The sequence below is a fragment of the Coturnix japonica genome, chromosome Z (assembly GCF_054131305.1).
Source record: "Coturnix japonica strain WE chromosome Z, WE-NBRP24, whole genome shotgun sequence".
In the NCBI taxonomy this organism is placed as follows: Eukaryota; Metazoa; Chordata; class Aves; order Galliformes; family Phasianidae; genus Coturnix; species Coturnix japonica.
In genome coordinates this window covers 29,156,374-29,290,292 of record NC_140702.1, presented here as the reverse complement: position 1 = coordinate 29,290,292, position 133,919 = coordinate 29,156,374, and the positions used below count along the sequence as shown (strand labels likewise).

At 40.7% G+C, this 133,919-nt stretch overlaps 1 protein-coding gene and 1 long non-coding RNA gene across 5 annotated transcripts; both read left to right on the top strand.

Moving 5' to 3' along the window:
• Positions 1–19,676: 19,676 nt before the first annotated feature.
• On the top strand, positions 19,677–20,855 carry LOC116652556 (uncharacterized). The gene is made up of 2 exons (XR_004305708.2): positions 19,677–19,875; positions 20,401–20,855. It is a non-coding gene; the product is annotated as an uncharacterized LOC116652556 (long non-coding RNA).
• A 7,803-nt stretch (positions 20,856–28,658) lies between these two features.
• PCGF3 (polycomb group ring finger 3) lies at positions 28,659–77,273 on the top strand. Of its 4 annotated transcripts, XM_085529392.1 has the most exons (11): positions 28,939–29,076; positions 29,921–29,995; positions 56,142–56,184; positions 60,656–60,773; positions 64,866–64,962; positions 66,928–66,983; positions 68,029–68,139; positions 68,427–68,515; positions 69,672–69,809; positions 71,456–71,536; positions 73,384–77,273. In XM_085529392.1, exons 4-11 carry the CDS (start codon positions 60,665–60,667, stop codon positions 73,429–73,431), a joined length of 729 nt encoding a protein of 242 aa, XP_085385518.1. In that variant the 5' UTR covers positions 28,939–29,076; positions 29,921–29,995; positions 56,142–56,184; positions 60,656–60,664; the 3' UTR covers positions 73,432–77,273. The 4 variants fall into 4 exon arrangements, with proteins under 4 accessions (XP_015705007.2, XP_015705004.1, XP_085385518.1 ...); XM_015849518.3 differs by lacking the exon at positions 29,921–29,995 and having other exon boundaries at positions 28,729–29,076; XM_015849520.3 differs by lacking the exon at positions 56,142–56,184.
• The last annotated feature ends 56,646 nt before the right edge of the window (positions 77,274–133,919 follow it).

Genomic DNA, 133,919 nt, shown 5'->3' with positions numbered 1-133,919 from the left:
TGATACAAAATGGATGACACAAGCTTAAACCTGCAGAAACACTAACAATGAATTGCATTACTCATATTCTCAGTGGCCGCTTTTTTCCCTGTTACAGGGCCAAGGAAAATCAAATCGACCTTTAGGTAAGAGGCAGCAGAAAAGAACACATTACTCCAGCATCCCTTAAGGACAATTATAATACTGCCCTCCCCTGCAGAGCTGGTGCAGTGTTGAAGAACTATTATGTCATTCCTAATTTACTGTCTCCTTATGGCAAAATCCATATCATGTGTGTCCCAATTTCTGACCCAAAAATTCCTTGTTAAATGCACAGAAGAACCAAAGCCACTATTTTGAATAAGTTTGATAGCCTTAGTTACCCAAATTTGTTTCAGTGCCACCTCTTTCTTATGCCAGGGATTTTTTCCCTTGCATTAGCATCACCAAGCCCAAACACACATGGGGTCCTACATCCACTTCGAGGTCCCCAGAGCAGGAAAGGTATTGACTCCATGGAAGACGGTCACAGATGTGACAGAAATGAGTAAGGTGCTATAACACTGTGCATACAAAATGAGTTCAGCATTCTTGAAGTGGGAAAACAGTAAGGATGGAGCCAGAGGTGCACTGCGACAGCATCAAAAGCACCCACCAGAAACCAGAAGAGTCTCTTCTTTCCTGGGAGGATATTTGACCTAGGAAAAGGGAACCATTGAAGATCCTCATCTTGGAGGAGATAAAGGAAAAAGATTATTTATTGCAAGGCACTTGAGAAAATCACCCTGGCCTCAGGTCTACCAAGTATAGTTGTATTGTTCATTCTTTTTCAAATTAGATTTATCCTGATTTCAGAAGTTAGGAAGAGACATTTAATGTGTTATCCTGTTGGTGGCCAGGCACCAGGGATGATACAATCACAGAGTTATAAAATAGCCAGTTGGAATAAGGTTGGAAGGTATCTTAAAGATCATCTAGTTCCAACTCTCTGTCATGGGCAGGACTGCCACTTACCACATCAGCCTGCACAGGGCTCTGTACAACCTATCCTTGGGCACCTCCAGGGATGGGGCATCAGCAGCTTTTCCAGGTGACCTGTTCTGACACATCACCACACCCTGAGTAAAGAATTTTTCACTAACATCTAATCTAAATTTCCCCTCTTTTGATTTAAAACCATTCCCACTTGCCTTATTACTATCAGACAACTATCAGATCCCTTAGCCTTTCTTCACAGGAGAGGTGCTCCAGCCATTTGATCATGTTCATTGCCCTTCTCTGGACCAGCACGAACTGCTCTGCATCCTTCCTGTACTGTGGGCCACAGCCTTGAACACAGTTCTCCAGATGGAGCCCCATGAGGGCAGAGGAGGAAAATCACTTGCCTTCCCCTGCTGGCTGCTCCTCTTTTGATGTAATCCAGGATACTGTTGGCCTTCTGGGCTTTAAGTATGCACTGTTGGCTCAAGTTCAGCTTTTCATCCATCAGGACTCCACAGTCCTTCTCCACAGGGCTGCTCTCAGTGAGTTCTTCTCCAGATCTGTACACATATCTGGGATCACCTCAACCTAAGTGCAGCACCTTTGCATTTTGCCTTGTCAAACCTCATTGTTCTTGTGTGCCACTTTTTGAGCCACTTACAACAACCCTCTGGCTACATATAGCAAATCAATTCTTTATCCATCTAATAGTCAAGCCTTCAAATAGATCTCTCTGCAGTGTAGAGATAAGTTCTCCGAAGACAATAAGATGACATCAGTTGTCCTTCCTTTGTCCACTGATGCTGTCACCTCAACACAGAAGGCCCTCAGACTGGTTAGGCAGGACCTTCCCTTGGTGAAGCTGTGCTAGCAGATTTTGGATCACCTCCTGTTCTCACATTTGCCTTACCATAGCTTCCAGGAGTATCTGCTCCATGACCTTCCTGGGAATAGATGTGAGGCTTACCAGGTTGTAGTTCCCCAGATCTTCCTTTCTGCCTTTTTTAAAAATCAAAGTGATTGTTTTCTTATTCTTTTTGCCTTCACCTGACAGCCACAATTTTTCAAATGCAGGGGAGAGCAGCTTGGCAATCACATAAGCCAGTTCACTCAGAACCCTGTGATGCATATCATCAGGCCCCATAAAAATGTACACAGTCAGCTTCACTCTGTTCTTACGCTGGGAGGGATTTTGCTCTTACACTCCCTGCTTAGAGGTTCAGGGACACAAGAGGCACAGGAACCTGACTGGCAAAGAAGAACAAGGCAAAGAACTCATTAAGTACCCCAGCCTTTTCCATGTCCAATGAGACCAGCTCTCTTTTTCAATTTATTGGAGGGAATACACTCTCCTTTTCCTGTCTTTTCTGGCCAGTATATCTAAAGAGACCCTTCTTGTTGTTCTTCATCTCCCTTACCAAGTTTAATTCCACCTTGGCTTTCTTGATCACATCCCTGCACATCTGGACAGCACCCCTATATTCTTCAAGGCCACTCATCCCTGCTTCCAATGATTATACTTTTGTTTTTGCCCCTCAGTCTGACAGGCAGTCCTTGCTGAGCCATGCCAGTTTCCTGCCTCTTCTGCCTGACTTCTTAATCTGGGTGATGGACAGCTCTTGTTCTCTCAGAAAGGTGTCCATAAAGTGCTGCCAGCTCTGTTCCATTCCTGTGTCCCCAAAGACAGTTTCCCAGGGGATCTCCTGCGATTCCTTAAACCATCTGAAGTTTGCTCTCCTGAAGTCCAGGGACCTGACTCTGCTCTTTACCAGGTGTGTATTCCTTGAGTTCGTGAACTCAACCAGGGGATGATCTCTATAGTGCAGGCTGCCTGCAATCTTAACCTCTTTAATGATTTCCTTTGCAGTGGTGAGTACCAGTTCCAGTAACTCTGGTGGGTCTGTCCAATACCTGGGCCAGGAATTTATCCCCAGTGTACTCCAGTGGTCTCTTGGACTGCTTTCAACTCATAGTGCTGTTATCCCAGCAGAAGTCTGGGTGATTGAAATCCCCCATTAGGGAGCCTGTGAGTTCAATGCCTCTTGAAGCTGAAGCATGAAGGCCTCATCAACAGGGTCTTCTTGATCAGGCAGCCTGTAGTAGACCCTGACAACAGGGTGCCCTTTATTGCTCCCTAACTTTGACTCACAAGCTTTAAACCTGTTCATGACTGTTTCTCACAAACACCTCTTCAGTTTATTCACTTTTTAACATAGAGCGCTACTCCCCTACTCCCTCTGTAGAGGACCAACAAAAAGCACTTTCTGGGGTGTGCTTGGTATGTCTCAAACACTTGCAGTGCAAGGCCGTCACCATGACAACCAGTCGAAGGCTGATATCAGCAAGTACAATTTCCCATCCTTTAACAGGTTAGTCCTGCTTTGCTGTCAAACTGGCCTACCCTTCCCACATGAAAATTTTGTCTACAAATTTGTTTTTGACAAACTTGTTTTTGCAGACTCACTTGTCTATGACCTTAGCACAGTGTACTATAAACTTAACAGGCATTAAAGATTTCCTGACAGGGAACCTGGAATCATCTTTGTCTTTTTCTTGTTGGTCATCACTGCTGTTTACCCATTTGAGACTATTACCTCTAGCTGAGCACACTTAACCCTTCATCCCTTCTCCAGTTATGTGGGCTGACACTGGAACTACTCAAAACAGGCCTTTGAAGTAGACAGGTGATAATCTTCCTGTTCATTTTTCTGACTCACTGTTTCTCTGTATTCCTCAGTTTCCTCTTAGTCTCTTGTAATTACAAAGCCTATCTTGGCTTCTTAAAAGCTCTATGTCTTATCTAGTTGTTAAGTCATAAAGTTGTTGAGTAGTTGCAAGACTTATTCTCATTCCTTAAGGTTGTATAGTTGAGCCAGGTGAGTTTAAGGTAGCTAAGTATTATTGTGCCAGCATTCTGGGGATGATTGTAGTATTTAGTCTCACATTAAAAGTAATGATTGTGTGCGGAACTCAGTGTACCATTTTACCTTAATCTAACCAGGGGTATCTGCAAACCTGGACAGCCCCCCCCCCCCCCCCCCCCCCTTTAAGGGCAAGACATGACACTCTCGTACCTTAGCCTGTCCCTTCTAAAAAGCCGACAGCCCTCAAACATGGTATTCCAGTTATGTGAATCATCCCACCATGTTTTTGTGGTAGCATTAAGGTTACACTTTTTCACTTGCACCACAATTTCCAACTCCTACCTATTTCCCACGCTGTGTGCATTTGTGTGGAGACACTTCAGCGGGACTATTGGCCATATTACCTTTTTAGAGGAGCCCTGCCTCTAATGTTTTACCCTGTTGATTCTTAAAATGACAGGATTCCTTGACTGTTCTCTGTTACTCAGCAGTACATCCTCTTCCCCCATCAAATCTAGTTTAAAACACTGGTAGTGAGCCCTAACAGCTTGTTGCCTAGTATATTCTTGCCCCTTATGTTCAATTGCATCCTTTCTCATGTCAACATTCCCAGTTTATCAAAGGTGTGCCTTAGATCATAGAAGCCAAAGCCCTGGGTGTGACATCATCCATGTAGCCATTCATTCAGCTGGCTGGTTTTCCCCCTTCTGAGCAGATCTCAGTCTCCAGCCAGGAGGATTGAGTAGAACACTATGTCCCTTCCATGTTGATCCTTTCAGCATACTCCAAGGGAATGTAAAGTCTTTCTTGGTATTTTTAAGTTTACTAGGCACAGTCTTGTGTGACACAGCTTGAAAAACCATAAGTGAGTTGTAGTTCTCTGGCTTTATCATTCCTGGTTTCTTCTTCCTGATATCCTGAATGTGGGTCCCAGAAGGCAGCAGACTTCTCTAGAGATATTATATGGGCACCAGATGGCCCTCAGTAAAGTCTCCAATTATTAAGGCTCTTTGATTTTTTTAATGACAGTGGCTGAGACTCAGGTTTTCAGTTGGACCTTCTTAACATGGCTGTCCCTTTTGCATTTTTCAGCAACTACTCATACCATTTTTTCTTTCCATCTGCAGAGCTTCATAGATATTGGTTAGGGGAGCAAGGGGGTGGAGAAAGCAAGCTGGTGAAAGGACTAGAAATCGAGACCTTGGCCTCAAAGTAACTGAAAGGGTGTTGCAACAAGGGGGATATTGGTCTCTTTTCCCAGGTGACAAGTGATAGGATATGAGGAAATGATCTCAAGCTGTCATAGAGAAAGTTTAGATTGGGTATTATGAAGAAGTTCTTCATGGAGAGGGTGGTTAAGCATTGAAACAGGTTGCCCTGGGAAGTAGGAAACAGTATACAATTTAAATCCAGATATGTGTCTTCAGTGTAACAAGATCTCAATGTGCTGGGGGGAAAGAAAGAAAAAAAAAAACCAAAAACAAAACAGTGATGTTTTCTATTTGAGAAGCTGAAAATACAGCCTTTGTATTCCTCTGGTATCCAGATTCACAAGTGTGTCTATTGTTTCCTCTTGTTTTCTGCCTCTTACACTAGAAATACCAAAAAATCAATGTCATTGCAGGGTTGTACTTGAGATTCTAAGAGCTCTTACATCTGAATTTGTACACGTCTGGAACAGTTTTTCAGTCTGTAATATACACTTCTTCTTTTTTGTTTAATCTGTATGAAATAATCTTGTTCCTTCTAAAGTGCATTCAGCTTCCCGTAGATCTGGTTGCTTCAAGAGCCAAGACTCCACCATTAACCTCTCTTATTGTTGCAGTCTAAATTCAGAGCTGTACTGGTCACCATAGAAATACCCTGTCACTATGAGTCTTTCATGCATTTCTCATAATAAGAAAGCTTTTCTCAATTTTCTTTTTAAATCTGAACTGCAGCAAGCTAACCCACACGTCTTGGCATGATCACACTGTATTAATCACAGTCATTGCTTCGTAGGAAACTGCATTCTGGTTCGTCCCATGTTTGCAGTTTGGTCCCTGATTCTGAGGCTAACTCAGGCGGTGGGCAGGGAGAAAGGAGGATCAACACTCAGACTTCTGCCCAGTCAGGGCCACAGAGGTCTGCAGAAGTCTTAGAAAATAATTCTGCAGGCTGCAAATCCACCCCCGTGCTTTTGGAAACGTGGCACAGATGGAGCCATGCTGTCAGGGCTATTACATACTGGAGGAGTGGCTATGAACAAGAGCCCTGTCAGTGTTTAAACCCACTCTCTGGAGACTCATGGTGTGTGTGGGAGGAAGAGAACACCGGGAAGCGCTGTGACATGCCAGATCTGGGCTGGGTTCTGTCCCAGGCTGGTGTCTTCTGACTATGGATAGATGAGTACCTTGGGAAACCCATAGTGCCGGTAGACTTCTTAGCACCTCTAGGGAGGCTGGGAAGGAAGAATTTTAATGAGGGAAGGACAGTTGGGAAGAGAAGTCAAAATGTGTTTTCTGCTTGCACAGGTGCCAGTGGCAGTGCAGGGATCCAAAATGAATCACAGCAGGTCAGATGGAAGTAAATTCTGCACTTCCATGCTGTTTCTGGCAGAGCTGTTTCTAAGGATCTCCTCTTCAGTGTATGGTGACTCCTGCATGCTGCACTATTCCAAGACTATACATAATTTCAAATCAAGATATGCCTCAGATTTTGTCTTGCTTGTAGCAGAACTAAAAGTAGAATCTGTTTTGTCTTTAGTAGAGACACAGCATTTTCAGTGTGTACCTGATGTTAGATCTAGGGCTAATTGCTTCTGAGGCCACTTAACTGAGCTGTAGGTCTCCCAGCCACTGCAGACTTTTTTTCTTTTATTGCAATGTTTTTATAACTGCATTTTAGATACTGTGGTAATTGAGCTGCTGGTATTATTGGCCAAAAAGGCCTTTTTTTTTTTTTTTTTAATTTAATTTTCATATGGCTGCTTAGTCTGCAAATGCTGAAAGCACTTAGATGGGAACTGTGTATTATAGCATGCAACATATATCTGAATTGACCAGTGTTTAAATAAATGGACAGAGATTAACTGTTAGAGATTTACCTTCTGCAGTGGATCCAGTTCAAACCTGCATTACTCATCAGAATTCTATTTGCAGATCTCACCCCTCACTGGGACCAGTTCCGCCCTCTCCCAAGTGCTGCCAAAGGGAATGGTCCTCCTCAAAGGATCTCTTGGAGGACCATTTCAAAGTGAAGGGGCCAGAACAGCTGTCTATCTGTAGTACAGTTCTTGTACAGTCCCAACATTGTCCTCTACACCCCACTGAGTAGACTGCTCACTTTGTTAGCATGGAGGTAAAAGTTTAACTCTCTCTTTATTTGTAGTGGGAATATCATGTGAATGTATTTACCATAGATCTAGATAAAAAACTTTGGAGTTGCAAACCTGGTTGACAGTGGTGGCCGAACCTGATGTCGCAGAGTGCTACCTACAGAAACAGTATCATCCCTGTTAGCCTTGTTAAGTGCTGACCTTAAGTCCTTTACCACCAGGGTGTTAACCCCCTTCTTCCCATTGCAAGGTTAGTGGTAAGGAGTAGCTCCCCAGAAAGATTAAAATAGTGTTAATAAGCCAGCATATGAAGTTTGAAGAAGGCACAAAAACGTTCTGCTTAGAATCTAGCTTTTCTAAGCAGGTGAATATAATTATTGGTATTGCAGAATAACTTCCAGTTTTGTTCAAATGGCCTAAGCGTTCTACATTCTCAGAAAAACAAAGTACTCATTCACACAAGCCCAAAAAAAGCTTCACGGAAACTAAAATGGGAGTTTAAAGATGAAAGGAGGTTGTTATCTTAGTTTTGCTTCTCATTACAAATAAACTGAATAAACAAATAAATATCAATTAAAGATCAAAATATTTCAAAAGAGGCTAAAGGTATTGACTTAAGAAACCACAGCCTGATTGATGCCTGACTTTCAGAGAGTGTGCATGCAATACTTCCTGTGCTGCACAGCTTCAAAACACTCTAGCCCATTAGTCACTGGTGAATAACATCATCTTCAGAGTTCACAGAAGGGATAAATACGTTCCTGCCCACGAATGGGGACCTCAGCAGACTAAGATTCACTAATCAGCACTGCCTTTTTGTCAAGGAAAATGACACGCCTTCTAAATTTTATCAGTAGTTTTCATAGCGTGGGTGATCTGGCTGACTCATTAACCCCTGGGAGGGGATTGTTAATCAGTGGATGACTGCTACATGTGCCACCAAGCCATGATTCAGATGTGCTCCTTTATGGGAATGCCTGATCTAAAGAAATTGTATAGCTTACATTAAGCTGTAGCCTTCTTGTTTTGATCTGTGTTTCCTGAGAAACACAGCTTATGTAAACAGTCCTTGTTCATTCCCTCCCTTCCCAAAATCTTTTCAATGCTTCTCAAGTCTCCAAAATATTCCACAATAAAGTAGTGGCCTCAGCCTCCAGTCATCACAAAGTCTGTGGCAGCAGGTGGCTTGGTCAAGGAGATACCACCATACTGGGGCCAAGGAGATACCATCCTACTGCAGCGCTCATGAGAGGTGGAGCTGCAGTCAGCAAACCTGGAGCCAGGGCATAAGAGCCAGGGCTTCACTGCTCTTTTGCTCCTAGGACTGGCCAGAGAGTGCACAATACTGAGAGGGTGGTTCCTCTCCTGCGTGTGGCCACAGCAGGATTGCTTTTAGAAACAAGTTTCACATCTCCAGGGAAGTAAGTTTTTTTTCCACTAAGACACTTCACTTACTTCTCCTGCATCATGGGGCTCTGTTACTGAACAGGACAGGAGTGAAGGAGACATAAGAAGAGGAAATTAACATACAAGTTTTAGGATTCTCCAATATAAACTACTTTTGAAAAGTTATCTTACTCATTAGCCTGAAAGTACTAGAGGTCTTTTCACACAAATCTGGGTAAAGGCTACCTGTGGGCCCCAGCCTGGAGGCTCATTACACAAAACTGTTGGAAAGAAATCTTGAAATTGCTCAACCCAGAAATCCTTGGGATTTACAGTGTCTGGCTTGTAGAAGAAAGTCTACCTGCCAAAATGCCCTTTCAGAGTTGGATGTAAATTTACAACATTGATTGAGCCTTAGTGCAGCTCCTGCATGGAAGGCACAAGAGGAAGCAGTGCACTAGGGTCGGTTTGGAAACATAACCCAAATCCCACAGGCAAAGTAGCAGCCTTGTGCCTTTGCCATGTACTCTTCTTGGATCAAGCCTAAAGGAGGAGAGACCAACCACTGTGTTATTACCCAATAAATACTGTCAAAATGAGTACAAGGAAGCAGTATGCTTGCTATACAGATACCTAGAAGTGATACATGGGGAAAAAAAAGCTTTTTTGTATAGGTACTACATTTTCTGTAAATCTTAAAAGACAAATACAAACCTTTTAAGATGTCTCCTCCACCTTCCCTCTTCCTTCCTCTTTTCCCTCCCTCCCTTCCTACTTTCAAAACAGATTGCACTAGCTCTTCAGCAATTCTTCTCTGCAGTATTCTGCTCTCAATAAGTATTAATTTGGGTGGGGGAGGGTTGTTTTGTTTGTTTGTTGTTGTTTTTGTGTTTTCTTTTTCTTCTTCTTTTTATCCCCAGTGCCTTCATCTTTTCATTTGCCTACTTAGTTTGTCTCATGGATCCCAAGGTGCACATCTCCCAGCCTCCCTTCACTTCTGAACAGCCCATTCCTTTGTGCATGATTGTTCCTCTTAAATTCCTTCTAGTTAACAAATGCTTATTTCCCCAAGAAGAATCTCAGATCCAACCTGTAGAGTTCTTCACCTGGGTAAACATGACAAGGTTTTGGTAGCTGGGGGCTGCTAGTGTGTGAAAAGACCAGTGGTGTTCCCCCTTCAGATACTGCCAGTTCCACAGGCTCCAAAAGGGACCCGCTGGGAGCCAAAGCTGAGCCCCCCAGTAATGCTTCTGGCACCTCTGTGGTTACATATTCAAAAAAAGGTTAAAACTACTGTGGAACAGCAGCTGGGAGATAGGGGGTGACAAATGGAAGAGAAATGGCCTTGCAGACACTGAGGTCATTGCAGGAGGAGCTGCAACCAGTTGGCTGTATGGCTATGTTCCACTTTATTAAGCAGGCTGAATGTCTGTTCTTAAGCAGTAATTTACACGTAAATTTTCAGATCTCCAGTATTCAAACCTGTCATTTGAGATAAGGTATTGTCAGCTGAGCCTGTCAGTATACCAGAACTTATTTTAGGACATGGTTTCTATTCCCTCTCAACCTTCTGTTTGGTTTAGTATATCACAACTTCATACTTCCCCATTGGTTCTGGTTAGGTCTATTTTTCTGTGATCTTACAGATTCGTTATTTCTGTAGTGAGGCTCCTCACAGCTATCAGTGGAAATACCGATGCTTGTTTGCACAGTCATTGATAAATAGTCAATGAAGCAGGAAGTCTTGTGGTTGTGGCAGCTTGTCCAAGTAGCCTAGGGTATGCACTTGATGGTTGGAGCTAAATTTCTTTATTAGCTTGAAGATTCGGAGACATGTGCATTAACTAAAACACCTTTTGCAAGTCAGCCTTGCAACTATGAGCAACAAAGCTGGTGAGGGGTCTGGAGCACGGTTCTTACTAGGAGTGGCCAAGGGAACTGCAATTGTACAGTCTGGAAGAGACTCAGAGGAGACCTTACTACCCTCTAAAATTGCCTGAAGAGAGGTCATAGCAAGATGGATGTCGGCCTCTTCTCCCAGGTAACTAGTGATAGGATGAGAAAGAATGGCCTCAAGTTGCACCAGAGAATCATAGAATCACCAAGGTTGGAAAAGACCTAAAAGATCATCCAGTCCAACCGTTCACTGATTACTGATAGCTCCCCTCAACACAATATCCATGGAAGATTCAGGATGGATGTTAGGAAAAATTTATTTTCTGAAAGTGTGATCAGGTGCCAGAATGGGCTGCATGGGGACGTGGTTGAGTCACTGTCCCTGGAGGTGTTCAAGAAACAATTAGATATACTAAGGGACATGATTAGTGGGGAAATATTGGTGGTAGGTGGATGGATGAACAAATTTATCCTGGAGGTGTTTTCAAACGTTAATGATTCTATGGTTCTATAGCTCTATTCAGCCCTTCATCTGGGGAAGTGTTTTGTGTTCTTCTGCATTGTTTGAAGTCTCACTCAGAGTTGAAAACTTACAAATTTGTCTCATCCTTGTTGTTCTGTGGTTAATGCCCCAGCCATTTCTGAAGGAAGCCCACCATACAGTTTCCACAGGCAAGCCTTTTCTCTTCAAATTCTTATCTATCTGAAAAACTGCAAAGCCTGATCTGGCGGTGACTTGGAGCACAAAACCTCACAAAAATAGACATGTTCTTTCAAACTGAACTGCATGCATTGAAATAGATGTCCTTGAAAGACAATGAGTCTGAAAAACTTCAGCTTCTGTTCTGAGTAAGAATATTTAAAAAGCATATCTTGTTAAAGCAGATAACTTATATAACTGCTTGCCAGAAACCTAACATGTCTGCTGACATTCATGCTCGCATTCAAGATGACTAGCAAGTACTGACTTTCCACAGCTGCTTCTGAGGCTGAAGAAGCCTTGAGGAGCACATATGTTGGATTTAATATATGTGTGTATAGTGGTAATGGAGGGCAGGGAGTGAGATGGAGGAAATTATTGATGACTTAAAGTAGGAGCAGCTTAATGAATGAAACTTGCCCCCCATCCCTCTCCCCCTTGCCTCCCCCCAAAAATGCTCAAAACCCACCACAAAGAAGCAAAAGGAGAAAGGAATTATTTTCTTCTTCCCGTCAGCAAGCCTAGCCACCTCCTGGGAGACAGGGCCTCATACATGTAGTGACTGCTCTGTAAGACAGATACCTTCATAATGATAGTCTCCTTCATTCCTCCAGCTTTTATTGAGCTTAACATCACATGACATGGGATTTCCTGGCCAGTTAAGTTTTCTGTCATTGTCCCCTCCTGACCTCTTGTTCACTCTGGCCTGCTGGCCCTTGGAGACTGCTGGGAAGCCATTGGCAATGCTGTGCCATGCTGCCTGGCTGTAGCCTCAGCACTGCTCAGTAACAGTACTGCTCTCGCCTCAAGCACAAGTACAGCGTTGCATGGGCTGACACAAGGAGGGTGGCTCCAGCCCAGTTGGACCCTGTACAATTTTCACCTTATTCCATATAATTTCAAACCATCTTTCTACTTCAGTCTGTGAAAGACTTGTGTCACACTTCCTTTAGTATATTTATATCCTTTGATCATCATAATGTCCAATGTAACAGATTTATACATTCTCATCACCACTGCACCCTTCCCCTTGACAAATACATAGATATAGTCTGCCTGTTTCATGGGCTACACCCATTTCCCAAAATGTCCATAAAAACTGTCACTTTCTTAGGCGCCTCTTGTGGCGGTGGTCAGATAAGGAGAAGCAGCACACTGGATTGCTGGATGCTAGCTTAGCTTAGCTTGAATATTGGCTGCAGTCATCCAGTTCCCTATGGAGTTGACTCACAATTGGTCTGCAGTGTCTTCCTACAACATACAACTTAGATTATAGATTAGTTTTACCAAAGGTTAAATCTCCTTGAGACACTCAACAGATCTCCCCATCCTTGTGCATCACCCACCAAGTGCACAAGAGTCTTTAAGCAAAAACAATGCCATTAACAGGATAAAAGGATTGCTTTTTTCCCAAGAGAAAAGCAACTCACTCTGCCTTCCTCAGCCACTTCCCTGTATACCTTCCTCCCACAGTGTGTTGTGGCTTTGGGCATGATCAGGATGTCTAGTAGTTGCTCTGGAGTTAACTAGTCTAGTGGCTGCTTTAGAATCATGGAATCATAGAATTGCTCAGGTTGGAAAAGAACTTAAAGATCATCAAGTCCAACCACAATCTAACCATACTACTCTAACTCTAACAACCCTCCACTAAATCATGTCCCTGAGCACCACATCCAAACAGTTTTTAAACAAATCCAGGGATGGTGACTCAACCACCTCCCTGGGGAGCCTATTCCAGTGCTTAACCAACTTTCTGTAAAGAAGTCTCTCCTGATATTGGCGCAATCCAATGACCCAGTACCCAATGCCCCTCAACATAGATTATTATACCTCCAAACATTTCCGAAGACTTCTTGATGATAGGGAATATCAAACATTCAGTCAGTGCAATTCTTGCTGAGGTTCCACAATGCCACAAAACTTGCTTTTCAAGGTTCAAGATGGCATTTCAAGCGGTGGCATGGTATACTGGCTGTGCTTCCAGCCACCATGTAGCTGCTTCCACCGTAATGAGTATAGTATGTAGCACTTGCCCTGGTATGTTTATTGTAGTGATTGATTGTAGTGATTTTTTGCTTGCTTGTAGCACATTTCGTGTTCATGGGTGACCTTTACAATGGTCTGAATTACCAGGTCAGCACCTCAATCATGAGTCTGTCTGTATTTTGTATCTCTCCCTAGACATCTTGAAGTTTTGCGGCCCCACTGACACACAGACATCTCACCCCTACATTCCCAGGCCAGGTCTACTTGAGCAATTTCTATTTTTGCAGTCTGGTCTTCCTGCTCAATATTTTGATGTACTTCAGTGGTGCAATTCTTGGGCATGTGATCATCTACATGACTTACTTTGACATCAGTGTTTTCTTCTTTGTCAGTGATGGCTTCCCACAGAGCAGCAGCCCAGATGAGCCTCTTTGCTTCCACTTGGCTCTCTTCTACTGCTGTACCCATACCCGCAGGGCATTTTCCACTATTGGTGTGTTGGTAGGTCATGCTGCATTCAGGAAGACAAGCAAGTGCTGACTCTGCACATCTGTGTTTTGAGTCTGAGGCTGAAATGTCCTTGAGAAGCATACATTTTGGATGCAGTACATGTGGGTGCGGTGGCAAGTGCAGCTTACAGAGGCTCTGGCTTCAACAGAAGTATTCAGTAAACCCAGCTTTCCATGGTTTTAGGACACTGTATATGTATCAGTGAAAATATAGAGTGGACTACAAGCCTACTCCAAAGCAAAACTTAAGCATGAGGAAAAAAAAGAGCCAAGATGAAAGGAGATGACAAATGTTTGAAATAACTTTGAGGAAGGATAGTGTAACATTGTTTTCAAGGCATGCATTACTTAACAGGATGCTTGCCTGTTTTATAACACTGCCTGGTAGTGTGGACCTGATGTCCACGACTTAGGTGGGAACTACACTGTACTGCAGGCAGAAAATATATTCAATAATTTAAATGTGCTCAATAATTTAAACATAAAACCTGCAATTATTTTTGTTGCCTTGAGTAGTATCTCTGCAGGACTGACATCAACAAGCAGACAGCGCAGATGGCTCTGCCTAGGGCAAGGTTCTGCAAGTGGCATCAAACACATGGTAGTCTGGCTATGGGTGTATGCAGGTGCAATGGTGGCCATCCCTGCCTTCCAGCTGTATGCCACGCTGCTCCAGCAGAGGTCATTTGTCCCTTAGCTGGGGTGGCTGAGTAGGATGCCTATTTAGTTCTGGCCTTCAATTTCTATCTGTAGTAACCTAAACTAGAAAGCTGTTCAGTGGGTGGGAAATATGTACTGCTCCCACTAGTTGTGACTGGGTACCTATGTTTAGTACATTTAGAGCTCTTTGTTAGGAGAACAATAGTTTTATTTTATTTTATTTTATTTTATTTTATTTTATTTTATTTTATTTTATTTTATTTTATTTTATCTTATTTTATTTTATTTTATTTTAATTATTTATTTTTGTGGTTATGCATGACCTTGAGCCATCCTTGTCTCCTAGATACAGACAGAACTGTTATTTCTTATTATGTTCTTAAATGTCTGAAGTAATACTACTAAGTAGAGTTCAGCAAGTATAAAAGGGAGCTAAAATGATACAAGCTTGAAAATCAGACTACAGTACCTGAAGTGTATTTGATAGTTTTGAAAGCAACTCATTTTATGCTCTTTTCATCCATCAGTTGTTTAGTTTTCTTGGTAGACTAGGTGACAGATAAGAATATCAATATGCGGTATTTCCCTGTGGTGGTCAGCTGTTTTCTGCTTTTTCCTGTTATTCATAGGAAGAAACATTTTGTGACTTACGAGAAAATTGGAATCCATTTTCAGGTCAGTCAAATGTTAAGCTGGTGTTATTTCTACCTCTTGTCCGGATTCAGAAGAAAGTATTTTCTGATGCTCTTGCCAACCATTCTTCCTCTTAGGGAGGACAGTTACTCAATGCAATGTCTTGAAGGCACTGCTGAAATCCTGACTCCTGCTTTACTGTTCCATCAACCTTCCAAAATTTGAAGGAACGTCAGACACTGTGGCCATCATTTTTTAAATCTCTGCTGATTCATAAAAGTTGAAGCACCTTCAAAGTGTGGCCTAGTATAAATATGGTGTGCTAGAGGTAAGATATTCCATTCATTTGAGTATTATACATAAGCACCTAGGATCCTGCTATCTCCATCCTTGTTGAGAAGTTCCCAATTTACACTGTATGTCCTGCTGTGCCCTGATGGTTTGCAGCCTTTTCCCTCATGCTAGTTCACTAATACCTCAGATAAACTTGGAAAACTTTGACCAGGTCAGTGTGGTTCCCTCAGACAAGTTGAATTCCTCCTCCTAATCTGTCTGGGATGCCAAGGAAAGAAGGAAGCAGTATAGACAGAGTGACACAAGAGATTTGTGGAAACACTGAGGTTTCACTTTGGGTGTTCCTCAGTTGCTGATGTGCTGTTTCTTTCCTCAGGAGAGACTATCCTCTTTCTGCTACATACATGGCAGCTGGACTCTGCTTGACTCAGCAAGCAGACAATATTAATATTAAAATGTTAGTCATCTCTGAACACAAAACAAAACACCCCGCTTGTGCTGGGGGTGAAGGTTTCCTCTTTCTCCCTGCCTTCTTTGTTAAGTCCCTCTAGACAATAAATATATGGAGAAGGCTCAGATTCTGCAGTACCATATGTTGCAAATATGTTCACAGGATGACTGAATTTTGTCTTTAGTTACCTCCCACTTGTCCCTGTGTTTTCAGTTAATATTTCTCTTAAAGAAAAAGTGAAAAATGCTGTTTCCATCTGCCACGAAGTAGCAGATGATAGGGAGGTGGAGGAACCAGGCGAAGACTTATGACTAGGTTCTATGGTAAGAAAGAGAAGTACAGACCAAATACCCTAAGTGAATATCTACAAGAGATGTGCCTTGGTTCCAGACGTCTAAAACTACCCTTGGACGGCTCTCCTGCATAAATAGCTGCTTCAAGACCTATCCCAAATACATAGCTCCTTTAGGGGTGGCTTATACGCACCACTATGCATATCTTCTTTCATTTGGTCTCCATCTCCTTCCTACGTGAAGTAATAAAGTACAAACTATTCCATGGTAAACACCGCAGAGGCAGGAAGAGTGCTTTAGTTTTCTGTAGTGTGTGTGACCACCAATATCAACCAAAAACAAATTGCCTTGCAACAAATTGTAATTCCCTGTCTTCACTGGGAGAAGGTAGAGTTATTTTTCACTGGGGCATGTTAGTTAACCTGAGGTTAAATTGGAAAAAAGAAAATCCTAGAAGCAGATATAGGTCTTGACAAGTCCAGGTCAATACAAAACTGGCTTAAGACATCTTGTTTCTCCTTCAGTTATAAATGTCTGAACCTGTTCCAGTTCTGGGAACTTCTGCCCAAAACTGAGTGTCTTATAATGATCCTGTGGAGCTTGGTGATAATTCAGAGGTAACATAAGAGGTGCAGATACCCCTCCAAAAAAAGGCTGAGACTTATCCTTGTGAGGGAGACAGATCAATTGTCTAGATTGAATCCCCCACGTCCTTTCACAAGTCAGGTCTTCATTCACTGTATTCTTGAATACCTTTTGCCACTGGGGGAATTAACAGTCCAGCCTATCTAATCTGGTCCACTTCAGGACATAGCTTTCCATGCCTGCAGGTGCCAATGTAACAAGAGAAAACTGGATGTTTTCATTTGAAAATTGTGCATTAAAAGACGTTATTAAAAAATCGGAAACCAGTTTGACTTGAAATTCAGAAATGGAGTACCATCCATCAGGTCAAGAATATAGTAAGGAGGTACAACTGAAATAAGATGATCGGATGATAGAGAGAAAACTGTAGAATTAGAGTGGGGCTGTATAATCTGTTCCCTCTTCAGTGCAGTGATTCACCATAGACCATGGGAAATTCCAGTGAGACCTATCACACTAAATATGAAAGCTAAAATTATACATTTGCAAAAAACAAATCAGAATGTAAAAATCAAACACAGCTGCTTCATCTTCAGGAAGAGATGAAGAACTTGAATGGGAGCTGCTAAAGATTATCTCTGTGGTTTACTACGAAATGTCTGGGAGCTAACTAGTTTGCATTGTTCACTGAAAATACTTTAATCCCAGAAGTGTGTGCTACAACTGCTAAACAGTTCCTGTATTTGAAATCTACACAGAAGTAACTGGCTAGTATACAAAGTTCACTCAAGGTGAAGTCTTGATGATGGCTCTTTTGAGTCAGGACTATTTTAGAGGATATGCTGGAAAGTAGATTCACAGAAGTAAAAATAAGTCAAACTACATGTAAGCCTTCAGGTTTTGGGTTGTTTATTTATCTCTTGGTTGGTTGTCTGCTCTTTTGTTTGTTGCATGGGTTTGTTTTTTTGTTTGTTTGGCTTGTTTGCTTTTTTTTGTTTGTTTTTCACATGTAGCCTTCCACAGCTAATCAGCTGGATTTATGGACATACTCTTCTTGGCCATCCGCAATTCTACACACCTTCTCTGCATCTTCATAGCTGGACACTGGAAACATATTTACTGAAGTACCTCAAACTTTCAGCTACTTTTTCACGTCTCCCTCATGCAGAGTAATTCCATTCTCCCATCTTAGGTCATATTTCCTATATTTCTAAGCCCTTCCTCACATTTCTTTCTTCAAGTACGACATTTGATCAATAGAACCAACAATGTGGAAAACCTGTATTACTGACTCACAGACTGTGAAATGAGGTTTACTTTTTGCATGAGTACAACACGGTGTCTAACCACAAAATAAAATGTTGCTTATCAGAAATTGTAGGCTTTAGAGGGTCCTGTCTTTGGGTCCCATATTACCCTGCTGTCAACCCCACTGCATCAGAGCTCCACCACAGTTCAGTACCTGTTTCTCATGCTTCACGTAGCCCAGACACTCGTTTGCTTCACAGCTAGCTCCAGGAGCTTATCAAGGCTACTGAGGGCAGCTCCAGCCTGAAATTCACATAGACAGGATTAACATTTCCTCATGGGTGACCTTTGTAGACTTGTTCTCCCTCCCCCCCCCCCCCTTTTTCTTGTCTTCTTTAACTGAATGATCTTTGTTATCCAAAGAAGGAATGTATTTAATCATTTGGGACATTTCCAGATGTTGGAATATTAGGAGTTATGTACTGCTTTGTCCTCCACTAATGGTAGTGCATTCCAGCTGCAGTGCTGTTTGAGCACATGCTGTACATAACTCTACTGAAACATATAATACACTGCATGCCTGCTTGCACTCTCCTTGATCTCCAAGATTCCTGATACTCTGTTGAGTCAAATGAGTATCCTAAAGAGATACCCGAGTGTGTCTCTTGTCACTCTATCCTCAGTGGACAATTCTTTTAGAACTGATGCCTGAGATTTCAGGCAAGATCCATAGAAATGCTAGTCATAAGTGAATAAGAGGTGACTGATAACTACAGCTGACTAAGATAAATAATTAAATATAAAACTCTAAGTAGTTTTATTATAAACATACAATTTACATGGTATGCTTTGTGTAGAGGAATATTTTATCATGTATCAATCCCAATAAGTCTACAGTGAAAAAAAAAAACATCTTAAAAATATATGCAAGAAACATATTTCAATTGAAGACAGATAAACATTATTCCTTTCCTGGGTAATTTTAAAAATATGATCTGTCTGCTGATAAGCAGATTTTATTCATGACAAAAAAAATAAAATAATGATAATAATAATAATAATAATAATAATAATAATAATAATAATAATAATAACAATAATGGAATGAAAAATGGAAATCAGTGGAGCTCTGTGTTAGGTTGGTTTTGCTCAGCAATTTTAGCCAATGTCCAAAATATTTTGGCTTGGAGAAACCATGGAGAAAACTGATCATATACAGAAAAATAGTTGGAGTAGCACTTTGATCATGAATTGCACACTGGCCTGTATCCAGTACTGTGACTTGCAACAAATGTAGATGGTTGAAGATATGTATGGGACAATGTAAAGAAACATGAATTTCAGCAGGGTGAATACACAGCCAGTGCAGAGCTGCATCCACTTTTTTAGCATGGTTTCCAGGACTGTTAGTTTTATGCATTGGTCTTGAAGTAACCTCTTGGAAAAAGAAGTCAGGAACCTGAAGAGAAGTGAGCCAAAAAGGACTTGTGCAAAGGGTGCTTTGGACAATGAAAGTGAATAGGTATTATTCTGTCAAGTTTCACAGAATCATAAAATCATAGAATGGCTTAGGTTGTAAGGGACCTTTAAAACCATCCAGTTCCAACTTCTTGTAATCAACAGGGCTGCCTCCCACCAGATCAGGCTGCCCAGGACCCCATACAACCTGACCACGAACACCTCCAGGAATGGGGCATTCACAGCATTTCTCAGCATAGTTTTTCACCACCCTCTGAGCAGAGAATTTTCTTTTAATATCTAATTTAAATGTCTCCTGTTTTAGTTCAAAAACATTGTCACTTGTCCTGCTACTATCTACCCATGTACAAAGTCAATCTGTCTTCTTTATTAGCTCCCTTAAAGTACAGAAATGCTGTAATAATGTTTTCCTGCAGTGTTTTCTTTCCCAGGCTGAACAAGCCCAGATCCCTCAGACTTTCTTCAAGGAGAGGAGTTCCAGGCCTGTGATCATCTTTATGGCTGTACTTTGGACCCACTCCAACAGCTCCACATCATTCTCATGCAGAGAAGTTGCTCTTTGTAGAAGGAATTTTGCTCCACCAGCCCCTTCCTAGAGGTTCAGGAATGTGAGAGGTACGTAAAGCCTGACTGTCACTGAAAACTGAGGAAAAAAAACGCATTGAATACCTCAGCCTTTTCCATGTCTGTTGTAGCCAGTTCTCCCTTCTCAGTTATCAGAAGGAGTACACTTTCCTTAGCCTGTCTCTTCTGACCAAAGTACCTGTAGAATCCCTTCTTTTTATTCTTTGCATGCCTTGCCAGGTTCACTTCGATCTGTGTATTGGCTTTCCTGGTGCAATCCCAGAGTTTCAAGTTTCATTGAATTTTGCATCTCAAGATCATATCAGAGGTTCAATTTAAATTCAAAGAAATAAATCCCCAAGGGAAAGGGCATCGCGTACTACATTCTAATAGTCTGTAGACTTTCTGTTTAAGGGACTCTCACTCCCGCAAATTCATGAGCAGCACATGCAGTTAGGATCACTTCTGAAGATTTTTGAGACCTTTTCCCAAATGTTCACATTCCTTTATAGCCTGCTCCTCTTCCTAGTATTTACTTCTTTCTACAACTGCTTTTTTGCTTTTGATTTTGTACAGGTTGTCTGCGAGTGCATCTGAAACTGAACTGCTGGAATTAATGTGGTGGTGCTATGGTTTATGCATGTGAAGGCAATGAAGAACCTTACCAGTGTTCTGTGTATGTGTGAACTAGGATGTTAGTGGCCAAATGATAACTGATGACCATTAAAAATGCAATTCCCTCTTCTGAACTGAACCAGTCATGAGGTAGCTTCCTCCCTGGTTTTAATGCAATAATTAAAGGTGAGAGTTGGAGGGTCACTACAATGCCCTGCACTATGCAGTTGGTTGCAGATGGCCTTTCTCTTACTGGAGAAGCTACACATTCTGAGAGGGAACAGTTCAAATGCAGAACTCCTAGGAACTGTGTTTGATGTGTCTTTGTTTGTTTTTCAGTTTTTCAACCTCATCATTTGACAGTAAAAGTATAGCCAAAATCATTTGTGTTTAAAAAATAAACCTCTGAAGGGAAATGAGCTGCGTTCATGTAATTTGTTAGTGGTAACAAACATGAATTCTAAATCAATAGATCTCTTCTTCATTCCATTCTTCAATCTAATGCTCACTTTTGAGAGGTTCTGAGGTATTTTGGTGAGGAAGAATACATTACCAGAAGCTTCTAGTTGCTTATTAATGGTTGCTGAAATTCTCTGCCATTAGTCTTAATCTCTCACTTAACCAGCGGGAATACCTGCAAACCTACAACTCTGTTGAGTGGTTAGTTTAAATCATGTATTTAATCCTTTCCAGATGAATACTGAATCAGTTTGTCTTCTGCAGTGGAGTGCACTTGGCTTAATGAATCTGATTTATTTGAATTTGGCAATTAAGAGAAAATCAGGACCTGTTCTGCAATTGGAGATGGAGGAATTTAAAAGCCAAACAATGGAGGGGACTGCAGAGCTCAGGTGTGTTGGAATGGCTGACAGTATAGTTAAATACATGTCTCTTGGGTTTAAATCCCTTGGTGCCTTATGGTATCCTTCCATCATCAAAAATGCTGCAGATCAGAACAGGGATAAAACTATTCAGCTAGAGGCTGTGACAACATGCCTTTCCAATTCTACAGCAGCGACAACAGGGAAAAAGGTTCAACTCTCTAAAAAAAACCATAAAGTTAGAAGATTATTTAAAGAAACAGAAGCATCTTACTGCTCTACTCCTGAAAGAGGTTACATAACAGTTACAGAGTAACAAACAGGTATGGATTGCATTTAAATTAAATTTATAACAAGATATTAATTAAATAATAATTCAGATAATGTCTGAATTTGTGGAGAAGCAAACTTTCAAGTTCCCTCTGATTTATAGCTCCCCAGCACAAGATTCGTATGGTAGATCTTGTTTACTGTCATGTTTCTGGGACAGCATGGGTCCCAGGTTGGATCTGTTTAACAAACAGAATCTCTGGGTTTGTACATCAGTTAGAGTACAGCATCAATATGGTGAAAGCAGAATTGTTGAAGGTGCTTTCCTCAAGAAAGGCAAGGTGTTGACATAGGTTGTTTTGCTTAGCAATAGGGATTAGTATATTAGTTTAGGAACCAAGATATATTTTAAATTCCTAGTTTAGGAAAAGAAATCCCTAAGTGAGAGCTCTAAAACTTTCAGCTTTAGTGGGTGAACAGTCTTGATTTTCCTCAACAGTTTTGCACCAGGAACTTAACAGAATACATTTATCTTCTGCCTCAATGATTTTGTCTCATGAGAAGTACTGGAATCAAAACAGAACACTTTTTTCTTTTGCCTCAAAACATGCAAGGACACTTTCCTCAGGTTCTACATACACTGTTTTTAAAAAGTGGCTCCACTATGGCCTGATAAGCAACTGAAATCTTCCACAGTGGGGAAAAGTGAATGAAAGTGTCAAAGGGTTCGGTGAAGAAGCTGATGGTGAAGAAAGGGGAAGAAGTAGGTGGGCACTTGGCCACCCTAAATACCACTGAACATGCCCACAGGGACATTAGCACATACCTAAGAGACTTTGAAAAAGAGTGAATATGTATGCCAACGTACTGTGTATGTATTTCTTAACTGTGTAAATGTAGAACCTGAACTCTGGGAGCATGCTTGCTTGTCAAGTCACCTGATGCACACTGTGAGGAATAAAGGAATGCCACTTTCTAACACCACATTGAAGGCAGAGGTTTTTCTTTCCAGGTTTTGGATGACAGAGTTTACATGTCTTGTGAAGAAATGTCCTGAAAAGAAAGAAAGGCCTGTTGAGGCAAGTCTCTGGAAAAGTTATGCCAAAGAAAGAAATCTGTGTGCCTAATGAAGCTTACGTGGTGCAGATATTGTACATCATATCCTCTGGTGATCACATGCCCTTTCACAGTCCTACCTCGTCCTCCTTTGCTGTCAGCACATAGCTGGGGGAGGAAGTGTGCTTCTGAGGCTTGTAATCCTGGCAAAGCACATGACGAGAGTTGATGGTAGCACTAGAAAGGCCGCATACCAAACATTACTTCATCCTGAGACAGCTGGTGCTGCATGAAGTGGTATGCACTGGATACCCTTTCATTCTGCCTTAGCTGTTTCATTTAGTCAGTTTCCCCCATTCACTGTCCCCTCTCCTATGATGCTGTGTTTGTGGAAAATGCTAAACTGTATCTCTGTAAATAGAATCATAGAATGGTTTGAGCTGGAAGGGACCTCAAAGATCACATATTTCCAACACCCCTGCCATGGGCAGGGATGCCAACTGTGAAATCAAGCACTAGACAGGTTACCCAGGGCCCCATCCAGCCTGGCCATGAATGCCTCCAGGGATGGGACATGCACAACCTCTCTAGGCAACCTGCTCCAGTGTGTCACTACTCTATGAGTAAAGAATTTCCTTCTAACTCCTAATCTAAATCTTCTCTCTTTTAGCTTAAAAGCATGCTTGCTAGTCCTATCATTACTTGGCCACGTAGAAAGTTACCTTCTTTCTTGTTTTTAATGTCCCTTTAAATATCACAAGGATGCAATGAGGTCTCCCTAGAAGCCTTCTCTTCTGCAGGCTGAACAAGCCCAGCTCCCAGCCTGTCTTCACAGGAGAAGTGCTCCAGCCCTCTCATCTTTGTGGCCTCCTCTGGACCTTCTCCAATAGCTCCACATCTTTCTTCTGCTGGGGGTCCCAGTCAGGGTTGCAGTATTCCAGATAAGGCCTCAAAGGGCAGAGCAGAGAGGAATAATCCCCTCCATCTCCCTGCTGGCCACTCCTGATGAAGCCCAGATACATTTGGCCTTCCAGGCTGCAAGAGCACACTGCTGGCTTGTGTGCAAGTCCTTCTCTGCAGAGCTGCTCTCAAGGACTTCTTCTCCCAGTCTGTATGCATATCTGGGATTGCCCCAGTCCAAGTGCAACACCTTGCACTTGGCCTTGTTGAACCTCATTAGGTCCATGTGGGCTAACCTAGCAAGCTTGTTCATGTCGGTTTAGATGACACCCCTTCTTTCTGTCATATCAACTGCCACTCAGCTTGATGTCAACAGCAGACTTGCTGAGGATACACTCAATCTCATTGTCTATGTCACTAATAAAGATGTTAAAGTGTACCAGTTCCAAGGCAGTGTCCTAGGGTACACCACTCATGACCAGCTTTCACTTGGACATAGAACCATTTAGCACAACGCCCTGGCTGCAAACTTCCACCCAATTATTTATTCACCTAAAAGTCCAGCTTTCAAATTCATATCCCTCAAATTTAGAGATCACTTGGTGCAGGACCAAGTCAAAGCCTTTGCACAAGTCCAGGTGGATGACCTCAGTTGACCTTCATTTGTCCACCAATGCTGTCACTCACACACCATAGAAAGCCACCAGATTGGTGAGGCACGATCTGTCCATGGTGAGGCCATGATGGCATGACCTTCCTAGGCTATATGACCTGTAGTTCCTTGGGTTTTCCTTTCTCCGTTTCTTGAATATGAGAGTAACCTTTCCCTTTTTTCAGTCACCAAAAATTTCACCTGACAGCCACAGCTTCTCAAACGTGACGGATTCTCTTTATTGTTCACAGATATCAGTGGAAAAAAGAAGGTTAGTGGGTCTGAAAACACTACAAATTCAGTAAGAAATGCTGGTGTTGTCTTCTCAAGGCTTTTAAAAATCATGATTGTATTTCTAAAATATCATGACTGACTTAATGCTAGGAGAGCACTTGTGTAATTCTGCTGTTGTTAAAATACTTGAAGTACATTCAGGTTTTCTAAGCATTTCCCTAAAGCTGTATGACCTCCTACAAGTCTGTAAAATAAATTTCAATTTTTCTTGCATCTTCAAGAATGGAAACTTTAAATTAAATGCATGCCAGCTTTGCAAAAGTTGGTGGAGGGGGAATGTTTTTATACTCCTGATACACATATTCAGTGAAGGCTGTGAAGAAGAAACCTGATAATGTAAGAGGAAAAGGTGTAAAAGCGATGTCAGAACATGAGATTATATATATATTTGTATATGCATATACAAAATGTATATCAGCCAAGGTGAAGGGTGAATACAGAAAAAGCAGTCAACAGTTTATTGACAAAGTTTAGTCACCTAGGTCAATGAATTCACATCTAATCTAAGACACAGTTTTGCTCTTGGGCAGATTGAGAAAGTTACTGTCTTCCTAGGATGACTTAGCCAACCTTTTTTTTCTCTTTTTTTAAATTTTTTTTTTTTTTTTTTTTTTTTTTAATTTTTCTGTTAATCTGAATTAGTCTGGACATTTTTGATTTATCTGCTTGACAATTAATATGAGAATTATAGAAACATTCAAGTGGAGTTTTACCCAGAGGTAAAACTTATTTCTTAAAGTAGGGCTTTGCTCAGCTTTGTCTCAAAAACCTTTTAAGAGGCACATGTTTATCTAGGAAACCTCTTCAGCTGTCTTCGGAGAGATCTTTCTCACTTTCTTTCCCATCAGAATCTCCACTGATTCACTTTATGACCACTGTCTCTTGTTCCCCTGCTGTTTATCTCACTAGAGATTATAGCTCTGCTTTTTGTATGTTACTCCCTTGTCAATGTCAGACATGAGTAGCAGGTCTAACTGAAGCTCCCTCTTCTCAAGGCAGAACTAGTCTGGTTCCCTCATCTTCTCCAGGTAGGCCATGCTCTTCACGCCCACTTCACGCCACTATGTTGATGGCCTCTGATGGTCTTCCTCAAGTTTATCAATAACTTTCTCACATAGATGCACCCAAAAAATGGATGTCTTGTACCAGACTTGTTCTAACAAAGACCAAGTACAAAGAAGCAATTGCAATCTCCCATGTACTGACCTACTAATATATTACAAGATGCTGTTGCTTCTCATCACTGCCAGGACATATTTGTGGCTCATATTTAGTTTGTTGTCTCCCAGAACTCAGAAGGCATTTTCAACAGTACTTTCCTGAAAGTCAGACAGACCTCATCCTGTCTAGTGCAGGGAGTCTGCTCCAGGTGCAGGACTTTGTTTTGTTGTATTTTATTTCTATTGCCTGTCTAGGCCCCTCCTAACAACAGCCCTGTTATCCAGCATACTGACTATACAGCCAGCTTGTCACTGTCTACAAACTTGATAATATACATAATTTTACTTGCCCAAGGTATTGACAAAAGTATTAAACAGTTCCCGGAAAACCCCTGAAGAACTTCAAGTGTCACCAGCCTTCAGAGCACCACCTATTAACCAATACTCTTGGAGAAAAACAGCGGAGCCAATATTTCTCCCTCCCTGTACTTCATCCACCCAGGCACTAATGTCCTACCATGAAGCCAGAATACTGTGGGAGACTGTATCAAAAGCCTTGCTGAAGTCAAACTACATGACATCTGCAGCTTTCCTTACACCTGCAAAACCTATTATTTCATTATAGATGGTAGCTAAGCTGGTCCACTGCAATTTACCACTGGTATGACATGTTCTTCTCCTTCACGTGTTCAGAAATGGAATGGGTAGACTTGCTTCATTACTCTCTTGGGAACTGTCATTATGTTAAACAAGCTTGTTACTGGCTGCTTTTATAAGCATATATGGATGGACTAGCATACTCTGCAACAGCACTGCCAAAGGCATTAGAACTGATATTACAGGAAAAAGGTTGAAAAGGGAGCAAATTGGTGCCTTATCTCTCCCAGGGTCAGAACACACTTGTGACAAGGCGTATTTTAAAGAAAATTAACTGCTTTATTAGACATGGCCATGTCACCTTGCTTCATGTTTCATCTTCTAAAAAACATCTTTAGCAGAAGAAAACCAAATCTATTGATTCTGACGTAGTAGTTTTCCGAATCTGTAGTGTTTGGCTCTGGAAACAGTCGGTATAAGAAATCAACAAATACATAAATAAGCAGACATGCAGTTTATAATTTCATGTACAGTCTTATAGTCTGTTACTGCTGTTTCTGTCCCGTCATGGTTTTGACTGGGACAGAGTTAATTCTAAAGATGCCAGTGAGGCACAGTGTTTTGGATTTTTGATGAAAATAGCAGTGATAACACACAGGCGTTTCAGTTACATAGGGACAAGGACTTCTCTGCTTACACTGCTCTGCCAGCAAGGAGCTGCAGCTGCAGGAAGAGCTGGGAGAGGAAAAAGCCAGGACAGCTGACCCACGAGGGCCAAAGGGATGTTGTCCACCATGACGTATGCTGTGTGGGATAAAGAAGGAAGAAGGGGCCATGTTTGGAGTGATGGCATTTTTCATCCCAAGAAATCACTAAATGTGATGAGCCCTGCTGTCCTGAAAGTGGCTGAACACCTGCCTGCCAAAGGGAAGTAGTGATCAAATCCCTTTCTTTGCTTTGCTTGCTCTTCTGGCTTTGGTGCAGTAAACAGCTGTTATCTCAAGCCAGGAGCTCTTACATTTTTATCTTTTCATTTTTCTACCCCATCCCACCTGGGGAGAGTGAGTGAGCAGCTGCACGGGGCTCGGCTGCTTGCCATTAGACACAACAGTGCTTTTTGGGCCCACTGTGAGGCACAAAGGTTTGGAGGTGACAAGATTTGATTGGAGCATGGAGTGTGCTAGGCCAAATTTATAGATGTTATGGCTGTTTAGCTGCAAATTGGTAGGCTCCCGTGCTTGCCATGGGACTTGCTTGTCTCACTGTATGTAAGAGTTCAGAGCTTGTTACTGGTTGCTTTTATTTCTGCCTTTTGCTGTATTCCTTTGCTGTAGCCCTTAGCATCTTGTTTTGCTGTGTCTGGGATCACTTTGGTAACAGCCATGGCCACGTGACTGGGCTGGTAGAGAGCCAAAGCATCGCTGGTGTTTCTGTGCTGCTGCAGTTGGCAGGCTGGAGCTCCAGACTGAACTTGAGGTAGTGAGTCTGTGACTGGCGAATGAGTCCACATGGAAGAATATACACCACAGGGCATCTGTGGCCATGGAAAAGTCTGCAGTATAGCAGGTACACCCTGAAGCACCCATGTTTGCGGATAAGGCTGTGCCAGAACACCTTGAAGCATCTGATGAGACCACAACACAGCACATATCTAGAGAGACTGCACCCAACTAAAGATGTTGTGCCAAAGCGGGTACAAACCTGAAACAGCAGCAGCTTTGGATAAGTCCATGCTGCAGCAGATACAACTCTGAGAAAGCTGTGGCCTGTTAGTAAATCCACGGCTGAATAGGTAGACCTTGAAGATGTGGATAAGTCCGTGACACAGCTGGCAGATTTCTGAAGGGAGTGTGGCTCATGGATAAAGCTGTGCCACAGCAGGTACATTCCTAAAGACCACAGACAATTGGCCGACTGGAGCAGGGGTGAGAGGAGTTTGCTGAAATACTGCACCTTCTACCTGGTCCAATTGTGACAGGTACACCTTTAGAAGTTGTTATGACGCATGGTCTAAGCTGCATGTTATGGGAAGGCCTGTAGTAGGAACACAGGATGAGCCACACAAGGAACAGTGTGAGCGCAGCAGGGACCTCACCTGAGCCCAGTTTAATACCAGGTACCACAACGCACCATTTCCCTGCTCAGTGCTCAGCTAACGGGTAAGCATGGGCTGGAAGGGCTGAGTGGCCATCCTATGGACTGCCCGGGGGTGTGGGTGAACTGAGGGAATTCAGGTGGGAGGGGGACATCTGGAGCAGTGGCGTTAGTTGTTCCACGTCACTGTTAGACAAGCTGGGCCCTGCCGTCCCAGTCACGGCTAAAGACCTGCACAAGCACCTCCCAGAGCACCGACAAGGCAGGGACGGCACAGCACAGCACAGCATCCACCCTGCCACCGCCCCCCACCACAAGGCGCCCTGCGCCCCGGGCCCCCTGGCACGCACGCGCGTGGGCCGCCCCGCTCCTCGGGGGAGGGAGCAGCGAGCTCCGAGCCCGGCGCATGCGCCTTGAGCGCGGCGCCCCCACTCGGCTCCTCTCGGGCCGCGCTCGGCTATTTCCGCCTCTTTGTTTTAAACTCCGGGCCGAGCCTTTTAATTTTAACCCCCCCCACACACACCGTTTTTTTTTTTTTTTCAATTTTTATTTCGTGATTTTTTTTAATTTATTTTTTCATCTTCCGCGAGGGGAGGGGAAGAAGAGCCGGTATCCCCCCCCGCCCCACTCCCCGCCTGCCCTCCCCTTCTTTCGCCCTCCCTTTCCCCACGAAGGACGGGCAGGGCAGGGCAGGGCGCCGGCGGCTCGCGGAGCGGAGCGGCGGACCCCCCCGGCGGCCGGAGACCGCGCCCCTCCCCGCACACGGACACGGCGCCGCCCCCCACCCCGGCAGGTCAGTGGGGCCGAGGCCTGCGGCGTCCCCGGGGCGGGGGGCGGCCTGTGCGTGGGGTTCGTGCGGCTCGAGGGGGGGAGGGGGCGAGGGAGCGGCCTTGTGCCCCCGTGTGCGAGGGGGCTGCGCGTCAACTTTGTGTGCGCCGTTCTGGGGGGTGGCGGGGCTGATGTATGGGTTTATTGGAGCTGTGTGTGCTGCCATCCCCGCGCAGCCCCTGCTGGGGGCTGGGGGCACGCAGGTAGGTGTGGGGGAGCACGGAGCCCCCCGATAAACGGAAAATAAAGTCGTGCTGCCGGCGCTGGAGTGGCTGGATGCGCGTAGTCCGAGGTGTGTGGGTGTGCGCGTTTCGCATGGTCAGCTTCTGGTGGTTTTCTCCAAGTTTTAGTGACTTGGGTTGGTTCCTTCGAGTTCCTGCCCTGTTCCTGCAGAGTGTCCGTGCCCTGACCGTAATGAGGCGCATTGGGGGTCTGCTGTTACCGCTGCCTGGGTCTTCTTTTGCTGCTTGACAGGTATTTTTGGAAGTATGGAAGTATCGCTGTATGCAGGCTTTGTGTGGAAGCAGCCTAGCCATTTCCTGCCTTCTGCAGGAAATAGATGTGTCTGAGGAGCCAGGACCGAGAAATTCCATTTCATTGTCCCTATATGCTCTTGAACATCCAAGAAAAACAGCGCATACTTCCAGTATTTATCCAGATTGCCTTTCACAGCTGTCTTCTGGAGTCTCACAGATCAGTCAAGTTTATGTGTGAAAAGATTTGTGTTATAAAACTGAAAAGGAGGGGGGAGAAAAGTTGAGCTGCTGCTCAAGCATAGGTTCATCTTTACTATTTCATCTCATCCATAGATTGATCCTCTAGTGTAAACTGATTCCCTCTCTGAAGCCCGCTAAGTACATTGTTACAAGTCTTCTAGCTACCAGGTACTGTGGCTTTTTTTGTTTTGTTTTGTTGCTGTTTTGCTTTCTCTAAACTGTTGTTGCCATTTGGTAGGACAGCTGTGAACTTTACCTATTTATTTATTTATTTACTTGTAGTGGCAGGTCACGTAGGAGTCTGTGTGGTGAAGCTTGCTGTGTATTCCTTAAAGGGTGCTTTGCAGTTCACACAGCCCTTTGGTTGGTGACAAAATGAAATAAAAGCCTTCCACTGGTTTTGTTCAGCCAGGAGAAGGCTCAGGAGAGATCTGCTGGTGGCATTACAATACTGGAAGGGATCTTAAGAGGGGAATCAACTTCTTGGACAAGTAGATAGTGATAGGAGCAGGGGGAACAGTTTTACACTTAAAGAGGGGAGATTTAGTTTAGATGTTAAGCAGAAATTCTTTACCTAGAGGGCGGTGAGGCCCTGGCACAGCTGCCCAGAGAAGCTGTGGTGCCCCATCTCTGGATGTGCTTGAGGCCAGGTTGGATGGGGTGCTGGGCAGCTGAGCTGGGGGGGGGGGGGGGGCATGGCAGAGGGCTTGGAGTAGATGATACTTGAGGTCTTTTCTGAGCCAGTCCATTCTGTGATTCCTTCAATTTAAGTTCTTCTTATGCCTGTTTTACAGTGTGTTTATGAGAATGCAGAACTAGAGTAGAATCGATGGTGCTCATTGAGACCATGTACTCAATTAGGAAAACACTCGACCCTTTACTAAAGAGATGTATAAGGGTACTGTAACTGGGAGCTTGGAAGGTTGCAGCTTTCAAAGCATTTTGTAAAACGCTACACGATGGAAATCTGTCTCATTTCTGTACATGGGTTTATGCAGCCAACCTGATCTGGTGACTGATGTCAGCATAGAAAATCAAGACTGAATGTTTTTAAAATGTTGTGTTGCAGTCAACCTATAACAATACGAGTACTTCTGCCGTTCTAGGTGTTAGTGATTACTGTGCCTCGAAAAACTTCTGCTCTTAGGAGAATGTGAAGTACCATCTTCTGAAGTTGCTAGTATAGAATGGAATCATAAAATCATAGAAATGCTTGAGTTGGAAGGGACCCTTAAAGGTCATCTAGTCCAACTCCCCTGCAGTGAACAGGGTCACCTACAGCTCAATCAGATGCTCAGAGCCCCATCCAGCCTGACCTTGAGTGTCACCAGGGGCGAGGATCATTTTTGTGGCCCTCCTTTGAACACATTCCAGCAGCTCCATGTCTCTCCTGTACTGAGGACTTCGCATCTGGACGCAGTACTCCAGGTGAGGCCTCTCCAGCTCAGCGCAGTCGGGCAGGATCACCTCCCTCAGCATGCTGACCATACTGCTTTTGGTGCAGCCCAGGATGCAGTTGGCTGTCTGGGCTGTGAGGGCACATTGCTGGCTTGCATCCAGCATTTCTTCCACCCAAGTCTTCTGTAGTTGCTGCAGTTGCCCAGCCTACTCATACTGACTGTGTAGAAGCATTAAGGGAAGGTCACCTCTCAACTTTATACTTGAGACATAGGTAAAGTTTTTTTGCCAGCAAGTTCTAAGTTTGCTTTAATAGCTTCCACCTTTTTTTTTTTTTTTTCCTCCCAAATGACTGTTTAATCTAGGTGGCCTTTTTAGATTTTGTCTTTCTTATTATATATATTTTTTTCTCTTAAAAAGGCATGTAGTGATCTCCCAAAACTGAAGTAGTTCCAGAATAAAACACTGACTTGTCTGTAAGAAGTGGAAGCACTTCCATTAAAACTCTGAGCTAGATATGGCTTGCAAAGTGAATGTGAACATAATGCTTTGGAAAGTATGCATGTTGGTAGAATTTCACTTCTTAGCTATTGTCTTGAGAGATGTTGGCTTACAAATGTAAGGAAAATGTAGTGGTAGTCTTTATAGGTATTGAACATTTTCTTTGTGTTTTTGTTGTTATCATTGTTTTGGAGATGTTGTCCAGTTGACACATAACTGGAAGTAGAGGTACTAAATAAAAGCTTCTGCTGATAATGGTGTTTGAAGATGCAAAAGACTGTCAGTAGCCCTGACTAATTCAGTGATTTGAACATGGTTTTGTTTTTGTTATTGCTAGGAAGGATGCATGATGATGTTTTAAACCACTCCAACCTGCTAGGTTAGGTACATTGTTGGGTTTAAAGGAAATGCAGAGAAAACTTACTCAGGACAGCTTGACTGAAGCAAGCTAAAAGTCAGGAAGCTGCCTGTGTCTAAGGTCTTTTACTTGTGTCAGACATCTTTTGAAGTTCTGTCTTGAAGTAAGTTTATGGTTTCATATTCTTCACGCCTGCCTCTTTAAAAACACAAGCTTTGCGTGTAAGACTGTAAGTTTAGATGATATATGGAAGTAAGTGTAATAAGCAGAAGACAAAAGGATTATTCTGCATTAAAAGCAATCCTCGCTGTTACAATGTGTAACAATGTTTCATGTCTGAATGAAGATGTGCTGTAAACACTGGTTTGTTCTGTAATCTACTCTTACGTGGCCAAGAAAAAGATCCTTGAATTAGTTTTACTGAATATAAGTGCTTCTATGTTTAAATCAACAGGCTATGATAATGAAATATGCAGTGTGGTGAGATCATGTGAGATTGAAAGCCTTCTTTGCTACTGGAGGTTTGATTGAAACTTCTTTCTGCAGAGACCTGTAAGTCTTGCAAGTAATGTTGCAGTGCTGTAGGAAGGAATAGAACAGCAGTGGCATGATAGTGACATTGTTTCCTCTATTTATTTGTTTGTTTATTTTAAGGCAGAACAAGTACTTCACAACTGTGGGGTAGCACAGGTCATCCAGAAGCAGAGGGAGTGAAAACTGGTGAGCTGGAGTTACTGTTCTTTGCATTGAAAAGATGACTACTGAACACTTTAATGACTGCCTCTCATTTAAACAGTGGTTAGAAACTGACAGAGCTTGCGAGGGAGAGTGTTCGGGGGACTGGAGTGAAAAGGAGCTAAAGTGTGTGTGTGTTGGCGTTATCACAGTACAAGTGAGACTATCAGGAAGAAATAGGCATGTGCAAATAGTTCTACCATTACTTTCTCCGTCTCTTCAAAATGACAAGAAGCAGATGTCTTATTATCCCTGTAGACATGTATTTAGGCCGTCATTAACAGATACCTACTAAATGTTCTGCCTTTGTGACTAACAATAACTTAAAATTTCATCTGTGTTGTAAGGGCTTGTGTTTTGGTGGCCGTAACCATCCATAATGTTTGCAAGTGAGGTTGGCCTTGCTTTCGGAATAGCATCATTTCATTCCTGTTTAAGGTGGGAGGCATTCTCTGCATTTAGTCTGTGTATGCAATGATGTGCTGTGCTGTACTTCATTAACTAAAGGAGGAAGGTTATATTTTCAGGTCTCTGTGATGAGTGTCATGTTATGTGCTGACTTGCAAGCGGTCAACAAGTTTTTCTCTTTTAATTAAGAACTCTTCACTCAATCAGACAGTCAGTGTAGGATACTATACTCAGACAATTATTACGTGATCATTACCATTTTACAGAATACAGTGCAAATCTCGAGTGCTTAACTAAGAATTACATTGTGCTTTAGCAGGTCATCTCTGCTGTGTTTTCCCATAATGTGCACACAGACATTCATAAAATGTTTGTAACCACAAAAATTGCTCGTTAGTGAAAATATAAGAGCATGGCCAGTGCAATGTTCACAGAAATTTTTTTTCTATCTTACTTTTTCAGGCATAATCTTTTTTTTTCTTTCTTTATTTTTTTCTTTTTTTCCCCATAGTTTGTCACTTGAAAGAACAAACTAAAAGATACAATCCAGCAGGCAAACCTGTAAATTCTTTACATTCAAAGAACTGTCTCTGACCGTTTCCTGGTGTACCTCAGCTATCTATTAGTTTAAGTACCTAGGCTGACAAGATGACTTCCAGGGCTCAATCGATTACCTAGTTGAAGGACAATGCTAAATTTGTTTTAACTTACTAGACAGCGGAAATTCACTGGAAAAGTTTATTTTGTTCTTAGCTGGGTTTACTTGAAGATGTGTTTTTTTTTTTAACATAGCAGCAAATCTGCTTCATTCAGAGTTATTTCTTCCATTTGAGGTATGCTTGCAGGATCAGATCTGACTGTGTTTATGAAAGCCACCCAGTTCCATAGTTAGTGATTCCAAGTAGTCTTGCCTCGCTGTGCTGGTTGGTTGTTTACGGCCTTGCATGTCCTTTCCCATATACAGGTTTTTGAGCTTAACTGACTCTGGGAAAATCAAGCATAACACCACCACTTGTTGAATGCTCTCTTAGAATTTCCTCCACAAGTGCACGTTGTTCTAGTCCTATGCAAATGCATATGAGAAGTTGTTCTTTTGTGTTAGCATGGAAAAGGTATGCTCAGAAATTGTACTTCATTAAATAAATGCACTGGGTTTAGATATAAAAGTTTACTCTTTAGGGACAATTACACTAATGTATTTTATCTGTTGAATGAATAACATAACTAAACCACCTTTTCCCGTACCAGTTTCCTAAGACTGACTGCAGAGTTGTCTTGTATCTTGGACTCATTTTTGCTTCGTGATCATGCTTTTTGTATTTGGTTGCCTGGTTAAAACCTTGATGAAAGAAAGGTCTTTCTACTATGTTTATATACTATGCCTGTCCTGTTCTCAGACACTTATTTTTTCCCCTGGAAAATCCATATATGTTTTTTTTTTTTTTTTTTTTTTTTTTCCCCAACCATCTTTTCCTAATGAGCTTGGACCTGATAAAACACCATTACTTTAACTTGAATCTTGAATCTGCACTCTTAAGGTTTAAATTTTATTGCCACTGCCCCTGCAGACAAGTACAAAACTAGCCTATTCAAAATACTCTTTTAATAGCTTATTTTACCCAAAGCTTGGATCTAACTATTTATCAGGAATAGTTTGACTTCAAGGTATTTTTTTACAACAACATTTAGCTTTGTTAACCACGCCATTTGGTTGCACCAAATAAAATATTCTGCACATGTTCCAATTCACTAATCTTACCCTTCTAATTTTGTTCATCTTGTTCTTGTATTTCTTGACCAGTTAGAGTGGAGAAGATATCACTCCCAAGATCAGATTATTTCAGATAATTTCACAGAAGACTCAAGTTCTATATCCCTAAAATGCTTTATTCAAGCATGTTATCTTGGCCATTGTCCACAGGAAAATGAGTCTAGATCCCTAGAAGCTTATTTCTGAGTTACCATAAATGTTGCCTGACCATATAAAAAGCTTCTGGATAGCTAGTGAAGCTAATTTTAGTTTACTTTTCTGCACTTCAGATTCTTTCATTTGAGAAAAGTCACCTATGCCTATTGGTCCACAAGGTATTGATTCTTAGCACCTGGAGGTCTCATTCTTGAATTATCTTGAAATTGGTGGATACTGAAAGTTCTGTATTAGTTACAGTCAGTTTTTTAATGTAATCTTTTCAGCAGAAGCATAGATGCTGCCACCAGAAATTGTTTATTAGGAGTATGTTTCCTCCAATCTGCAGTAGTCAAATTCTGAAATTGTTACTGTGGACATGGGTTGTGTGGTTATAAGCTGAAAATGGATTAAATTTAGAAGTGTCACAGATGCTTTTGTGTTTTGGGGGAAAAAAAATAATAATTAAAAAATAATAATTAAAAAAAAAAACAAAAAAACAAAAAAAACCAAAACCACATAACATTTTACCCTAAAAAAATTACTTGAATTATTGCAGTGGGACCTAAGTGAGTGTTTGGCCAACTAAATAAGCCATTCTTTAATTGAGTATGTGAATAGATTATAGTCTTAAAATGAAGTCGTTTTTGCAGTTTATCTCTGTTTGTGCCAGTGTTGCATGTCCTCCTTCCGTTTCTCCACAAAATGGTTCAGATGACTTGCCTAGTGGAGACTGAGAGAGACTTCCTAAAGCACCACTCTGTGAGAGTCTTTATTCTACAGTCATAAACACGAATTGATACTGAATTGAATTTCTGAAAGTGGATGGGAAGATTACGAAGTATAAGCATAAGTGTAAATATTCCAGATTCTTCTTCAGTAGCCACCATCATTAGCTTATTTTCCCCCAGATTCCCTAGCCACTTGTTCCTGTGACAAGTAGCCTTTGAGTTAGTCATCCGTTATCACCATCTGCAGTGACTGACGATTTTAACATGCAAACAGCAGGGGGGGAGTCAGCTCACTCCTCTTTTAGCTTTACTGTAAAGTCAGAGCAGTGCACGCGTCTTTCCTCAGGAGTTACTTTTTCAAATGCTTGTAATGTACAGAGATCTACATATGGCATATCCTGAGACAAACCCTGCTCAGTGCTTACGCTGTACGTGATCTGTTGTGAGCATGCTGTGTAGCGGTGTCCCGTTCTGTCCCCTTCTGTCCTTGTCAGCCCAACTTTTAGTGTTATGTGTTTCCTATGACGTATTTCATTAAACTGTGCTCTGAAGAAGAGGAGAAGAGAATATCAGTTCAGGTGTCATGTACTTAAACAACTGAGGTGTGTTTAATAACTTCAGTAAATTATTTTGATTGTCTCTTATGCCATAGCTCAGACGCCAAAAGTAAATCTTGGTGAAGTGCTGAGAGGAGACAAATGCAAGTCTAAGTACTGCTGGGATGCTGTAGTAGTGAGTGTGTTGCATTTAGATACTGTTTCTTCCATTTTTCTACTCTACAGGTAATATATCTGTCTTGAGTTTGAAACACGTGGTAGGAAGTAATAATATAATGTAAAAAGATTTTGCATTTAGAAGTTCCTGGGGGAGACTTGAGGTATACCTGGAATCTAATTATGATGGCACAATAAAAACAGTGGTGTTTATTTATTTACTTGATAATATTCCTTGCATGGGATGTTCCTGGTTAGACAGAATGTTTTCAGAGGATATTTTCTTCCTAAAGTGCTTGAATAGTTTGTGTCAACATGTGGCAGTAGACTTCTGTTGATAGAGTCATCACTTTGCATGCTAATTAACCATCAATTCTGAAAATTCTGAAAGTTAATGATATTTTAATGATGGATAGCTGATGGTTTTTCACGTAGAATAAATAAAAAGACTGATGTAAAAATGCAAGTTGTATATCAGCTAAAGCTTTTTACAGTTGCTTTCTTCTCAACTTGATGCTGATTGATCTGCTGTTGTGAACTAGAAAGGTTCAGCAGTATATGCACTATCTGTTAATGTCCATATGAAATGGTGCTATGTGAACTTGGCTCCTGACACCATAATAGCCATTCAGTGATTATTTGCTTTCATGCTATTTTTCCACACAACTGTCTCTTTTACTATGTTTGCTATATTACTACATATGTATATAATGCTGATCTTTTTTCCTAGTGATTTTCTTTTTGTTATTGTCTATTGTTTTATTTCAGCTGACTGTTGATGCTCTCTTTGTTGTTAATGTTATCATCTATACTTAAAGTTGTAAAGGGATAACCTATGGTTTTGCAGTTAGGTATGTGTAAACTTCTTTTTTCACCGGCTTTGATCACTTATGTATGTAAGCGGGCATCTGTGCCTTGTTGTAAGGGATTCTGAGGAATTCTCTGCAATGCTCTCAGTGCATATCTTCAATTCATTTATGGACTTAAACTGCCCTACCCTAGAACCTGGAATGTACCATTACTTTGACAAGGTAAGGAAAACCAACCTGTTTAGTGGCTTGTTTTCTAGCAAATTGGATTTAAGTATGTGATGAAATAACTATCTGGAGCTGAGAAAGGAAACTTCAGGAGGTGGCCAGTTGCTTTGCTAGCTCAAGTATGCAAAACTTACTTTAACTGCAGCTGGTGCTAAGCAGGTTGTGATAATGGAAAATGGTATTTTTTTTCTTTTTCGCAGAGATTGAGCTAAGCTGTTGGTATTCGGCAGGTTAGAAAACATTTTCATGACTACTGCATTGAAGTGCAAATCTTACTGAGCATAAGTCAAGAAGGGAAATACTGGCTTCCATCTTTGGGGATCTTATATATATGCTGTTGAAGTGTCTGGAGTGAAAGAACAGCCCTAGTGAGTTGCAGCTAACAGCAAGCTGGTGGATCTTGCTCTCATTCCACCTGCCTTTTCCTGAAGAGTTTCCTTTTGCTCTTCTGCTACTTTCACCTTATACTGACAGGCTTAAAGCTGTTTTCATGATTGTGTTGTGCATGTTCTGTATGTTAAAATGAGCACCTGATGTATTAGGATTTGCTTGCCTCAAGGTGGCCTTCTCTAGCAAGGAGTGGACACTAACTGCCAGTAATTTCTAAAACAGCAGAAAAGCAGCTGTCAGATCAAACCAGTCTTCTGTACAGACACTTCAATTTGTTGCTATAATGACCTTCAGGTCTTTTGGCTACTCTTAACTATTAGCTCACCGCATAGCAAAACTTTGCTGCTGTTAGTCGAAACAAAACAAGAAGTCCAAGATTGGGTTACAGAAGAAATGGGTTTTGTAAGTGCTGAATCCTCTTGTGCCGCTGTTTTGCGCTGGATTTTTCTTTGAGGACTATGTTTCTTAAACTGGTGTCACGTTGCGCTGTTAGGGCTGACAGATGAGATGGTTGTAACGTGATGGTGTTGCTCTTTTCTGTAGTCTGGCTCTCAACATTATTTAGTACCTTTAAAAAAATAAAAACAAAACATACACGCACACACAAAAAAGAGAATTTGCAAAACTACCTATTGATAATCTTTTTACACCAAGCTTGGAATGAGTGAATGGTGATTCATATGTTAGATGAAATTGTCTTCAACTGTAACACGTTATTAGATTATGCAGTGAAAAAATGCCTTGACAGTTAACTTTTGGCAGTCCTTGCTTGTTTCAAGATGGCCAGGAAACGTAAATGCAAAACAGTTTGATAACTGCAGGCGTCCTTCTTTGTGAAATGCTATTTATTTGTGGAAAATAAAGCATGTTTTCACACTGCTTGACTTTGACCCTCCTCTCTCCCTTCTCTCACATGTGCAAAACAATATACCTAATGGTGAGGAAATGAAAAATCAATGTGATGGCTTTAAAGGTAAAATTCTAATCACAAATGTAAGTTTTCAAGCACTGTTATTCTGTTGATAATGTGAACCTCTTTGCATAGCAAGGTTGAAGAATTCTTTACTGTTGCCAATGGGGAAATAAAAAGAAAAGGAAAAAGTTGAAAAGTAAGTTTAAAATTGTTGTTTTAAATCCTTATAAGAAAAAGGGGGAAAATAAGCAATACTGCTGAAATATTTTGTCAGACAGATACAAATGTTGACTTTTGTGTGAAAATGCAGTACTCATTTTACACAAACACATATATCTCTTTATGATTCTTTAAATCTGCTGTAGAGCTAATATTACTGTAATGATTTTATTTAGCCTGCCAAAAGCCTGAGGTTTCTTTCCTTTGAGCAGTGTGACCAATCCCCAAAACAAACAGCTTGATAGGTCCCGAACTCATGGCCTATGAGGAGCTGGCTGATAAGACAAAATGTAGTTACAAATGTCGTGTGTGCTTTGGTAAAAAGCACATTTGAATGTCTGTGCTGGTCGCTGCATCTAGTGATGCACTTAATTGCTGAAAAGCTGTGAAGATGAAAATCTGTTAACGTGGTCGGGCCAGAATATTAGTAATTCAGGATGCTTCTCATGTTCTCTTTAATATTTTGAAACAATTAAGCCAGTATTGTTAGCTTGTCTAAGACAAGAACTGGAAGTAAAATCCATACATAAGTAAAAGGAGAAAAGTTATTCTCTACTTCTATCAGCAGATGATGTCCAACCACCTATCCTGAGAGCCATGGCCTCATGCATGTAGCAGATGCTTGAGAAGACACATCTTCATAATGAGAGCATCTCAACTCCTTTTTCTGTCCTTGCTGAGTGCAGCATCACACAGGATGAGGTGTCCCTTTGGTCAATTTGGATCAGCTGTTGTACCTGTGTTCCCACTGTTCCTGGCCTGCTAGCCCTGGAGGGGGCACCTGGAAAGCCAGGCTGTGTGCTGTGCCACACTGTCTGGTGCTCATGCTGCACTTGCTTCAAGCACAGGTGCTGTGTGGGCTGCTGGGGAAAAGGTAACTCCAACCCAGCTGAACCCAGAACAGAAGGTTGTCTTGACTTGTGCCATCAGTGTTAGCGAGAAGTAAAATTGTACTGATATGTTTTTTATCATTTGATGAAGTTTTCTACATGGTTTTGAGGCAAATATTGTAATTATGTCTGCATAGTTTTGGACAAAGTCAGTTCTCCAGTGTGGCTTAGTTTGTGCTCAAACCATTGTTTTTGTGGTTATTTTTTTTTCCCCTTGTTTTTTTCAAGGAAAGGGGCAGAGAACAGGATTGCAGCAGGCCAGAACTGAATTACTGTAGGCTGTTGTCTGACTCCTCAGTCAGGCTAGAGACTTAAGCACAAGTGCTTTGGCACCCTCTGTTTCTGAGCTAAGCAGTGCTGGAAATAAAAAACTGGTAAGAATTTGTCAGGAAAACTGGTGTTGCTCCAGCTTTGAAATGTCCTAAGTGGTGTCAGTGACACAGCTCTTCCTCTCCTTTTCCTCCGCTGCTGTACTGAAGGTCTTGCAGCTTTGAGAAGTAGTTGCAGCAGTTTCCTGTGAAACTCTGAATACGGTCAGAGTGGAAAAAAAAATTTCTCTGTTGTTTGCATCAACAGCTATTAAAAATAATTGTGTTGTATGCTTTGCATAATAATGCCTGAGTTCCCTGCTATTTATACTCCCTGTACTTTCTATCTTCTAAACATGAAGTACGTGCAGGATACCGACTGCTGTGAAATTAACAGAAGTGTCAGAATTTGATACAGTGCCTAAAACACATAAGATTTTCATTTTAAAAATTTGACTCGATTTAAGAAGTGAAGACTCAGTGCTGACTGTCATTCTTTGGTTCATGATATCTAGCAGTGCAAACTTGTTTATACTGAACAAAATGAAATGTTCTCAAAGATAATGAGTGGAGATCACTAAAGTACTTGAAAAATATTCCACAACAGAAAAGTAAAGTATTAAATTTTAGATGATGAATGCAGCCCTTCGCAGCATACGTTGACAGAAAAATGAATACAAGCTATAAGAATGAACTTTGGAGGCTATGGGTTCTTTTTTCCCGCTGACAGTGACTGACAAGTGTTCTTAAACTGTTAATGGGAATGATGTATTATTGAAATAGTTGTATGTCACTGTGTTAAGGAAGCTTTTAGTAAGACGTTATTCTGTATTTTTAATGAGAAGAAATCTTCCTGTCCTTGAAAGTGACACGCACAGTCCTCTGTTGCTTTTGTTCTGTTGCAACACTCAGCTTAGATGTTCCTGAATCTCTGCACTTACTGCCTTGATATCTTTCACTCTCACAACTGTATTTCTTTTGGGTCTGAAGTTAACTAGTTTTAGTATTTTTTATTTTTTTAAAAAATGGAACATCTTCTCAAAACTGATATTTCAAGACTTCAAGGTATGAATTAAATGTTGTTGAAAACTAAAAGGTGAGGTAGACTGGCTTGATGTTGGTGAAAGGGAAAAAGGTTTTCTGCTCTATTGGTTAAAATCCAGCTGTATAATTTCATATTAAGGAAATTGTGTGTTTTCTGCACATGAAGCTAAACATGAGATTCATTTTAACATATGCGGTCACTTGGAAGGCCAGGAATGTGTCTGCATTAAGAAATCTGCAGCAGCAAGTGTTCAAATGAGAGTCAGTGACTATAAAATGGTTGCTACACATTAGTTCTGAAAGTACTGAATGAGTGCAGAGCACATCTTAGTCAGCCTGTGGTTTCAAGAGCAAATGAAGAAGATTCTGTAAGGCTTTTATTTCATTTGAGTTGTATGTCTGTATATTGAGTGTCTACTTGTATGTAAGCTACTGTGTGTACAGCTCAATCTAGAAGGAGCACAGAAATATCTGCTGTCCATCTTAGTGATCTAGGGACAATTCTGGTAACATTACTCATCTTCATAGCAGCTCAAAGATTATTGTTGGGCTGATTGGTGAAGTTGAAAGTTTTGACGAATGAAATTGTTTGAGCAAAAGGCATGAGTATATAATTTTATCAAGTTCCTCCAAATCTTTGTTTTGCTTGGATTGGTTAATGGTTAAGAACTGCAATCTGGGTTTTGTTATATTACATGAGGACATTAAAAAGAAAAGTGGTTGCTGATAAAATGTTTATTTAGTTGAACTGCAGTACCTTCCTATTTCACACCTGCTGGTAACTTTGTGGTCTTGTCACAGATTCCATTCTGAAAGACTAAGTCAAGGACTGAAAACCTGAATTCCTAGCCTTTTTCTGAATATCAAATGGAATTTTTTTCAGTCTATGTGGAGATTCTTTGTCCGCTCTCTCTTAAACAGACGATATTTGCATGAGATTGGCACACTTATTTCTAGTAGAACTCTGTAACTGCTTTGGATAAAAGGCTTAAAAATATGTTTTTGGGTTACTCGGCAATTACTTAATACTGATAAACCTCTTTCTCATCCTTGTTAATAAGTGGTTAGTTTCAGCGTTGTAGAAACACACACAACATTACGTATACATTGGAAGTTTCACTGATACCTAGGATTTTTCAACAAAGTAAGTTAAAACTTAGGGCTGTAAGGGGAAGGAGAAAGGGCAAGTTTTTAAACAGTGACAGAAACATAATGTGGTTTGGCTTTTTTTTTTTTTTTTTTTTTTTTTGATTTGATGATATGGTCCATTAAGCTGTTTCTGGCTTCAACATGGTGGACTTCTCAAGTTCCTTTCAAGCCTCTATCAGCTCCCACATATAGAGGGAATTACAGGGCAATCTGTGAAAATGCAGCATCAATTCAAGTGGCAGCTAAAAATAATTTGGTGTTGAGAGTTACTCATCTGTTCTGAAGAGGGCACAATATGAAGATTAAGATCTGTTTCAGCTGTGGTTAAGTCATAAATTGCTTTCTCCCAAATGTATGGACTTAAAACGTAAAAAAAAACCCTGGTATGTATTCAGGTCCTCTCTTGTACAGTCTCACTGAAGCTTTTGTTTTGGATCCATGAGATCTGAATGGAAGTGAAGTGCCTTTTCAATTGTTTGATTTTGGATCTAAATTTCCAACAAGGTTGTAGTGGTATTCACTAATAAAAGCAAGCTAGCTCCTGACAGAATGCTGTGGTTTTTATCATATTTTTATAGTCTTTAGGGACTTTGATATTTTAAGGCCTCTTCCAAATTTTATAAGTGATTGTAATGGGCATTGATCAGGAATGACCTTGTACTCTTAGCACTATATAAAGGAAAAAGCAGAATGTAAAGAAGAATTTGTATATAATTAAGGCAGTGGTTCTTTATCAGACATGTAAAATTGATTTCTGTGGAATCAAATCTAGCCAGTCAGAGGTTGTTTTTGTCTAGAACCAGTAAGGCTGAAAAAGACCTCTAAGATTACCCAGTCCAACCATCCACCTACTACCAATATTGACCTCTAAATCATGTTCCTTAATACCATGCCTACATGTTTTTTGAGCACCTCCTGAACCCTGTGGAGCTTTTTCTAGTATCTGACTGCTCTTTCAGAGAAGAATATCTAATGACTGATATCCAATCTGAACCTCCCTCAGTGTAAATTGAGGCCATTTCCTCTCATCCTATTGCTCCCAGCGCACCGGAACCTCCTTTCAGGCAGTTGTAGACAGCTATAAAGTCTCACCTGAGCCTTTTCTTCTTCAGACCGAATAATCCCAGCTCCCTCAGTTCTCCATAAGACCTATGCTCCAGATCCTAAACAGCTTTGTTCCCCTTTTTTGGACAAGTTCCAGGGCCTCGATTTCTTTCTTCTAGTAAAAGGTCCAAAACCAAACACAGTACTCAAGATGTGGCCTCATCAAAGTACAAGCCTCTATGCTCCTACTGGTTGCGCTATTTCTGATGCAAACCAGCGTAATATTGGCCTCCTTAGCTGTCTGTGCATACTGCTGGCTCATGTAGAGGCAGGAGTCAACCAAGGCTTTCAAGTTCTTTTTCAGTCTTCTGGCCACTCTGCCCCAAACTTGTGGCATTGTCTGGAGTTCCTGTGGCCGAGTGTAGGACTTGGAACTTAGTGTCATCATTCCACTGGCTTCAGCTCAGCTATCCAGCCTATCGGCATCACTCTGTAGGGCCTAAATACCCTCAGGCTGATTGACAGTTCCTCCCAACTTGATGTCATCTTATTGATGGTGCCCTCAAACTCCTTGTCCATGTCATCAGTAAAGATATTAAACAGGACTAGCCCCAGTACTGGTCCTTGAGGAACACTGTTAGTGACCAGTCACCAGCTGAATTTTATGCCATTAACCACCATGCTCTGGGCCTAACCCTCAATCCACTTTTTTACCTAGAAGAGAGCGTACCTGTCCAAGCCATGTGCTGTCAGCTTCTCCAAGAGACTATTGTGAGAGACAAAGGCTTTGCTAAAGTCTAGGTTCTCTGACAGAAAAGCAACTCTTCTCTTGTGGCATAGATGCTATTCTGCCTCCCACTGCTCTTAGGAATGTGTTAGGAGTCCATCAATAACAATTCAAGTATGGTTAACTTGAGAGAGGCAGGTTGAATACAGCTTGCTTATGAGTTTTGAAGTCTGTGGTTTCACCAGCAGTGGAGCCAAACTGCTTGCTGCTGCCAAAGGAAAATCACACTTTTCACTGTGCAGCACAGACCCTTCCCTTGAGTATTCTTCAACTCTCTTCTAACATTCCTGTGAATAAATAAATGTATCCATTCAGCAGAAGACTCTGTACAGTTTTGTGAGTCACTTCCAATGTGTCCCAAATCCTTCAAGCAACACCACCTGTTGTGGAAAATGCTTTTTTAATGGAATCTCATTAAGAGCTTCTTTGAACAAGGCAATGATGAAGTTCTGGAGTTCTGCTAATCAGGGGAGGTATATAGCAGATAAAGCTAATTATGTTCTGCTTCAAATATGGCAGCTTTCAGAAGTTTTTTTGTTGCAAGAGAATGTGTGGAAGATTGACTTTGTAAGGTTGTAGTCAATTAAATATGTTCTAAACAAAAGTTTAATTAACTAAAGTTCACTGTAATCATATGCTTCAATAATCTACATGAAAGACTAGTATGTGTGCAGACTTCTACAATAAACCATGTATTGTGGCTAGGAAGGCCATCTGAGGGGTATAGGGAAACTTCTAATGTCTGGTGTGAGCACCAGAAGTTTGCTAACTTTGTCTTGCTTTAAATTACAGAAATTCACAATATTAAATGACCCAGTAGTTTTGTGGTAGTGTTTTATGTGTTCACAGGCTGGCTTTACAGTAATAGTACACATGAGAATGACACAATTTAGGAACCCTGTATCTAGTGTGCTGATTTTAAAATGGCTATAATACTTGAAAAATTTGTGTCCTAATGCATCTCAAGAAAAGACTAAAAACAGCAACCATTTTAGCCACTCTTGATGTCCTCTTACAATTGGATTTATCTTTTGTTTTGTACATTTTTGGCTAATTACATGAATGCATGATTTTGTTGTTGCTGTTTCTTCCTCTGAGTGCTCTTGATTGACAGTGGTCAGCTCTTTTTTTTTTTTTTTTTTTTTTTTTTTTTACTTAGTACACTTTCATAATTTTTTTCCTTTCTTGTTTTGTCAACAAGAAGTCGAATAGAAGTCGTTTCTAAGACTTGTAGAGATTATTTGTGAGTACTGACTTTCAAGATAATGCATCCCTATACAAGGAGATCTGTTGAAATCTGTAAGCTCACTATAACTACATTTAAGGTTCTTTTCAGAAGCTACCTTGAAATGTATATTTTAAAAAAAAAGAAAATAATTGATCACAAACACTTTTTCATTCATGATCATGTTTTATTTCTGATAGGAGATGACTGCCATCTGTTGACACTTGAAAAACCTCTTCTTGCTGAATTATGAAATGTCATCCCTGCCATAATTACATTTGCCTACATGTCTTTGAATGTAATAATCATTTGTCTGTTTTCTGATTGTAAAAGGAGTTAAGGTAGTGGGAAGACTGGGGGAGGAAAGAAATACGGAATGACACAGTGGGTCCTGGCAGTTGTGGTGGTAGGTAGGAAGGAGAGAAGTAGACCAAGTTGTGTTTACTGGGTGTATGTGTATTTTCTATACTTAAAAATCTGCCTTTCTCTTACTTTTTACTTCTATTGTTCTTTTTCCTAAAGACAATCCTTTAAAAAGCTGTCTCTGATTTAATATTGATCCTTTATCCATATTCATGTGAGGGTATTTTCAATCCTCATTGTAGTCAGGAAGACTTTAGTCTTGTATTTCATCATGCTATTCACTTTCACCTTCAGAGCTAAAATAATGCTAAAATCTTCTGCTGCCTTTTTAGTAGCAGAGTACTTAATTTCCATGCTTTTTCAAATTACCATTTGTACAGTTTGTGTGCTTTCTTTCTCTTTCTCTCCCTCCACATATGCATGCATAAACATAGATGGGTGTGCATATGTACACCTGCTGGAATGTTATGTAGGGCGCTTCTAAAAGGAAGTTTTAAAGATGCTGAAATGAACTTGCATGTGAATACTGTTTTTCTGCAATAGTAACATTTGAATGGTATTTAGTATTTTGTGAATTTACCAGAAATGTTAATTACTACAACAGTTCTGATGTATTAGTGTTTGTTCCTTTTTCCTCTCTATAAGGTGAAATAAAAAATGCATTACTGAAGTTTGTGTGAAAAGGTATGGGATTCAGTTTTGAGTCTTTAACTTGTCTTCAGAAGTATTGCTATTTCTTCTACCTTACTTGAATTCCTTTTATTTTATTTTATTTTATTTTATTTTATTTTATTTTATTTTATTTTATTTTATTTTACTTTATTATTTTATTTTTTCCTGATGTTGTGTGATTTAATAGTAGAGTGCAAGGCAGAAACTTAGACCGTCATCTCTGTTGTCTTGACAACTTATATCAGGGCATAACTTATTTTGTATAATCAAAAGCAAATGTTTTATGGTAAAGTAAGAAACAGCTTTGTCTCTGGTTGTTACATAAGGTATGATAAGTATGTCAGGTGAATAGAAATTAAATAGGTAGCTTCAGTTCTATGTCCTGATTATTATTTTTCTGTATCTCAAAAATTTATACTGCTTTCTACATGTAATTTACTAGCTGTGGAGCCTGGGGAAGTGGTGGATAAACTAGAGGGCTGTGCTGCCATCCAGAGGGACCTGGACACTCTGGTGAAGAACCAAATAGAATCCAGCAAGAGAAAATGGTGGTCTCACACCTGGAGAGAAACAGCTCCAGGCACCAGAACTGCTGAAGGCTACCCAACTGGAAGGCAGCTGTGAAGAAAAGTGGTGGTGGGGTCTTGGTAGACACCAAGATAAACATGATCCAGCACAGTGACAGGCAGGAAGGTCAGTGGTATCCTGGGTTGCATCAAGAAAAACATTGCCAGTAGGTCAAGAGAGGTGGTCTTGCCCCTCTGTTCTGCCCCAGTGAGACCACATCTGCAGTACTGTGCCCAGTTCTGGGCTCCCCCGTTCAACAGTGACAGGAAACTTCTGAAGAGAGTCCATTGTAGTGCCACAAAGATTATGAGGGACCTGGAGCATCTCCCAGTTGGATCTTATCAATGCTTATAAATATCTGAAGGATGGGAGATGGAGTGGGTAAGGCCAGGCTCTTTTTTTGCTGTGTCCAGCAACAGGGCAAGCAGCAATAGACACAAACTGGAACATATGATGTTCCATCTGAATATGAGGAAAATTTTTACTATGAGGGTGACAGTGCTGGAACAGGCTGCCCAGAGGGGCTGTGCAGTCTCCCTCTCAGGAGATGCGCAGAACCTTCCTTAATGCTTTTCCGTGTGTTCCTGTTCTGTGTTGCACCTGGGTAGAAATAATTGCATGCACCAGTACAGGCTGGGGGAAGACCTGCTGGAGAGGAGCTCTGCTGAGAGGGACCTGGGCGTCCTGGTGGACGACAGATTGACCATGAGCCAGCAGTGTGCCCTTGTAGCCAAAAAAGCCAATGGCATACTGGGGTGTATTAAAAAGAGCGTGTCCAGCAGGTGAAGGAAGTGATCCTCCCCCTCTACTCTGCCCTGGTAAGGCCTCATCTGGAATATTGTGTCCAGTTCTGAGCTCCTCAGTACAAAAAAGACATGGATCTCTTGGAAAGAGTCCAGCGGAGGGCGACTAAGATGGTGAAGGGCCTGGAGCATCTCCCCTATGAGGAGAGACTTAGGGAACTGGGTCTGTTTAGCCTTGAGAAAAGAAGGCTGAGAGGGGACTTGATCCAGGTTTATAAATACCTGAGGTGTGGAAGCCACAGTGGTGAGGCTGGTCTCTTTTCAGTAGTGCGTGGGGATAGGACTAGGGGTAATGGGATGAAAGTACAGCATAGGAAGTTCCGCACGAATGTGCAGAAGAACTTCCACCAGGGAGGTGGTGGAGTCTCCTTCTCTGGAGATATTTAAGACCCGCCTGGACGCCTACCTGTGTGACATGATGTAGGGAGCCTGCTTTGGCAGGGGGGTTGGACTCGATGATCTCTAGAGGTCCCTTCCAACCCCTACAATTCTGTGATTCTGTGATCCTGTTCTTTTTCGCTTGTTCTTCGTAAGCACTATTATTTCATGCTAGTAGGCTAAAGGTTTCGGTTCCATTGTAGTTGTTCTTCTTTTTCAGCTACTTTTTACTTATTTATATGATTGGCTTTGAGAATGTCTTCTGTACACAGAGTATAGTTGAAACTATTTCTGACACAAATATGAGATAATTTTAGATTCTGGGAAGAAATTGGGAACTTGCCTGCAACAGAGAAAATAACACCTTCTAAGGAAGGTTTCTGTTTGATTAGGGAACAGTGAAATGTCTCAAAAACAAAACCCCACCTAAACCTCTGGAGTACTGAAATGTGTAAAAACAAAACTAGATATTAATGCTTGTTTTTGCTGAGAAAGCTAGAACAATAGCTCTCTTGTTTTTTCATGAAATTCTTAAAACATGGCTTTATATCTTGTAAGTGAAACTAACATAAAACCACATAAAAACACAGGTTGAGATTGGAAGGGACCTCTGAAGGTCATCTAGTCTGAACCGATCTACCAGACCTGCAGATCGGTGGCCCTGACTGTGGCAGAGGGGTTGGAACTTGATGATCCTTGGGCTCCCTTCCAATCCAAGCCATTCTGTGATTCTATGACCTCCTTTGTTCCAGTAGAGTCAGCTAGAGCATGTTGTACATGAGTGTAATCCAGGTAGGTTTTGACTCTTTGTAGAGAAGTGACCATAGTCTCTGGCCAGCTTGCTCCAATGCTCTGTCACCCTCACAGCAGAAAAGCTTTTCTTCAAGTTTATTCCTTAAAACAATCATAGAGGGTGTGGATTACCTAATAACTATGTGCCTCACTGGTGTTTAATTGGAATAGTGAGCTGATTAAACTTTGTTTTTCTACTCATTTCTGAACTGCAGCTCAGGTTTATGCTTAATTGTCAGGACTTTAAGTTTGTTTAGCATTCAAATGCTTCATAAACACAACTGTGAGAGACTGAGGAGGAAGAAGTATTTCATTCTGCTCAATGGAATGCCTTGTAATGATAAGTTTTGTGCAGAGAAAATACTATGTGTGAAGAATTGTTGGCCACATGGAAAGTAACTCCTTGGAAGAAGATCAGTACTTAGTGAGTGAGGGTCCATCCTGTGTTCTGCACCCTCAGTTTCAGTACTAGCCTTTGTAGAACAGCATTACTTTGCTTCTGTTAATATATTTAATGATACTTGTCAGGTTCTATGGTACAGCTCATCTGCACACACCCAAAACCAGGGGGGAAGGTGGCTGAATTATACCCTTCCTAACTACTTCAGTGCCCATCATGGGATCCATCAGCCTGTCGAAGCCCATCGCCACAAGCCCAGATGATCAGAGGGACACAACAGCAGGTGAAGACAGCCAGAGCTGTCCATGGAAAACAGTCAGCCATTCTGATCAGTCATGATGCCTATCATCATGAAGCAATGCTGGAGCACCTTGTAGTGTGGCAAGGCAGCTATGCAAGGGTGAGGGACATGTAAGACATGGGTAAAGAGCATTTTGAGGTTTCATAGGACTTAAAGGATGTTTTGGGGATGAGCCAAAGGCAAGGGTATGAAAGAATTTAGGTCATCTATGGAGAAATAGTTGTCAGAAAACAGACAAGGGGATAAAAGGTCACAGAATGATAGAATAGTTTGGGTTAGAAGGGAATTTTAAGATCATGTAGTTCCAACCCTCCCCTGCTATAGGCAGGTCACGTGTATGCAGTTGACTGGCCATAATAGAATCATAGAACTATTAAAGTTGGAAAAGACTTTCAAGGTCATCTAGTACTGCTAGTATTGCTCACTTAACCATGTCTCAAAGTACTACATCTACTCTTTCCTTAAACACCTCCAGGTGTCACCTCCAGTGACTCCACCACTTCTGTGGGTTACCTATTCCAATGCCTAACCACTCTTTCTGAGAAGAAATTCTACCTAATATGTTTGCCTGTTTGTGGCCTGTGCCTGATAACACAGTTAGTGCTTTGAAATTCCTTTCTAACATTTTCTGTGGCAGGGGGCTCTCAGTTCTGTGTGGGTGGGTGTGTACAAGGGTTTTAGTGCCAGCAGCTGCAGTCAGACTTCAGTTCACAGGGTCTGTAAGGTGCCAGCAACTGAGAGACAGCGAGAGCGGACCTAAGTGCTAGCAACTGGATGTGCACCCTGGATCATAGAGACCTTTATGTGTCCATGATGTGTCTTTGCAGACAGGGGTGGCTGCTAAGGAAATACTAGCATATCTCCATCCTACTTTGGCAGAGATTGGAGCAGGATTAGGCTGTTGATGCTGTCTGTGGTTGTGAACACTGTGTCTTGGTTGATCTATCACTGCCTATATAGATATGTATATGTGTGCTTTGTATGTATGTGTGCCTACTGGGGATACACACTGCATCTCACTACCTGTTGGTCCTGGATGCATGCTGTAATGTTTCTTCCTCCATGCTCCCAGATGCACCGTGATTTTCCCCTAGCAGTCTCATTAGGTTTTTAATCTCTACAGTGTTCATCAGTGGAGAAATCATAGAATATATCAAGTTTGTAGGGTCACACGAAGACTGTGGAGTCCAACCCCTGACTCCACACAGTACCACTCAAAAATCAGTGTCTGAGAGTGTCATCCAGATGCTGCTTAGGCTCCAGCAGCTCAGGGCCATGCCCACAGCCCTGTGCAGCCCGTTCCATGCTTACCACCCTTTGGTGCAGCCCCTTTCCCTGACCCCCAGCTGCCCCTCCCCTGGCACAGCTCCATGCTGTTCCCTCGGGCCCTGTCGCTGCAAAGCTGCCCTCCGCTCCCTGTGAGGAGCTGCAGCCGCCATGAGGGCTCCCCTCAGCTCCTCTGCTCTGTGCTGAGCACACCAAGGGTCCGCAGCCACTCCTCACACTTCTTGCCCTTCAGAGCCATCACTGTCTTCATAGATCTCTTTTAGACACTCTCTAATAGTTTTATAATCTCATTTGTCCTCACTCTTGAATCTTTTGATTCAAGAAGCTGTTGCTAAAAGTGGGTGAGAAGTCAAGTGGTGTTCCTTGAGGAAGTACTGTAACAATTAATTATCAAATCATTTAAAATTATTCTCTAGATCAATTGCGTATGAATTTTTGTAGTGTGGTAGCACCACTCAGAAATGTGAAGCAAATAACGTCCAATTCTTGCAGGCCATTTTAATCTTTGAGATGCTGAGAAGCATGTAGTTCAGTTTCTAATGAACTCAAGACTCTTAACCTGTCAGGTAGCTTATATTTGACCCCAGCAAGTAGCTCGGCATAAACTGTGTGCTTCGTTTGTGCTCAATAGCTCTTTATTTTGGGAAAGCAGGAACAACAGATTTGTAAGGTTGTGTAGGTCTTACTTGCTAGTTTTATTTCAGGCATGTCCAACCAGTGGCCTGCAAACAACATGCAGCCTGGCACAGCCCACACTGCAGCCTGTGCTCCCTGCTTTGCATCACCATGGTGGTGATCCTTCCTCACCACATGGCCTGGATCAGCCCCAGGACACAGGGAGAACACCAGGCAGTAGTGACTCTGCTTCTCATGCCAGTTGCGCCCACTCAGTCACACTGAAACCTGTGTGCATTACTTGTGACATGTGCTTGTGCTGTTCGTTGAGTGAAACACAGTGATTTCCGATACTAATACTTCAGCCTGCATGGAAAGCATGGCAGACATAATGAGTCCTGATTTAAAAAACAACAACAACAACAACATATTTTTCTGAAATCACTTTGTGTCACCAGACTTTAGCCAGGTGAACTGAAGAAATGGGAACATCTGTTGAAATAAATTTGGAGTGAAAGCTGCTAATTTCAATTTTTTTGCTTTGGTAGTAAATGAAAGTACTGATGCTGCATGACATGGCTCAACTTGCCATTTTCATTAGAGATACTGAAGAAATGGTTTATTTGGTGCCATTAAAAGACACAATAAGTAGCTTGATATATATGAAGCAGTTAAAGAATGTGCTGAAGTGATTTTTGTCAAACTTTGTCAACATATCTGGTATAGCTACTGACAGTATCCCAGTGATGGCTGGGAGAAAAGGAATTATAAAATTAACAGAAGATGCCACTGACAACTGACATTTGACAAAATATCACTGCATCATACATCATGAAAATTTATGTGTGAACGCCTTAGAAATGGGTAACATCGTGCAAACCATGATCAAAGCTGCGAACTTTGTTAAATTCCAATGGGTTGAATCATTGCCAGTTCCAGGAGTTCCTTAGAAATATGGATGTTGATTATGCGAACACACATTTACTTTTTAGGTGGCAAAGTCAGGATAAAATACTAAAAATATGTAAAGATTTGCAAATTGAAATCAAGTCATTTTTGGAGTTTTGAGAATTTGCCAGAATTTGAACATAAAAAACGGCTCAAAAGTTTATCATTTTTTGGTGGATTTGACTGCTCGTTGAAATGTGCAAAACATACATCTTCAAGGTGAAAATCAACTTAATCTGTGCTACATTTCAAACCATATCAGTGTTTGAAATAAAACTTGAATTATGGCAACTGATGTTATGGCAGGTAGTTTCATACATGCATTAGCTGAACACAGCCCTATGAAGAGCAAAAAATATGCAGCCCTGCTTTCTTTTTTGAAAAAGGGTTTTGAAAATAGGCTTCAAGATTTCTAAAAAGTCATAAATATTTTTGATATATTTGTGACTCTGCTTTCAGTTGATACAGATACCTTACCTTTGCTTTTTCAGATCGAATGTATAGAGTTGCAATCAGATGTTCAACTCAAAGAAAAATTCGGTCATGTCTCTACTGGACTTTCATAAGACCTATATTAACAAAGAAAAATATCCCATGCTTCACAATCATGCCTTATCAATACCATCACCTTCTGGCAGTACATACATTTGTGAACAATTAATGTCAAGGGTAAACTACAGGAAGAGCAATATTTCATTAAATATCACTGATGAAGGCTTTGAGAGCTCGCTAAGAACTGTGGCTACTTCAGTCGAACCAGAGGTTGATGCAGTAGTATCACAAGAACAGTATCCCACTGGTTTTATGTTTCTGTTTGTCTCTAATTTTTACATTTTAATTAAAAATACATAATGTATATAAGTAAAAATAATTACTTTTTTAACTATAAATTTTATATGTGGCCTAGGACAGTTCCCGTGTGCTCAGTGTGGACCAGGCAATCTGAAATGTTGTGCAGAGGTGTTTTATATCCTCATTGCTGAAGTTAGTAGCAGGTGGGCCAGCTCTTTGAAGTTAGGGAACTAGTGCCATCTGCTGGTGCTGATACATTTCTTAAAATAGGAAAAAGGACTTGCCAGATGTGAGGAATTTCTGGCGTTATACTAAAAAAAGTACTTGTACACATTTGCTGCTTTAACATGTAATTATGTGGATAAAGTAAGTAATAAAAAGGCTTCTTGTCAGCCGTTTATCCTAAGTTGGCTAGCTAAAGCAAGTGCGAGCATTGGGCCATATTTCATCCTGCTTAAGAAAAATATTTGGTTTTGGTAGGTTCTTTTATTATATAGTGCTTGGCAAATACAACACAAATAATTCTGCTTAAGTTTATAGTATTTTACAACTCAATTTGGAAGAATCTTTTCTAAAACCTTTACATTTTAGTAAACTCAGAACCTTCTCACTTCTACTGTATTTGAAATCACTGTTTTAAGTGGCTGATAAATTGTTTGACTTTAAATACTCAAGGATAATAAAACCTGAAAACAATTAAAGCAAATGACTGATATCTGAAGCCAAAAGATCCACAAATATTCTGTTTATTCTGTCCTTCCATTCCTTGAAGGAAGGTGTCCTGCACCTGAAGGTATTTACATGAGTTAATAGCCCTGTTATTCTCCAGAGCTCTATACAGCTTTTACAATAGCCCATTGGTCATACCTGTTCTCCAGTGATAAATGTCTGACTCATAAAATATCTTGGTCTGTGATGAAAATGTTTGCAGAAGTGAAGATAAGTAATATTAAACCGGTGTTCTGTTTTCTAAAATTTAAGTGATACTCTTAGCTATTTTTTAAAAATTATTTTATTATTATTATTTATTTGTGTGTGTGTGTGTGTGTGTGTGTGTATACTGCATTTCATCTGCATACAGTTACTAACAAATGTACTGTGGACTTAAATCTTGATTTGAAAAAATTTATTTACTAAGTTTTGGGTCTGCACAAAGTTCCTTCAGTGTAATATTTTGTTCTTAGAGCTGTGACTTTCACTTAAATGCCTTGTGCACTGAAGTATACCTGCCACTGTTTTCTTTCTGCTTCCAGTGCTATATGATTTTAATGCCTTTCAGTAATTATTCTGCAAAATTAGTAGCATCTGCTGCATACAGCTGCTTCTCCTCAGGCTCTCTCCACTGTGAGCTCTGTTTTTGGTTTTTTGCTTTTTAATGAAGTAACATTATGCTATATTTCAGCAGAAGAAAAAGAAATTGCTTATGCTTTAAATAGAGTGATTTTGTAATAACTTGTGAATCCTTCAGGCATTCACTTCAGTTCTGGATTTGTACCTGGTTGAGGCAACAACCTGTTTTGCCTTACAACGCCGAGTGGTACAAATGAGAATTACAGTTAGATAAATTGTCAAGTTATCAAGAACAGCAGTAGCGGTTTGATAAAACTTTTAAATAAAATCATTCTGAAACAGTACTGGTCTGTTCTAATGTTTTAGTGTCCATGGTCAACAGATGAGTCTGCTTTCCCAGTTCTGAATGAATATCTCTAAGTATGTTAATTTATTTTGTATGAAGCATTAGTAGTGCATCACTGTATTGTGCAAACAGAACGGGAAGTATTTTGTGGAGTTTTAGGACAAGCTTGACTGCTGGCACTTCGCTTATCACTTAAGTACCACTTTATTCTTCCAGCTTAACTCAGGTATGACCTTGTCCTCTCCCAGCAGCGAGGGAAGATGCATGGCATTTTCTTTGGAAGACTGTGTTGCTCACAGGCTTATGCTGCTGTGTGCTCTTAGACTGGTTTTAAACCTCTAACTCCATCTTCAGCAGCTGTGTAGTTGGCTGCTGTGTTCCCTATATTGTGCTACAGAAGTAAACCTTGCAGCAGCTCGCAGATACCTCTTTGTTTCTCAGTATGTACATATGAGGCATCTTACTTCCTCTGTGAAGATCTTTTTTGTGGGTTTCAATGAAATAGCATCTGATGCAGCCTTGCCTTGTTTTCAGTTAGCAATATTTCTTTCTCTGAAGGCAGTAAAAGCACCTCACAGTACAATTCTGAAGAGTTTCTTATTTGTTTTGCAGTGACATTCGTGCCTAATACTACCATAAATATTTTGTGTCATGGCATTTGTAATTCCCTTAGCAATGTCACACTAAAATCAGCAACTGCAGGCTGTGCTTTGATTTGTGGAACAGGAGGATGGAAGCAGCAGTACTCATTACCTGTCTCTTAACATCTGATTTTTCCTTATGTGAATCACTTCATAAAAAAAAAAAAAATTGCCTTCTTTTCTCACACCATGATATACGTATGAGATTATCCTCTCTTTGGAAGGTGATACAAACATCTTCTTTCTAGGTATTTTCCAAAATAAATTTATAGAGACTCTGGAAATACAGAGTATTTCTACGTGGCAGCTGGATTTTGAGGAATTTTGGATGTTAACTTTCAGACTATTTTTCTGTCTTTTCAGGTCTCTGGATGGCAAACTCTGAAAAGAAATGCTGGTTTGAGAGGTATGCCTCATGTGGGCCCAAATATTCCTGACTAGTGTATATATTAACGATAAGGCCAAACATCTGCGGAGTTTCTTTACTTATCCTCTCTTTGAACTTGAATTAGTAATAGTTTTCAGTGCTGCAATCTCTCTGAAAGGGAAAAGTATGTACAGGGGCATTTGTCCACGTCTTCTTGGTGACACAGTTGTATGGGAGAGATTTGTAGTACACTGTCTGATTATCTTAATGGAAAGCTGCCTTAGTGAAGGAAACACAGTGTGGCTAAAACCAGTTGACTGACACATGTATTCACTGCCAGCATCTCCTGACTGTGTTTATTTTTGTTTGTTTACATTTAATTATAATAATTAGAAATATAGTGCAGATGTCTTTGTGGTCGTCTTTCTTTGTTTCCTCCTTGCACAATGTAGTACTTACCAGACAGTCAGAGGCTGATGATGATCTGACAGTCAGGTGCCAAATAATGTGGATTGGAACTAAGAAGAAATACGAATCTTGGTTCACGTTATCTTTTTGGCATGTTGGCAGGATGCATGGAACTTTTTGCTGCATGGAGTCCATGTCCCAGAATTTAATGAGACTGCCTCTTCTTCTCTCTGTTGTAGATAGGCTGTTTCTAAATAATTCATTAATAATCCATTGTTGTACAGCTGTTAGGAAAGCAATCTCTCAAAAAATTGATTTGGATAGGTCTTCTATCCATTTCAGAATTAACCAGTAGCACGTTTTAGGAAAGCAGATTTTGTTAGTCTTTCACAGAGAAAATTCATCTAGTCCAGTCTTCTTGGGGCCCTTGTTTTCATTTGCATCTTGTTTCAGCTAGAACAGAGTTTAACCATGGCGTCTACTATGATGCTGTGTTTTGGCTTTGAAGAAAAGCAGTGCTGATAACACCATGATGTTTCAGGTGCTGCACAGAGCCAGGGACATTTCAGTATTTTGGCTTCTTGCACTTCCCTGTCAGTGAGAGTGCTGGGGAGGGTGGCACAGGGAGCTGGCAGGGGACAGAAACAGGACACGGGACCTAATCTGGCCAAAAGGGTGTTTCATGGCATAGAACATCATATGAAAAAATAAATAAAACTGAGAGGAGTTGGCTTAGGGGGCAGTTGCTGCTTGGGGACTGGCTGGGGATCAGTTGGTGGGTAGTGAACAATTGCTTGTCTATCACTTTGTTTTGTATGTATATGTAATATACACGTAATGATAATGTACATATCCACATGATGATTACTGCTATTTCTCTCTTTGTTTTCTGTCTTAATAAATAGTTTTTATCTCATTCCATGGGTTCTCCTCCTTTTTTCCACCCTAGTGTGTCTTTGTGGTGTTTAGCTGCCTGCAGGTTTAAACCACAGCACTTTAAAACAACACTTCTTTCAAGAATTGATTCAGGTCTGTCAAACTCCTGAAGGTTTCCTAATTCTTTAAGGCAGTACATCTCCAATTAATGTTATCGTGACTCAAAAATATTTTACAGAGCAAAGTACTAAATATTTGGGTTAACAGTGGTTCTTCAGCTATTGCCTGAGATATTGGTATTGCTGCTTTTGTATGCTGTGCTTTTTGTATGTGTATCCTTGTGTAAGTATAAGGGAAGATGGGGTTGTTATGTTCATATGCTTACAGGCAGTAACCAAGAGAATAGAGCCACTCTGTTCTCAGAGGTGCACCCTGTTCGGATGAGAGGCATTGCATACAAATTACAGCACAGGACCATTCAGTGCCATTAAATAAATAACTGGAGCCCTTTTTTGGCAATGAGGGTGGTCAGAATCTGGAACAGATAGCCTGGAGATACTGTGGTGTATCCTTTCTTGCATGTTTGAGTGCAGCAGGACTGTGCCCAAGAGTTATTCAATTTTAAATTGTGTCACTTTGAGTGCAAAGTGGGATTAGAGCTTTTGGGAAGTTACTTCTGATCAGCGTGATCCTGTGAGCCTTTGTAGCCTGCTGAGTGATCATTTCTCTGTGTTTTTTATTTCTTGTAAAAGCAGGATTCAGATTATTAGGAAGCATCTGTTGTTCAGAGTGATTTGTGATTCTAGGATTGATAACTGTGACTTCTTTCTGTTCCAACAATAAGATTTTGAGGGAGGAGGATTGTGTTTTGACTCTAATGTTCACTTATTTGCTAGGTGAGGAGTGAAAAGCTTCACTTTTATATCAGATGTCACTGTTCAGCCCACAGACTAAGAGACCCAGGAAGATATCTACATTTCCTTCAGGTTGAGATTACTTGCATGTGTGTTATGATTTTAGAAGATGTATGGGAGTACTGTATGGGAGTACAAATGGAGCTCTGTCATACAGATTTGCCTTGTTAATTTTTATATGAACCTAACATTTGCAGTGTTCAACTGTGAAAAAGTGCTGTTACGTTCTGAAAATGTTATTTTAAAAATGAAGATTCTGGCCTGCGCCCTGAAATTACATGATTTCATGTCAGATGATAACTTTCTTCGACATTTTGGTTCATGAGTTTGCCAAATAGACTTGCTTTGGATATTATATTTGACGTGCATTTTTTTCTGTTGCTGAGAAGTGTATAAATTGCATCAGCTTTCACTGTAATGTCTTTGACTTTTCTGCCTCTGTAATGGTTGAAGTCAGTCTGTGGGAATCCTGAACACTTCTTTCTGAATTCATGTTTTGACAAATAGGGTTGTATTAGTAATGCCTCTCTGAATATCCTTGTAGCTTAAGTTCTCTTTTACGCATCATGAATTAAGATTTACAAAGTGCTCTGTACATGAATAGTAGTTTAAATCCATCTCCCGAACTGTTTGTAAGAATGATGCTAAAAACCTTTTACCCTGAGTGTTAGAAGTGTTAAGTGATTCATGCAGTAGCTTCTTTAGCTGGACACCTCATAGACTAGATTGAAAGTGTTGAGTTTGCAACTGCTTTTGAAATAGTAAGAAATAAAACTATAAATTAAGATTTGGAAAAGTAATTAAGTTCCTAGAATAGACTCTGACCTGTGTTTTGATCTGGGTGATAGAGTTCGTGCTTTTCATTCTTCTGTCAGAAGCTGGTTGCTACCTTAATGAAGAAATCTCAGATGCCATAAAAAAAGTTTGATACTTGTCTATTTCTTAACCACGAATACTAGAATTCCTCCTAAATATAAAGTACTTTATCCTAAAGATAAAGTACTTTGTCAACAGTAGTTTAGATTAGATTGCTATGAAGGTTTGCTTTGTGCTGTATAGTCCTTTCTGCTTAATACTACTTCAGCAAACAAAGGAAAAAAAGATACTATGCACTGAGTTAAAGGTAAGACAAACTTGTTAAAGTATTTCTTTGTGAAATTTGGGGAAGATGAGTTACCATGAAAATTCTGAAGTGTTTTCATCTACCTTAGTGGGAATACTATTGGTGTTCATGAGCCATGGACAGTTACCATAACAGAGAGCAGTGTAATGTGGTCACATCTGCGGTGCAGGAGGCAAATGTACTGAGTTGTAAGCCAGTTTAGCCTGCCATGTTGTTAATGCTGTCAACTTCTGGTGACAATAAAATTCTCTTAGTTTTCTTCTCAGCGTATTTTGAAAACTTACATATTTTCAATGTATATACAGGTATACTTATACCCACATTGATAAAGACATGTATGTATATATTTTAAAGGTAACAGTGTGCTTCTTAAGTAATAAGTTTTGTAAACAGTTTTCTCAGAGCAGCTGAGGTTGCTGCCAAAGAAGTTAATGAGCTGTTTAAGTTTTAATTTTTCATTTTTGCCTGCTTAAAGGTAGTTATGCTGTCCTTTGTACTGAAGTGTGAAAAGCTTTCCAGTTCACACTGCTTAGTACAGCAAACTGCAATTCTGCCAGTGAGGCAGTTTTAGTTTGGAACATGTTCTTCTATTAACCCTATTTAAATAAAAATAATTTCATGTTTGCTTTCCAGCTGTTACTGAGATGACTTCAAACGATGCTTTAATATAAAAAATAAAGGCAGGCCTTGAGTGTAGCTGAACATACTGTGCCAAATCAGAAGCAATTCTTTTCAATTCTAAGTCTCAAAAATACTTTCTAATTGTTCTGAGGATTTTCTCTGTTTTTTTTATTATTTTTTGTTGGTGAAATTTCTCATGTAACCAGTAATGGCTTACATCAGCAGAATGATAGGATTTTCATCTTAACTCCCAAGTCCTGTGAGCAGCAGGGGGCTTGTTAACAGTGGGGTAGAAAGGCTATTTTCTGTGCTAGTGAGACTTTGACTTGAAATAATGTGAAATCACCAGTATTTCACACCTTCTATTTCTGTGAAGTTTTCTAAAAGTTAGTGCTGTCTTTGTGTGTGTGTGTATGTATGTACAAGCACATGTGTATATGTATATAGCGTATGAGAACCTTAAGTTGTGTAAACATATCTTTAAGGCAAGTTATAGTTAATGATTTATCACCGAATTACTTTTACTTCATCACTGCAACTGTGTTTGTGTATGTTTTCTTTTCTATAGACACCAAAGATGCTAACAAGAAAGATTAAGCTCTGGGACATTAATGCCCACATAACCTGTCGTCTGTGCAATGGATACCTGATTGATGCTACCACTGTAACAGAATGCTTACATACATGTAAGTATAACTGTAATTAAGTTCAAGGGTTTGTTGTTGTTTTTTTTCCCTTGATGTGCAACATGATGTGCCAGTTTTGAGATTCGGAACTTTGCTGTGCAGCAGCCAGAAAAATAAATGCTTTTATAGACTTTTTTATTTATTTTTTTGACAAAATGATGTCATTGTCTTTACAAAGTGAGTGAAGAGAGGATGCTAGAACTGTAATGCGCAAAATTGAAGCCATATAGAAGTGGTAATATACATATTCAAAAATGCAGCCTATATTCATGCTGAAAGAATGTGGTATGCAAAGTTTTCTCTTCCATGACATTTGACACAGCATATGTTTTCTACCTGGAGCTTCCTAAATATCTCTTGCTCTCCTGTCCTCGTGAAGAGAGCAGACACGTTTGGTGAGGAATAAGTATATTATGTAGTACTCTAGAGGTAGGTTTTTGTTCTGGAAGATTTTAATGAGATTGTTATATTGCATTGTGAATTTCAAGTTTCACATGAGTGAATTAGGCCTTAGAACTTCACAAAGCCTTAGATGTAAAACAAATAAAGCCACAACAAAAACAAACAACAACAACAAACAGTGTCTTTTGAAGTTACAAATTCACCCCAGTATCTTTATTGTTGACATGATGGGATATAGGAGTGATGAGGTTTGAAAAATGGTGATTCTGTGGAGGAATATAGTCTAGAGTGGCAGTGCCAGAACTGTTATTTGTCTTGTATCTGAGTTTCCTTTGCCAAGTCATCTGAGGAATTAACCTTCCAATCAAAAGACTCATGGTAGTAGCATTAAATGTCTCTTGTAGCTGCGTCACAGGTATTTTTATATTACAAGGTTTTAGCAAAAGTAATTCTTGAGATGTGTCTTCAGAATCCTTCAGTTAACCAATACATTTATGTAAGATGAGCCCTTTGTCTGGTTTTATCTGATAAGAGCATAGAACTTCATTAATTTTGTTTGTATAGAACTGTATTAGTCTATTTAATAGTACTTGCCATGCAGCTTCAGAAACCACATGCATTTTGTAGCATATTACTCTGATAAAACTAGTATGTTGTTTGAATAGCTTCCTAAGCTTTTTTTGGAAGGGAATTAATTATTTTATTGCTATTGCTTCATCTCCACTGAAAGTTTGTGTTTAACTTGTTTTATTTACCACCTGAAAGTTAGAATACTTGGCTAAGATTACATTTTCCATTGTATTTCATTTCTAAGTTATGTTTCTCAGTTCTAATGAATTTATTGTTCTTGTCACAATTTCATGCCATTCTGTTCTCATGTCCCTTCTGCTAATGCTTCATATCATGATTTCCATAGTATTCTTCCTGGAGTGTAGGGAGACAATTAGATCCTGAAGCTTGACTTCTGCTTAATTTTTTTCTCAACTGCTACTATTAACAAGATTACAAATTAGGACAGTATTTTGCAAAGTCATGTGGCTGACTTAGATCTAGAGAGTGCTTTCCTGATCATTACAAGTACAAACAGCCTTTTCTCTCTGTCAATATAATCTATGCTGTTTCTCACATTCATTTATGAAGTCTTTATTAATACGTAGTACTTTCTTCAAAAGCCGGGGAATACCGCTTCCTAGGTTCTACTGCTTTATTTATTTATTTATTTATTTATTTTGTACAGGAGGTATAGCTTTATATTAAAAACAAACAAACAAAACCCATTTTCTGCAAGTTGGCATTTTTTTATGTTGTGTATGTTAGTACTAATGATACATACTCCTGGGAAAGCATCCTTGCAGAGTCTACCCTGAAAGTGTCTTGCCTGTTGAGATAATTAATTCTCTGCTGAGTTGTAGTTTTCTTTCTGCTTCTACTCATAACTACAGTTATCTCATTTTTCTTCATAATCCCCGCTTCAGACATTCACAGGCTTTTCAGTGGTAAAGGGATGCTTGAAACCTGTGGTGAGAGTCATTTTGATGGGAAACACACTTTTTCACTTTGTTTATATTTGATTTCTCTATCTCTAGATTGTTGGTGGCAGGTAGGCCTTCAAATGAGTAGATTAAAGATTCAACAGTAGAAACTCATTATAAAATCTCAGTGTACCTCTGTCTCTTGGTCAGAGTTCTAGGTTGTCAGATATATGTAGGTCTTTATAAACTTCCATATTTTCAATTTGATGTTCACTGATGTTTATGTGTAAATAATATTTTGAAATGAGAAAAAGAAGATATTATTCTGTGAGTTCATGAGAGTGGTGAATAACACCTGTTTGTTGATCTAGATGTAGAATGGAGATTGTCAAGAGAAGTGAAGCTGCACAAATAATCAACCTTATTATTCCTTTTCTAGTGCATGTTCTTGGATATGCTTAAGTGTACTGTGAAAGTTTAGGGCTACAGTGTCCAGCTATCTGAATAAATGAAGAAATTTTGAAAACCCACTTAATGGAAATTCTCTAGTATTACTTTGTTTCAGACTCTAGAATATTTTGCATATTATCTGTCCTGTATTCCAAGGACTTCCATGTTCAGGATAGTTTATTAATCCCAACTTGACCTTGAGAAGAAAACAAAACAAAACAACAACAAAAAACTGTCTAGAAGACTGTAGAACTCTGGATAAGCCATCAAATTGCATTTATGTAGGTGCTGTATGTGGACTAATAAGCCTGTCAGGATCTAGGCTGACTTACACTGAGTTCAGATTAGTAGGAACTGACGTACACTTCTTCCAGACTGGAAGATTGATTGAAACAGTAAAACAGAACTACTGCTGTGGCATTCCACTGCATATTGCTATGCAAGGTCTGTGCTTTGTGTTCATAGCTATGAGTCTTGACATGACCACAACCTCTACCAGCTGTGGTATTGTCACTATGAATATGTAAATACAATATGAAGTACAAAGTTCTTATGCCTGCTTTGGTGCTGTGTAATTTTCTTGATATCACCAGCTGTTCATTGAAATGTACCATCATCCTATCTGAGAGCTAGATGGCACTGTAGTTACAGAAATTCTTTTTGCAATAAGTGCGTTAATACGAAAACTAAATGAATTGGTGCTGCTTAAGAGAAAGGTAATTTTTGTTAATTTACTTATTTATTTATTTTTCTTAACATTTCAATTTGGTTTTCTTTAGAACCATCAAGCGAGTCAGGAAATCATGTAGTGGTATATATTACGAGTACTGTTTCTTAATAGTTTATTTTGAACTAGATGCAGATGAGCATGTATGTGCAGCTGGAAAACGTTTCAACAGCATGCAGCACTGTAATGTAGCATTGCTTTAGCAGCCTTCACTGATGCTTCTTATGAGTACTGAAGATCTGTCCCCATTTAATTATTTTTCTGAGAGAAGTTTAACTGTCTTGTACTCTGTCAAAGTTAGAAGTGAGATAACAGCTGGATATACAGTTTTGGAAAGTTTTCTGTATATCCAGCTGTTTTTTGGAAAGTTTTTTATAGAAAGAGAAAGAAAAGAAAGAGAAAGAAAAGAAAGAGAAAGAAAAGAAAGAGAAAGGAAGGAAAGGAAGGAAAGGAAGGAAGGAAAGGAAGGAAGGAAAGGAAGGAAGGAAAGGAAGGAAAGGAAGGAAAGGCAGGGAGGGAGGGAGGGAGGGAGGGAGGGGAGGGAGGGAGGGAAAGGAAAGAAAGGAAAGAAAGGAAAGAAAGGAAGAAAGGAAGAAATGCTGCTTAAAATAATTTATTTGTTCTAGTTTTATTTCCACAGCATGCCTTACTTCTGTATGTGGTTAAAGTAAATTGGCTTAGTACCTTAATGACATACAGTGCCTGTAATATTAGTGCAAACTGGATGTTGCAAGCTGACCTAATAGAAATAGCTGTTCTAGTAAGTTCCAGAATTGGATTGTGTGTTGTGCGCAGTGTTAGGCAGACTCTGTCTAGGTAAAGGTGCTTTAATGCTAAGTGCAGCACTTCCCTCTATCAAGAGCCTTTGCAAAAAACGTTGAAAACTGCATTCTGCATGGTTAGATATGCTTGTATGATGGAAAACATTGCCCTTATGTATACATCAGTAACAAGCATTTGCAAGGATATAAAAACAAGCTTTATTGTTTTTTCAGTATGCTTTTTTAATTTCTTTTTAATTATGAATGTCCATTTTGTCAGTCTGTAGAAGCTGCCTGGTGAAATATTTGGAAGAAAACAACACTTGTCCCACATGTAGAATTGTTATACATCAGAGCCACCCTTTGCAGTATATTGGGTAAGTATGAAAGCAAAAATGCAACTAGTTTCACTCTAGGCTGTTTTAAACTCTCTAATACAGGACAGCTTTCTCCTGAATTGTCTTATGTTCTGATCAGCAGGCAATAAATTTAAATGTAAGTTTGGATGAAATTGTATGAGGATATATAAGATCAAATTTTCCTACGAATTTTCAATTCCTCGATATCTGTTAGAATTTTTAAGGCTTAAGAACATGCAAAGTACACACTTCACTGTTTAGTTTTTGAGCAAGTTCTAATGGATCATAGAAGTTACATAAGTGAAACACGTATAGAAATAATAATTCTACTAAATCAGCAAAACTTCAGTGTCTGACATGTGTATATATATGACAGTATATGATACATACATTGCAGATAATATCAGTGTATGCTTTGAATGTACAAGTAGATGCCAATAGGGAGGAAGGAATTAGTGTGGCTCAAGGCAGCATCTTCATCTACGCTAAAGCTACAGGAATATGGTGCCTTGGCTTAGAAGTTTGTTTTCAGTGCCAAAAGGGGCCAGGAAGCAGAGCACCAAAGTGAGAAAATACAGAAAGGAATTCACAAGTTGTGTTTGGTCACTGAATACACTTCAAAGGAAGTATTCTACCTATAATGATTATAAAGTACCGCCCCTTTGAGACTAAAATAGTCTGCCTAGCCTACTTTTGTCTTATTTATTTATTTATGGAATAAAGAATTGTTGGTCAAAAGTTTCACTGTACAGATTCCTCATTTGTATTCATCTACCTTGTCTGGAGAACCTATAAACCAAATGTGTCTTCTCTTTTACAATTCTTAATGATGTTAAATGCTCACTTCTGATCTCAAGGTGATGGTAGGTTTACTCATTTCTGTTGAAATATTTTTGGATATGTTGCCAAAACTTCCATATGGCGCATGAAAATCCAAGCCATTGTAAATGGGATTGCTATTGCTTGAAATTATATGAATTTTCGGATTAATGGTTTTGGTTCTCCGTGTAGTCCTACTTCAGGACGTACATAATCATTCATTACACTCTTCGAATTGTTATCATTTCTGTAATTGTTCACTGGTCTCCACTGCTGTGAAGTGCACGTCAGGTGATAAGAAACCTGTGACTACTCTTGTAAGCCTGTTCTCTTATTTAAGTCAGATCCAGGATTTCATACTGCAGGGTCTGTTGAGGTAATGACCTTGCAGCAGCTGAGACAGATACTTAGATATTTCTGGTTTTATTTATGAAGTAGAATTTAGGATAATCCTATGTTTCTTTCTGACAGTGGCTTATTGTAGACTAATCTAGAAATTGAGGTAAACAGTAAGTAAGTTATGATTTAAAACAGAGATCTATATTTGTGAGCTTGCTATTAAGGTTTAGAATTTCAGCCAGACCTCGCACGTATGAGTTTATTTCTCTTCTTTCATTTGGGAAATATCCACATGGGCTCCATAGATAAAAGCATGGCTTAAGAGCAAAATCAAATTTTGTTTATGCTGTTCCCTTCCCTCCCCTCCCCTTTCTTACCTTTCTTTTTCTGTATATCTGTGCGAGCTTGTATGTGTTTTATTTTCTTTAATTTTTGTTAATACTAGTAGGGATAATGCAGGAAGGTGAAAGATGAATCTGTAGATACAGAAAACATATTATTGGTGATTCTTTTCTACTAAAAATGTGTTTACCTTAAAATTTCAAGGAATTTTGAGATTACTGGTGACATATGAGCCTGACTGCTGATGGGAAAAGCCTAACTCTTCCTCTTATTTCAATGGGCTTTCATCTTAGTCTTTATCTCAGTTCCTTTCTAATTACTCTAACCTCTTATTTTTTGTAAATACTGACTTGAGAATTCAAATTCTGTTTTAACAGATTTAGAGCTTGTAAATAATTCTAGCACCAGGACTTGTTTAGCACAAATGGTTTGAAACAAGCTAGTTGGATTGGATTTCTCATTCTGTTTTTTCCCCCTTGATAGTCATGACAGAACAATGCAAGATATTGTTTACAAACTTGTGCCAGGCCTGCAAGAAGGTAAGATGTAGTATGATCCTTTTTTTAGACACAGTTTTGCATATACTTCTATAAGAGTTACAAAACAAACAAGCAAGAAAAACCTACAACCAAATAAAAAATCCCACAGTTTCAAGTAATGATGTACAGAAAGGGGTGGGGTGGGGGTGTGGGGGGGGAGATGAGGGGGGATTGAGGAGAAATTAAATATACAGAGGAAAACGTGTTCTTTCATTAGTTCTATTTATTGTGATTGATTTGGCTTCATATCTGTTCTACCAGTAATGTTATGGAGAGGAAAAAAAAAAATACAAGATGGGATATATAGTCAAAAAACAGTATTACCTAAACCACAACATTAGTTCAGCTTTTACATGTTGGCACCATGCAGCTGTTATTTGGTGTGTTTTTTTTCTCTATATAAGCTGTGGATCTATTATGCAAGATTTCCAGAATTCCCAGAGGTAGAATGTAATGCCAGGCTGTATTTAGTTTCAGTGAGGTTTTCCTCTACTGAGCAAGTCCTCAGCAGTTCGTATTCTCATAATTCTCTTTGAGACTGGATCTGCTCAAATAAACAAGTACTTTACAGTATGTGCCCTGTGATGTTTTTGTCTTATTTACGTCACAACTTTTATTTAAATAGAATATCTTAATTCACTTATGATGAAAAAATTGATTACTCAGATATTGATAAGCAAGCTTAAATAGATTATATGAAAATTATTTCTAGCATATTGAAAATAAGAACAGTAAATGAAAATTCAAAAACAGTGGTTCAACTAAAATGTTGTGGGAGGATTCATCATAAGGCAAAGTACTTAAAATTGTCTCATTTTAATAAAATATTATAATAGTAGCTGTACAGATGACTTTATAGTATTCTGGCTGCAAATAAGGTCAGGCACAACTTGATGCAATAGCAGAGATAGAGGATTAAGTGGTGACAACTTCACTACTTGTTGGCAGTTTTGTTCCACCTGCAAAGGGAGAGATTTGGAGTAACTTCAGAAATATTGCATTAGAACTTCATTACAGGGGTTAATATTTACAATTTTTTAAACAGCGGAAATGAAAAAGCAAAGGGAATTTTATCACAAGCTGGGCATGGAAGTTCCAGGAGACATCAAAGGGGAAACCTGTTCTGCAAAGCAGCATCTGGATTCTCATCGGAATGGTAAATTACTTATTCTTTGTTGGGTAGGATGCTGTTCATAACTGTCTAACAGGGGACGCAGTGAAACTGTACAACTCCTGCAGTGCTAGCAGTTGAACTGAATGCTGTGCTGTATGCTTGTTCTGCTGTTTTACATGTGGGTCTGTTGGCAGCTAGTATTGCTAAACCAAATAATTACTGTCTGGGAAGTTATTCAGTATTGTACTCCTGAACTCTGCTGCTTGAATCACATTAACATGAGAATCTGCTGAAGAGTGTTATCCCACATACTTGCTTTCTTATCTAAGGTGAAACTAAAACAGATGAAAATTCAAACAAAGAAACTTCTGAGGAAAAACAGGAAGAAGATAATGACTACCACCGAAGTGATGAACAGGTGGGCTCATAGGTCGTATTTTATTTTTATTTGGTGTTCTAGCTTTAGGGCTTAGTTAAATTAACAAGGAAAAGCAACTGTTTCATGCTATTTTTTTTGCTGTTGTTTTCTGCCAAAAACAAGATGCAGTGTTGCACTGTGTTATCGTGTAAGTATGAGTTAATCTTTGAGAGACATCAGGAATGGGTAATATTTTAAAGCCTCTTTTGTTAAAACTTAGTGGTTTTGACATTTTACAGAGTTTCAAGCTATTTATTGGCTTTCAGCTTAATACAGATTCTCTGTCCTGAACGTGTATCAATAATTATGAATAAAACCTTTTTCTCTTAATGTTTATTTTGTTTTAGGTTTCCACTACTTAGACAGTGAAAGTTCTGTACCATAAAAATAGTAAAGCCAGGAAGTCCACCATCAAGTTGTAAATGCAGTGCACATTTGAAAGTGAAATCTCTCGCTAGGATATACCAGCCATGCCTTTTATATTTTTCTCATGTCTCCAGTGTAAATTTAGCTTGCATTAATTTTCAATTATAAAACAAGAGAACTTCCAAAGGGATTGTACCTAATACTAGATTCTCTTAGCACATGAAGCGAATCATCACAGAGATTAAACTAAATTACAAATTGATGGATGAGAAAAGTGAGAATTGAAGCATAGAAACAGAATAAGCTTTATTTTGATGCTTATCTCCTTAGAATTTTATAAGTATGTTATATCATTTTTATCCACCCTTTTGAAATTAGCCATTTTCTTTTAAATTTACATTGAATTTCTCTGGAATTAGCAATTACATTAAAAGCAAGGAGTTACAGTAGAAGCAATTGTTAAGAATTGAAAACAGTTTTCTTATTGTATTTCAGATTCTTATTAGATGTAGGGCCCTCATGAGCAATTGTCAGCCTGTGAATATGCATTGACACATTCTTTTTCCATCATTAAGAAAAAAAGCTCAGGGAATAATTTTTAGTCAAGCATGCTTATCACTAAGTGACAAGTCCTTAGGAAATGTTTTCTTTAATTGGACTGCATGCATTTCAGTTTAAGGAATATTAGTATTTTTCAGTTCACTGTATTAATGTAAACTGCTTATGGATGCGTAATGAGGACTGCAGTAACTTGTTACAGCCAGCCCTGACTGCTTGCTTTTTCCTGAAGGTAAGCATCTGCTTGGAATGCAATAGCAGCAAACTGCGTGGATTAAAACGAAAATGGATTCGCTGTTCAGCACAAGCAACAGTCCTGCATCTAAAGAAGTTCATTGCCAAAAAACTAAACCTTTCTTCTTTTAATGAGGTAATATTTTAATCTTCAAATAGAGTTCTGTGCATAAAAACTCCTATGGAAAAGTGTGGGATCGTTATTTTTCAAAGCAACATCTTATTTTACTTTCTGAAAGCAGCAACAATCACAGTGTCTTAAATTGTATTTCTGTATAGCCGTTTCTGTAAGGTAAGAAGGTGAACTTAAGTCTTTTTTCTACAAATACAATATTTTTTTCACATTTAGTTTAGAAGTTATGGTCTTATTTCCTGTAGATTTTCTATCACCTCCTTACCCTAAATGTTACAATTAAAGTGTATCTCTTTTTCTCTTTTGGATTTATAAAGAATTTACCTATTAGTCTGCAGTGCATCTTATCCATACTTGCACCAAATGGCTTTGTTATGAGCTTCTACATGCACTGAAACAGACTTTTCAAGGAGCTTTGTTTCATACATTATATTCAGGTACATATATGGTTGTTTCATATACATGGCCCTTGCAGAGGTTTCACTTTCACATTCCAGGGGACAGCCCGTAACAAATAGTTAAGCACTACTGATGTTGATCTTCAGGGAAAGCAGCATGAATATTTTGTTCTCTGTGCTGTCAGTGAAGTCGCTGCCTACCACAAGCAAAGTGCTATGCCCATGCTTTCCAAGGGAATACTTGGAATAATGTGAAGAACTTACGGTGAACTGTACCATAAGAAAGACAATTCTTTTTATTTAAGATTCCAAATTAACATTTAAGGCAAACATGTAATGCAGCTTCTGTTTACCACTTCTCTCACTTTACCATTTGCTCACAGTCTCCTTTCATCTCAATCATTTGCTTTTCAGTCTGGAGTGTCAACACCTTTCTACTCAAACCATTCAGCAGCTGGCTTGTACCTATATTGTTTTTGCTTTCTAGATTCTCTAATTTCACACCACTCTCTTTTAGTTGGAGTATGTCCCCAGGCTTAGCTAGGCTTCCAGAGACAAAACTGGAGCATCTTTTCTCTTGTCATCATCTGGTTTATAAACAGTTGAATCATGGCTGGAGCCCAACAGTAGCATCACTGTTTCAAAAGGGGATTTTTTACCCTTTAGATTAGGCATTTTTCTACAGGCAAAGCTTTGATTTTGTGTTTAAACTCCTTGTTCCACGCCAGTAGTCTCTGATGTAACAGTCTATTATCCTTCCTAATGAAGGAACAAACTGTAACAGGTACTGTATATTCTTCTGTCACCTCTTCCACTTTCTTACAGAATGTATAAATTGTGGTGCAGTCAGTGTACTAGTGCCACATAATTTATCTGTGGTAGCAACTGTTAAGTTTCTAGGCATTTGCTTACTGCAAGTTTTTCAAGGTTTGAGTTATTGCTGGATTTTTAGAATGCCCAACAAAATATTGTAAAGCTTTTGGGAAGAGGGCATTAGCTCTGCTTGGGAAGGTAAGTCAAACAGTTATTTCTAGTTCATGCAGTGTATTAGAGATAGGTACAGCACTTCTATGTTGAGAAAAGGCATTGTTTTCTTTTTTAAAACTACTTTTGTCTGCAGTGCAACTGCAAGATGCACAAAGTTCCACAGTCTTTGAAGAAAAGAAATCATGCCTGACATTTGTAGTATCATTTGAAAAATGTTTCACAGAGTGTGTCTCAACAAATTCACTGTCTTCTTTGTTTTGTCAGCTGGACATATTATGCAATGAAGAGATTCTTGGCAAGGACCACACGCTCAAGTTTGTAGTTGTTACAAGATGGAGATTTAAGGTATGACATAGTGATTTCAAATAAACCATAAAACGTCTGGATTAAGAATGTTTTTAAAATGTGTGCCACTCACAATTACAAAGCAATTACTGCAAACTCATAGCTATCTAATGCAGCATTTTTAAACAATAAGTGTTAAATTTGATTTTAAGAAAGTGAAGGAAAGTAGAATTAAATATTACTAAACAAGGGAAAATGGTATGTTGTGTCAGCTGTCGGACTGCAATCAACTGGCAAAATAATTGGAAGCTGCAAGAAGGTATTAATTTTAGCTGTGATAGGTGAAACTGATTGTACTCTGTGTAGGTGGGGGAAGGAACTGTGATGCAGGAAAGGCAGAAGTTTTCAAAGCAGTTCTTTCCTGTAGCTGAACAGGACCACTTTATTTCTCGAGGAGAAAGAGTAATTGCAATGCTTGCCTGCCTTAGTTAAGGAGAATTCCAACAGGGTTTAATAGGCATAAACATGGCATGTTAAATGTATTGGAGTACATCTTTGACTTACTGATTGTTGTTTCACTGAACAACCACTTTGTAGCTGAATAATAAAGTGGAGCATTCATTGTAAGTGTTAGTTATCACAATAATAATAGCATCTCAAGTGAAATGGATGTAAGAATGAATTGCAAAGTTGGGCACTTATGAATCGTTACATCTACAGATTCACTGTATGTATATTTGGTGCTCTTTGAAATAGGAGGTGGGATAATGGACAACAAACAGAACTCAAGCTTACAGTGTATACTGAGATAGAACCACCTAGTGGCTTTGGATGACTGAAAGATGTGCAGGTGGGAGTAGGAAAGTGTCTCCTTGTCTGTGTGTAGTAAAACAGTTTTTTTCTACATACAGCTGCATCGCAGATACAGATAGAAGTTCAGCTTTTGATTTGCAGACAGGTCACAATTATAATCCTAAATTTTTTTCTTGAGTGATCAGGAAACAGGTTTGAAAATGCAGTAATAGCTCAGTGACAAGGCTATGGTTATTTGGGATAGCAAAGTCAGATTAATCACAAAGGATTTAAGCAAGCCTTTACAGTTCTGTGTGATCAGAGATTGATGGATAACGCCTCAAGTTCTATGTGGGTAAATGCAGAGGAATAAATACTAGGAAAAACAGTGTGCTGAACTTTATGAAAAGATGGCTTGTAAGCTAACTGAATTTGTGAGAATTTAAATCCTAATGTAAGAAAAAAAAAAGTGCTAGGAATTTTCATGAAAAATAAGTAATTGTGCAAGGGAATCCAGTTGACCTACATCTGCAGAAATCTACTGCTCACCTTTATCACGGAGATTTTTGTACTTTTGAGTCAAATGGAAAAGGCAAATGTGTACTGATATACTAAGTGAAAGAGGTGGAGAGCGTAAGTTGAAACTCATAGAGGCTCCAGAACCTCCATCAAGGGAAATGATTCTTTTCAGGATGCACTACTCCTTGATGGGAGATGTTTTAGGTGTTAGAAATGTACAGGTGTACCTATATAGAAAAAAAGAACAATAGATATATTCGTAGAAGAGGAATTGAACTATTAAATATATGAAATACTCTGTGATCTTATACTGAATTCTAGACATTCGCATTTCTCTCTTATTAGGCTTCCTTAGTTAAACAATCTTGATAGAACTGATCATAAGGTGACCTATTCCTGACAAAAGGGAAAGGATTCTCCTTTTGATCTGAGTTTCACAGATTAAATTCCTTCTTGTCTTGATGCAGTTTTGACTGACCAGACAGCTATTCTGATGGTTTGTTGAAGCCTTGGTTTATGAAACAAAAGTTTTGTCTACTGGAAAGGTGAATTCTGGCTTTGTTTTTCTTAACATAGCTTATATTTCTATCTTGCAGAAAGCACCTCTACTGCTACATTACAGACCCAAAATGGACTTGCTGTAAGAGACCTTTATTGTCCTTCTGGACAGAGTTTTTTGCAGAGACTATCATCTGGCACCTTCTTAGTGCATCACTAATCACATGATATGAATCAGCCGAATACTTTTGGAAGACTGTAGTGCTTTCATAGCTGACTGTCCTTCTGAATATTTCTCCTGGGGATGTGCTATCTGGATTTCTGGACAGAAAATATTTATACTTATTTTATATGAAAGAAAGAAATCGAAACTCAACAAGACACTACCAGCACTAAGTTTACAGATACTGAAAACACTTCACAGTTCCATGTAGCTCAGCCTGACTCATCTCTTACAGTTACACAGAAATAAGTTAGAATGTTGTGGGGTGATTTTAAAATGTTGCTTTTGACACCAAGTTGCATTTAGTTACTTTTCACATTCTGAATATTTAAAAATATATTTTTGCAAAGTGTTCTTGTCTTATATAGTATGCCTGATTGCATTGGCTTTAATCAAGTTCTGTAGATCATTGAACATAACTAATGATATAGTGACTGGTGATATTTATTATGCTGCATTGAAAACTTTTGAAAATCGGGGAAAACAATGGGTTTATTTGTTGGTTTTATCCAGTTGTTGCTCTCCCTCAGTTTCTGTTTTAGTAAAGTTTTAATGCCCTTTTTGCATGGTGATTTGGTAAGATTAACAGTAATCTCTGCAGCTGATTTTAATGTGCCCTGATATTTTGCTGTGGCATATATTGCACCACATAACGATAAATACTCAAAAGTGCTAGATTTATGAACTTTAAATATATATATATAAGTATATATATATAAATAAGCATTTCTTATGTAGCTGTGGCTTGCAGAAATCAGTTTTTACTGTAAAGAGAATTTATTCTCACTGGCTAATGAAACACTGGCTCGTGGACAACATTGGGTGATATTGCACAATTTTCACTGATTAAAAATTCCTCAGAGAAGTAGAAGCAGCTTTATATTTTAGTAACAGGTTTGTATTTTCCTCACCTGTTTTCTTGTGAAACCGTACCGTTTTCTTTAGCACAATTACTTACTGTTCTGGGGGGTCAGACAAGATTATTTTTACACCTTCTGGCCTTAATTGATAACTGTACTTGCATCAGCCCTAACAGGTGCAAGGTAACATACATGCCATGTGTGTACACACATATACACACATATAACTGTTTATGTTATGGAATGCACCCTCATTAGCACTTAGCAGTGTTCACTGCATTGTTTGTAAGGCCTTTTGAAATTGTCACCTTTTTAAGAACAGAGTTGAAAGTGATTTCTGCAAGCTGTATACTGTATAGCACATGTAGTACAGATACAAGAGCGTTCAGCTGCCAGCCTGTCGAGTTACCTAGAACTCCAAGCATACTATTAAAACCTGGAAACAGTTAACCCTGTAACTTTTGGAAGGGTTTTCCAATCAGCTGAAAATGCTAGCTGCTATACATACTATTATTTTTTATAAACTGCCTTTGGATAAGAAAGCAAGCTTGCTTGTAACTGCCCTGCTTTGTCTGTCTGTGCTTATTCTTCAGCAAGAAATTATTATTTATTACTGATAACAGGAAGCTGATAGTGCAAGAGGTTTATCTCAGCATTTTAAGTCATCTTGAGCTTTCAAAGCACCACATTCCTTAGCATATCTCCTGCACTTTCATTCTCTGGGGTCTTCAGCCCTCCTTTCTTAGCTGAGCTGCTGCAGAAGGGATGCTCCATTTTCTCTTTATCTTTACAAAGATAAAATATCTTTCTCATTTTTATTTATAGTCACAGATGTGAATGGGAAGTAAATCAAAAAGTGTACAGGCAGAGAAAGAAAGGGAGCCTACTGAAATATGGGGATGTAAAGGAGATGCAGATGCTAAAAAGGGCTGCAAATGTGAGGGCAAGATGATAGGTAAACTGAATGCTTGCATTAGGGCAAACTCCATATCCTGGCCTTCCATGTGAGTGTGCATGCACCTATGAGCAATGGAATCGGAACTCAGCTCCAGTTTTCTTCTGCTGTTTCCAGCTCTTATGTATTTCAGCTTTTACCTCTGGTTAACATGAATTAGCAGACGAGATCATGAGTCTATCTTTTTGTAATCTTTAATGAGAACACTGAAAGCAGGTGTTACAAATGCATATGCAGATTGGCATACCAGGCCCTTCTGGAACTGTTCATGATGTTAGCGTTCCAGCGTAAATAAGGGACTGGCTGCAGCTAGTGAGGCAGAGTACAAATGGGGCTGTATATGAGCCACTCTCTACACCTGATGTAGACATAGAATTAAAGCACCCAAAGAGTATGCTGATTAAGGTGGTTTTTGTGTGTGTATGTGTATGTATGTGTGTGGATACATACACATTAACCCACGCTCTTTATGTAAATGCATGCTTCCTGAGTGAGATCTGCCTACCTCAGAAGGAGTGTACTGCAGAAAGCTTTTGTACATCCAGACTCTGAAGCAGTGCTTATAAAGCGTGCTAGGATTTTAGCACTTTCCACTGCAGTTGTACAGCTGAGAACTCAGCTGCAAAAAAAAGCATATTCAGAAGCCTTTCAAATCTTTCTCTTGCTATAATAATCTGCAGTACGAAACGTATATTTGGAAGTTTGTAGCTCTCTTTAGAATCACTTGAATATATAATGGTGCTACCAGTACATTGAAAGTTCTGTTAATAACAATATAGATAGGTAAATTCAAGGCAGTATTAGTACCTACAAATGCTTTTTTTTTTTTTTTTGATGTTTTGTTTTCTTTGTTTGTTTCCTCATTTGTGTGCAACTGCTTTTGCAATGTCTTTCATTTGATAAAGCCTCATCAGTAAAAAGAAAAGGAAAAAAAAAAAAAAAAGAGAGATAAATCCCAGTTATTTTTCTAAATCATATGTCATGGCATCATTGCTATAGATATTCTTTCCCTCAGGAGGGGTTGGGATTGTGTCTGGACCATATATTTATTTACTCTAGCCTTACTAGAAGACGACAATGCAATTGAATTGAACTGAGAGAGAGAGGCCTCCTTTGGGTCAGAGCTCTGTTTCACTTCTGTGAAGCTTAAGAGACAGTTAATTTATGTCGAGATTATATAGTAACCAGGGTTCTGTTCAAACTTGAACTGAAAGTTGGACTCAGCATAGATATCTCTCTGTCCTAGTGAGATCATACTCAGTTTGTTTTGGATTTTGTCAAAATGGCACTACTGTGAAGTAGTTTTCACAATTGCTTACGCTGGTAAATAATTGCAGTAAAGAAGTATCTTGTTACATTATCCTCAGCAGCAATGAGGCTGATGAATCACCCAAGCTCGGAGTCTCATTAAATATAGTTTCATTAAAAACAGAGAAATCAGATAGAATATATGATATTAAATAAGATTTGGGGTGTTAAAAGTAAACTCTATAAAATTATTTATTCTATTTTAAGCCTTCTGTCTTATTTTGCCATCCAAGTATTTTTGGTTTCAACGGTCCAACCTTATGTACGGGCATATAAAATGAAATTGTAAGATGTTTTTACAAGCTTCTTCCTTTTACATTGAGTTTAATTAGCTTTTGTTTGTATGTTTTTGTTTTGTGTGGATAAAGAACGTTACTTATGTTTTTGTGCAATAGGTTTGAAACATGCATTTATTAGGCATATGTTTAAATTGTAAATGTAGCATCTACTTACCGTTAAAAAGGAACGTAGATGGAACTTTTGATTTGTTTGAATGGGGTTTTATTTGGGACTGTTATCTGGGAAGGCTGGTTTTTGATTTGTTCTTTATTTTATTTTAAGAGTGAAGTGCGGGATTTAAATCTGTCTGAGTACAAGAACTGTCTGTCAGCAATATTCTAAAATAAATGATCTTGCAAGAAATCTTAATGTGAACTGTGGAAGCAATCGGCAAGACTTGCAGCCTATCTGAAAATGTTTTGTGCCATTGTTATGTCTGGTATCTTTGTGTACCATCAAATCTGAAAATATTTATTTATTGTTTTTGGTCGTGCAATAGTGTACACAACACTATCATCTCTGGGGATATGGGACCATAAAAAATATCAGACTACAACTATGATGGTGCTATTTTTTCCAATAGGCTCTGAGCCTTTGAAAGCTTATCTGGCTCTTTTGTCTTCATAACGGCATAATTAGTTGTAGGAGATTGATATATATATATATTTTATTATTATTATTATTATTTTCCTTCTGGATGGTAAATGTAACCATAGTGCTAGCCTGTTTTACAACATGATGCATCTTACCATTGAGCTAAATATAATAGGAAAAAGCCAACCAGTCAGTACATCAGCAGGTGAATCTTAGTAAGCTTGTGCTCTCAACAAAACTTAAGATGCATTTTGTTCAGAAGGCTGGACTGTACAGAAAAATCTAGTTTCTATACTTCCTCAGGTGATCGCTTCAGTTTGGATATTTCACTGGAGATGCTAATGCTTCAGCTCCTTTGCATAAAGCTGATGAAAGGAGAAAAAAAAAAAATGTCCTGTACACCAGAATCTGCACGTAAGATATAATTAACTGTAACGAAGAGGTCTTGGCATCTGTTGCTGAAGTAAAAACCTATAGAGAGTACATTAAGGAAGATGGGAACAATACTTCAATCTCTGCTTTCATGAAAACTTGCAGTCAGTACAAACACTCTCTAGGAACTTGCTTTCTGTGGCAAGCTAACAGTAATATTTTACCACGGATTTATGATTTATTTGTATACAAATTAAAGCTCCAGTCTTGCTGTTTAATCCATGTTTGATCTGTGGAGCTTCCTGAAAGTCTTTGAAAGCCACAGTGACCTACCCAGTTGAGTGGTAAGAAGGTGGGAACTAAACGTCTGATTCTACGAGTGCTTATATTGCTAACTTTGCAAATATCCTGAATGATTCTGCAGAAACCAGGGTGTTCGTTCAGGTGGTGGTAGGTGTGGCTGGAGGATGGAGTCTTGATTTTTAAAGGCTGGAATGATGTTCCAGTACTATTAATTTTTATTCGGAACTGAAAGCATAGGTTTACTAGAATCTTGAATTCAAGTTACTTATTCGAAGAAAGGAGAGTTTGTTCTTTCCTTCTGCAACAAGATTATTTTACAGTTGAGGGACAATAAGCCAGTGCAACCACTAAGCCTTTATTCTCTCATGTGGCATAATAAAGATACTGAAACTGTCACAGTGTAAAACCATATTTTTGGCTTAGCTTCATTTGAAAGTTTACAATTTTTTATGCTTTGTGTTGCTGTGTAATTTTTGTACTATTGGTGGCTAGTTTTGTCTGAATAAGCCTTTTTGGATTATTGCTTAATGTTTTGATTTTATGATAGTGAAGCTTGTATTCAGTGTTTTGCCAATTAATATTATATGCTTGTTAATAAAAGCAGAGAAACTAACTGAAATCCTGTCAAGCTGGAAGTTATTGTCCCATTTTTTCCTTCAAGAATATAAGGAACTAGTCAGCCTAATACCATGGCACTGACTAACCCAGCATGACTGAAACAATAATTTTGTGGCATGACATGGTCACAGTCAATATGTCTATAACCCATTTTACTCAAAACAAACAAAAGCATGGCCTGAAGTATTACCCCACTGCTCAGAGCAGTGATGTGCCTGTGACAAACGTATGGCATATAAATGCCAGCTAGGAAATGAAATGGCTTCAGCTGCATGCAGGAAAAACATAGTTACCCTGATGTCTATATGTATTTGTAGATAGAAATGTACTTATGAGAACTGTGTGTTGCTTTCAGTCTGACTTTACCTGGTGATGCTGATGCACAAGGGCAGACTGCAGCATTCTAGGTGAAAGATTTGACGTGACTAAGTGTCACATGTTGAATTACAAAGAATATCCATGCATATTTGATTTTAATTTGGGGACTGTCACACTTGTGTCACCTTTTCTTTGCAAGCTGCTAGGAAGAAAGTTCTCTTGCCTGTAGGAAACTTACGATGACCCAAAAATGCTTTGCCTTTGAAAGAAAATGATCTGTTGTGGTATTTGGCAAATATTGGTGCTTGCCATCTTGGTAAATTCATGAGCTTTTTTTTTTTTTTTTTTTTTCCCCCAGGGTCCTTGAGGTTTATTTAATGTCCTGGACAGAGCATAGATACAGACTTCTCTTTTTAGCTGAAATTAATTAAAATACCTAGTCTGGATGCTACATTAAATGGGGAAGCAGTAGTTGGATTCCTTGCAGTATCTCTTTGCGGTAATGCAAATACAAAGCTTGTGTACTGCTGTCTACACACTGAGAGAACTATTAGGGCTTTCTTTTTCTTTTTTTGCTATTGGCTTGTATGCAATTGCCAGCAACTGTGGGCTGGTTTGAAGTCAGAGGCTCTTACACATAGCTCATACTTGCACTGATAGTACCAATATATAGTTGCCCTGAGGAAATCAGCCATTTGCCACTGCTTTAGCTTCATGTAAACACCCTTGTGAGACACTCACCTTAGAAGGGTCCCGTTGCCTATATGTAGTCACTTAAAAGTAGGTAAATGTTAGCACTAATTCTTCCTGAGCAAGTGTTACTTCTTGTAAATCCTCCATGGTCTCATTTTCTGTGATTCTAACACTTCCCTGTACTTCATACTCTTGGTTGCTCTCATCTATCACTGAACGAACCTGTGATGGCTTGGTTTAGCCTGCTTCTTCCCTTCTTACATTTCCAGCAGCTATCCCAGGAGTGCAGAGATCATGTGCTAGAACAGAGGGCTTCATGCCAGTGTGATTATAGATTTTCTGACCTCTGTATACACTGGAGTAGGTAGAAAAAGAAAACCTCTGCTTCTCTTACACAAGCAAAAGTTTATAGCAATGTAACACTGCACACAAGTTGTGGTCTCTTTCTTTGGCATCTATGTCATGGAGAAATTGCTCAGGTTTACATGGGGATTAACTTAACGTGTATACCTCACTTAAGGAATGATTAAAGCAATGCCATCAGCATCTGTTGTACATGTGACTTTTGAAATACTTGTTGCAAAAATTGTTTTAGAAGTCAATGTTTCATATTGTTCCATGTAAAATATACTTGTAGTAATTCAAAATGTTCTCTGGCTTTGGTTTGGACATAAAAAATAATAATAAATTATTTGACTTTTAACGTCTATTATCACTACTTTATGTTAGTTTTAAATGAGTCTTTTAAAACTAGCTTGCTTTGTGGACTGTGGAAAACCTGAACAACAGGAACACACGACATGGCAGAACTAACTCCTCTTGTTACTTGAACATGGTGCGATCTGCTGAGTGACAGCAGAAATGGCTCCTGTTTAACTGTTCCTAGACTTCAGAGTTAGGAACTGCGCTAATAGCTGTGCTGCTGTCCCTGAAAGCATGGATGTGTTCTGAGGCTAATGAGCAGCAAAGTACGTTTTTCCCCCAGGGGTAAACCAACATGAAAAACTTCTTTCACTAACTGAATATTTTGCTATGAGTCAGTGTTGACAAGAAGAATATCTCCTTTTGTACAATACTGCAAGTTTCTTGAGCCTGGAGTAGTCAGAAAAAGATAAAATATATTAATTGATTATATGAGTATATCCGGATGGGGTTATAACACAATGCAACTCTCTGCACCGTTGTGTGGAAAGTCCTGGCATGTCTAGCATTCATTTGGCCTCCTGTTTTTTCTCTCTCTGCTTTTTCAAAAGTCCCCTCAATTAGCCTTTCCACTAGAAATTCAAGCAGTGTCCTGGACCTGGCAGAGAAGAATGTTTACAGGTGTACTCTCTACCATGGGTAGTATGAGGGCTGTAGCTATGTAAAGATGTCTACCCTTTTACATTATTGCACTTCTGTTGTTTAGAGGCGTTATATTGGTTGGGCTTGAATTAGGCACTCTGTGCTTCATATCTTGTATGTTGATGTACCTAAATGCACAACCTAAGTATGAAAGTAAGAACAAAACAGAAATCCAAGCAACTGCCTTCAGTAGGAAGGTTGATTGCATTGTTCCAATGGCAGGATGATGCTCTTACAAGCCTTACTCTTGTTCTCTTCCTCTGTCCATAGCATGCAATCCTTCATTCCCACATGTGATGAACAAGAAGTTTCATTTTTTGTGGAAGCCTTTAATGTTATATATTTAGTTATTTTCCCCTCGGATGCAAAGTTTAGTGTCCCTTGCCTTGAGTTTGGTCTGCTTTATTCACAAGAGCACAAAGCCTCTGATTCTGGGTGCTCTAAGATCACACTATTGCTGTTGTGGAAAATGCTGACCGCTGATGCAGCAAATAATGTTGCTACTTCTGTGTGGGTCTGCTAGTTCTCAGCAGTCTGCAGAGCAACAATTCTGCTTTAGATTGTGTTTTACAGCATAATATATTATCTGAAAGTTTTTGTGTTCCCATTTGAGCACTGTCTCCATAAACAGCTGCAATGGATCGTGACAGCATTACTTGGATTTGTGATAAATGTGTTTTGCTGATTCCCAGAGTGTCTGGAATGAGACGAAGGGTATATTAGTGAACATGGATGTCAAGCAGAACGTGTATTCAGGTTCTACTTTCACATCATCTAGAAAAGATACATTCTTCTGTTTTATTTCAGCCTTACAGCTGCAACTTCTGTTACTTACCTGTTTCCTCCTCAGCTGTGAGGCTATCAGTGGATCTTTTTATGGCAGCCTCGGGCATTGCTTGAAACTTGTGGTAACATTGGTTTGTAACAGATTCTGAATAGTTGGTTCTGGCCCCTTTACTACTGGCACCCTTGCAGATGTTGTATGTCGTGGCTTCATAGGCACAACTGGCTTCTCACTCTGGAGAAGCAGTCTCTTCTTTCCTCTGCATTCAAAATAAGCACTCCCAACCCTGCATCCATTTTGGTAGACCAATGACTGCTTCACCTTCTCTCTCCAAGAGCTTTCAGGATTATGGGATCCTCAGGCTCAGAAAAAATCTACATAGTTTCACTGTGGTTCACAAAACTTTAAGAAATGTATGAGCATTTCAAGCTGAACACGTGAGAAATGTTACTACCGGGAGAGTGGGAGTTCTGTGATGGGTAACTTTATCAGAAGTTCTCAGTTGTGAACTGCAACATGACTCCCTTTTTCAACATCATCTGTATTTTACTGATGCCTCAGTATCATGGGTGTAATATGCTGGAAAACAGGTTGGCCATGAGCTAACAGTGTGTCTTTGTGGCCAAGAGAGCCAATGGTACCCTGGGGTGCATTAAAAAGTCTGGACAGCAGTTTGAGGGAGGTGATCCTCCCCCTCTATTCTTCCCTGGTGAGGCCACATCTGGAGTACTGTGTCCCGTTCCGGGCTTCCCAGTTAAGAAAGACACGGATCTCCTAGAAGGAGTCCAGTGAAGGGCCACGAAGTTGATGAGGGGCCTGGAGCATCTCATGTTCAAGGTGAGTAATATGGGTCTGCTCAGCCTTGAGAAAAGAAGACTCGAGGGATCTCATTAATATTTATAAGTATCAAATGGGAGGTGGGAGGCAAATGGATGAAGCCAGACTCAATGTTGTGTAGTGATAGGACAAGGAGCAGTGGACTAAATTTTGAATATAAGAATTTCAATACAAGCATGCAGAGGAGTGTCTTTATGGTAAGGGTGATGGAGCACAGGTTGCCCAGAGGGTTCTGGAGCCTCCTTCTATTCAAGACGTGCCTGCATGCCTACCTGTGTGATGTATTGTAAGGAACCTGCTTCATTACAGGATTTGGGCTCCATGATCTCTTGAGGTCCCTTCCAACCCCTGCAATTCTATGATATCAGCAAATTGTGCCCCAAACTTGCCTTGAATCTCTTACTTCCTTGTCCTTGCTTCCTTTGTTTCCTTGGGTTCCTTGTCCTCGTCACTGTGGTAAGCTCTCCCTGCTGGATGTGAAGAAGCCTCACCAACTTTGCTTATCTTCCCTTGGCCGCTTACCCTGGTCCAGGAGCTGCTGAATGTTGCAGTTATGGCACATGCTTATTTTTGAGGGGTGACATCCATGTGGTAGACATGATGTGGTAGACATCCATCTTCTGGCACCAGAGGTGCCTTGTCCTTGGAGGTGTTCAAGGCCAGGTTGGATGGAGCCCTGGGCAGCCTGGTCTAGTATTAAATACAGAGGTTGGTGGCCCTGCCTGTGGTGGGGTTGGGAGGTGGGGGTTCTGGAGATTTGTGATCCTTGAGGTCCCTTCCAACCTGGGCCATTCTGTGATTCAGAGACAGCGAATAGCAGTTCTGCTCTACAGTGCCACAGGAATGTACTTTTGTCCCTTCTGGGCTTCTTTTACAAAGCTATGCTTTCTTTGTAAGAGGAGCTGTGCTTTGTCCTGGAACTTGCATGGTCTGAAGGCAAATGCAGCTATAAATAGTGATAGAGTCTCTCTTTGTTCAGAAAAACAGGTTGAAACTGTTCAGCAAAGTTGCTGTTTGTTCCTAGACTGAGCACTGCAATAGCTCCTGAAGCCTAAGCATGTGCTGGAGGGCATGGGAGAGAGCAGAACTCTTATAACTGACAGTGCACATTTGCTTTAGCCACATGCATTTCGTTTGCATATTATTGGGTTTTGAACAGACATAGCTGCAAAAGTCCTGGTGGTTTTTTGTTTCTTTGTTGGTTTTTTTTGTTTGTTTTGTTTTTGTTTTGCTTCTAGTTAATTTAGGGGTTATTTATGTTAATAGGACAATGTTGGACTGTTCATCTGACCAAAACCACAGAGCCCAGGAAGCAATGTGTTGCTGTCTGCTGCTTTGTATCTGCAGAGCAGTGGATGCAGTAGTGCCTGCAACTAATGTGATGCTTGCTAGTGACAATTAATGTAGTCACACATTTCTGTATGGTTATGCTCTTTGGATTTTTGTTTCTTATCCCTTGCTACTGATCCCTTCTTATTGATCCACATCTGCAAGTGGGCAGGGTGAATCAACTACGAGACAACCCTTTGTCTTATTTCCATCTTCTCTGGCTGTAACAGTGAAGAGTAAAATGTGCTTCCTTCTGGGAAGATGGAGGTTGAGGTGGCCCTTCCTGTGTCCTCAGGATGCATCTCCCAGGTGTCATCAGAAGAGTTAGGCTGTGTTGGCAGTGTGATGCAGAGCAGCTCTGCTTCAGGCCTGCTCTCAGGAGAAAAGCATTTTTGCACAACCAGGTGTTGCAGCAGATTTATTCCATCTGTTGGCACATAATTTATAGCCAAAATTAAGCAAGGCTGCTGCTACTTGGTGTACTTGGCTCAAGGTTACTCCAAGCCCCACTGAGGCCATAGTGCACTGGGACTCTGTGTAGGAGGACTCCCCCTGGCCAGCCTTGCGCCTCTGCAGACTGGTCTGATGGATTCCAAGCAGCACAGGACACTGCTCTGCAAATGCACAGCCTCCTTCATGGCAGGCAGTTATAGCCCAGGGAATGCCTGTGCTACAGTGCTTGCAGAGCAACAGCTTGCGGCACTTTATCCTAGGTCAGACTCAGAGAAATGTGCTGTCCTTACACTGTGTTGGATGTTGAGATTTCTTTTTAACTGTAAGAACTGCAATTCAGGAAGCCTCTTGCTTTTCTTCCTCCATCATGCTGAAGCCCAACTTCTTGCTCAGTAAGCATAAAAGCTATATACCTGCCTGTTGAGCTAGAAAAGCTTTCAGATTTTTCTTGAGGCTGATGCACTTATTCTTACCTTGCTCTGTGAAGATTTTCTATTCCAAATTTGCATTCCTTGCCAGCTGGTGATCCGCTTTTAGCTTGTTTTAGGTGGGAGATGTCCATGCAATGCAGCACAAAAAAAACCCCACAAATGCTGAGCAGTGTTCTGCTTACAACACTGTGCTTGCTTTCAGTTTGGCTTCCAGGCAGCACTGCTACATTTTGGGTTCAGTGAGACCTGTTGAATTCTGTCAGCTTTCTGTCAGTCAGTACTGGAGCAAAACCTGTCCTGAGGTGTTGTTTAAATCCCCCTGTGCAACCCTGTCAGATTACTCACTCTTTGTCCTCAACCCTCTGAATCTGCTTCCAAAATTGATTAACTCAGTCCAGCACACAAAGCTGCGTTCAATTCTCAGTACCCATTTCCAGGTGCAAGAGGTTGTCCTCTGAACACACCAAATAAGATGTACATGCTTGATGGAGCAGAAAGTAGATGAAATTAAAGGTTTTAGTTTATATTGATGACCAAAGAACAGATTGATGGCACAGGTCTTTAGGGATCTAGAGAGTAGAGTAGTTTTGATGTCCATGGTCTCTATCTGGAAGCCAAAGTTGAAACAAGCACAGAAATGGTACCAGAAACAGAATGTGCAGAGTGCACTTGCCTGTGTATTTCCATGTACGCTGTGGCCTTTAAACTTCACATGTATTCATCTACTGGAAGAATTCTGAAGCAAATAAGGCATTTGAGCACCAGGAAAATTCAAGTCAAGACTACATTTTTTGCTAAGACTGCTTAAACCACTGATTCTGATACCAACATGTTTCCTGCAGCTCTCAGGCCCCAGGCTCGCAGCAGGCTCTCCTGGAGCATAAACCTGAAAAACTGCTCAAGTACCTTGGTTGAAAAATGGACAGAACCCTCCATCAGGGGGCTCAGACCTCAGCATGACCCTGGGTGCCAGTCTCCCCAGTTGCTGGCAATGGGACATCGATACCTGAGGATGCAGCTCTGTGATGCCCCTACTGCTTTGTCCTGCTGCCACCCCTCAGCCTATTTATTTTAAAGATCAGGAATGCAAATTTATTGTCAACTAGTGAGTTCCTCTGCCTTCAGACATCCCTAGGACTGGAGGTAGAGAAAATAAATCTTACAAAGGTAAGATTGTCTCTGTTCAGAATTAAATAGAGGTGAAAAAAGGGTTCCTTGTGCTGCAAAAACAATTTGGTTTTGCCCATTTCTCATGTTGGAAGGGCTGTTCACGATGCCCATTGCTGCAATTTGTCTTCATGTGGATGACGATGCACATTCTCAGCTTAGCTGGGTGCCTGGCAGTTGGATTTCATGGTTATTCTGCAGAGATGGTAGCTTACACAGGATGAGGAGCCTTTGACACAGCTTTTGTGTTCTAAGCAAAGTGCTCTCCCAGTTTGTATTTGGAAAGAAGCAACCAAATATCCACAGAGAGCAAGTACCAGACCCACGGATGGCACATTCCTTGTCAGATGGCTCAGTGAGGTTACTGTGGCCATTCTTCACTACTCTGGAAACACACCACCACTTGTTTTTCTTGCTGACATGTCAATATGAAGAAGTTATAATTTTGTTTTATGTTTTTTGGTTGTTTTTTTTTCTTTCTTTCTTTTTAGCAGCTGTTATCCTGAACCTTAAAGAGCAGAAAAGTGAGGGTTGATCCATCAAGTGCTGTATCAGAAACATCAGGATTATATTTCTTTTTAAAACTAGACAATGAAATTGACAAGGTATTTTGAATAAGCTATTTAAAACCCCCACCTACATTGTGTTAAACCACAACAAAAGCAAATTTCTTTTATAACCCTCCTTCGTCTGCCTATTAAATTCTTCCAGTGAAACACCTTTTACAGTGCACCTGTCTGCTTTTGAGGACCCGCAGCACGTTAAAGAAATCTATGTGCTATCCCTTAAGTGCAGTCCTTTGTGCAAGGAAAGCTGTGGAGAGAAAGCTGTGAGTAATGCTTGATAATCACAGGGCTGTATGGGGACACTGGAAACTGGAACACAGCTGCGTAGAGTAGCTCAGAGCTGATGTAAAGCATCTGATTTGGGACAAGGGGCTGCTCTTGCAGTTTACCTGGCACTTCCCCCAGTTGCACACTTCTCTGGTGTTCAGGTTTAGGGTATTTATTATTTTTCTGATTCCTGAACTAAATTCAGACCATTTGTGAGTGGAATGACCATTGGCTCCATGTGCCCAAACACAGTTTTGGAGATAATCCCTCTTCAGAATGTCCTCCCATCACAACTCTGCTGTTTTCACCCTCTCTTGAGTTCTTTCCTCCCATTCTTGGCCATCTGCCTGTGCTGCACTGCTGATGTGGAAAGGGCTGCTTTGCTAAACAACAGAACTCCATCTCAATAATGTCTCCAAGAAAATTTCAGTCACCGAACAGGCTTCAAAAGCTGTAAGTCTTTCAAGTTCTTTTAAAAGCTCTGAGATGTATGCCACACAGTGGCTTACTGCCAAGCTCTGTCTGTTCCCTTGCTTAGCTGGTGCAGTTTCCAGAGTACATGTAATTTCATTCTGCAAAGAAACTGTCTTTGGAGTGACGTTTCATATGTGCTTTAACCAGGCAGAGTCATCCCAAGCACACATCAGACACAAAATACACATCTCAGCTTATGCTCCTGCACATGGAAATGGCACACACTTGTGGAAAGCTCAGAATGCGAACTGCAGCAGATGGGCAAAGAGAGTGCGGGCCCAGACTGTCACTGGCACATGTACGGGTAATACTGTCTGCATTGCTGGGTAAAAAGTTGTGTTGTAAGGGACACCAGACCTTGTGCTTCAGAATGTGTGCCAAGGGCTGCGTGTCCATTTTCTGACTGAGGGACTCCCAGACAGATGTTCAGCTACGGGCAGTGGTATCACACCAGAATTTTGGCAGTCACCTCCATCAGCCACTTGAGTCTTAGAAGGCCACTGACTTCTTATTGTAAATTGGCATTTCAGAGATTCTTTGCCTGTTTCCAGATTTCTTGGGTGCAGAGTTCACAAGTGTCTGCAGAGCACTGTCTTATTTTTAATCATTTTTTAACAATTTCCAATATGCTATTACATTAACAGAGGAAAGACAACATTAGAGAGGAAAATCATAGAATATCTCGAGTTGGAAAGGACCCATAAGGACCAGCAAGTCTAACTCTAACCCAAACTCAAACCTCCTGTCTGAGAGCAGTGTCTAAGCTCTCATTGAGGCCCACAGCCCTGTGCAGCCTGTTCCATGCCCACCTCCCTCTGGTGCAGATCCTTTCCCTGACTCCTACCCACCCCTCCCCTGACAGCTCCATGCTCTACAAGCCTCAGCACTGGTCCTGCTGCATTATGTCACAGTTCATTGAAGCTGTGTTAAACCTTCATGAAGAAAAGCATATGCACGTTTTTCCTCTTGGCTGTCCATTTGCTCCTCTGCTGTAGAGCTGTCACCATAATGAATGACACAGAGCTCTCCTCAGACACCAGCTGAGAGAGAGTGCTTTATAGGCTGGCTTCCCAATCAGATTTTCATTCAGATGATAAAATATTTTTATTCCCCATCCACACTGACACCTCCCACCTCTCCCAGTAAAATGTCACCTACATTATTTTAGCTCTTGCCACCAGCCTTCCATGTTTTGCACGTGCGGAGACTGACCCCAGAAGATCCTGTAGTAATGCAAATGGTGGTGGCACTGGAGGAGCTCACAGCACCGGCAGTGCAAGTGATGCACAAACTTGTTTTCCTAGAAGAGCTCAGCTGCAGCAGCATGTCCTATGAGTGGGACCAAGGGAAACACTGATGGAGTCATATTAAGAGTACTCTGATTCATCCAATGGCATTCTTTCCAGGAAAACAATAAAAAAGAATGAGTTAAAAAAAAAAAAAAAAAAAAAAAAAAAAAAGGAAAAGTGAGGCTTCCCTGTGGGTAATGAGTCAAATACTGCCATGGACAGACCCCATTTTGGTGGACCCCATTAAAACACCACAACTGGCACATCTGGAGCTGTATGGCAGTGCTGACGCTGTGAGCCAGCTAAGCAGCCTATGTGTTTGTACCAGGTTGTTTTTCTATCAAATCACTTTGGATATCTACTCATGTTGTTGTGCACTAAAGATGCTGTCTGAGACCTCTTTAGCTTTCCATGACCTTACTCTTCTCTGCAAAGTATCCAGGACGAAGGATTCTTCTCAGCTCTCTGCCTTGCAGGTATATAACTGGAGGAGTGTTCCTCAGAATAAAAACCTTTTCCCTTGGTGGGAAAAGCAAAAAACAAACCCTAACACCAAAAAACAAATATACAAACAAACAAGAATTGAATACTCTTCCTGGGTTGGTGGCAAGTCCCTTGCTGAGAATACCAACTGTGAGCTAGGCGATACAGGTGCAACATACATACTGTATGCATATGCTGTATTGGTTTAATTCTCTACAACATGATATGTGTGGAATAATTTCTGGAAAGCTACTAAAGATGATCATCCTATACTTCCATAGATTCCTCTCATGTTCATCTTCGCTAGGGCCGGAATGAATTTCTCCAGGGCAGGAATAATGGATTACAGCTGACAAAATAGGTACATGCTGAGCTGCCGGTGGATGCTGCTGGCACTAACAGCAGCACAGCAGCTACCTGATGGCTCCTTCAAGTGACAGGCTCTCCAGGCAGCCAGGAGGTGGATCACAGCCAGGGGCGGACTGTTTCTATTGTGTGGCAGGCGCCGGGGGCTGTCATTTAAGGAGCACTCAAAAAGCAACTAATGGTTGTTTTCACTGTACCCCCTGCCGATTTGCATTCTAGGACTGTCCCTATTAATGTTCTCTGTAGCCAATTTTCTTGATCTAATTGTGAATTGCAGGGAGGGCAACAGAAGCTGAGCTCAGTTTGACGCAATGTTTGATGCCTTCCCTTCAACCTGGCCAGTTTCACACTATCCTCGTCATTTTGAAAAGTTCCCCTCATCCAGCTGTGCTCTTTTTGTGCAGCCTGTTTCAGTGTTTCAGTGGGCTTGGCTTGCAGCTGGGACAGAATGAATGGGGCAGAGAGGATGGAACCGGCAGAGACTGTCAGCAATCCTGAGGACAGATAGGTGAATGTAGGCTTTTCCAACTACTCAATACAAAGCTGACTGTGAGTCTATGTCCAGTTAGCATTCAAACTTCTGGGTTACTTTTTAGCTCTTCCCATGCTTTCAGGGACTTTCTGGAACATAACCTAAAGCTGAAAAGCACACACTTTCTGCAGGAGCACCTCTAACTGCTTTGTGCCTAAGCAGGCAAATCTAACCCGCAGCCTACCCTGGCTGGCAGTGTGGCCTGCCCACTGACCCATAGGTTAAAAGAGTCAGCTCCTCCATGAAGAGCAGCCCATCACACAGCAGCACCATCCAAACATCTGTGTGCGATTAGCGCTGTATTGACTAAAAGCAGGTGTTGGGGTGGGCAGGGCTGGCCAGTGCTGACTCAAGGGCTGGCAAATATTGTGTGCATCTTGATACACTGGCTAACCACAGTGCTCTGAACAGCAGAGAATATGCAGTTGTGCTTTCTGGTTTGATAAAGAAGTTTGAGAATGAATTTCAAGACTGCAAAAAAAAAAATCACCGATTTATGTTTGTGATACCAGTTTCAGCTGGTAGAAATACATGACCTCTACATGTTCAAATACAATATGAAGAGTTGTAATCAGATATTCAACTAAGAAATCTGACCATGTCTCTACTAGACTTTAATACCCCTCTTGCGAGTGCATGTCAGCAGGACAAAAGGTTGGTCACCTCTGGACAAAGGGAGCAGAAGGCTACATGTTGGCCTTGAAATATTTCCAGGGCACTTCAGGTGAGTAGAGTATAAGCAAGGCTGTGGAACCTGCATCACATAAACTGCTTTCACAAGCCACCAGAGGGAGGTATTCTTAACACCCATGCACTGCAGTTATATTACAGCCATCTATCCTGAACTGGGAGAAAGACAAAGATGATACTCACCAAATATTTTTAGTACCACAGGAAGCAATGCATGCAAGTGATTAAATAACCATGGTGATCCTTTGTGCTGAACCTTTTCCTTTTTTACACCTGCAGCCGACTATCACTTGCCTTAGAGAGAAGCTGGAAGGCTGCGTGGTTCTGTGAGAGATTTCACAGCTAATAAGTGAAGTATATTAACTGTCGGCCCTAGGATGAGGAGTTCAATTTAGATGTCTGCAATGCACTCAGCCCTGAGAAGGCAACAATGATTCCTGTTTATTTCATAGTTGCAAATTTTATTTAGCTCTCTGGGAGGAATGTTTTGAGTGATGAGCAGCTAACAGAAGGGTGTGAAATGCAGGAGGCTGATTTAGTAATACGTGAGCTTGATAACGAGCAGAGTCTGTACCAGGGAGCTGCTGGAGATACCTGCAGTGTGCTTTAGTCTGATGGTTATTGAGCAGATTTAGTCAGGAGTAAATGGATTTGGAACCGGCAGAGGTGCTCTTGAAGTGTAAAAGGTTTTGGAAAGACTTTCTACTGGCTCAAGGTCCCTCACTTTCAGTCCCAGGAATTCAGCCCGCTACAGCAGTGCAAGCTGGGGACTGCACTGAGTCCTGGCTTAGGCAGTGTGTTCAGTCCACAACACAGCTGTTCTGATCTGTTAGAAGAAGTGCAGTGTTCAATTAAACCGTGAAGTGGCACTGTTTGAAAGCAACAAGATTCAGAATTCACAAAGAGGGGCAGTCTGACAGGAGAGTGGGCCGGAGCATACATCCTGACTGTCAAGGCTGCCAGTTACCTTTATAACTCTCTAGATGGATGGTTCTATCTCTGAAAATACAGTAGATTTAATATATAACTCTTATTATAACTGGAGATTATACTCCAGATTATATCTGGAGCAGGATGCTCAAGGGGTGGCATTTCTGTTTACCAAGTGATGACTCATAGCAGGTAGAAGGAATCTGTTTCCTTCCACTCTTACCCTTGAGGCTCTCTTGGAGCAGAGAGAGCTCACAAGTTTCCTGAGAATGCCAATGAAGGATGGACATCTGCAAAGCTAAAGATGTGTCTCACATTCTGCATGGTGATTTGTTGCGGACGTCTCTTGCGGCTTCGATCACTAGCTTACTTCATTCATTCAGATCTCTGGTAATACTGGCCTGGGTTCTATGAGCAGAGGGTTTGTATTTCACCTCCTTTAGAAAGGCAGCTGAGGCTGATGGTTTAACATTCAGACAGTTCAGCATTACTTTTCTTCTATATTCCCAGGCCCATTAATATATCTGCCACTGACATTTCCTACCTTAGATATAGTAGTAAACATGTATTACTTTTGTTACCCTGTGGTTGTTTTTGGTTGTTGTTGTTTGTTTGTTTTTTAATCAAGCCAAAACAATTGAAATTAGTGTTTCTAAGTAATATCTTACATCTTCAAAGGACCAGCATTCTTCTGCCATTTTTTCATTGCCTTGGGCTTTTAGCTATTTCAGAACCTTTGAGATGAGAATTTGGGGTTTAGGCACTTAGGTTGGATATCACTTTACAGAAAGTGTTGTTAAGGAGCAGAATAGGCTCCCCAGGGAGGTGGTTGAGTCACCATCCCCAGATGTGTTTAAAAACCATTTGGATGTGGTGCTCAGGGACATGATTTAGCAGAGGGTTGTTAGAGTTAGGGTAGTATGGTTAGGTTGCGGTTGGACTCAAAGATCTTTAAGGTCTTTTCCAACCTGAGCAATTCTATGATTCTGTGATTCTCGTGGCTCCTCTAGGGCGAGCAGTGTGTTTAATTCAGTACGGGTAAAATGGCAGCATGGTGACTCGCATTTCCACTCAGCACACCCTACTTGGGATGATGCTGCAGCAGCTGCCCCCATGTCCACCCAGTGCTGAGCTGCAGGGCCTGCTCACACATCTTGTTCCTTCTTTGTGCAATAAGCTGATCTTGGCTGTCCTTGATTTATATTAAGAACCGGTCCAGCTGGCAAAATTACCCCAAAATGCATTAGTGAAACTACTTCAGCATCGATCACTGATTTTATTCCCCACTTAAATTCAATTACGTAATTTTGCAGACCATGGCCTTAAAGTCAAACTGCAGTAATGCGATTTGGGCGGGTAATAAAAAAAAACAACCAAAAAACAACCTTGTAAGCATCCAGAAAATGTTTATTCTGTGTAATGTGGCCAAATATACTAAAATATCCAATAATTCAAGGCAAAATAAAAGATACGAATATAGCCTTTAATTATTTTCCTGCAAACTTGTTGATTCTTTACTGTTTTTGAGACTGAGTCCTTGTTTCATTCCTTTATCCAAGCAGACAATGTCAGCATACAGATCCTGATAGAACAGGGGAAATGGGTTCTAAATAAAGGAGAGGATATTTAGATTGGATATTAGGAAAAAGTTTTTTACAATAAAGGTGGTGAGGCACTGGCACAGGTTGCCCACAGAGATGGTAGATGCCCCATCCCAGTGAGATTCAAGGTCAGGCTGAATGGGGCTCTGAGCACTGATCCAACTATAGGTGGCCCAGTTCACTGCAGGGAAATTGGACTAGATGTCCTTTAAGGGACCCTTCCAACTCAGATTAGAGTCCTATAGGTTCTATAATTCTGTGATCCTAGCTGTCTCCCTTTGCTTTGCTTAGTCTGCTTCCAGAAGTCATGCCAGAAAAGTGAATTACCATTGCCCCAGGAGAGCCAGATTCCACCTTGAAATTCATGCTAAAATGAGTTTTCTGCAAGTGGTCTGATAACTGTGTTCTTTTTTAATTAAACTTTTTAGCCTATGGAGACTAAGAAAGTCAGGGAGATGATTTTGTACAGGGAGAAGTACCACTACATATTTTACAATTACATTTTTTTCTTATTTCTCTGTTATTTATTACCGTTATATACTTCGGAAAAATTCAGTATAAAACATAATTTTTAATGTAGTGTCAAGCTCTAGAAAACGAATGGATATATGTGTTTTTTGCTCAGAGTGACGCTGGACTTTGAACTAAAACATATGGTTCATAATCTACAATTAAAAATAATTTTCTCTGACTAGGAGCAACATCTGTTCCATTCCCTTTTAAGCAATCTGAAGAAAAATGGATGTGATCCTTATGCTGTCTGTGGAGTTTATCTGCATCTCAACCCAGTCCAGTTAAGACACGGAGGATGAAGCTCAAAGATGGGAAGGACACACCTTTCTGCCCTTGGTCATCAGGATGAACTGGAGCTGAAATAACCATTACTTATTACATTTTCAAACAGAGTGTCAATTTTACAGGTGGGTATGATGGTACAGGGTGACTCCCAGTGAAATATTATCAATCAAATCTCTTTGTCTCTTCCTGATAGGATCCTTGGCTTGAAGTGTCCAAAATCCTAACAAGGCTTTTGGCTAAGAGAGTGCTTCAGCGAGGACAGCCTTGGCTGTGCAGTGTGGCCAAACCTGCAGCACCACTTTTCCATCTCCAGAGGAACACAGCTGGCTAAGCTGGTATATTATAGAGGATCTTGCCACAGGGATGGCTGGCCATGTCACAAACTCTAGTCGGGGAAAGCAGCCCCAGTGGGAATTGAGAAGATCTGGGCATAGCTGGTGAGGATCATCCCCTGGAAGAAACTGTGCTGGAAATCAGAAGGACAGGTTAACTGAGCAAAACTCAGTATGGAGGTTGGTAGTGGAAATATTGTTTCTCTGCTCTGAGACCAGAGAAGCTTTGCCACAGGCAGTAAGGAAACTGTCTCTTGGGCTGCTACAGGATGAAGTCCTTCCCCAGAAGTGGCGGATGGTGAACAAAGGGCTGGGTGCTAACATTCTGAGCTCTGACTGACTTAAAATGATGATATGGGAGGTCAATTGGCACATGCTACAGATGCAGCCCCTTTGCATTATGCTGACATGACTGCCACTGGGATATGTGAGACCTGCTGGGCCAGCTGTTGGGTGAGAGGCTGGAAGGATGTTCCTGGGAGAAGCAAGATGTCCAAGGGCCTGCCTGCCAACTTGCCTGTCTACTTGTCTGCCTGGGCCTGCCATAACTGCAGGATGAGAGAAGGGCCCCGCAGTAAGGGAGAAAAAGAAACTATCACAGAAACTGGGAAAGGGGGATTGAAAAGATAGTTTATGCAAAAGTTGTTAAAAGAATGGGAAGTGCAGACACTGGGTCTGGAATAACAAGGGGGATGAAGGCCATAAAGATAAGGGTGAAACAGCCTGAGAACAGTGTGGTGATTAGATGTTCACAGGGCAAGATGGAACCAGTTTGGGGGGTGCCCCTCCCGCAGGATCAAAAATTTACAGCAAGGAAGATGATGAGCCTTCATCCCACGACCACCCCCATGACTCACTCATTATACATGTGCAAGGGAGGAGGGAGGGCCTGCATGCTAATGGAGTCTCAGGAATGTAATGAATATGTATCCAAATTCCTGCAAACTGTTGATTACGTATTAGTTCAGCCTGTATCTGTAGCATGCTTTCTCCTAACAGTGTGCGAGTGAGTTGGAGCTATCCCCTTGCACCAGGGTGTATGCGCATCACTCATTAAACATACCTGCTTTATAACTGCTTTGTGGTTATGGAGTTTGACTCCACAAATCATGATAATGGATCACATTACAGTCCAAAGGAAACTTTCATAGCAATGGAACCCAGAATGATGCTTGGAATGCAGGCTGACAGCTGGAACCACGGGCTGTATGAGTCAAGCATTCTGGTTAGCCACCAAGAGCCCTGATCTACATGTGTGCAGCTCCTAAGACCAAGAAGCTGAAGAGGGATACTGGAGGAGGAGGGTCACCTGGAAACAGGAAAGGGGGATAAACAGAAGCTGGGAAATTGCTGCTTGGGAATCACAATAGCTGTATCATCAGGGAAGAACTTCCTTTAGTAAGCAAAACCAAGCAAACATCGTCCCCCCCTGGCAAGGATTTGGTACAAACCCCAGTGAAGGAGTCCAGACAGTGTGTGTGTGTGTGTGTGTGTAGGGAGGTGTGAGGGATAAAGGATAATGATGCCTTTCACTGACAACTCTGCAGCAGGGCTTCAGAAGGCATCTCTTCATTTGACCTGTGCAAGTTTATGATTTTTCTGCTTGGTAAGTGAATTTCATTCATCATCACCCTGATGAGTTCTACTTCAATGTGCTTTCCTCCCAACGCTGGAAGGCAGAAACTCAGAGGGAGAAAGTGAAATTGTTTCTTGTTTCAGCCATAAGCAGACTTCAGTCTCCCTCATTATATGATAACAGGTACTGTAACTGGTCCATTACTGCCAACAATGGCAACAGGAAAGGCACCTGATAATGTAAACAAGAGAGAAAGATCACCAAAAACTTTGTTTACTCTCAGTATCCACATCTGCTTTAAGTCAATATTTGGCAAAAATCCCATGCTGGAACTACACAGTGGGGGATTTTGAAACTTACAGTGGAAATGGGATGCAAAGCAAAGAGGAAGGCATTTTGATTTGTGGGCAAACTGCAGACAGAAGTTATTTGTAAGACATGCAACCCATGCACTTTGAGGTTAAATGGAACTGAGCACTTCTTTCTCTAGAGCACAGAAAAATAAGAGAGAAATAGTGTTACTTGAATGTGGGAGTCACAAACCTTGAAAATGGCAGTGCCTCATTTAAAATGTTGATAAGCCACTCTTAGTTGGTTAATACAGTGTGCCAGGGCTGATTCTTGGCAGAACTACAATTATATTGTTTTAAATTATGTCCACCGTTTGACATCATTGATTTTGGCAGGTGCTATTATTCCAGCATGCTAAATTATAATCTATAATTAGATAGATTTGCACACAGCCTAGAAAACATGCTGCAAAGAATGACATCAGCGTTACTGATGCTATTTAACCCCATAACCCCCCCCCCTTCCTTCAGCTAAGCTCTATGTCCTTCATGTTCTTTACCCCCATTCTTCAGATGCTGTGATAAGCTGATGCATAATGGGATAAATGCTAGGATAGCATTAACAGGGGAAGCAAGCTGTAGCATGGACTGTTGTTGTGTTGTTACATACCTAACCTAGCTATGAGTCTGTAGTTTCTGTGAGTTATCACTGCAGCTCATGCTTTTTAACCAGTATAAACAATTACAGCTTCATCTTCAAATGCAGCATAAGACAAAGAGGCAGCACTTGGAGCTTGCTGCTGGGCTCTGGCAGGTCCAAAACACTTGTTCCTTAGGATGGTCATAATTTTTTCCTCAGATGTCTGTGTCAGTGCTGAGGATGGTCACTTCATCTGTCCAATATGAGAGGTCTGGGCCCTGGCCAGCAGCTGGTGACACAGGCTGTGTTAACAGGGTCATGCATGAAGCAATTCTTTCCTAGCTCCTTCTCCTGGTCATTTGCAGGAGGAGGATCTAAGCTAAAGCCTAACTGGCTTTTATCTGTGAATTTCTCCAAGTTTCTTTCTGAACCCATCTAAGCCTCTTGCAGTCTGTAGGGGGGAGTTACACAGATGGATTACATGTTGTTTCAAAAGTCACCTCCTTTCATTTGTTTCGAATTCAAGGTAGATTCATGTGACGTCCTAAACTCTTTACTGGAGGAGACAGCAGAATATTAATTTCCAGACTGCTCTCTCTGAGATCCTTGTTGATCCAAGTAACATCACACGTTCGTTTTTTGTTTTTGTTTTTTGTTCTGTGCAATTATCTGTACCCCAGATACACATCCAGATGTGTATTGGGTTGTTCATTAGGCAGGAGCTGCATTGGACACTTAGCAATTCCTCTTGCCTTTTGATATCTTTGGTAGGTCCGTTTTATTTTCCCGAGTGTCAGAAAAACATTGCATAGGGCATTCAAGTTTTATTCACTTATACAGGGCAGTAATTGTGATTCCTCTAGTGTGTTCTATCCCTTTTATAATAGTTCTGACTATGTGATGTTTTTGTCTACTGCTGAGCATGGTGTTTTTTGCTGTATTACCAGCCAGGACTTTATTCCTGAGTGGTTATGATTAGCTCAGAGCTCATCATTTTGTATGTCTGCAACACTTTATGCTTATCTACATGGAATTTCATCAGCTGTTTTATTGCCTAGTCACGGAGTATTACCAGGTACATATGCAGAGCTGGCTCTTGTGTGGATGGCTCGGAGTAGGTTCATGTTATTAGTGAAGTTTCTGCCCTCTTTATTCCCTTCTGATGTTTTACAGCTTATTTGAGACTGTGTTGAACAGCAAAGGTCACTAATGCACATCTCTTTGGAGATCTTTCTGTTGGAAAAAATTGCTGCTTCCTCCTACAATTTATTTCTTCTCTTTTAAGCATTTATTTAATTGTGTATAACTTGTTATTCCACAGGAGTTTTGGGTCTTTTGAGGGCCACACTGAGATCCATCAAAACTGTTTCAATCTGGCAAGTTGTCCCAGTCATCAAAGGAACACTGGTGGGTTTGTGAGGCAGAGCTCTCCCTCTGACAAACACCACTGTGACCCACCCTTGATAAGTCTGATTTATCCATATGTCTACTGGCTCTCCCCATTAGAAGTTTCTGCCAATTTGCAGGTCTGTGCCTCCCAAGTCTCTTGGCTCTGTCTGTTAGTGACCTAGTGGTCCCAACTGACATTCCCAGTCAGCAGCAGAGTCTGGGAACACTAATCAGGTCTGTCTGGATAACATAGATTTACCTATGGATGTGTTTGAAGGGAAAAATAGTTGTGGGAGTGGGGAGAAAGAGACACGTAGGCTCCTTGCATGACCACAACAGAGCTCTGGGGAAAAAGGAATAGAGGAGCTTTCAGCGCTGCTGGCTGCTCTGAGCAGCAGGGGAGTGGAGACAAAAGGTTACTTGGGAGCACTTCAGTGAGGAACTGAAAGGTGTTTGGGGACAATGGGCAAATTATTGACAGATTACTGCTCTGTGGGAAGAACACACCAGTAACCACAGACTGACATTTGGCTAGATTAATACAGAAGGTGGGGAAATTAGGAGAATTTTTCACTTCCTTTTTTGGTGACTCATAAACAAGAGAAGCAGCAGCATAAAAGCAAACAGGGAGGTTGTGTTAACTGAGTCTGAAATCAGTCTGTTACATTGACAGAAATGAAATGACAAACTTATCAACTGGTAAGGATATTTTTCTCAGTTGTGGTAATGTGATCAGGATCCATGACACTGGAGGCTGTGTTTGTGCAGGTAAACCTCTCCTCATGCCTGAGTAAAATGCATCTGGGAGACGTGACTTGGCCGTTAATTGAAAAACTGCATTAAGAACAGCTTTTGCTTTTACCTTTGGCCATCATAACTGCTTATCCCACCTGCCGTAGGATTGCACCACTTGTTCTTGCCCTCCTGAGTTTCTTCCAGCATCTGCTGTCTGGAAAATAATAATGTTGTGCAAAACCTTCCCCACACCATTCTTGTCCAAAGAATACAGCTTTAAACTTTTCTCTAAGTACAGAACTGAGCTTTGGCCATAGTCTTAGTGCAATCATCATGTGCTAGCAGAAAGTTATCATTTTAGGCGCGTCTAATAGATTGAAGGCTTCATTATTCTGGCAGATAAACAGACAGGGAAAAGAAATGATTGCTACCTTGAAAAGCATATAGTCGAGAGATGCATTTAGCATTATACATTTTGTGAACCTTTCTGTTTTGATATAATAGAAAAATGTTATCCTTGTCTGCAAACTACAAAAGCATCTGAAGTTCTAAAATGCAGTGCTGTGAATCCCCCCCTGCCCAAAGCTGTTATCACAGATTCCATGATTTTCTGTTAAGTTTTTAACAGTGCTGGTCTCACAGAAGCAAAGGCATTTTCCTTTAGGGGACTAACAAAGAGCTTTGAGACCACCATGCACTCCCCTTCTGCTCAGTCAATGACCAGTGCACATGTACAGATATATTTCCCCTCCCACCCACAAGTCAGACTCAGGACTCAGCATATGAATTCACAAGCACCAGATTGTTCGTTCCCAGTAGAGCTATCGCTCTCAAAAAAATGTTGGATGTGTAGTGGTGCAGCTATGATGAATCGCAGCTACAAGCCCATTCTGTGGCAGCATCTGCTCTTTTGCGATTCCCAAGCCTTTGAGAAAAGATAAGCTGAGACATAGTTCTCTATAGGCAGCTCTGTGACAACAGTTTCCATTGCCGTCCTTTACGAGGTTCAGTGATACACTGGAAGCAGATGTAGAAATGTGCTTGATTTGGCACGTCTCTTTATCTCCCTTGGTTTTAAGAACTGCATTGCACTGTGCTCTAGATGGTTTGAATTAACAGGCATGTAGCTCGGAACGGCCTTGCTGCTCTTCTTCCTACAGAATTCACATGAGCATAATAGAGCAGCTGCTCTGTGTTATTAAAGAGAAAATGCTGCAGAAGTGGGTGGGGGTTATAAGAAAGAACTGTTGTGTGTGTGTCAATAGGTGGAGTTTCTAAGTGGTGAAAAGGGGAATATGAAGTCCTTCAAATTTCTTCAAAGGTGCACTATGTAATACTTGGGAATAAGGGGTTTCTAGCCTTCTCCATGTTTTAATCAAATGGAAGCTGGGAATCCTCACATCCTTGGGAAGAAAGCCAACCCAAGGGCAAAATCCTGCCCTTTGCACATGTACCTGCGTGTGTGTGCTGCAAAACATGTTCAGTCCTGGGGAAAGCTTCTGCTCCTTTGGGCCATCCCACATCAAAGCTCACCTGGAAAAAGTACTGCAGAGTACTTAAAAACAACAACAACAAGGTTTTCAGAATCTTTGTAGCCTTATATGTACCAGAGGGGAAAAACATATATATTTTCTAAAGCTTTCTGAAATTCAAAATGGCCATCTTAAAGAACTGGTAAAAGGCCCTTTGAACACAGTTCTGTTGTAGATGAAAACCCACATGGGTCTGATGGCTGCTATGCCACAAGTTTCAGCAAAGCACTTTGAAATACTTCTTTAGACTCTTTATTGCAACTGCATGGCAGGCACTCTCCTAAAGTGCCTGAAAACTGTGAACCAGGAGTTGCAAGGTTGGGCTGTGAGAGGAACAACCCGCAGGCATGGTGCTTTCTAGTAGTAAAATCACCTGACATTCTGTTAGCAGAACTTTGCCCAGAGAAAAGGGGCCCACCAAGAATTGGCTCAGTAAGCCACTGGCAGTGGTTGGGAATCAGGTAGGATGTTTCTTTGCTAGAAAAAAAAGCATTTTCAAATACTTCAGCAGGGTTAAGAATGGATTAAACTGCTGCACAGCAGCAGCCAGGAGCAAGGAGAGAGGGGTGAGACACAGGAGAGCAGCAGCCCTATGGGCACCATATTTTTTCCAGTTGTCTTTTTAAGAGATGCAGTGAGAGCGGTGTGGAACTGAGACACCTTCACATCTATCAACTAAAAGGGATGCTGCTTCTCTGCAGGCTTTTACTCCTTGGGGATTGCACTGCAGCCTACACTGCTGTGAGGGCTGTCCTGGAGAGTGGCTTCCCAAGCTGGTTGTATATGAGGGCAGTAGGACTTTTTTGAAAGATGTGAGAGCAATGGGTTGTTCTGCTAGTGCAGCTGCTTCCCAGCTGGTGGGCTGGAGGAAACACACAGCATAGCAAACCCCTGTGTTGATAAAGCTTTTAATTCAGCGTGAGCAAAGCAGGTAATGAGTTGACTGCCCTTATCATCTGGGCAATGCCTTTGTGGAAGAGATGAGACTGAAAGCTGCTGCCGTTCCAGATGAAAGAACATGAGGAATCACAGTCCCCTTTGGTCCATGCTTTTGTCCATCTGAGGTCACTGCTATTTCCTTCAAACCATGCTGGGTAAGCACTTCCAATCCAACTGATTTTTACTATCAAGTGGCAATTAAAAGCTCTTGGTACAACTTCCAGGTCTGAAGGCAACCCAGACTGCCAGAACAGGCTGCCATTTAGAATAATTATGCATATTTTATTTTTCAAACAGTCCAAAATTGAACTTTTTAATGATGGTACCTGTTGTCCAGCAAAATTTTTATACACATAATTGCCCTTAAGCTGATCCTCTCAACCTGCAATAGCTCTTTTTCAAAATGAGGGGCTAAGGATTCAAAAAATGAGAAACTTCTTGGGTCCATGGTGTTGTCCTGGAATCAAATTAGCTCTACCTGCAAGGTGAAAAAATGCTCCCTTTTTCCTTTGTAACATAGACAGCTTAACTCATCTACACTGGTTTAAATTGTGCGTAGAATTACTTGAATGGGTTTTGAGTAAAACAGATTATCTGATATTCTTTCTGTGAAATATTTAGCTGTTTCCCTCTGTCACTAAGGAGTGTTTCCACATTACAGTGTTTTCTAAACAATTAAAGTTTCCAGTGTGCTCTGCCAGTCTCCACTGATCCATACAATGGTGATAACTTTTAGATACTCAAGATGTGAGCTGGCCTGCCTCCTATAAGGCTTTTGCACATCGCAGCATCCCTCCATGATCTTGGAAACAGATGGAAGCAATGTGTGATATGACAGGGAGAAAGGTGTATAAAGGGCAGGGCTACAGTCATCTCCTGAGGGGGAGAAGGGTCTAAAATGTGGTCGCAGGCAAAGCTAGAGGGGATCATCTCATGGGGACTTAAGGATGGGCTGAGGTCACTCCAGATCTTCCTCAAGAACTGATGTTCTGCAGCACCTTTCTTTTTAGTGACTTCTGGGAATTTTTGCTGCTTAATTTTTTTATTATTTTTTTCCTTCCTAGCTCAGAAAGAAAGGTTAGATCTAAAAATAAACTACAGGCTGAAAATGGAAAAAAAGAAACCATCAGCCTCTGCACACATACACACTTCAAAAGAAGTGAATTTTGTAACAAAAATCACGTTATACACTTTTTTTTTTTTAAAGAAAATTATATATCTCCCATTATCTTAAGAAGTCTTTTTGTGAACCACTTGCAGAAATAAATCTTTTCCTACAGGTTGAATACTGATGGCTTTTTCTTAGTGCATTTATGCTGCTCAGGAACTCATTCCAGCCCTTGTATTTGGGTACTGGTGCTGTGGGGCCAGTTCTTTTGCAGTTACCTTTCTGCTGGTGATGATTGATTTGATATGACTGCATGGTAATTTGCCACTGGTCTTCCTTGAAAAGTTAATGCAACCCCTGTTCACCCTGTTTTGGTGAAGCAATTCCTGTACTGCCTACAAATTCTGGGGGGATCAAGGCAGATGTTAGGGCATGTATAACATTGTTCTGTCCTCATTCAGTTGTATTTCTGTATTTTACAGATAACAGATCTAAACCTATGCCTGTGACTGAGGACTTTTCTGTGACTCTAGAGGGTTTGATTGTGTACAGGAGGGAGCAGTGTAAACATCATTATTTTTTTCATCTCTGGTTATCTACTCGGTAAGGGATGTTTCTTTTGTCTTGCAGTTTCTCCGTTAAGGAACATTTGCTTCCTCAAATTGATTCCTGGAAACAAAGGAGTAGAAGAATGATGTTCTGCCTCCTTTTCTGCAGGTGGTCTCTGAAACTGATGATTTTTACTTTTTTTATTTTTTTTCCCAGTTGATTCCTTCCAGATGAGAATTGCTGTAACCTGAAGCAATGACTGCATCATTTTATGGACAGATGGGGAAGATTTCAGCGATTTAGGCTGACTTGGTAAACAAAACTATATTGTCTCTTGCTTATTGCAGTGTTTCCAAGCACAGCTAGTATGCTTTAGTGCTGATGGGAATCTCTCAGTGCTATTTGATATTTAAGCTTCTGTTTGCTTCTTGCACAATCCATTTTATACTGTAGTAAAATTTGTGTCAATACTTGTGCTCATAGTTTTACCTTCTGTGAGATGCAGCCCATCACAAACAGAACATTACAAAGCATGTCAGAGTCAACACTGCTGTAATAGTTAAGGTAGTCATGAAGAAAGCATCTTTACAGTGTGAGCCATTCATTCATAGAGACAACTCTGGAAAATAAAAGAAGAATTAAGTAATAGATATTTAGTGGCTCTGTATACTCTCTTCAAAGCTCTGCTCAGGTGCTTTTGTTTCACTGTCATTTTTGTGAATGATTCTACTGTAAAACCAGAAAGATTTCCTTTGCTGAAAGTTTAGGCAACCTGGCAGATGGGAAGATCCTCCTCTAGTTCAGACTCCTGGTGCTGAGTGCCAAACAGATTAGGCAGCATTTGATATCTGTGGATCAGAGACAGAGATGAACTTGGATTCATAAAAAACTTGGATCTGAAAGCAGACTGAAGCAAGTTGGCATCTTTTCTAAACCTGAACTGTGATGAGGAAGTAGCTGGAAACTGTCAATGCTTGCACAAGTAAAGTGAGTGAAGATTAGAGTCTGACTCTGTAATGTGGAATGTTCTAAGTAGTCAAACGTTTGAGGTTTTTTGTTATATGAACAGTATCTGTGACTCCAGCTTTACCTGGATCACTGAGTAATTCATTCATTTGTCATGTGAATAGCAAATTGCATTAAATAGAATTGTTTTGCTGAAAATTGTAATGTTGATGTTTCCTTGCCAAATACTCAGTGCTTTTAGGTGAGGTCACAGAATCACAGAACTGTAGGGATTGGAAGGGACCTCTGGAGATCACCCAGTCAAAACTCCTGCTAAAGCAGGTTCCCTACAGCAGGTTGCATGGGAAGATATCCAGACAGGTCTGGTAAGGGAGACTCAATCTTTATGGGCAGATTTATTTCCGAGTTCCAGTTAGTGCCCATTGCCCCTCACCCTGTCACTGAACACCACCAAAAAGAGCTTGGCCCCATCCATTTGGCACCCTCCTTTTGCATATTTATAAGCACCAATAAGATCCTCTCTCATTCTCCTTTTCTCCACACAAACAGCCCTGGGTCTCTCAGCCCTTCCATATACAGAAGGTGCTCCAGGCCCCTCATCATCTTTGTGGCCCTCAACTGGACTTTCTCCAGTACTTCGCTGTCTTTCTTGAACTGAGGAGCCCAGCATTAGGCTCAAGATATGGCCTTTCCAGCGTGGAGCAGTGGGGGTGGATCACTTCCCTCTACCTGCCCACCACCAGCACTGCTGGCTCATGGCCAGCCTGTCTGCCAGCACACCGACGTCCATCCCCACAGAGCTCCTCTCCAGCAGGTCAGCTTGTAACCCTTACAGATGAATGCAGTTTTTCCTCTCCAGGTACAGGACCCTAAACTTGCACTTGTTGAATCTCATCAAGTTCCTCTTTGTCCAACTCTCTGGTCTGTTCCAGTCTTGTTGAATGGCAGAAGTCTTCTGGTATGTCCCAGCTTCGTATCATCATCAAACTTGATGAGGGTTCATTCCTTCCCTTCATCCAGGTAATTGATGAGGATGTCAAACAGGACAGGACCCAGTACTGACCCCAGGAGAACATCAGTAGCTGCAGGCCTCCACCTGGACTCCATGCCATTGCTCATAACCATCAGAGAATTCTTCTGGGAGAACCTGTTTTCTGCAGGAAGACTGAACAGCGTTGACACATCTCTCTTCTTAGTGAACCTGCTGAGACTAAGCACATGAAGAGGTCCTATTAGCAGTAATTCTTCTCACCTTTGAGAAAAAATTCACAGTGAGAAAAGAAAGGTGGAATCTTGAAATTATGGCTAAGCTGCTGCCTAAGTAACTTACTGCTTGTTCAATGTTCGCTTATATAACTTTTAAATATACTGTTATATAAGCATACTTAAGTCTCTCTGAACTTACAAGTTCTTATTGAGCAAGGGGCAATGTGCTTGGAGGATGAATGTATGTAGAAGAAGGGTTTGAGGTGAATGCATGATTGCCATAGCTTGACTCCCTCAGAGTAAAACCTCCTGGTGACCTTCCCATGTGCAGAAGAGTTCAGTCTGCAGCAGCAATTTAGAGCCTGACATAACAGCTCCTCACAAGCTTGCTTGTTACACTGAACTCTTGTGTGCAGTTGAGCAATGGCAAATTTCAACTCCCTACCTCTGCAACTCAGTGCAATCTTGTGAAAGAGAAAGTATCTTCCATGGCTTATGGAAGCTAGAAGCTCATATCCACTTCCAGTTCCCAGGTGGCTTTCTCTAAGAATAAGCCTGTGGGTGCTCTGGTAGTAGGCCAGAAGTGAGGTCCCTGTGCCAGCAGGTAACTTGCAGAATGATGGTGAAGCTGCAAAGGTCTGACCTTGCTAAAGCCAGAGAGACAGAAAACCAAGTATGTGCCATTCAGCAGGACAAATGCACCAAATTTCATTCTAAGAAGTCCCTTTTTGGCTGTGAAACTCTCAAGCAGCAAAGAGAATTTTGCAGAACAAGAACTAGGAAAAAAAAAATTTAAAAAATGTTATGTTCTCTTGAGTTTTGCTGCACACAAAGGAATTAAAAATAGATTCCTGGATTATAGGGGGGTTACAAAAATCTCTGTGTCCCCTTTCCCTTTCTTCTTCTATCAAATCTTCAGTTTATCAGAGGTCTAAAAATTATCTTTCTGCCATGTACTCTGTTGTGGGGTTTTCTTATCCTTGGGCCAGGTTGACCTGCTTTCAGGGACAGCACAGACATCTTCAGGGCACCAGGGAGCCTTGCTCATAAGCTGATCTTTCAGAAGTGAGTCTCTCAGCTACTATTGATTTTCTCTTATCCAAAAGTACACTGAAGTAGAAACGAGAAACTTTGGCTTGTGACTTTGTTCTTCACCACTCTTTTATTATGCGTGCAGGCACAGATTCTGTTTCAGAGACATTAGAGGACAATTTTTGTTTAGCCCAGCAGCCTCTGGACTGTGAAACCTTCTTTGTGTTTCTTTTCTGGAGATTTTTTTTCTTTTTTTTTTTTTTTGTCATATTTGGAGGCTGTGAATAGAGGTAGCTGTGCAAGTGAGGATTTAATCCAAATCTCTTTTACTACTTATGCATTTCCTGCATTTTAAGAGTGGATTTAGCAACATTATTTAGAGAAGAGTTTTGGATAGAAATTCAGTAGAAATAGTAAAAAGGAGCCTGTGAAGTCTCTTCTTCAGGTGGTGAAGCAGAAGTGTACTTCACCAAGGTGTCTGTACCAACAGAACTGTGGGACCACAGCTGATCCCAAGAAAGCCATTACAGACCTTACAAGTTATCCTAAGGACAACAGGATCTCCACTCACAGCTGGAGAAAGACCGTGTTAAAGAAGAATGTAAACATTGGTGTTTGCACTTGGAGCTCTTGTTTACTGGAGCCAGGCAGTACACAGACAGGTGACACCAAGGGCAGTTGCACAAACTTTCAGTTCAACCAATTGCCAGCAGTGAAAAGGAGAGCCATTATGTGAATTCTCTTAAATATAACCTCAGCTATGTATCTTAGCTAGGTCCACTGCATATGGAGGAGATAAAATGTAAATAGTATCTCATGTTTTGGCCACTGGTGTTACTGGGTTGAAGTTGAAGCCAGCAAGGAAAGAGTATATCTTACTTGCCTTCAGAATTCAGAAACAATCATCAGTTTCATTTTCTTTAGACCACCTAGGGAATGAAATGAGTCACAGAAAATTTCAGCCTAAAATGAGATAGATAAATCTTAGAAGTTCAAAAAGACAAACAAACCAGCATGTGGTGCTATTACTTGAAATACGACATTGCACAAACACAAGACTTACAGGTAAATGCAAAGGAAAGCTGTCAAATGACTCAAATTAACTCGTAGAACAGCAGAGACAGACTGCGTAAGCCCCCACAGCTTGTTATCAGTGAATACCTGAAACCAAGCATTTTAAGACTGCCAAAGGCTAAGTGTCCTCTTACAGGATTTGTGCCCATAAGAAGTTTCCTTATATAGGAACTTTTCTAGTAAGTAGGTAACAGCCTGAAAGTAGCACAGTGCCAATGAGGTCAGGCTTCAAATTATAGACACTCAGTCCTTTAAGGGCTATGAATCTGCTTAAACCAAATAAGTTGATGTAAATAATTTCTGATCTACAGTGAGGGAAGGTCCATAGGCATCAAGCATGCATGCTGCTAATTTGTTTTGGAGAGGAGCTGAGGAGAATCTTTGAGGCCATCACATCCATTAAATGTGTGAAATCTTGCGTCAGGGACTTATAGGCTTGAATACAATTGCCTCAGAAGAACTGCTTAAACATTGTAATGGGCATGAAAATTTGCTCGATCAATGTCAATGGCAAACCAGGTCCTAGAGGACCATCCATCCACTGCTAATGTTGACAGAAATTCCACCTCTCATGAGCATTGGTACTGCTAACATTGAGAATTTAATTCTATTGCCTCTGGCCGTGCACTGACTGCACAGCAAGGAAAGGCAGACCTGCCTGAGAGATTTGCTTTCCCGTTTTTACTGCTCATGAAGATGAAAGCCCTAAATATTTGTTTCTGTCTTCACTTGTCACCGTGGACAGTAAAACCATGAGCTTCGTATCTGTGCTGCCTGCCAGAACACGTCAGCTGAGAGCAGAAGAGCTTTGTATTCTGTTCTGTTATTTGCTTTTAAATTATTTTAACCTTCTTTTAGCAATGCAGAGCATTAACTTTTTTAACTGTAGCTTCCATCCAGTGTACAGGGGAAGAGAATAAAAGAATTTGAAGGATTTACTGGATCCGTACTGGCAGAGAATCAATTTGGGCAGAGGACAGTGTGGTTCAATATGTGCTGGCATGGTGCATCTACTCAGCAGGTGGCACTGCCAGGAACAGGATGGAGATTTGTGCTTGTTAATGTCAGCCTGGAATCAGCCAGGGCCCAACTGCTTCTTGGAGAGGATTTATGCAGGTGTTGATGTGTGAAGAGCTGTGAGGGAGCCAGCTGTGGTCAGATCCCAAATAGCTTACAACTTCCTGAGCACCAGCAATCTTCAAGGAGACTGTGATACCAGGCAGGCACCTTTGGGGACAGGTCTTGTCTCATCCCATCAGGATTCGGTGCTGTGGTCCATGGGGTTTGTGTGTGCCTCAGACTGGAGATGAGTGTTGTGAGTGCATTGCTGTGGACAGTTCCTAGGGAGCTACTTTGGGGTAAAGGGCATGGAGGTCACACGCCACGCTGTGCCCTTGGCCTGGCATCCTGGAGCACAGAGACAGCACACAGAGTCTGTTCCGTGGCGGTAGAGGACTCTGGTGTGAAACATGCAGCAGCAACGTCAGGAAGCTGATCAGGACTGTCTTCTGTTATTCTCCATTCGCAGTAAATGATTTTGAATATAGTTAAGAGTTTAGACAGGACTTAGAAATAATGAAACCATCTTCCTGGAAAGCTTGACCCTTCTGGAGAAACATGGGATCTGCAGATAATGCAGGACATTGTCTGCACAGTGTTACTTAAAATGTAAGCTGCTTTCAGTTCCCTGAGGAAAAGAGCTGGGAAATATTTTGAAATTGCTGGTGTAGCATTTACACAATTTTAGAGCTGAATTTGTTTCAGCTTTCAAGTTGTAGAATTTCTCAGGAATTTCCTTCCTCTAGATACCATTTACTAATTTTGAATGCCAATAATTCATACTTTTTAGCAGTAAAGGCCGCCTTTGTTGTTGTTGATATAGTACTCTTTTTGTTGTCTGCTTAAAAATTAATGAGAGGAATCTGAAGAAACAGGTTGGCATTACTTCTATCTAACACCTTGGCTGTTGTGGCTTGCGTGTACAGGAGGGACAGATGAGCTGTGCATGGTTTGCCTGGAGTGGCAGTTATAGCAGCAGAATACTGGAAAATTTCAGATATGAGCTGGTTAAAACTGCAGTTTCTGTCCTCTGGGGACACTGCGATTTCTCAACAAACAAACAGACAAATAAATATTTACTGAAATTCACAGGGGAGATCATATCCTGCAGATAACGATATACTTCTAAGTCAAGTTTCTCTTAGCATTCTGTCTGGGACTTTCACAGTAAGCTGGAAGGTGATGTCATTACTGTCAGGCAACTGGCTGAAAAAACATTCTGGAGGACTGGAGTGTTCTCTCTAGGTCCTGAAATGGCTGTTCACTGTTGGACTTTGGGCACTGGGGTCAGGAGTGATCCCTACACACTATGACTAAGCATGGCGCAAAGGCTGTGAGGGATCCTTGGGATCAGCTGGTTCCATCCTCTTGAACATTTACAACACCAGCATCTAACTGTTGGGATATTTTATGAGGGTGCATAGTAGGTTTTGCCAATGAAGCTGAAGGGTGTCATTCCTCAAAGACATTATCAGGCACTGCTTTATGCTTCTCTCTTCTTATGGGACCCAGACAGCGCTCATGCTGATGGTGGGGGGAAGGGCTGTCTTCTGTAGAACTGTTGTCATCACCCTTTCGTGATGTTGAAGAGTATAAATGCTCAGAGATTTCTAACATTCTTGCTGAAGATTCAGAGCTGTATTCATAGCCTACCACTTAAAATGTTGGGCTGATTCCCATTTTGCCTTGTTTCTCTGTTGTTCTTTTGGTGGCCATTGATGTGGAATAAATGTTTGTTAGATGCTCCATAGCTCTTGACATCCTTTATGTGTTTTATCTGGAGTGGGCACTCTGCCTCTGGTAGAAACAGTCCATCTTTTTTCCCCAGTGGCACTCCATCTGGAAGGAAGGTTAACTGTGTTAAAGCTGCATCCAGAATTACTAGGCAGTGTTATGTTGGCTGTAGCTTGTACGATCTTGTATTAGAGCAGTTTGTTACATTCCGTTTGTTTATGAACAAGCATTTCTACATCCACCCCTGTTTTTTGGTTTGTTTATGTAAATTACGGTACTTTGCAGCTTAATTGCTGTGGATATTATGCAGCTCCATTAAGTACTGATCTAACTGTGGGCTTGTCCTCTTCCTATTTATGGACTGATTTTGAAATTTTCTAATTGCATGTATTTATTTTTTTCTAAGTCTGTATAATGAAATTATGAATTAAGATGAAAGAAGCAGAGAAAATCTGGCTCTGTGTCAATAGAGAGCTGTTTCTAGCAACAAGTTTTAAAAGTCCTCCGGCATTTGGGGCTGTTTTCATAGCAGTTATCCTAGATAAGAGTTCACCAGCAAAAGCAATTTGCCAAGTTATGGCATCTGTTATCCTCATACTGCCCGCTTCTGTTGGTGCAGAATTTTGTTTCTTGCCATGGATGAAAGATGTACTCTGGGTTGGGAGTTGAAACATGGAGAAAAGAATACTACAACATTTAAGCTATCCTACCTCAGCTGTGTCTTGTGGACAGACTACACAACCTACCCAGCCCCACTCAGAAGCAGCTGTACAGATAGGCTGAGAAGATGCTCTGATACATTTTAAAAGTTTATAGGGGGAGTTATAAATAATTGGAGTCATTTGGAAACTCAGTATTTAAGGCTGATGAGCATTTGGATGGTAGATCTGGCTCACTGCAGGACAGAGTGGGTAGGGGAAAGCTGAATCCTAGTTAGGAGGTGTACTGTCAGAAAAAGTACGTCTCTGCATATTATTGAACTAGAGCATGTCCACCAATCATTATTTTTGGTGGGTCTTTGTGAGTGTGGGTATTCATACATGGAAGTTCAGTAACTTTGGTAAGTTTTTTCCTTCCCCTGACAGCTGACACTTCTGTGAGCTGTGCTTTAGATATTCTTGTCTGTGAGACCCTGCCTGCATGCCACACATGTTTTTCCACTGGCTCCACAAATTACTGAAATCTGAATGTCATTTGCAATGCATCAGTTCTTTTTCCTGTTTTTCTATGCAATATCCAACCCTGTATTGAGTAATTAATTCTATAAACATGAAGAGCAGAAGATGAACTTAACGCTGCCAATCTGCAAAACGTTCTTCTCATGTGGTAAAACATCTTTATTATTTTTAACCTCTTTGGATACCCAATTCCTATTTTATCTCACTCATTGTGGAAACAAAACACTGTTCTAAACCTTAATGAGGAGGCTGAGCTCTGTGGTCCATGAAGGACAGGTCTTTGCAAAAACCAAATGTAGTTTTGGAGACTTTCAACTGTAACACTGTAATTAGTGAAAAAGGAGGTAACTGGACTAACCTGGGTCTCCTGGGATTAAGGAAATGAGCTATGAGAGACTCTGTAGAGCTGTGCAAAATTGGATGTACTAAGGGAATTAGGGGAATCTCTGTGCCTGTGGTCTTGTTACCCCTTCCTGAACACACCACAGTTAATGCAACAAAATCTCAGCATTTTCTCAGCTTTTCTTTTGGCTTCTTAAATATGCGTAGGTGTGTGAGGGACCTATCTGTTGTCACCGTACTTGCTTCCTAAGTACCTTGATCATTGACAAATATTATTCCTGCCCGGCCAAAAGAAGAATAGCCATCCAGTTGGTGTTACATGTATCTAAGCAATCAGTAGAGTGAGTTTTTACCATTCTGCAATCACAGATAACAACAGCAGACTGTAGAAATGGGACGTTAATGAACATTTCCATGAGAGGTAGTCTTCATTTTGAGATTTCTCTCCAGCCTTTATCCTCCAATGAAGATATTGAATATGGAAAATGTTTTATATTTCACTCCAGAGGATTTCTCTCTGGCTGATTTGGTTTCTTCTACTTGTAAGGAAAATTTTGTTTACCCATTTTTACAAGCTGAAGTGGCTTCTGGTTCATTATACTAATCCCAATCCCTCTAAATTAAGATTCAGAATGGAATCAAGCTTTTGACTGAGCAAGATCGTGCTTTTATTTATTAAAAGATGGGAGAGCAAGAGAGGAAGAAGAAAAGAAAGGAAGAGACTGAAAAAAGGAAAGAAAAGAAAAAGCAAGTCACCAGTGTGGACCTCATGATATCCTGAAGGTCTGTCTTCCTCCTTCTCTTTCTGGGGTGGGTTATGATGTAGTGGGTCATGTGCTGTGAGCTGTGGCATTGGCAATTCCTTTCACAATTGTCTCTTCCATCTAGGGCCAAAAGCTGTTGGTGGGCAGAGAGTGTCTGGTATCACATGCTGTGTGCATGATCTACCAGCCATGCTTATTCTTCCTTCATGTGTTGGCTGTGGAGGGTCCATTGTGCTTGCACACAACACCTATTTGTTCTGCAGCTTTCACAAGAGTGGTGCAGTACAGCGTTTGTTCTGAGGCATTCACGAGTCTGTTGCAGTTTTGCTTCGCCAGCCACCAGTTAGCCACAAGTTGGTCTCTTAGCCAATCAGAAAGAGAGAATTCACAATACTTTAGTTCCATATGGTGTTGTCACAAAATCTGAGCCAGAAAAAAATGTCACTTTTTTCCCCCACAGCCATAGTGATCAAAAATTGAGAACTTATGCTCCTTTAGTTTGATCTGCTGTTGGAATTCATTCTTTTCCCAGTTCAGAATGGAAAGTCACCCAGAAATGGTGCTTCTGAGCTTGCTGGAAGCTACCATGTGGCAGAAGTCTCAGTGTGGCTCTTCTCCTAATCCTCCTTTTTAGGTGAAGCAATTGTAAAGCGAGTGGCTTTTCTTGTGCCTTTAGAGGAACACAGATTTACCTTGGTAGGTCTTGCAGACATAAGTCACATAGAACCAAAATGGAAGTTTTGCTGAAATACAGATGCTGTTAGCTGTTTGCTGTCAGTCCTTCCATTCATAGTCTGCATGTGCTGGTAAAATGTGATTGAGAAGTTTCTCTGAATGATTACAGAATGTTTGTTTCTCAGAGCAGAAAAGCTCCAGCCTAGTTTTAACCCAAGTCCCAGCTTTTCTGCTCACAATCTGTGTGTTTTCCTTCTGCTCAACTGTTGACTTATCTATGAGTATTCTTCTAAGCCCCACAACTACCCCAGATATTTTTGGTCAAGTTTGTGTCTCTGGATAGTCTTGCTTATGGCTTCTACCTTTTATTGTCACTCTTTCCATTGGAAAGGTCTTTGGCCAAGTATGCATGAAGAAGCAGACTCCTCCTACGTATAATTGAGTTTCCCACTTTCACATGTACTTGACTTCATTTAAGCGTGAAGGTGAATATCCCAGTTTTAGGAAATGAATAGATCAGCTTATAAAATTCTACCCACACCAACAATTTCAGTGGAGGTAGGTTTTTCATTGATGTTGGTTTTGTTAGTTTTTCTAAATTAAAGTTTAAATAGTTGTTAGAGTTTTGAAACTAGAAATAAGTTCAATTGCTAACTTAGACTGCATGACTTTAAACCTTCCTGCTTCTCTCTCTGATATTCTGAATATAAGCAATAGAAATAAAAAATTTAAAAAAAAAAAAAAAAGATATGCTTTTATCAGCTATTATCTGTTATTTCCTTTTCCAGACATGTTCTAAGTATAACCTGCTGCTGTCGATTGCTCTCTTAGTCTTCACCAAAAAAAAAAAAAAAAAACCCAAAAAACTCAACTTTTGTGTACTGGCCTTTTTATGATGCAGCTAACATACGCTTACTTATAAATTCTGCATGCACTTCTCACAGCCAGCAGTTTTATTTCATTGATCCTTGTACAATAACCAAAAGATGAACCATTTTAGCTTTGTTTATGAAGATTCACTTTGATGATAGTCTGCTGCAAGAAAAAAGAACCGAGTCCTCTGAAACTATGCTTTTGTCAAAAATCTCTGGTTTAGTTGAAATTGTCCATATTTCAATTTGTTTTTATACTGTGTTACCAGACATAAAAGCAAGATTAACTGGTGCAACTGAGTACTTGAGATTTGAGGCTTTCTTGCACTTTTTCTCTGAATACATCCATGAATTTGTCAATATAGAACTTATATGGGAACTGTGATTTAGTGTACAGAAGAATCACACAGCTTCCTATGTGAATACATTTAAACTCATGAACTCCCTCAAGAGGGAGAGAATCTGGGAAACTAAAATGTCTGAGCTGTTTCAGATATTTCTGATTCCAGTGTGCTTTGTGTTTAATGGGATATAAATCAGTCATAGGATGCTAAAAATTCAAACAAGGAGATTTTTAGATTCTGGTTCATGTCAAAATGATCAGTTAATCATGTTAATTAGAATGGTTAATTACACTGATTAACTGATTTAACTCTGCAGCTAAGAGAGACTTGTTTTGCTAGGAAAATGGTTATATGCTTTACCTTGTCTCCTCTTAAAAAAATAATACAGAAGTCAATGCTTTTTGCTGCTAATAGGCTACAGGACTTTGGTTCTTATGAACTGTATAACACTGCTGCCACTGGCTAGATTTTTAGCACAGTGGGACTACAGTTCCCCATAATGATTGCTTTGAGGTTTTCCATGGAAAAGGCTACATTCACCATAGTTCTCCAATTATATAAAGTGAACTTCAAGCATCAGATGGACTTGTGTCTGTCTAAGCTTAGGAAAGAACCAGGGCAAACTAAGTTGAGCATCGCTGATACAGACAACTTGATCAACAGGAACAGGTATTCGATACACTACTTGACTCTGACCAGTCTAAGAGGTGAACTAAGAATTGTGAACGTCAAGGGCTTGGCTGCTTCTGTTGTCCTCTTTATCCTTAGCATAGAATTTGCAGTGCCTTTCCAAACCTGCAGCAGTAATCTGTCCTGCTTTTTCAGCCAGCATGATTTTTTCCCTAAGAAATAGTATAAATTTACTGTCAGCTGTTTCTGTAAGGTATTAAGGGCTGTGCAGATACCAGAGGAAAGCATGCTCCCACTCTTTTAAGGTCTGAAGATATACACTGGCTTAGGAGAGACGTACACTCTCTGATGGGAGAAAGAATGGGGTAACAGGAGAAAAGGTGCTACCATATGCATAGGTTAGAATTGACTGGGCATGCAGGAACTGACAAAAACAACCAAGAGGTCAAGGCAAGCTGAAAGACTAGAGTTTCAGTATCTCAGTGGTGTGGTGTACAAATGGTACAGTGAAGTGTAGGGTTTAAGGTGTTTTGAAAGCCTTGCTTCAGGAACATAGCCTGAACTCCTTTTCTGGAGATTCTGTCATGCAGGAGTATATTTAATGCTTTGAAAGCTCAGGTGGGTTTAAGGTGGATGAAGTATCTTTGATAATACAGCTAGCTGAAACATGTCCTCATCTTGTGCCAACTGCAATCATAATACAAGATTTTATAATGCTGTACTTCCCTCACAGGTAAAGAAGCTGGCTCTCACTTATGTGACTTCTGAGTGCTGCGTAATCTGCCACTGAGACAAGGAACACTGAGGAAAGAGCAGTTTGGAATAATTGAAAAAGAATGTTTTATGCTTATATAACATGTTTACCATTGCTGTGGTTTGTGAAACCATATATCAGGCTGCAGCTCTCTGGGGTGCTCCAGGTAAGATCACTCACCATCAGTAATCTATGTTGCTGAATATCTGCTCTATGCACTCAAAATGGCTTATATCCCACAGGTCACTACACACTGTGTGAAAATAAATACACATACAGCTTAAGGACAGGAATTTTAGCGCTTCAGTATTTACAGGACTTTCTCTGTAATGCCTCAGCATAGGAATTTCAAGGCCAAGTTGAGAGTCCTTGAGAAGACTTTTAAGCATAGCCTGAGATGTTTCTGCCTGCTTAGGTCGCTGATCAGCTTTTTGCCTGTTTACCTTTGACTGATTCTTCTCAGCACAGAATACTGCAGTATTCTGTGGTGCTTAGCAGAACAGAACTGTTGTATCACAGGCAATCAGGGGAAATGATTATATTCCTGAATTTCCTGATCAAGCTGTCTTATGAGCTGTATTTTGTATGACACTCCGTCTGTGATAAGTCAATAAACAGTTTTTGTGCTTTCTTCTTGAGGACGGCTAATGTGAGAAACAAATGTATTCCACAGCAGCATTCTTCACACGGGCGCTGGCACATTCTGTGTGGATCCTCAGATCATGCAGCATTCCAAGTGACAGGGAGTGAAGGTCTCTGTGAGGTGAAGGCTGCAAAGCACATGCAAAGCTCCCAGTTGCACAGCAGGATGAGTTAAGGGAGAGAAAGCTACCACACAAACCAAGGGAGAAGCATTTCTCCTTCTCCAGGTCTGGGAAAGCTGGAGGGTGTGAGGGATGACAAACCAGATCTCTGGAAAGATTAATATGTTTATTGTCTACTTTATCAATTCTTTTTTTCTCTCTTGTATGTTCCTGAGGCATTACTGAGCTTCAGCGCTGTTAAGAGGGAGAGGTATATTTGTGCTAAATCAGGGCTATCTCAGAAGAATGGGTATGATAGCAGTTTCCAAGGTGCCCCATGCAGTGCCCATCTGACATCTCCTGCTGAATGGCTCTGCAGCTGTAATGATTCTTGCTGGCAAAAGAGCTGGTCACTGAATGCTCCTCCTAAATGCTGTGGTTGTTTCTCAAGAATGGTATTTTGCAATTGACGGAGTAGTTTTTAGTAGGAACTAAACAGCCATGCTAAGTCTCCAGAACATAATTATACCATTGTCCTAATTAGTTTCAAACTATGTATTGTCTGCCTTGATCATTTTGCTCTCATTACAGCAATTCTTCAAGAGCTTTACTTGATATATAACTCCTGCATTTATTTCACAGTTGTTTGTGTCTGTGGCAATGCCAGTGGTGGAGCTGTGAATCAGGAAAAGGGAAAAATGAAAGGAGACCCCTATAGCGACCAACATTATTTCTTCATTTATAACAAGTTTTGATACAAATGTATACTTGCTATACTGGTTTAATAATGTGAATGCTTAAGTATTTATAAAATCATCAGTAAATTCAGAACAAATAGAGTTCAAGGCGTTCTGGAAATGCTTTATTCCTTGGAATAAGAGGAAAGTAGACGATTATTTTTACTTTACGATCAGTTTACTGACATCACCTATTGTCTTGTTTTCATCAGGAGCTGCCTACACTGCTGAACTGCCAGCCTGAAGGACTGAAGAGATACAGCACACAAGTAAATTAGCAACACACCAGTGGAAATGCTCTTTGCAGAAAATCAGGCAGAACCTGATAGTATTTGAGGGTATATTATTGGAAAGGATATTTGATCCAGATTACTGTGTGATTTGTGGAAACCTCTGCACCAAAGACACATCCACAGCTGCATCACTTAGTTATAACTATTTTGCATTCGCAGCCTGGTACCTGTTCTCATGTAATGCGTTATTCTTGGCATTTCACCATTTATGTCACTATATATTGTACCAATTAGGCAACCTGAAGCAATTATGCAATGTAATCAAGCACTAAAATTTAACACTTGACTGATAATTTTAATATGGGAAAGCCATTCTGCTTTCTGATAGCTTCATTTGATTTGAACTCCTTTGAATAATAATGAGGTGAAACACAGGTCTCTGAGATAGCGTATTGACTTGAGAAGCCAATCTGAAAAGTGGCACTACAGATCTAGTTCTCCTAATAATTTATTTCAAATGGCTTTAAATTGTTATTTGCATTTTATTGTGAGTGAGTGAAAAATGCCAGTGCTTTGCTTATTTAAACTGATGGTAACAAAAACATGACATTAAATGCAAAAAGGTCCAGAGAACTTGAAAGCTTGCTTACATCCTGAAGAAATACAGTAAGCTAAGCAGTGTCTTTACTTCCTTTTCCATCCCCACTTTGAGCCATATAATGGCTTAAAGGGCTTGTCATGCTCTTGTGCTGAAGCTCAGACATCGAAAGATTTGTGCTTTTCTTTTCAACACTAGCTTCCCTCTCCAAAAGTTTTAGCTGCTATCAGCTGCCATTATATTCAAAAATTGTTATTGACATGCTGTGGCTATGGCTTGTCTTGGGAGGTGCTTTCCCTGATGTGTTTCCTGGTCATGCAGAGCTGACTGTTGTGCAGTTGTGTCACTGAAGGATAAGGTCTCAGTTGCTGCTGTTGGCCTTTTCCTTTAATTAAAGTCCTTATTTGCTTGTCTTGTTTCTCTTTTTTTTTTTTTTCTTTTTTGTAGAAAAGTTTTTCTCATTTTGCACCTTTCTTCAGAATCCCCATTACCCACCAAGCCTCCTACTTGTGAGGAAGATCCTATTTCTTGTCTAGGCGCTGTTTCTTGACCTTCACACACAAAAATGGAGAAAGGATGGAAGGGAGGAACACAGCTTCAAGGGAGCAGACTACAACAGCAAATTGGAACAAGCACGGGTGCAGCTATCAGGTCTGGGTGTACCTGGGGGAAACTAGTTTGTCTGCAGTGAGGAAGTGTATCCTCTAAGGAAGCATCATCAGCCAGCCTCCAGAAGGGACAAGCACCAGTGGAGTTAAAATATTACTCCCTAGGGGTGACCATTCACAGTCTATGGAAATTGTTATGCAGCCAAAGGGTTTGCATGAACTTCACTTCTGAGAAGACAGAAGATAGATGATGCTAAGAGATAATTCTTGAGCTACTACTGGACATCCATAGTGCTTTACTTTCTGGACACAAACACCCAGGTCAGCCATTTAGTTGTGTGTTCTTGACCACAGAGACATTATTTTATGTTTTCAGCATTATTTTATGTTCACAGACAAAGCAGGAGAAACTTCAAGCAGGACAGCACACCTGTGGTAGTCTGAGTGACCTTGGTAAACTGGCACAAAACAACTCCGCTCATTAAAAATCAGAAGTGATAGCATCTGCACTAACCAAATGTGCTCTAACTGAGCTCCATATTCACTTTTCTCCATAATAACAACACTCTGAATGCAAGCAACTGAGCAAGGACTCAGGAGCTTTTCTCTTACTTACTGCTGTATTGTGTAAGCTCCATCTCTTTTCATACTTACTCCTCATCCTACATTTAGAACAAGTGGAAAACTGTGACTGCAGATGCCTTGGGATGAGTGCACAGGGTTCAGTCTCCTCAGGAGAGTGAGTCGTGAACAACTGCTGAGCAAGTCACTCAGTAGACAATACTGATATGGATGGTAATCCCATACCGAGACCATAAGAGGTAACAAAGCCTTAACCATGACTGAAAGGACAAAATGACCTGTTTAGAGTAACAAAGAGGAGAAACTATTCTAAATGGAGAAAGGGAGACAAACAAAAAACAGGGAAGAGACAAACTGTGCTGAGTTTTTTGAAATCTGTTCTGAGCCTGAAGCTAGATCAGGGCAGAAACAAGCAATAAAAACCTGCATTTAGCTTTTTGCCCTTAGAAAATGAGAGCTAGCTCACTACCTCTAAGCAGTTTTTTATTCTCCAAAGGGATGGAGTATGGCCTCTGTCTGGAGAGATTTCTTCAAGTGGATATGAACAAGAGGGAATTATTTATTTATTTATTTATTTTGGCAGAGGTCTTTGCCACAGATGTCTGATGCTTGCACAGTCTCTTTATGTCTGTCTGCTGGATCAACAGTATTCTTTCAGTCAGGCCCATTTTGCTGAGCTTTCTTTAGGGCATTTATAACAAATAACGACGTCCATATGATCATGCTGTAAAACACAGAAAACAAATTGGGCCCTACAGATCATGTCTCTTGAGATCGTTCTTGGAGGCAGATCTGCCAGATTCCCTTATGCTTTGGATGAGTTGACACTGAAACAGCCAGAGACTGTTTTACTCCACAGTGCTGTTATTTCCACAGATGACAAAGTTCCCTTGCAGCTCAGAAAAAAATGCATGCTTGTTGTAATTCTGAGGTGCCTGAAGAAACTTCTCTGCAGAGCTGCTGAGTATTAATCCCCAAAGAGTCCATTGCTGGGTAAAGCAAAAGCAGATTGAGCAGGTAGGTGATTTCTCTGTTATGAGACTGTAGTAGCAGACAACAAGGTAGGAAAACATTCTCAAAGCTGTGCTTGGAACATTAGAAAGAGGGTCACAAGCTAACTTCATGGAGCTAAACAATAGAGCATAGGACTCTGAAATAAGACGTCCTCTTCAGCTAATAAATCTGTTGGTATGGATAAATGGTTTCTGATCTCTGGAGGTGGCTTGCATCTTGTCATCTTCAGTGCAGGGGTGAAGGCAGGTTTTCCCAGCTTCCATTTGACCATTTTGACATACTGTACACAGGAACAGTTAGAAGTTGAACCTGTGAATAAGGTCCCTAGAGCTGTGCAGAGACTGGAAAAGGCATCATCCAGCTTCATCTGCTTCATTTCACTAGTGCCCACATATCCTCCTTAGACTACAACTACAAAGCACAGTTATTTATCCTCTATATCTGCTTATCTGAATGCACTCCTGTAACTGGCATTTTTGGTATTTGCTTTGCTAGATGATCATGCAGATGTATGTTCCTGTTGTTTATTAACAAATCTGAATATCCATGAACTGCAAGTCAAATGTTCATAGCACCAGATCTATGAATATAAGCCCTGGAGGAAAGATGTCTTCTGGTTCTCACTTTGATGAATGAGTACTTTTCTAAGTGGTGTTTTAATGGACTAATGAACATGAAGCAGATGTCTACGGTTGTGGCTCTTGCTGTTCAAAGTTGTTGCAATGTTGCTTCAGGGCTATTAGGGTCTAAGTCTAGACACTGATAATTACCCTAAAATGTTAGATAGATTCCAGTCTACCAAATGAACCTATCTAACTCTCTGATTTGTAAATTAACTCACATGATATCGGTGACAGCATCTGAGTCAGGTATTTCCCAGGTGGAGTTCTGAGGATCTTGGTCATTGTTAATACACTCAGACAAAGCACAGGCAAGGCTCACATGCTGAAGAGTTGCGTTTCAAATGGTTCAAGTAGATGTGCACACTGCTAAGTACACACCACTTCTGATTCAGGATGTACAACTCCAGGCTGAACTTCCTATCTAGGCAGGAATGCAATAAGAAATGAAATCAGCATGAGTGAAGGAGCTGTTCAACATGAGGAGTACTAGAGACAGACAGACAATTGCAGAAATGAGAAAGAGGAGGAGGAGGAGAAGGAGGGAAGAATCATGAAGGTGGCTGGGGAAGCCTGGAGACTGAGTATGACCAGAGAACTTGAGGCTAGAAATGGAAAGGGCTGATGGAGACTTCACAAGAACTGCTTGGAGACAAGGCTTTCAAGTGGAAACCAAACTGGCTGAGGGTACTGGAAGGCAAGCCAAGATGTAGAGGAAAATGATACCAGGAACATATCCATGGGAATCAGTGGAAGAGCCCTGAGGAGCAGTGTGAAGCTATCTGTAGGATTGGAGAACATGTGCCTAAAGAGGAGCAGAAAACCATTTTTGATCAGTAAGTAGCAAAAGAGATGAAGGTAAGGTGAGATAATGGAGTTGCTGCAGCGAAAAGGAGCTTGCCAGGGGAAAGAACTGTGCAAAGCATATGGACAGCACCTGTGTACATGCTCTGCTCTTGAGAAGCTGCCACTGAAGGTCAGAGACCTGTGGAGTCTGCAGTATGGCAAGAAGTGATGAGGAATGTGTCTGTAGAAACCTGTAGTCTCTGGTAATAAATCTCTAGTGGAAGGAACTAGTAGAGTCCTGGTTGTTCATCTAAGATTGCAGTAATTTTGGAAGGCAAAGAAAAAGCATCCACTAAATGCTCTATCTTCTGCCAAAAGTAGCATTACCAAGTATGATGGACTGATCTCATAAGAGTTCATGAAAATGGGAGAATGTTGCCTTGGTCTAATGTGCCCATAATGATTCTGCTCTATTTTGAAGTGATACCACACCTTTGCGGGAAGCTGTTTGGGATGATGATCTGTTAAATCTCGTTTGCAGACCAAATCTACTGTCAAGTTATACTTCTATTTCTGAGATTGAGTCCTGGTACAATGGACATCTTCTGTGGAGAAAAAAGGCAAAATCTTGGGTCTCAGGTTTTTGTGAAAGAGGGTCCTTATGATGTGTTTAACTTCTTGTTTGTTAAGCTGGAGCTATCATCAAAAAAGTTACCAAAGAGATGACTTTCATGTGGAAGCCAAGTGTTTATAAAGATGCAAGAGTTAAAATTTGGAGTTTAAAATTGCTTTTCTATCTTCCAGTGTCTTGGTCTTCTGTGGCCTTTCAATATTTAATGTATGTTTATAAACAAAAGATAAATTTAGTTTTTACAAGGGTAGATAGTCTTTCCCACCACATTTAGTCACAGAATTGGGCCAAACTGGCCTGAAAAACTGGTAGCAAGCTGGAAGGCATGTTGACTGCCAGTATTCCATGGCCCAGCTCCATGCTTGCAAGCTGAGCATCTTACCCATTGAAAGTTTGAGAATAGGTTGAGATCATTTCAGCCCCAAGACTTCTAATCACTCACTTTACCAGGTAAAACTGCTCCACCACTGAAAGTGCCAGCTATCCTTAGGGAAACTTCAGAGGGAGACCAGCTACTAGATGGTTCAATTGCTTTTTTGCCCCTATACCCAGATTGGATGACCAGTGCACATGTCAGGACTGCTATGGACATCCACCAGTGTTTCCTGTGGTTTCGTCCTGCACAGGCATAATTATTCATCTTTTTTGGATTCTAGCTCACCTAGCTGGTGTACCCCAGCATGGCCCAAGTCCTGTGGCACTCAGTGCAGTCCACCCTGGTCAGACAGAGGCCTGGGTGGGCTCTTTCCCTTTACAAATGGGCAAAGGAACAAAGAAAAGGGGTTCCTCCCTGTGCCCCACCTCACCAACTCCGAGTTGGAGGTGAGCACCCCAGGTGGACCTGGGGCAGAACAAGAGAGAGTGGTGACAGTCTTCTCCCTCAGCCCTGAGATTCAGTAATGCTCGGAGCCTGGTGACTCTCACACCTGACAACACTCTCTCAAGTGCAAGAACATGCAGTTTTCTGAGAAAAACATGCATTTCTCGTGCCTGTCTCTGTTTCATACCACTTCTGACACAGCAGGGATGCTAATAACCCTTCCAAATTTAGTGATTCTGTGAATTTAAGAAGGTTATCTTACAGCTCATCACTAAAATATTAGGAAATATCTGGCCAGGTGTTCAATATCTGACTAGTTCTTTTGACAAATACTGCCACCTGCCTTGATTCACTACTGTTCAACAGTGCCTTTTCTATTCTAGTAGCATTTTGTGCTGCTGAAATTTATGCAGCAGTGTTCACAACTAAGAAAATTGGAGTTACATTTTGGGTAAGATAATTACAGGTTTTGCTTCCAAAACCATGAAGAAACTTCACTGCTTAGGTCCACCTCTGCAGAGAATATTTTAGGGCTTGTGGTTATGAGAGCTGATACAAATTCAAGTAGAAGTTATATAGCTATTTCTGCATTAGCTGCTGTATTTAACAGTATAGCTGTTAGTTAGCCATAGCTAACTCTGTTAGCAAAGTAGAGATAACAGTGTTTGGGTTTTTCTTTTTTCTTTCTTTTTTTTTTTTTTTGAGGTGTGTGTATGTAGAAGTCACTAGGAAAAAATATAGCTGACCTTGTGCTGGGCTTATATGACTACATTTTGGTAGCAGGGGCTGCTGGAGGGCCCATGCTCTCTGAGCCCAGCAGTTCTCCATGTCAGAGCAGTGCTGCACCACCTGCTCCAGCACACTGGAAAAAGTAAATCTTCATCTGTAGCTCAATCCAGCCATCCAAACAATACCTGCTGTTTGTTTTTACTGCTGACGTGGCACAGATTCTCCATACGGGTGTCACAGCTGGAGAGGGCATTGTGAATTAGAGAGTATGTTTTCTTTCACTCAACTGCAGTGGCTGCAGACATGATGAAACCAGATGGGTGGAGTATAGCTTCCATCTTTGTATTCAGCTACCTTAACAAGTGAAAACATCCTGTTCTACTGGACATTCAGCAAATGACAGAAGGCCATGTGTGCATCCAGGCGGAAGCCGAATTTTAGTTCTACATGAGTGAAAAAACATAAGAAGGAGGGCTACCTAGATACCCCATCTCCTTCACAGAGAAAAGCACACCTACCTCTCACAGGTTTAGAAAGAAGGAGTCACACCTCAGAAACCTGGTTACATTACATTGGCACTAAAAATAGTACAGATGTGTATTCATATTTTATGTAACAGACCTGGTGCTGCTTAGCTGATCATAATTCTGGAGATGGTTTGTGCAAGAGAAGTTCAGATGTTTTCTGCAGTGGTTAATTATGCAGTAGAGATCTAACAAAGGCCAGTTTACAAAAACGCAAGTTTTGTTTGCCTCTGGGAATGGCTGTGTCTCAACACAGCAGGAGGTTGTTGTGCTCTGTTTGTTCCAAGCTGCCCATCAGAACAGGTTGCATGCCACTGAAATCATACCTGGCCATCAGCTTGTCTAATTCACGTGCTCATCTTTGCAAAAGTTATGTCTGCCTTTCAGAGACCTGATCAATTGACAGGGTGTCCTTTCACTGGTTGGACACTATGTTTGGGCTGTGCTGTCCTTACTAATTTTTTAATTTTTATTATTATTATTTTCCTCAATCATAACCCTCAGTGAAGTGGGAGTAAGGGAGCAGTGCTGTAGCACTGTGAACACATGACTTACCCATCTGGCTTGTGGGAACAGCGTTGGAACTGCAGTTCTGTTCCTACCATGGAGCTGCAGGGTAGGGAGCGTGTGGGAGACCATGCTTAGCCCATATTCCTTATCTGAGTGCCACTCTTGGTTAGCTTTTCCTGCCACAGCACTGACAGCAGTCCTTACTCAAAGTTCTGGAAGCAGAATTGTCATGCCAGTCAATTTATAACTTGACAGCAGTTTGGAGCTGTAGCAAATTCTGGTGGTGATTCTTGGCTTGAGGCAGGCATGGATGTGCTATGCAAGCTGCCATCAATCAACCAGCAGCCCCACTGGCATCTTTACTCATGCAGAGAGGCGGAGGGATGTACCCATGAGTCTGAATATAGATATCCATGGGAGGGAAGTATAGGAAAATGTGACTATCTATCTGCTTGTAATTTGAAGATTAATTTAGACAAGTGCAGGTGTAGGAAACTAATCACTAACTCAGGGATGAGCACTGCTTAATATTCACTTCTTTGTCTTCAGGAACTACCCACACACTCTCTGTGAGTCTGGAGTGAGAGCTTTTGCGGGACTAATTTCTGAAGGAGGTTAGTCTGCCAGGGCAGAACAGGGCTTGAAACTCCCCTGTGTCTGTCAGAGCTTGTCTAGCTGAGGCTTGCTAATTGGAGCAATTAAATCAGAGATTTTATCTGCAGCCCACTGGAAGGAGAGCAGGCAGTCTGGTGCTGGTTGACCAGTAATACTGATGGCTGAATGGCTACAGCATACAATCTAACACTGAGTCCTGAGCCATAATGACTCGGCTGGCCTGCTTCTCCAGGGGCTGTGTGCCACTTGGTGCTCCCTGCTTGTTTCCCTTCAGACTCTTCAGAGCAGCAGTTTACAAACCTGCTTTGCTTGCTGAATGCTGAGGACACTGGCTGCCTTTGGATTTCTTTCTTCTAAGGGTGCTCAGCTGCGGCACAAGGACCAGGGAGGGAAACAGGACAACTTTTCTCCTCATTTTGCCAGCAAGGTGTGAGGACGTGTGTGGACATCGTGGGCTTGTTCCCATCAGCTTGTCTTCAAGCAGCTGATTGGGGCTATGGGAAGAGCGGGATGAAAGTGGAAGAGATGTCACAATTTGTCCTGCTAAGCCGAATAGGATGGAGACCTTGCTGGCATCTTCAGAGTAGAATTCTCTCGCACATTGCTTCCTGGGACAAAGGGAAGAAGTTGTTCTCTGAACAGGCAGGGAGCAGCTGATATGCTGCTTGTTTGCTTGTTCTAGAAACTGTGTTGCATTTATTTGTATAATCTGAAATAATGTACATTTTACAGCCTTTTTTATTTTGCACTGTACAGGGATCTAAAAATTCTGCTTCCACCCTTAAGTGCTAGTTGGTTTTTTTTATCATGGACAGCTGAGTGCCTCTAATGTAGAGGATATTAACCTTCAACTCCTGCCTGCATAACAGTTCTTCGTGCCTCTCTAGCATCCTTCTACTTTATTTAGTGCTAAACCAAGAATTTAACACCAAGGGGGTTATATATATTTATGTTGAAGCTAGAACTTGACACCTCTTTGTTCTTACTGGTGGAAAGCATCTATGAACCTCAAAAAGGCAGTTATTCTTGTCTGCTGTGTCACCCGCATTATTACTATGAGTAATAGATATGTGACATTTAAACAGAGGCTTTTTGTGTGCAGAGTACTTCACAAACAATTTTAAACTCCCCCAGGTAACCTGTGTTGAAAGGGGGTAAAGCTGTATGGAAAAGCATTTGAAAGACAGAAAATGACAATGCAGACCTTCCCACCACGGTTCTGTGCTGTGTTAAAATTACTATTTATTAAATAATGATAATTTCCTAAAGATTGCTGTTAAGATGAGAGTCTCATTGAATTAGAGTAAAATCTCACTATACCAAGACAACTTCTGAGACTCCGGAGTTATGGAATATACTTTGAAGGTCTGATCACTCAACAGATGAAAGACAACCAGAGTTTCCACCCAAGGTTTTCCTCTCCATTTTATTTCCCCCTTGCACTGAATATCATAATTTCTAACTACAGAGGATGCAGTAAAGTATATTTCCCAGACTAAACTTGCATCTGCTGGCAAAATACTGTGCAACATCTGTCCTGTGCTTGACAAAAGCAGTGCTGCCAACACAGGCTGTGCCCAGTGGAGTTTGTAGTTAATTTAATCATTTTTAGGAGTGCATGTGAGAATAACAATCTAACACAGAGCTCCCAGCTTGTACTCAGGCAATCTGCTGACTCAGTTCTATATGAAGCAAGGACAGTTCTGAGCCTCCAAGGGTTGAACGGTAAGGTTTGCCCAGCCTGCCTAATTGTGACTCAGGAGCTTTTAATCACAAAGAAGAGTAATTGAGCTTGGTCAGAAGTCTCTTTCAAATGCTTCTGAATTAACTGCACATTTTTCTGTACCAGTTCAGGGATCAAAATCAAACTGTTTGTGACAGACATGGAATGGGAAGTTGTGATCATTTAATTTGCCTTCTAGGCATGACATTCCAGTTCCCTTCTGTGGACATCTCCCAGTACCAGAGAGAACTGGGAAGAGCAATTAGCTCTGGATAATCCTTCTCTGGGAAGGATTTCCAAGGTGATGGCTCTCTGTAACTTCCCTCACGTTCCCAGGACAAGCCACCATCTGCCATTTCCCCGGGTCAGCGTGGGATTGACACCAGTCTTCCATGCTCTTCTGTACTACTCCAAACAGACCTTTAATTTAAGAGCCCTGTTTTGTCAATCCATGTAATCCTAAAAAGTATGAAAATAAGAATCAGTGCAAGTTTTTCACATAAATACAGATTTTGCAGATAGCAAGAGAGGGAGAAGCAGAAGAAAAGAAGAAAGGAAGAAAGACAAACCAGTCCAAACCCAGTCCCAGGGACCTTGACTCCACTCACCACATTTAACACCTATAATTCTCCTTCCTTTACTCACATGAAACACAGAAGCTGCCTTTCTCTCCGTCTCTCACGTTTTAATATTCCTTCTTTCTCTTTTCTTGTTAGTCTCAGACAGTGCTATCTTTAGTCAGCCACTCTTGCTGCGAATTTCTTTAACTTATAAAGACCATCTCCCAGATTCTGGGGAATCCTTTTGTCAGAAAGGTTCCTGGGAGTGCAGCCCCTGTTTGATGGAACTAGGAGTTGCCAAATTAGCAAAGGACTGGTGTAAGATGACACAGTTTTTGTCTGTTGTGGAAACCTTTTTTAACAGCAACTATACTTAAAGACCCCTATAATAAATTATTGCTGGCTCAGCTTTCAATGTTTTCTGTCAAGTAAAACCATGAATTCATGAATATCACAATGGATGTATATATCTCACTGGGAATTTGGACCTTAGCTTGTTGCTGTTCAATTTAGTGGTCCCTAATCTATAGGCATTATGTGAACTTACTTCCCCAGTTTAATTTTCTTTTTCTTTTTTGGAGGGGGGGTACTTTTTTCTGAGTGCACATGTGGCTCTTAGTCACATGCATACTACATGTAATTTAATTATGATGATAACAGAAAGGAAAAAGTGCAGATGTTTTACAGGAAAATCAGAGAGAAAGATGTTACCATGTGCAAACTCAGAGAGAATCACGATGTTTACTAAGAAGGCATTTAAAGGTAAGCTTAAGGGTGAAGACGTGTGCTGTGTAAGAAAGACTGTGGTCTTTATGTGACAGCAAAAAGCTGAAGTCTGTAACTGACAAAGATAAAACTGAGAGTCATGCAAAGTACGTTAAATGCCTTTGCTCATTCTTACTTCAGCTCCAGCATTAGTGTGATTGTATTAAGATTTTTCTGTGAGATTGTGCCCTGCAGAATACAAAAAGAGAGACAATGAAGCTGCATAGAGCTGGCGTAGCTTAACTTCTTTAAGATCACTTCTGTCTCACATTTTCACCCAAGTGTGCAGTCTTCCATGTTTGAAATGCATCAGAGCAGCAAAAGTCAGGTCGAATGTCTTACATGACACTGCTTATAAAAGTCAGCAAAAAATGATAATAATCATCTAATGCCAGAAATGCCAGTTGATGATGACTGAGGTGTGTGCTAAGAAAAATGGGTAGCAGATTTGGAAAAATACAAGGAAATCTAAAAAAGAGAGAAAAACAATGGCCTGTATAGGAAGAAACAAAAAATGTTTCCCTGAAAATTAGAGTTATTTCATTAATGAATTACAGAGAATGTGAAGTGTTACATCTGCACTTGGACATCTCCCAAATGGACCTGTTAATTGCATACAATTACACAAAGACTCCCATTTTCTGGGTCATATTTTGACACTCTGAATCTCTGAATAATCTGATTAAGGCAAATTAAAGAGCAGAATCCAGAAAATGTGCATATCCCCACTGAGTCTGTGATGTACTGCACTTGGATAGGAGAAGTATCTTCCTGCTGTCTCCTTGGCCTTCACTGTGGCCATTTTCCATTAAAACCTTGCTTTTCACACAGTGCCATGCAAAGTCTGACTGAGCTGGACTTCTGAAGCACTGTTGTGAGTCAGTAACTGAAGATGCATTCAGAGGAAGGCATGGAGCAGTCCAACACTGGCATGAGGTCTTCCAGGTCTTCCAGGTCTGACAAAAAAGCTTTGCATGGGTGCTGATCAAGCTCTCCACCACCACAGGGGAACTGCAAAGCTGAAAGCTTGGTGCTGAGCCACAGAAGCTCTATTTTTTTTTAAATTTTTTTCAATTGTATGTTGGCTTTCCTCTTCCCTTTATACATTGCCTCATTCTGTTTTCAAGGCAGGTGAATCCAAGACTGTAAGCAGCAATAGCAGAGAACATCTCCATGCCAGCTCACATGGTCCTTTTTCCCTCTGTCCTCCATAGGGAAGAGTTCCCAAATTTGCTTTCAAACAAAAGGTTTGCCAGCTGCGGGGGTTAATGTGTGAGAGCTCTGATCATCTGCTAGTGATGCAGAATACCACTTTATGACAACCTTGTTTAATGCTTTATACTTTCAGTGCTCCAGATGATCTTTTAAGTCTGTTTCTTTTTAGTATTATAATGAATATTTAATTATAATTAAATGTGCTACATTATAAATAATTTAATACATTATTTATACATAGATGAATATTTCAAGCCAAGCTTTCTAGAGGGAAAAGACTATGGAGAAATGTGCGTGGGTGTATTTGCCAGTTTTTCTGTTCCCTTCCAAAATTTTGAAGCTGTCAGCTACTTTTAAGCCAAGTTTGCACAAGGGGTCTCAAGCAAGGATTACTTTAAACTTTTGATAAAATGATTATCAAAGTTAGATGAATGCAAAAGACTGGAGTTTGAGTCACTGCTCAAGATACCAGAAACCTTCTTGAGAGACTCATACTCCTCTTCTGCCTTTTCTTAGCCATAGAAATACTTGTTTGTACTGGAAACCTTTTGTCACATACCAGCATCAGTGTGGTTGATATGATTTCTCTGAAACTGCTTCAGATCCTTAGCTTTTCTCAACACTTTTGGCGCTATCTGCTCCTGTCCTTCATTTTGTCAGTTGTCTACTTAACTCCAGCATCATTTGCTATTTCCCCATCTCTCCATTCTAAGTAGAAATTTCCTGTCTGGCAGTCGATCAATGCTTTGTTGAAATCCAGGTGAAAGAACAACTAGCAAATTTCCTTTCTTTAGGAAGTAGCTGATTAGCGAAAGACACCAATTCAGTGCAATGTGAACTGCATGTGACAGAAGCACAAATTCTGTGTTTCTCCTTTCCCTGTGTTAGAAGTGCTCTTTGCTGTGCTCTATAACTTTTTTACTATTGTCTTGAATACAATCAAGGTAGTAGCCTAGGTATTTTCTACTTCCTACGTGCAACACTGAGTTCACGGTTTAAAACTGGTAGACAGCAACATTACCACTCAACCCCTCTATCACTCTTCCTTCTCAGCAGGCTGGGAGGAAGAAAATAAGATGGAGAAAAAACATACTTATTGGTTCAAGGTAGTGGAAGTTTAATGAAAGGAAAGATAAGGGCATGAAGGAAAAAAATAATAATCTACTTGTCACCAGCAAGTGATGCCCAGTCACCATTTGGGAGTCATGGTCTTGTTACACATAGCAGTTGTTTGGGAAGACAAATACCTTCACAATGAGTGTCCCCAACTTTCCCCCCCATCTTTCTTTGCTGAGATTGATGTCACACAGAATGGAGTGTCTCTCCATTCAACTTGTCTCAGCTGTCCTGCCTGCATCCTCCCACCTCTTTCCCACCGTGCTCTGCTGGCTCTTGGGGACAGCTGGAGAGCCAGCCCCAACACTGTGCCACACTGCTTGGCTGCAGTCCCAGACCTGCTCAGATATACTGCTGCTCTGACTTCAGGTGCAAGGCACAGCACTGTGTGGGCCACTGTGGGTAAGATAGCTCCAGCCCACCCAGATCCATTAAAATCTTTTGGAAGAGCTCCTGATTGATAGGTTTTTAAAAAGACTTCTTCTGAAGTTTGGAAAGGAGTCATCAGAGTTTCTGCTGGTCAGACACAACCCAGTGCATCTGCAAAGCAAGGACTCCCTGAGTCCCCTCTATATTAGCCTGGAGATCAGTCAGTTGAGTATCTTCATAGAATAGAATCACTAAGGCTGGAAAAGACCAGTAAGATTATCTAGACCAACTGTCAGTGCATCTCCACCACGCCACTAAACCATGTCTCTCAGTGCTACATCCACGCAGTTCTTGAATTCTTCCAGGGGCTACCCGATAGATAAGAAATTAGTTGAAAGGCTGCAGACAGAGGGTGGTGATTAATAGCTCTTTGTCCAGGTGGAGACTGGTAATGAGTGGTGTCCCCCAGGGGACTGTCTTGATACCTGTGCTCTTTAATATCTTTACCAATTACATCCATGATGGAACTGAGTGCACCCTCAGCAAGTTTGCTGATGACATTAAGCTGAGTGGTGTGGTTGACACAGTGGAAAGGATGGCATTCAGAGGGACATCACCAGATTTGAAATGTGGGCCTCAGTGAATCTAATGAGGTTCAACATAGCAAAGTACAAGGTTTTGTACTTGGGCTAGAGGAATCCCAGGCATATATATGGACTGGAAGAAGCAGTCCTTGAGAGTAGCCCTGCAGACACGGACCTGGGGGTCCTGGTTGATGAAAAACTTCACATGAGTGCTTGTAGCTCAGAAAGCAACTGGTATCCTGGGCTTTATCAGAAGAGGGGTAGCCAGCAGGGACAGGGAGGTGATTGTCCTTCTCTACTCTGCCCTTGTGAGGCATCATCTGGAGTACTGCATCCAGGTTTGGGACCCTCAGTACAAGAAAGACAGGGAGCTGTTGGAGAGGGTCCAGAGGAGGGCCACAAAGACGTTCAGAGGGCTCAGAAGAGCACCTTCCCGACAAAGACAGGCTGAGAGAGCTGGGCTTGTTCAGCCAGGAGAAAAGAAGGCTGCAGGGTGACCTCGTTGCAGCCTTTCAGTACTAAAAGGGAGTCTATAAACAGTAGGGGAGGCAACTCTTTGGAAGGGTAGATAACAGCAGCACAAGGGGAAATGGTTTTAAGCTGAGGGTGGGAAGTTTTATGTTAAATGTCAGAGTGAAGTTCTTTACTGTGAGAGTGGTGAGATGTTGGAACAGGCTGCCCAGAGAGGCTGTGGATGCCCCGTCCCTGGAGGTGTTCAAGGCCAGGTTGGATGGGGCTCTGGCAGCCTGGTGCAGTATTAAATGTGGGGGATGGTGGCCCTGCCTGTGGCAAGGGGTTTGTAGATTCGTGATCCTTGAGGTCCCTTCCAACCTGGACCATTCCATGATTTGTCTGCACCTGAAAATCATCTCTATACTGTGCAGATTTGCCTAATTTCACCTTTTTTTTTTTTTTTTTTTTTTTTTTTTTTTTTTTTTTATTCTCACCATTTCCCATTGATACGTGTCCACTAGTGTTATACTTCTACATCATCCATTTCTGCTGTTCCCCTCCATACAAGCATCTACTGGCAAATGAGTTTGAGAACAGCATGGACTTCATTTCCCTTCTCATTCTTCAACCATGACATTGGTCCTAAATACAAGGGAACAGGTGCCAAACACAAACTGTCAGAATTGTATGTGTAAACTCTCAGAGAGTACTTTGTTGTCCCCAGTTACAGCACATTATCTGCATAGCCATAATGAGTGATGCAAACTGTCACCCCTCACAGGCCTGGCGGTGTAAGATGTTCTGTCTGGAACCTGTTTGAATGAATGTATATATCTCCACCTGGACTTCTAGCGAGCTGCAAGGAACAGGCACTGTGAGGATCGAACTGCTACCATCTGAAGGTCTAAAAACTGATCACAAGTCTTAGTCACTAAGAATAACTGATTTTCTCTATAAAAGTAAATATGAATGAATGCAGCTGAATTAGAATACAGATCAGGCCAGAGAAACCTACCCTAATTAAACAAATTTTCTGCATCTGTCCTGATGCTTCTCCCATGTAAGAAACATTAGAATGTTCATCCTATATATGCTGTCTTGCATCATAGCCTTTGTGTTTTCACTTTCTCTGAAGACATGAGCTGAGATAACTTCTGAACAAGAATAATGAGCAGGGCAGTTTTCTTCAGCACAACAGCTGACAGTAACACTGAAAAGGGCTTCAGAGATTTTAGTTCTGCCAAAAACCTTTCTGTACTCCAGCTTCAACTGAGCTCAGGCCACCTGTCCACATTTCGTCTGCCTGCTCTAGAGCACAAGCTGTCCAGCCCAATTGCACAACACCTGTCAGAGTGACATCATGGGGTCCACTGACACTAACAATGGATCATTCTCCTTTTCAAGATGATTGATTTTAGTAAACCAGTGTTACTGTTGGTGTTATTTCTCTCCGTCACAGGTCTTCCTCTTCTTTAGTTTATGCACCAATCAGACAGATAAACTGCTGACCTCAGA

Bases quoted from the DNA above. Each gene is read 5' to 3' on its own strand.
- PCGF3 (XM_015849521.3), top strand. From the start codon at position 28,690: ATGCGCCTTGAGCGCGGCGCCCCCACTCGGCTCCTCTCGGGCCGCGCT. The intron at 60,774-64,865 runs GTAAGTATAACT...CCATTTTGTCAG, and splicing joins AACAGAATGCTTACATACAT to TCTGTAGAAGCTGCCTGGTG. The intron at 66,984-68,028 runs GTAAGATGTAGT...TTTTTTAAACAG, and splicing joins TGTGCCAGGCCTGCAAGAAG to CGGAAATGAAAAAGCAAAGG.